The sequence below is a fragment of the Eretmochelys imbricata genome, chromosome 5 (assembly GCF_965152235.1).
Source record: "Eretmochelys imbricata isolate rEreImb1 chromosome 5, rEreImb1.hap1, whole genome shotgun sequence".
In the NCBI taxonomy this organism is placed as follows: domain Eukaryota; kingdom Metazoa; phylum Chordata; order Testudines; family Cheloniidae; genus Eretmochelys; species Eretmochelys imbricata.
In genome coordinates this window covers 14,225,081-14,369,259 of record NC_135576.1, presented here as the reverse complement: position 1 = coordinate 14,369,259, position 144,179 = coordinate 14,225,081, and the positions used below count along the sequence as shown (strand labels likewise).

At 43.3% G+C, this 144,179-nt stretch overlaps 2 protein-coding genes across 6 annotated transcripts in view; both read left to right on the top strand.

Moving 5' to 3' along the window:
• The window catches only part of ZBTB7C (zinc finger and BTB domain containing 7C), a 14,279-nt gene extending 7,709 nt beyond the window's left edge, over positions 1-6,570 (top strand). Inside the window, exon 2 of the mRNA XM_077816212.1 lies at positions 5,934-6,570. Within this exon, the coding sequence (XP_077672338.1) occupies positions 5,934-6,570 (637 nt within the window). The remainder of the gene's footprint in view (positions 1-5,933) is intronic.
• Positions 6,571-67,280: 60,710 nt separating this feature from the next.
• Positions 67,281-134,369, top strand: SMAD2 (SMAD family member 2). Of its 5 annotated transcripts, XM_077816657.1 has the most exons (12): positions 67,315-67,371; positions 79,669-79,728; positions 81,183-81,468; positions 113,817-113,906; positions 115,011-115,204; positions 115,773-115,907; positions 121,418-121,492; positions 124,876-124,929; positions 126,714-126,926; positions 128,298-128,435; positions 128,596-128,740; positions 132,432-134,369. In XM_077816657.1, the coding sequence occupies exons 3-12, from the start codon at positions 81,233-81,235 to the stop codon at positions 132,553-132,555; spliced, it is 1,404 nt and encodes a 467-aa protein (XP_077672783.1). In that variant the 5' UTR covers positions 67,315-67,371; positions 79,669-79,728; positions 81,183-81,232; the 3' UTR covers positions 132,556-134,369. The 5 variants fall into 5 exon arrangements, with proteins under 5 accessions (XP_077672782.1, XP_077672784.1, XP_077672785.1 ...); XM_077816656.1 differs by lacking the exon at positions 79,669-79,728 and having other exon boundaries at positions 67,281-67,371; XM_077816658.1 differs by lacking the exons at positions 79,669-79,728; positions 113,817-113,906 and having other exon boundaries at positions 67,281-67,371.
• The last annotated feature ends 9,810 nt before the right edge of the window (positions 134,370-144,179 follow it).

Genomic DNA, 144,179 nt, shown 5'->3' with positions numbered 1-144,179 from the left:
GTGAGACTGAGATAGGGAGTCCCGAGGGGTGAATCGTAGAATATCAGGGTTGGAAGGGACCTCAGGTCATCTTGTCCAACCTCCTGCTCAAAGCAGGACCAATCCCCAATTTTTGCCCTAAACCCCTAAATGGCCCCCTCAAGGCTTGAACTCACAACCCTGGGTTTAACAGGCCAATGCTCAAACCACTGAGCTGTCCCTCCCCCCCAGGGTGAGGCTAGCCTGGCTGGGCAAAGAGAATGGGCCTCGGATGAGAAGCCTGAGGAGTAGAGAGTGGGACTGGCTAGGTTTAGAGAATGGGACTAGGACAAGCAACTGGGGTGGGGGGTGAACAGGACTGGGACAGGGACATGTTGGAGGGGACTAGGCAGAAGTGGTCACCTTTATGGGGGAATGGGCAGAAGATTCTGTGCCCACTAGAACACACTCCCCTCCAGAGAGTGTAACAGAACCCAAGATTTCTGAGTGTTACCATTCTTCTGCTGTCAGCAAATATCTGTGAAACCCACTGGCAAAGAAGCCATACCCCTCTAGTGCTGACCCACGTGAGGATGACAACTGACTACCAGGGGCCTCACTTGCTAGGGCAAAAGTAGTGTTGGTTGGCCCCTGACTTTGGTCTATATGCTCTGCTTTTTGTGCCCCCCCACCCCCTCCCCCACACTTTGCAAGATATAATATAATCACATATCATGTTCTATACGCTGACATAACTTTGTCCCCTCCCTCCCCCTAGGAATTTTTCTGAAATGACGCCCCTGTCAGTCACTGGTTTCAGAGTAACAGCCGTGTTAGTCTGTATTCGCAAAAAGAAAAGGAGTACTTGTGGCACCTTAGAGACTAACCAATTTATTTGAGCATAAGCTTTCGTGAGCTACAGCTCACTTCATCGGATGCATACTGTGGAAAATATAGAAGATGTTTTTATACACACAAACCATGAAAAAATGGGTGTTTATCACTATAAAAGGTTTTCTCTCCCCCCCCATCCTACTCTCCTGCTGGTAATAGCTTATGTAAAGTGATCACTCTCCTTACAATGTGTATGATAATCAAGGTGGGCCATTTTCAGCACAAATCCAGGGTCCCACCCCCACCCCCCCAACAAACCCACTCTCCTGTTGGTAATAGCTATCTAAAGTGATCACTCTCCTTACAATGTGTATGATAATCAAGGTGGGCACATTTCCAGCACTGATTATCATACACATTGTAAGGAGAGCGATCACTTTAGATAAGCTATTACCAGCAGGAGAGTAGGGTGCTATCAATTACTCTCTTACCTCACCCAACCTTAATTCTGGCATTTCCTAACTTTCTGAGTGCTTGACTTTGCAGCCTTAATAATGTTCTTTTAATGTAGTTTCTTTGTGTGCATATATAAATATAATTTAAATCTTAGTCATGTTACAAACATTTTAGATAAATAAAACTGAAGGGATTTCAGAAATCAGATTTACTTTCTACTGTTATGCAGTTTGTTTCCTTTCTGCCTTTCTCTTCATTCTGGACAATTGAAATTGGCTAGGCATTTTCACTTTTTAGGATCTCGAGCTATTCTGCAATGTTGAGATTTGCAAACACCATAGGAGAATGTTCATTTTTTTTGAAAAAATCAATTGGATTTTTTAAAAAATCATCGAAACATTTCTACTGGTCTTAGACTTTTCCAAAAAATATTTATTTTAGAAATAAATGTTATTTGGCTACTAAATCCAGTAGGTGCTTTTAAAAATCTTCACCAAAATCTAAATTTGGAGCTGCACAATATCCCTTTAATTTAGATAGTGTATGTGCCAAACTGTAAATCTTTGTGTAAGTCCCTGGGATGTTACTATAAACAACTAACTAGTGTAAAATGTACCTATCCACGTTCTGCAACGATCTCAAAATCTTAACAAGTTGAAACATCATATTTAAAAGCAAGCTCGTGTGACACCTCCTGGTCATTGGGTATATAACAGAAAGGGAAGATTTAGCACCAAATTATATTTCACCAAAACGCACTAATCAGCAATGCCAGTCTCCCCAACTGTAGTTGTAACCATGTTGTTCCGACGATATTGGACAGACAAGGTGGGTGAGGTAATATCTTTTACTGGACCAACTTCTGTTAGTGAGAGAGGCAAGCTTTTGACAGTGGCTGGAAAGCTTGTCTCTCTCACCAACAGAGGTTGGTCCGGTAAAAGATATTTCCTCACCCACTTTGTCTCTCCAGTCTCGTGAAGGTCATCCTATTTCCCAGTGGATATTAATCTCTGGTTTTGATGATAGGAAATTATTTAATTTTTTGCTTGTATTTTTGTCAAACAATTTCTTTTGACTGCGTAGGGGACCAGATGCAGGATCTGAAAGTAGAAGGGTGTGATTGTGCGGCTTTTAGAAGAACATGAAATAACTAGAAAACAATAAGTGCAAAGTACACTTTGGAACAGCAAGGGAAAGGCAGAATTTCATAGACAGAGTCGGTGGTAATGGGGCAGAGCCAAACCTCTCATCTGTTGCATGTGCAGTGCTAGAGAGCCCTAGGGGGATTGAACCTGGGACTGTGGGATTTTAAAGCCTCTACTTCTTGAACTCAAAGACTCTGTTAGCTAAGGCTGCAGCAGGCTCAATCTATATGTGGCCCAGCCACCACTAGAGGGGGACAGAGCACTGCACCCTTTAAAAAGATGCATGTGATCTGCTGCAAGCTTGGCCAGCCCAGCTAGCCAGAGCAAAGGAGCTGGGGGCCATTTGCTCTGGGGTCCCCCTCCCCCCCTTTAGTTTGATTTTTGCCCCTAGGGGCACCAGGAAGAAGCAGTCCCTGCCCCCATGGGAGCCCACTGACTTGTGAGCCGCCCCGAATCTGCCCCAGTGGTTGCTGGTGATCAATACAGCAGCCTGCCTCTGGGGAGCACACTCCCTTCTCAGAGCTCTTAGCCACAGCTAGCCCGGGAAGAGAAAAATCAGGAGCAGGATTTGAACCTGGGGCACACATGTAGCTATATGCAAAGCATTATCACCACACTAGCCAGGGCAAGTCCCTTCGAAAGGGCCTGATCCTGGGAGTTGAAGTCAATGGGAGGTGAAGGCTCCCAGCGTCTCTCAGAAGGTGTTCAGCATTTCCCAGGACTGGGCCCAGAAGCTGTGTGCCATTGGCATTACCCGGCACCGCTGGCAGGGGTACGGAAGCTCTCCATCGTGCCGTGGTTGATGTAGATCAGTGGGGGCAGTAGGGAGAAATCTGCCTGTGTTACGCCTCCTTTGTAGCTAGAGACAGCCTCAGTTGCCAGGGCAGCAAATCTGCCGCCTTTCGCCAGCACTACATGCTCTGGATAAAGGGAGTTCGAAAATTGTTCCCAGCTAAAATTCTACTGCTTGAGTTCCTTGGGCTGGGTTTTGACATGGGTGCAACACAAGGAAATTCTCCCCACCCCGTTGCATCACCTGCCCAAGGACCTGGGACAGTTGCAGTCCCTGACCTCAGGGGACTTCCCTCATCCATCTGCCCTGAAGGGGGCAGGGAGGCGGCAGGGCCATGGCACCAGTCCATGGAGCAGGCCAGCTGCATTGGAAGAAGCAGGCGCCCCGTCCCCCCTGAGCTTGTCCCTGTGGTGGTGTGGCTCTGTACTGCCCCCTGCTGGAGCCAGAGGCTAACTGTCTCGTTGGTCTTGTGGGTTAGCGAGCAGATGGTTCTGTGGATGCCATTAGATGGAGCTTCCTGAAGCCTGCACGGAGCTGAAAGCAGCTGTGCCGAAGGGGCCCGGTGTAGCTGGTGTTATGGGATCTTCCCTTTCGTCAAATAGAAGTGAGCATGGTCGGCGTGTTTGTTAGGATGGACCTTAGGGCTCATCTATACAGGAAAGCTATATTTAAATTGGTAGAGCTATACCAGTGTAATGCACCCCCTGCCCCCATGCGGGCACTCCTATTCCATTATAACACACCCACACGGCGAGTTATACCATATAACTACAGCTGTTTAACCATACTGATATCATTATATGGCCATCACTGGAAACATTTCCCATGGAGATAAGCTCTTGTGCTGTAGGGAAGCTTGGCCCACCACTCCCAGATACCAATGTGCACCATGCTATCTATGTCCATTGGAATGAGAGGCGGTCAGGTCAGGGATCTTACATGGCCGCCTCATTTGTGGCAATGCCGTCATTGGGGCTTAGATCCCAAGGTGATCGGTGCCTTGGATACCACTGGAGCCATGTCAGTGGCTGTCTGCCATGTCACTACGTGCTGTGCCTTATGGACTGTAGCAGGGGTGTCAGCTCAGAAAGTTAAATATCTGCTTTTCCTGCTCACCCCCTCCTGGGCAGAGATGCATGGACAGCTGCACCTCTTGTGTCCCCTGGTTACAGGACTACTGCTGCAGGACCCATGCTGCCATGGATGTGTCCTCCTGATGCTGCTCAGTAGAGGCTATTTGGGAAGTTGGGAGGAGATAGAACTAGGTAGAGTTTACTACCACTCCATGCTAAGTGCTCAGATCTGCTCTGATGTGTCATGGCTCCGTCCCTAGCCTTCCCCACTACACCTCTGCTGAGCCTCAGCAGAATGCCTTCCTTAGGGAGCTTGGGTGTGCATCTTACATCTGTACACCAGCCTACAGAAAGCCTGAGTGAATGGGGTTCGCATGAGGGAGCAGTGCCGGGATTGGGGTGGAACAAAACCTGACCCACTGGCAGGGCCTGGGGTTTTTCCAACTCCAGGGCTGGAAAAGTCCATACCCATAGATGTGGGTTGTGGCCATTGATTCTCACTAAGCATGGACCCAATGGCCATGCCTTTGCTCCTCCCCAAATGTCCTCTCTATGGTGGCCTATGCAGAGCTGGCATAGGCTCAAGTCCAAGGTATGCAGGTCGTGGAGACCCTGAGTGTCTTCTCCATAGCTACATACCCTGCCTGTTGGAGCCACAGCCGGTCTGACCTTCTGTAGATGGGTGAAAGTTCACCCTTCCAGAGCAGACAATGTTGCCATGTTTTTTCCCAGAAAACTGTGCAGCTCGTCTCACCAGGTTTGGGTGGTAGGTGCTGTTGAAGGCAGAGACTGTAACTACCTCTGTGAACAGCTGACAAGCGAGGATCAGCAACATGCAATGGCTAGGGGGAGGGAGTCCAGCCCCAAAGCACCTGATATACGTATGCAGATCTGCTAATTTATTTTTTTTTAAATTTGTAATTACATAAATATCACTCTTCCCCTGCTGTCCCTCAGCCTGGTCATTAAATGCTGGGTGATTTCTTGGATCCATCATTGTAGAAATGGGTCTTATTTAATTTGTTTCCTCCTTTAGCATTTAATGTTAAAGTTTTGATTGTCAAATAACCCAAGAGACTTGCACGTATCACAACATTTTGGATACAGAGTTGGAGCCAAATGATCTCCAGCCTGGAAAGTGAGAGTGTGGAGTGGAACACCAACTCACGTTATCTGTAGCAAGTGGGTGGGTGGATTAGTTCTAGGTAGGGATGAATTTTAACCTACCTCTCCGGCTACTTATGTCACCCTTCATCACTTTGTCTTAGGCCCAAATCCTCAAAGGTATATAGGTGTTAAACTCCCATTGAAATCAGTGGGCATTAGGTGCCTGCATACCTTTGAGGTCTGGGCCTTAGTGCCTCCCAAGTATCTCTCCTGACAATATCCTGGGGTGGTAGAGAAGCATGAGTATCCCCAGTTTACAGATGGGGAAATAGGTAGAAAGAGATTAAGTGACTTGCTCACGGTCAAGAGGAAGTTGATGGCAGAGCTAGGATCTGAGTTCCAGTCTCATACCATAACCACAAGACCATTCTTCCTCCCTGGCACTGGCCTTTTTAATATTATGTATATTTAAAAAAAATAAAGGCTACATGGGGGGTTAATGTGACAGCACCCCTTGAAGTGTCTATGCTCAAGTGATAACAGGTGGCTGTGACGTTTGTTTTTCAGGCAGGACAAGCTAAAAATCCACATGCGGAAACACACGGGAGAAAGGCCATACCTCTGCATACACTGCAATGCCAAATTCGTGCACAACTACGACCTAAAAAACCACATGCGCATTCACACGGGTGTCCGGCCTTACCAGTGTGAATTCTGCTACAAGAGCTTCACTCGCTCCGACCACCTCCACCGCCACATCAAGCGGCAGAGCTGTCGAATATCCAGGCCCAGGAGGGGGCGCAAGCCCGCAGCCTGGAGGGCAGCCAGCTTGCTGTTCGCACAGAATGGCCAGCCAGATGAGAAAGGCTTCATGATGCCTCCGACTCTGGAGGAAATGAGCAGCCATCTTGGCACCACGGCCATGTGCCTTCCAGGCCCCAGCCACAAGCACTTCATGAGTGGGGCCAAGAACGCTCTAAACCTGCAAGATCTAGAGAGCCAGTTCGAAGAAACCCAAATGAAGCTGTTTGGGAGGACGCACCTGGACATGGAAAGGAACAGGGGCATCTTTGCCTTTGCCCTGGGCCATAACGAGAACATCTCGGCACGGCCATACTTCCCTCTCCCTGACCCTTGGAGCACAGGATTCAATGGACTGCCTGGACTAAACCATGTGGCCCCAATTTCTGAGGCTAGCAACTAAACCAGTTCTACCCATGCATTGGGTGTGGTACGTTCTGTACCATTCTTAAAGAGTGAACGACTCTCTCTGATTCTCACCTGCTGTCTCTCATCATCTCACTCCAAAGAAACAATTGGTCACCCATGTGAATCTAGACGGTGCCGTAGGATGGTAGGCAGAGCCACACCCGAGCAGACAATGGACATTCTTCTGAATGAGGTGCTGCTGTTGGGTATTGTTCTGTGATTGTACTAGGAAATGTAGGTTGAGTTTGTCAGTGACTCCACCAGCACAATCTGCTAGGGGTGTCCTTTTAGACCATTTGTAGGACCCTTGGCATAAGAGATGACAAGCTTGTCTCCTCCCAGCAGTAGAGCCTCCCCTTAGTTCTTGGAATCCAGTTTTGAGGGAGTGGAAAGGGTCAAGCTCCAGGATGCAGATGGCTCGTCTTTTGAATGCTTCTGAAAACATCATTTGCCTTAGTTTGGAGGTCAAGACAGTGCTTCCGAAGGAGATTTCCATTGCTCTCCGTTCGTGATACCAGATGGTTAGCTGGACATCAATGAAGATGGCAAACCATTTTTTTGCCACTTCTAAATTCCTTGGTTTTTTAACCCCGTAATCAAATGACCAAAACAGTCTGAAAGGGCCTCGACATGGGCCAGATTCTTAGCTGGTGCAAATGAATGCTGCTTTTGGCAGCTATGCTGATTTATTGCAGCTGAGGATCTGGCCTAGGGTCATTACTAATTACTAGCAAATATGTCACATGTCAGAATCCCTTGACGAAATGCTGAGCATACAAAGACCCTGCTGTATAGGATCATCTGGGAAAAGGATTCGGATATTGCTCAGGGGATCCTGATTGAAAATTATTATACTAAAGAGTCCACAAAACACGACTGCCACTGAGTGCTAGTAGAAATCATACTTCTTCAGCATTTGTCAGCTCAGAAATATAGGGCTTACAACATAAAATATGAGATACTCCACTGAAAGAAGGCTTTGATAGCAATGTGCTTCTATTTTCCCCTTTTAAACAATGGGGGTAACTTTTTAACAAACAGTCTACTGATGTGACCTGCAGTTAGTTTGATGCCAATACAGAGACTGGTTTTCAGTTTAATGAAGGCTCAAAAATGTAAATTTTAAAAACTATGGCATGCTCTCTCTATTTTTTACTGTTATCTTTTGGTTTCAGCAGAATCAAAGAGAACCAGAGGACCATAGTTTCTTTTTTTTTTTAATTTCAGTTCATCCATTAAAGGTACTGCTCTTCAGTCACAATTCAAGGAGGGTTTCTCTACCGGACCACTGACGTTGCTACATCCACGGGACAAAATGAGCACCCTCTTCGAAGTCGCTCTCACATATGATTCCCTTTGTCAAGAAGCACTTTGAGCATAAATAATTCCTTTCTGCTTTGAGAACACATATAAAAGAATGATCCTGATGAACTGCCTGATTCTAGCTTCCCCCTGCCCCACAAAAATAAATTCACAGAGACCCTGTGTGCAATGAAAAGTGAGGACTGGAAAGAGAACTTTTTAAAACTGCATCAAACTTTTTTTTGTATATGTACCAACTTCTTATACAAACTACATTTTACAGACAACTGGTTATTTCAGGTGTTTTTGTCTACAATTTGGAGTCATGTAAAGTATCCAAAGATGCTGAGTACTGTATAATCTACAAGAACTTGAAGCAAGGTGTGTTTTTGTTTTTAATTTTGTTTTTGGTTTTTAATTTTTTTTCCTGTTTGTGCAGAAAAAAACTTTGGACATTTTCTATTTATAACTATTTTTATGTGATTGCTTTATGTACAAAAAAAAAAGAAAGGAAAAAAAGATACCCAAACAAGTTTGCCTTAGTTAATCATGGGACAATCATCCTTAACTTTTGTTGAACCTATACATTTTTTAAAAAGACAAGCTACTTTTACATACTTATTAAACAGTATTAATTGAGTCTCTTAAATTATGAGCAGGACTTGGTTCTTGTGTGAGGGCAAACATTGGAAAGCCAAACAGTTCCAGAAGTCCAACCAATGGCAAGTTTTTACAGCAACATTTAAATGCCAATTTGTTTGCAGAATATACAAATTTGGCGATTTCCAAAGGCTTTTTGTAAAATATTCGCTCCGTATTTAATTGTCTAGCTGCAATGTTTATGGTTAACGGAAACCATTGTTGTTATTATTACAATAAGAAGTTAAGGTTGATTTTCCTGAATGAGCTCATTTTGGTTGTATGTAGCTGGCTGAGATCATTTCATGGTGGAAGGAATATAACAGACTCTATTTCTGCCTTGCAGTTTCTTTACATTTCAATGTTGTGCGGTGATGTTGGGCCACAGGTATATATAGAGGTGTGCATGTGTGTGTGAAATATTGAAGGGAGCATCTCACTGTGCATTCTCCATAACCCTTCCATAACTCAGCCTTGCTCTCCTAATCATGAACTGCATGTCAGCCGTGACGGTCAATGATGTTCTTTTCAGCTGCTCCCTGAGAGTCTGAGGCTGATAGCATTTATAGCAGTATAACTCTATTAGTTGCAAGGGAATCCCTTCTGATTTCAACTGGTGTGAGATCAGATTCAGGCCTTTTGCCTGGAAGGAACTAGAGATGGCCACATTCTCTCTGAGCTACTGGTGAGGTGTAGGGTGACCAGATAACAAGTGTGGAAAAGTGGGACACTTTTTTTTTCGGGGCTGAGGAGATGGGAGAAAGGTAATATAGTTGCATATATAAGACAAAGCCCCTAATATCGGGACAGTCCCAATAAAATTGGGACATCTGGTCACCCTAGTGAGGTGGCATCTTCTTCCTCTTCTCATCATTTTTAATTATGGCCCAGATACTAGAGGTACTTAAGCATATGCCTAATTTTAAGCACTTGTGTAGCCCTGTTGACTTCATGGCCTATTATTCTTGTCACAGTTGAAGAACGACATAGCTCTCAATTTTTTAGAAAAGTCCAGAAGCCTGAAAAGTGGAACTAATACATTAAAAGACCAAAACCAAGAGAAAGTTTAACTTTCCTCATAAGAGCAGTGACTAGAAATCAGACAGGAAACCACATACAACTCTATCCACCTGGTAGAGCCCCAGGTAAGTCACCTTGAGACACCAGATGTTTGAGTAGCTACATGTTCAATTAATCAAATGAAAGGATAAGTGCTAAGCCCTGGTCAGCTTTCCCAGTTGGCCACATATACCTACTAACGGATAAGAAAACACACAGTAGTTCAGTTATATGTTGTCTGGTCAGACAGCCATCATCCCCAGTACCAGAAAGATGTGGATAAACTGGTGGATAATTCCCACACACAAAATATATTTGCCCTATATCCACACACAAGGGGGACATGTCATTCTGTCATGATGCATGCACTAATAAGTGCTGTCTACACTGCAGCTGAGTGTGTCTCCCAGCCCGGGTGGCTCTGCTTGAGCTAGTGCTCAGTTAAGTAGCAGCGTGGACATTGTGCCATGGTCTAGCCACCTGAGTCCAAGGCTGGCCAACCTCCTGGGTCCATTCTGAGGCAGCTAGCCCACACTGCTATTTTTAGCGTGCTCGCTTGAGCAGAGCTAGCGCATGTCTGTCTTCCCGGGCTGGGAGACATGCTCCCAGGTGCAGTGTAAACCTACCCGTTCCGACCTTAAAGTCTATGAGTCTATAGGGGCCACGATTTTGAAAATCTGGTGCTGCAAACATATAGGGAGCCAGTTTCTGCCAAGTTCTGAGCACTCTCAGTTACAATTGTCAGGCTTAGGAAAGTAATGTCGTCTCCTTTCTTTTGTCTCTGTGCAAAGGCAAAAGAGAGAACATACCTTCAGAATGTTTCGTTCTATACAGACAGGAGAGCAGGAGTTTCTTGTGACCCCACAAATGGGCATGGACAGCTGGAGAACGGAAGCAGCTCTGCCTCCAGTCCCCTTCCCTATTTGCTGGGGAGAGTAGCTGGTTGGGTGCATGAGGGTAGAAAGCTACTGCACAGATAACAGGTGAAGGAACCAGTGTTTCCAACTCTCATTATTTTATCACGAGTCTCAAGATAGTCAGTGTTTCACTTGAAGCCCCAGCTCCTAGAGTCAGGTGATTACAGGAGAATCTCAGCTTGCATCAAAACAGTAAGTTTGTAGTACTCATGCTTGCAGAGAAAAGCTTGACAATGTCCCTTGCATGCAAGGCTCAGAAACCAGAAAGTAAATAAAAAAGACCCCAGCTTTTAGTGTTCTTTTTAAATCTTGTGCTGTTTATGCCACACTTGTGATTTTGGGGGCAGAAGGGGAGCCTGACTGAAAAGGTCAAAAATGCTAAGCTTGAATATGCTTACTAGGCGCTTTCCCACTCTCTCTCCCCCCACACCTGAGAGAAAAATGTAACCACCTCACAGCACAGTGTATAATACCTGTGGCCTGGAAATGCCTTTTTAGTTGTTTTTATGTGTCGAACCAATGTTTTACTTGACTTGCACTAATTGCTGTAGAGCAGTATATGGTTAGATTTCTTTGGTTTGATTTATTTTTTGGTTGCAATTCCTATTGGCTAATGAGCTGGCAGTCCTATAAACATACCTGTTGCACATTTTACACCCCTGGACAAAATAAAATATAACCTGAAACAGCCAGTGTCCTAGATATTCTGATTGTAGCCACTTTGCATCCCAATGCCCCAGCCGGCACCATGGAAAATTCTGCTTCCTTTTGCAGAGCATTGAAAAACCAGCAACCCTTAGGGCTTGAGCTTGCAAGTCCTTGCTTGGGGTTCAGCCTCCAGTGAAGGTGCAATGGATGCTCCATGTGGGCTGCAGTAGAGTTAAGTGCTAGGTGAAGTCCTCTAGGCTATGGGTTTGTCTACACTTCAAATGCTGCACTGGTGCAGCTGCGCTGTTTTAGTGCGTCAGTGAAGACGCTGTCTATGCTGACGGGAGGGCTTCACACATTGGCGTAGGTAATCCACCTCCCTGAGAGACATGAGCTATGAGAAGTCCTCCCATGGACTTAGCACCATCTACACAGGGAATTAGGTCATTATAACTGCACTGCTCAGTGGTGTGGATTTTCCACACCCCTGAGTGACATAGTTACACTGACATAAGTTGCTAGTGTAGACCAAGCCTTAGTGATCGTAAACCCCAAGCTCCCTGCAAACCCAGGCCCCTATTCAGGAGAGCATCCTTACTCTGCAAGATACACTGACGTATGTTCATGAATTGAGGGGCCACTGCATACTCATGTGTGCAGGATACAAAAGGGTGGAGTGGAGGCAAGAATCGGTGTTTCTGAGGGAAACTAGTCCTCAGCATCATCCTCGCATTCATCTGGCACTCAGATCCGGATTTTGAAAGGTAGTTAGGCATTGCAATGAGAGCAGTGCGTGATTTTGCAGATAAAGCTAATTTCACAAAAAAACACAGTTTAGGATCAACCAAAACATTTTGTGACTTCACATCAAATTTGCTGAATTGCTTCGGTTAACAACAACAAAAAAAAAACATTTTGTTTCGACATTTTCTAAATGAAACACTTCCATTTTTCAATTTCAACAATTTTATGGTCAAATTTTGCTTCAGATTTTTTTTTCAAAAGTTGAAAAAAAAACCTAGAAAACAAAAAGATCTGTTCAACTTGAAATGAATTTTTTCTCCTTTTTCGGTTTGCCAAAAAGGTTGGAAAACATTTACCTTTAAACACCACAAACCCTGCATCTTGGCAGGGGGTTAGACTAGATGACCCTTGCGGTCCCATCTATCCCATGGCTCTATGATCTTGGGTCACCCTGAAGCAATTTTGTTTTCCATTGTCCAGTCTGGCCATCCAACCAAGAAATTGGTTATCGGTGATTCACATATCTCTCATTGCGACGTCGAGCAAAGCTTCAGTCTCTAGGAGTTAGAAGCCAATGGGACTTCGGCTCCGGTCAAGGTTCCTTCTCCACTCTGAACTCTAGGGTACAGATGTGGGGACCTGCATGAAAAACCACCTAAGCTTATTTTTACCAGCTTAGGTTAAAACTTCCCCAAGGTACAAACTATTTTACCTTTTGTCCCTGGACCTTATTGCTGCCACCACCAAGCGTCTAACAAAAATAACAGGGAAAGAGCCCACTGGGAAATCCCCCCAAAATCCCCCCCAAGCCCTACACCCCCTTTCCTGGGGAAGGCTTGATAAAAATCCTCGCCAGTTTGCATAGGTGAACACAGACCCAAACCCTTGGATCTTAAGAATGATGAAAAAGCAATCAGGTTCTTAAAAGAAGAATTTTAATTAAAGAAAAAGTAAAAGAATCACCTCTGTAAAATCAGGATGGTAAATACCTTGCAGGGTAATCAGATTCAAAACATAGAGAATCCCTCTAGGCAAAACCTTAAGTTACAAAAAGACACAAAAACAGGAATATACATTCCATTCGGCACAGCTTATTTTATCAGCCATTTAAACAAAACAGAATCTAACGCATATCTAACTAGATTGCTTATTAACCCTTTACAGGAGTTCTGACCTGCATTCCCGCTCTGGTTCTGGCAAAATCAACACACAGACCGAGAGAACCCTTTATTTCCCCCCTCCCGCTTTGAAAGTATCTTGTCTCCTCATTGATCATTTTGGTCAGGTGTCAGCGAGGTTATCTTAGCTTCTTAACCCTTTACAGGTGAAAGGGTTTTTCCTCTGGCCAGGAGGGATTTAAAGGTGTTTACCCTTCCCTTCATATTTATGACAGCTCCCAAGTCAATTAGGTGTTGCACCACTGAATGGAGCAACACCTAAATAACCTTGCTCCCTCTTAAGCCTGACTTCTCTTGCTAATAGGCAGGAGTCACTCGGCAGCTGCACAGCAGTGTGCTAACGCATACAGGCTCGGATTGCCCTGCACTCCATCTTCTGCACCACGCTTTTACTTTGCTCTTTGGCTCCCAACTGACCACACCTCTGCTGCATGGGATCAAGCTCTTATTGAAGTATTGGGCCTGTTCTAACTCCGGTTTAAGGTAGGTCTACACTTGTGGCTACATGTTGAGTACCTACACAGCACACTGCCCTCGGCACGGGTATAAATAACGGTGTAGATAGTGAGGCACTGCTCAGGAGAGTGGCATACAGCTACACCAGAAGCTTAGGGTACGTACCTGACACGTGTCTCTGCACCCTCAAGCAGCGCCTCCCCTGTCTGCACTGCTATTTTAAGCTCTGTGTTATCCCATCACCTGCCTGCTTGCAGAGTGTTTCCCCGCTGCCTCCTCTCTGCCAAAGCCTTTCACTGCTGCATGGAGCTACCCACCACAGTGTGGACTGGACACAGTGTATCTTTTTCACTGTGACGTCATGGGATGTAGCTACACATACCCATCACACCACTGCCAGCATAGACCAAGTTGCTGTTGCAGTCCACACTAACCCAGTGTGGATCTTTGGCCCCCCTCAAGTGGCTGATGGATCGAGCCATTTACAATCTATTTTCATGCACCCAGATCAGGCACCGTGCAAACACAGTTAAAGAGACAATGCCTGCCCTGGAAGGCTTTCTCCAACATGACAGGTAGCATGGCCTAGTGGATGGAATCAATAATGTGGGAGTCAAGAGATCTAGGTACTTTTCCTGGCTCTGCCGCTGACCTTGTGTGGGAACTTCAGCAAGTGTCTTTTTCCTTCTTCTGTCTTGTCTGTTTAATCTGCCAGCTCTCTGTGACATTGTCTATTACTCTGTGTTTACACAGTCTTAGCATAACGGGGGGGGGGGGGCCTGATTTTGTGTAGGCTCTCTAGGTGTTACTGCTATACAAATAATACCTACTAACTTCTACACGCAGAGGGGAGCCTGTGGCTCTCAGTGGGTGTGCGTCAAAGGAGGGAGCTTACCACTGCTACAGGATGGTCTGCCCAGTCCCCACAGAAGCCTTGTTACCGTGGATCATAGAATCATAGAATATCAGGGTTGGAAGGGACCTCAGGAGGTCATCTAGTCCAACCCCCTGCTCAAAGCAGGGCCGATCCCCAATTAAATCATCCCAGCCAGGGCTTTGTCAAGCCTGACCTTAAAAATTTCTAAGGAAGGAGATTCCACCACCTCCCTAGGTAACGCATTCCAGTGTTTCACCACCCTCCTAGTGAAAAAGTTTTTCCTAATATCCAACCTAAATCTCCCCCACTGCAACTTGAGACCATTACTCCTCGTTCTGTCATCTGCTACCACTGAGAACAGTCTAGAGCCATCCTCTTTGGAACCCCCTTTCAGGTAGTTGAAAGCAGCTATCAAATCCCCCCTCATTCTTCTCTTCTGCAGACTAAACAATCCCAGTTCCCTCAGCCTTTCCTCATAACTCATGTGTTCCAGTCCCCTAATCATTTTTGTTGCCCTCCGCTGGACTCTTTCCAATTTTTCCACATCCTTCTTGTAGTGTGGGGCCCAACACTGGACACAGTACTCCAGATGTTCTGCCAGGTTCCAGCTCGAAAGGAGAGGGCAGGTGAGGTGAATGTGTGTGGGGGGAGGGGTCAGCGGCATAGCCGGACTCTGTGGCTCCCAGCAATACTGCAGGAGGGTCCTGATTTTGGGGGCGCTTCTAGCCATCCGGATTCTGTGCTGTGCAGGAGCCGCAGTCAGCCAGGAGGAGGAGGAAGCAGTGAGAGGCCCTTGGCCTCCAGCATTGCTGAGCTGTGTGGGGTTTGGGCTTGGAACCTCCAGCCTCTTTGTGAGGTGGTGGGGACAGAATCCCGTTCCCCTGACAGAACCGTGCCAAGAACTTGTGTGAGTTTGTTGGGTTTCTACTCTCATGTGGGTGACTGCTCTGGGGGAGAGAATGGTGTCCAGAATTAGGCACTGTGGTGACCCCCCCCTCCTCCCTCCCACACAGGGAGCCAGCACCATTAGGCCTACCCCCCATTTCAGCAATAAAAATGTCTCTTAAATGGGACTTAGGTGGTGGCACATAGGCAGGGGCTAGCCTCCCTGCATCAGGACAAATGTCACCCATGGATTTTAAAATGTGCCAAACAAAAGGCTGACACCCAGTGGCAAGCACAGTACAAAGAGCAGGCTAGGGTTACCACCTTTGAAATGTTTCAGAGTAGCAGCCGTGTTAGTCTGTATTCGCAAAAAGAAAAGGAGTACTTGTGGCACCTTAGTGACTAACCAGTTTATTTGAGCATAAGCTTTCGTGAGCTACAGCTCACTTGAACTGTAGGTCACGAAAGCTTATGCTCAAATAAATTGGTTAGTCTCTAAGGTGCCACAAGTACTCCTCACCTTTGAAATGTAAACCCCCCCCCACTTCCCCCCACAAGGCATGCCTGCTGCAGCTCCACCCACAAGGCAACCCCCCCTTCAACAGTCATTAATAGTATCTCAAGAGATAACACGTATAGATTAGATTGATAACATCATTTCCTTATTTAAACTGCAAACATGGGAACACTGCAGCATCTTTAGCTGGACACAGAAACTTCTCCCATTAGATATCCCAGTGGATTGTGACAATAATGTAAATCTTTAGATCCATGTAAAAAAAAACTGGCAGATTAAATTATTTTTCTGGCAACTGGCAAATCCACAAAAAAGCCAGCCAGGCCAGTCAAATCCCGGCCAGATGGTAACCCTAGCTCTGCTGGCTGAGAAGGCTGGGGCTAGAGTACAACAGATGTGCTTTTGGCTGCAGCTCGCTGGCAGTCGTTTCAGCATGTGCCCTGTCACAAGAGTATCCAAAAAGAAAACAAAGGGCTTGTGGATACTGCACAACACCCCTGTCTCCCCACACCCACCCACAATGGATAAAGGAAAAATAATCACTTTGTTCATTATTGTTTCCCTACAGCTTCCAATGATTCTCAAATTCACACGCCCCCCGTGTGGTGGCCTTGTGTTACTACACCGCCATTTTAAATAAAACCTGTGGAATTACTGCCTGTTTCCAGGTTTCAGAGTAACAGCCGTGTTAGTCTGTATTCGCAAAAAGAAAAGGAGGACTTGTGGCACCTTAGAGACTAACCAATTTATTTGAGCATAAGCTTTCGTGAGCTACAGCTCACTTCATCGGATGCATACTGTGGAAACTGCAGAAGACATACCTGCTAAAGGTTTTGTATTTTTTTTCCTTTTCTTATGCTGCCTGAGCTTTTATTTGTCATTGGGGGGAGGAGTATTGTTTGTTCCTTATCATTATGTGCCTGATTTTCCACTGTCTTACATTTTGTGTAGCTGTCTGCACCTATCTATGCAAAGTGGGTCTAGCTAGCTATGTTTAGGCCCAGAGGTGCAAAGGTATTTTTGATGTTAATGGAAGTTAGGAGCCTAAAGATCTTTGAGGATCTGGATCTAACTACACAAGCTACAGGGCAGTGGAAGATCAGGCCTAATATAAAAACATGCGGAAAGGGGAGATTTGGATCTTGGAGTCTACCACGTAGGTGCAGCAGGGCTAATCCTACAAAGTGCTGAGTACTGTCAACTCCTATTGCCTTCGGACAGGATGGAGTCTTAGGCCTGGTCTAAACTTAAAACTTAGGACGACTTAGCTATATTAACTCTGGGCTGTAAAAAATTTTGCACCCTGAGCACCGTAGTTAGTTCTTGGTTCTAGCTCCCATTGACGTCAGCAGAACCAAGAACCAGACATTGCCAGGTGGATGGAAGAATCCCATTGACCTAGCTATGGCCTCTCCGAGAGGTGGATGAACTCCATCAATGGGAAAACCCAATCCGTTGACGGAGCAGCAGCTACACTGTCGTGCCATAGCTTGCAGCACAATGGTGTTGCCGTTCCAGCAACTTTAACGCTCTTGGGAGCTGTGAGTGCTCTGCATAGTGCAGGATTTACTGCAATGTTAACTTTGGTTCCTAGAGGCTACAGTGATGGGTGCCTTAAAAACGCTAGTCAGTAATGACAACACAGGTGTGGATGAGATCCAGTTGCAAAGGATGTGACTAAATGACATGACCAAGATCTGGTGTGTAGCTATTCAAGCTTCCAAGGTGTTCTTGGGCAACTTTTATATGCACTTGCAGCTCCAAAGATGATCAGGCAGCAACTATACCTATGCAGAAGTAGAGTGCATTAGCGGGTTAAGAAGAAATTTGGCCTGAGCTCAAAAAGATTGTAGAAAACAACAGAAATGTTATTTATAAAGCTCACAAGAGGCCCATAGAGAGTGATGTGTTTCGACTGGATCACTTGGGCTATGGGACATCACAGTGTAATGAGTTCTGTTCTGTTCTTTACAGGCTCATACACTGCTTTCATCACCAGCTCTTTGAGGCAAGGGCTGACTTTTTTTTGTTCTGCCTTTGTACAGCACCTAGCGCAATGGGGTCTTGGTCCATGACTGGGCTTCTAGTTGTACTGCAGTGCAAACAAAAAGTAAATAATAATAGTATCTGTGTATATAAACCACTGCCTTCCCTGAACCGAATCAGAACTGCTGGAAAGTCTGTTCTAAGCCTGTGTCGCTACATGCTAACTCAAGCTTGTCAAAAAGTTTCAAAATTCCAAGTAACTTTTTCCATTAATATTTTGATGAGAAGATTATTCAAAATTGTGTCCAAAGTTACATTTAGGATTTTTGAGGGCCAGGTTATCGGGGGAAACCATCTACAGAGCAACAAAATTTTGGATTTTGGGAAACAAACACAAACAAAACCACGAACAACAACCAGGGATGTCACAAAATTGTCACCAAAAAGTTGCCCGTGATTTGATCAGCCCTAAGACCCTTAAAGGCCCTTTTTAGCTCAAGCATTAAGAAGCCCATGTCTGCGGAGCTGGGGGCACTGCATTCTAGCCACAGTGCTCCTGGGAAGTTCTGAGTGGCCATCGTGCGAAGTACTCTGGCAACCATTAAATGCCAGGTGGTCACAAATCTGGTGCAATGTATTTGAAAATGTTAGAGTAAAGGCCACCTTCTGAAAGCTTAAAAAATAAAAGTCACAAAGGGAGGGTAAGTAATAAAAGGGAGCAGGTCATAAATACAGGGCACCAGTGGCTAGTCTAGAGAGAGCCCCTTGGTGGTAGGAAGTTTGAAATTGATTTTTTAAAATGGTGAGAGGTGGACTGAGCTGGCAAAAGCCTGACATAGCCTATTAAGAACTCATGCAGTGGTGGGATCACCAGCACTGTCTTAAATTCAACCTGCTCATTTACAGGCAGCCAATGTGAAATGTTCTGGGCTGGCATAATATGCCCTGGGTAACTCAGGAGGCAACGGGCTAGTGTATAGTGCACTAGCCTGGGATTTGGGAAACCTGTGCGGGGGGTCCATGCTCAGCTTTGTCACTTACCTGCTGGGTGCCTCAGTTTTCCCATCTGTAAAATGGGGCTGAGAAGACCATCTCCTTTGTAAAGCATTTTGAGATCTGCTAATGAAAAGCTCTATGTAGGAGCTACGTATTATTATTGTTTATTAACACAGGCTAGCTAGCAAACAGGACACTGCATTTCTCAGTGTTGCCAACTCTTGCTATTTTATCCTGAGTCTCGCAATGTTAGTGTTTTTCTTAATGCCCTAGCCCTGAAGTCATGCCTGTGCCAGATTCTGTACTCTAGTTTTAAAAAGTAAGTCTCTTGCCCTCATAGGTGCAGGGATAAGCTTGAAAACGTGAATCCTAAAAGTTCAAAAGCCAGAAGGCAAATAAAAAGAACTCCATCGGTGTTTGTTTTTAAAGCCCACAATTTTTAAGCCAGTTTCACAGTTTCTGGGGCCTGGCCTGGATCAAGAGTTTGAATACTTAGGGTTGGTGACACTGCAGTCTAAACATGCTGCATGTGACAAAGCTGCCCTTCTGTAAGCTCTAGCTGAGTGGGGCTAATACACAGATGGAGATTTTAAGATGAGATCTGGGGGGGAAATGAGGCACATAGTCGTCCGCAGAGAGCTGGCAGAGCTGAGGGTAATCAGTACTCTCACTGAGTTGTGGCTCAGGCACACATTCGGTTTCAACCCAGCTGGATTTGCACTCTACGCATTTTGTTTACAATACATACCTTCCTCTTATAGAGCACTTGTCCTCAGTAGATCTCAGTGTGCATTAGAAAGGAGGTCAGTATCATTAGCCCCATTTTACAGATGGGGAAACTGAGGTGCAGAGAGGTGATGTAACTGGTTTCAGGCCAAGCAGAGCCAGGATAGAACCAGAGGTGCCAGAACAGGGGTTGTGGGGGAGGGAGCCATGGCCCCATCACTTTTAAAAGTGGGAGGGCTGCCAGCGCCAGTCGTCCTCTCCACACACACACTTTTAGAGAGCTTCCGCCACTCTGGGCTAGAACCCATATCTCTTGAATCCCAGACCAGTGCTCAACAGGAAACAGAATGAAAACCACAGAGTTTCATTAAGTTTCCATGGCAAAACCAAGACTTTCGCATGAGTTGGTAACAACAAGTTTCACGTGCTTTCAGATTTTGCTTAGAGAGGGCCTAGGCTGAAGAGTTCAGATCTAGAAGTCATTCTCTCCACAGGCTGGCTGTGGAGGTTTAGCACGACCAGCTCTAGAGGCAGGAGCTAGCTGCTAAGTCCAGTTTGGAGCCAAAGTTTGGGAGTGTTCAGGTATGGGGGTGTTGACTGAGGCCCAAGTTGAGTTCTGGTGCAAACGTTCCCTTCTGCTCTACTAGGCCGAGCAGCATCAGTGAGAGTGTGACGATCCTTCCGCAAGCTGAAAGCACATAAACAATCAGGAGTCACTCCCACACTGAATAAAGAAAGAGAAGAAGGAAATGTTTTCAGATGATTTACTGGTGGAGACCTTAAAGCAAGCAACGCAGAGAGAGAGGACGCTGCACCGCGATGAGTCAAAAAGCTAACGTGGGAAAAATCCATTTCCCGCTGATATTTTGATTAGCAGCTTCAGCCATCATCCCAGAGCAAATCGCCAGCAGCTGGGCACAGAGTTCAGTGTCAGCTGCCTGACAGCCTAGTTGGGAAGGCATGTTAAAAGGTTAGGGACAGATTCACATTGTCCTCAGGAGTTTTTTGTTTGGCATGAACAGACAGCACTCCATTCTGAAGTCCAAGAAGCATCATGCCAACTACTCTTTTAACTCCCCACATGCCAAGAAACAAGCTCACTTGTGAGCCACCCTACATTAACTCAAAGACTGACCCTACAATTTTTAGGAAAAGGAACCTGACAGCTGAGCACGTGGGATCAGGTAAATTACAGAGCTAGTAGGATGGTGGGGATGTTTGGAAATGGGGTCTCGAATGAAGGACCACGGTGAGGGGGTATATCTGGTTTCTGCAGCTCCCTATGGAGGCCCAGTAATCCCACTACACCGTACCCCAGGAAGCTGCTACGTGACTGGAAAGATGCAGGAATTGGGTGAGACTCGTTGACCTCTGTAATGTAGGTCAGACTAGATGATCATAATGGTCCTTCCTGATCGTGGGCACTATGAATCTATATGTCCAAATGAGTAGAGTGGGCTTTGAAGGCCTAGTGCCCAGTGCCAATGACACAGCAGGAGAGAAACACAGACGTCTTCCAATTCTGCAGCCCTTCCACGTGCAACTTGCCCCCTGTCTGAGCACAGGACTGGGGAGAGGAACTCGAGTTCTAATCCCAGATCTGAAGTCCTTTTGGGCAAGACAGTTCATCTTTCTGCCTTAGCTTCCTCATGTGTCAAATGGAAAGAATGACCTTATTGACCTGTGCGCATTAGTATTTAATAGGGGACACTGCAGCACTTTGAGACGGTAACGCTTTATATAAGAGATGAGTATTGGTCATATTGGTTTCAATGGCAGTTACTGGCTATTGCTGTGATTGGCCCAGGGTGGTTGTAGGACTTCTGAAGGGCCAGAGAGATGGTCAGTGCTATTGCTAACGGGAGGGCAGATGTCCATAGGTGAGTCTCATTATTAAATGTTGTCCACACTATGATGAAGTTCGGAAACCCCTGAGCTATCATGTGAACGCGCACATGCTTTTCTATCATGTGAAGTCACGGTGAGTCCATTGTTCAAGTGTTTCGTGGAAAGTGTCTCCTTATTTTTGGCTTAGTTCACAAAAAACATGACTAATCAAATTATATGCTGGCAGGTTTCAAAGGAATGGCCCTCGCTGGCAGTTGCAGCGAAAGATCACAAGCCCTGACGATTCTGGTTGGTGGGGAAATAGAACAAATAAAATAATCCAGCAAAACTGAACAACCCAATAAATCATGTATCAGGAACTTGTATAGAACAGGGAGGGTGAGCAACTTGCCCTTTATACAGTAAAAGACCAGTGAAGAGCTTTAAGGAGTAGAGTGATGTGGCAAGAACGGACGCTGACTGAAGAAGTGGCACTGCACTACAGTGAAGAAACCTGGAGAGAGGATGGTAATGATAGGCAAGGGGAGAGAGGGCCAAATGGATGGGCCTGGGTTTTATTAGCAGGGATGATAGTGAAAGAAAGGATTTTTAGCAATAAAGGAAGTCAAAACTCTTCCATCATGAATAGCAGTGGAAGAGGTGGAGTGTGATTGAGGGAGAGGAAATAAACAGCACAAAGCCAATGGGCCTGATTCTCCTCTATTTTTCACCTAGTTTAGTTATTTACAATCAGTGAAAAGCAGTTGTACATTTGCTACCAAATCAGAATGGAAACATTTAACTGTCCCGTTTTGTCATTTGTAGATGACAACACAAGATGCAAGGCAGGGGGAAACCAGGCTAAACAGTCTCCCCCATGCTCAAATGAGTTTATTTTCATCTCTTCTCCTTAGTGTTGTCCTCAGAGTATTTTTTCCTGTAGCCAAGAACTCAAGTGGCCACAGAGAAGGTGTGTGATGGAGGTCAAGCAGGGAGTAAAGAATCTCCAAAGCCTACACAAAGTAGGAGAGGGTTTTGAGAACATTGCAAATCACATTCTGAAGCAGACCTAGGCTTGTTTTCCACTGTCACCCCTTAACCTTCTCTTTGTTGAGCTACACACATTGAGCTCCTTGAATGTATCACTTTGAGGCATGGTTTCTAACCCTAGTCAGAAAGGAAAAGAGCAGTTCAGATGCTTGGTACTGATAAACCAAGTGAGAAGCAAAGACACAGTGCACTCCGAAAGGATTTTGCCCGGTATGGTGTATGGCAGGATTGGGTGCAGAGGAAGGAGGCATGTCAAAACGTGATGCAACGGCCACCACGAACTCTGTGGGAGATGACCTGGATACATAAGGTAAGGTGTTTTGGAGATGATGACCAGTCGTTATTAAAGCATGGGCCTGGGATTCAGGATATCTGGCTCCAATTTCCTCCTCTGCTACTGCCTCCCTGTATGACCTTGGGAAAGCCACTCTGCTTTGGTTCTCCATCTGTAAAAAGGGGACAATAAACTTTTTCTTCTGCTACCCTTTGTCTCTCTGGTCCATTCAGGGCTAGATCACAACATTACAATCTAGACCCAAGTGCTCTGTTGTTGGGGCAGCCTGGAGTCACAATCTTTGTCCCAGTCTCCCAGTTGCCCTGGGGAGGGTGTACACTGTGACAGGTCTATACCCAGCACGGAGCACACTCCTTGATATGTCAGTGGTGTATTGGAAGGTGTAGTTCATATTCCACCTCTGCCCCGCTTTCCTGTCTATCTGCATGAGAGGGGATCATTATAGTTCTGGACAGCCTGCTTTCTCGTGTGTGTAGGAAGTGGCTCTCCCACACATGGGAGAAAGGGGGTGCTGTATGCCTCCTTACCACCTGGGACTGGCATGCAGAATGGGCCACAACCTGGTCATTAAACCGGAAGCTCCATAGGCCTGGGATTGTCTCTAACTACGTATGTACAATACCTCGCACAATGGGGCTCTGATCTCAGTTGTGGTTTCCAGGTGACACTGCAAAATTAACAAAATAACTAAACATGGATTATAGTCCATGGCAAAGCTCCCATTTTTGTCTCTGCTGATGCAGGATCAGGGTCTAAGAGAATCTGTGGGCAGAAATTGCTCTCACTGAATGTCTGAAAAAAGCTTGCAGCAACACTTTTAATGCTGCCTTTAAAATCGGATACAGAGGGCAGTGATTTATGAAAGATAACTGGCTTGTGTATGCTCTTCTCTGCCAAAAGTAATTGCAGCTGTATTTGTTGTTCAGGAAAGTGTAGTTAACAGGATCTCTCTGATTAGGCAAATAAATGGATTTATATGATAAGGCTCAGGCAACCTTGACATTTTGGGGACTGCTCTTGGTTCTGCTGACGTCAATGGGAGCTAGATCGAGCCTTAACCCTTGTGTAGAAGGTGCTGTCATCTCCCGAGCATCTCTTTGTATCTGAGTGTGGCTCTTTTGCGGCCTGCCTCAGTTCCCCCTCAGTGATATAACAATGATTTCACTTTAGCAGCCTGCTCAAGGAGAAGCCAAACACTCTACAGCAGTGTATCTCCATTTAATAAAACCTTCTGACAGGAGCACTTGTACCAGGGTTTCAAGGCTGTTACCTCAGAGCCCACACAAAAGGCTCTGGGTTCCAGCAGTGGGTCCTTCTGCTGTAAGGCCCCAGGCTTCTCTGCTGCCTGGAGAGCGCTGCAGTCTCTCCCCAGCTTGGTCAGGGTCTCTTCCAGGCCTCCTTGCCTGAAGTGATTTGTAATTCACTCAGCCCCCCCCCCCCCCCCCGGCTTTAGGAGCATGGCCTCTGCCTCATTCACACTCCCCTCCTTCAGAGACTCCTTTCCTCAGGAGATCTCCTAACAGAGCTCCCCTAAACCTTTTATTAGGCCCAGGTGCTCTTACTTAATTAGCTGTCTACCAGCTACTCAGGCAGTTAACTATCCCCAGGTAGACCTTGGTTGGCTAATGAGGCTGGGCATTTGACTCCTCTTCCAGGGCTAGCCCCGGGACACCTTGCTTTACTATTGTTTATGGCTTTAACTTCTGTAAACAGACAATCCATATTCACAGATTTTAGGTCTAGAGGGGGCCATTGTGAGCACCTAGTGAAGTCTGACCTCCTCTATAACACAGGCCAGAGAATTTAACCAAAAATGAGAGCGGCAACAAGCCTATACTTCTGGTTGAGCTAGAGTATATCTTTTAGGTCTTGTCTACCCTACAGATGGTAGGGTAGATGCAGCTTATGCTGACAGAAGATGTTTTTCTGTCAACATAATAATATCTCCTCCCCGAACAATATTAGCTATACCAGCAGAAGCGCTCATCTGTCGGCATAGCTCTGTCTACATTGGGGGTTTTGCCAGCATTGCTATTTCAGGAAGGGTATGGGTTTCCCTCCCCACACCCCCACTGATGTAGCTCTGCAGGCCAGATCTACTCTGCAAAGTTTGGTCAAAGAAACGCATCCACTGCAACGTGCTATTCAACTTAACTATTCAAAACAAAACAAGTCACTGCTAGGAATGGGTGATTCCCCTTCCCAACTGCTTTTTTTTGTTCATTAAAGGACACTCAGGGTATTTCTACACTGCAATTTAAAACCCATGGCTGGCTGATGCCCACTGGCTCGGCGTGGGGCTGCGGGGCTGTTTCATTGCAGTGTAGACATTTCATAGAATCATAGAATATCAGGGTTGGAAGGGACCTCAGGAGGTCATCTAGTCCAACCCCCTGCTCAAAGCAGGACCAATCTCCAATTTTTGCCCCAGATCTCTAAGTGGCCCCCTCAAGGATTGAACTCACAACCCTGGGTTTAGCAGGCCAATGCTCACAGACTCGGGCTGGAGCCTGGCTCTAGAACCCTGCGAAGTGGCTACACCATATCTGAACAGCCCCTTAGCCCGAGCCCAGCAAGCCTGAGTCAGCAGGTGTTGGCCAGCCGCGGGTTTTTAATTGCAGTGTAAACCCTCAGACCCAAATCTCCCTTCCTCCCAGGGAAATGTCCCGTGAAGTGGTGCAACACTGTCCCATCAACCCCTTGCAGGAAGCACAACCCTTCCCACACAGCCCTCTCCCTCTCTAGAGACCCTTCAAGTAGGAAGAGGGACAGGCAGGCTAACTGCCCACAGATGATAGCAGTGTCTTGGATTTGGGGCAGAAGTCAAAGAGGCCTGCTGGCTAGCCTGTCAAACCAGGAAATGGGAGTAGGCCAGTTCGCTGTCCCTTGAAGGTGCAGGGGAGAGAGCATCTGGGCTCCCCTCCTAAGAAAACTTAAGGTGCGGGGGAAGCTTGAGCTTGTTAGGGAGACGTAGGTTACATGAGGAGGGGAGGTGGTTGAATAGCCAGTGTGCTGAACAGCAGTGCAGGCTGGGATGCTTCTCCAGATATTTGGATAGCTTGAGAAGTGCTGTGTGCGCTTTCAGATCGTTGGATGCTTGGAGCAGGCCCCAGACATCAAGTCGTACGATTCCCCCATCTACAAATGCCTATTTTTCCTTTGCATTAATACTTTGTCCAGGTATATAACAGCCCCCGCCAGGTAGGGCTGACTGTTAAATTAGCTCATCTTTAAGGGCCTTCAGCATCACACTAGCCTCTCAGCAACTCTGTCTGACTGTTAACTTCCAGGAAATAACCTCGCCATCACTCATCCTTATTATCAAGCGCTCAGGCCCTGATTCAACAAAATATTTAAGCTTATGCTTAACTTTAAGCTTGTGAGTAGTCCCCTCGGACTCCCTTTGTGAGCCTGGGAAGGTAGTTCAGACTTTCTGTGCCTCAGTTCCCTATCTGTACAAGGGGGATAACAGCCCTGCCCTACGTTGCAGATGTGATGTGAGGATAAATGCATTCAAGATTGTGAGGTGCGCATTTACTACTGAGTAGTGACCTGCATTATACCGGTCAGTAGATAGATCCGAAAACTCGTGTCTTATAAATGAAAGGTATGTATTGCATAGAGCAGGGTTGGGCAAACTTTTTGGCCTGAAGGCACATCAGGGTTGTGAAATAGTATGGAGGGCCGGGTAGAGAAGGCTGTGCCTCCTCAAACAGCCTGGCCCCTGCGTCCTAGCCGCCCCCTCCCACTTCCCACCCCCTGACTTACCCCCCTCAGAACCCCCAACCCATCCAACCCCCTGCTCCTTGTCCCCTGACCACCCCTCCCAGGAGCCTCTGCCTCTAACCGCCCCCCAGGACCCCACCCCCTATCCAACCCCCCCCGCTCCCTGTCCCCAGACTGCCCCAACCCGATCCACCCCCCCACCCTGACAGGCCCCCCCAGGATCCCCAAACCATCCAACCCCCCCCCTTGTCCCTTGACTGCCCCCTCCCAGGACTCCTGTCTCTAACTGCCCCCCAGGACCCCACCCCCATCCAACTCCCCCCGCTCTTTGTTCCCCCCCCCGGGACCCCTCGACTCCCCAGACCCCACCCCTATCCAACCCTCCCTGCTCCCTGTCTCTTGACCCCCCACAATGAATTTTTGCCCCATCCAACCGCCCCCTGTCCCCTGACTGCCCCCAGGGACCTCCTGCCCCTTATCCAATCCCTCCCTCCCCCCGCCCCCTTACCATGCTACTTAGAGTGGCAGGACAGGCTTATTGGAAAGCCTGGGTGATGGGCGGGTGCAAGCCATGCTACCTGCCCGGCAGCATGGCTGCGGGGGAGGGGGAACAGTGGGGGAGTGGTCGGGGGCGAGTCTCCCCAGCTGGGAGCTCAGGGGCTGGGCAGGATGGTCCCACAGGCCGGACGTGGCCAGTGGGCCGTAGTTTGCCCACCTCTGGCATAGAGACATAGGGCTGGGAGGGACTTCAAGAGGTTTCATAGATTCCAAGGCCAGAAGGGACCAGTGTGATCTAATCTGACCTCCTGCATAGCATAGGCCACAGGACTTGCCCGAAACATTTCCTAGAGCATATATTTTAGACTCCACCACAACCAATAGTTATTACCCTTACTACCGTAAATGTACACATAGGTCATCTCATCCATTCTCCCCTTGCTGAGGCAAGACCCAAGTGTAACTAGACCATTCCTGCCAGGTGTTTTCCCAACCTGTTCTTAAAAACCTCCAATGATGGGAACTCCACACCTCTCTTGGCAATCTCTTCCAGTGCTTAACTATCCATATAGTTAGGAAGTTTTTTTCCTGATATCTAGCCTAAATCTCCCTTTCTGCAGATTAAGCTGATTTCTACTTGTTCTACCTTCAGTGGACATGGAGAACAATTGATAACAGGCCACAACATATTTGAAAACTGTAATCAGGTCCCCCTCAGTTCTTCTTTTCTCAAGACTAAATACGCCCAATTTTTTAAGCTATCCACATAGGTCAGGTTTTCTAAATCTTTTATCCTTTTTGTTGCTCTCCTTTGGACTCCTTCTGGTTTGTCCGCATCTTTCCTAAAGTGTGGAGCCCAAAACTGGACACAGTGCTCCAGCTGAGGCCTCCCGAGCACTGAGCAGAGAAGAACAATCACCTCCTGCTTCTTACATACAAAACTCCTGTTAATACACCCAGAATAATAATAGCCGCTTTTTTTTTTTGCAACTGCATCACAGATTGAATATGAGCCAACAGTCATCCACTGTAATGCTCAGATCCTTTTCAGCAATACTTCTGCTGAGACAGTTATTCCCATTTTCTATTGGTCATTTGCTTTTTCCTTCCTAAGTCTAGTACTTTGCACTTGTCTTTATTGAATTTCATCTTGTTGATTTCAGACCAGTTCTCCAATTCGTCCAAGTTATTTTGAATTCGAATCCTGTCCTCAAATGTACTTGCAACGCCCAGCCAATTTGGTTTCATCCACAAAATGTATAACTGTACTCCCCGCTCCATTATCCAAGTAATTAATGAAAATATTGAATAGTACTGGGATCCAAGACAGACCCCTGTAGTACCCCACGAAGATACCTCCTCCCAGTTTCACAGTAAACCATTGATAACTACTCTTTGACTACGGTCTTTCAACCAGTTGTGCACCCACCTTATCGTAATTTCATCTTGACCACATTTCCCGACTTTACAAAAATGTCATGTGGGACTGTTACCAAAATCAAGATATATCACCTCTACTGTTTGCCTTCATCTACTAGGCCAGTAAAACTGTGAAAGAAGGAAATTAGGTTGGTTTGGCATGATTTGTTCTTGATAAATCCATGTTGGCTATTACTTATCACCCTATTATCTTCTAAGTGCTTACAAATTGCTTGCTTGATAAACCCTGCCAGTATCTTTTGCCCAGGTCCTCTTTGTTCCTCTTTTGAAAGACAGGTACTATGTTTGCCCTTCTCCAGTCCTCTGGAACCTCACCTGTCTTCCGTGAGTTCTTGAAGATAATAGCTAACAGTTCCCAGATTCAGAGTGGTAGCCGTGTTAGTCTGTATCAGCAAAAAAAGAACGAGGAGTCCTTGTGGCACCTGAGAGACTAACAAATTTATCTGAGCATAAGCTTTCATGGGTGAAGTGGGTTTTAGCCCACAAAGCTTATGCTCAAATAAATTTGTTAAAGTCTCTAACGTGCCACAAGTACTCCTCGTTCTAGTTCCAAGATTGTTTCAGCCAGTTCCTTAAGTACCTTAGGGTGAATTTTGTCAGGGCTTGCTGACTTGAATACATCTAACTTATCTAAATAATCTTTAACCTGACCAGCTTTGCCTCCTTGTGCTCTGAAATGAAACTGGAGCAAACTAATCTGCATGTATTTGTGTCCTTCAGCTGATCTTTTATTTCACAGAGGGAAAAAACGTAGTGGAAGTCAGAATCCGCCTCTTCAAAGGCAAGCTGGGGTGGTAATATGTGCTAGCTTGAGTATTACCGGGGAGATGTTTTCAATTATCGGAAAAGGTAAAACACATGGTTTTTACTGAACAGAAAAACCCTTTGGTAGCTCTCTTCTAAACAAAGGAAGGACAGTTAGTGAGTGGGGGTGTGACGAAGCGGGACTGTTCTTAATGTTTCCTCTGCATATTCTGGGTGTGCCTCAGTTTCCCCCATGCAGTTCTTAAGTATCTAGGTGGTGGGATAAGGGTGTATGATCATTACAGAGCCCTGGAGGGCAGGTGTGTGCAGGGGTCTGGACACAGAGAATGGCCGACACCCTGTTTCCTGGCAACTGATGGCCTGGACCTTCCCCCCTGCAAGGTGAGAGCTAAAGGGTTGGAGAACAAAGGAATCAGGTGACCTCCTGGCTCGGGACAGGGACAAAGCCGAGAGGAGGAGGGGCTGGAGAGAGTTTCAGTTTGGGGCTGGCTGGGGACATGGAGTGAAGTGCAGACGTGGTTGTCTGAGCTCACTGCCCCCCAAAATGGACCCAGCTGAGGGGTCCTGTTCTGTGTACCTACAAGCTCTGTTTTAGACCATGTTCCTGTCATCTAATAAACCTTCTGTTTCACTGGCTAGCCGAGAGTCACGTCTGACTGCGGAGTTGGACCCCGCCTGGGCGGACTCGCTGTGGGAAGCGCACGGAGAGGCAGAGGAAGCTGAATGCTCCGAGGTCAGACCCAGGAAGGTGGAAGTTGTGTGAGCTGTGTGTCCTGAAGACAGTCTGCTCACAGAAAAGAGACTTCCCCAGAGTCCTGACTGGCTTCGTAGGGAGCAGTTCCAGAGCATCGCCCGGGGACTCCGTGACAGGGGGACACTGGGATTCTCAGTAGAAACTATTTGGGTCCCTGGAGGAATAAAGGCTGCTTTATTTTGGCTGATTGAGGAAATTTTCCTGTTTTGCGGAGGTTTTTATAAGTGAAGTTATAAGTGTATTAGAGAGCTGCCAGTAAAGTGTGAGGTCAGCATTTTGAGCTGGTCAGAATACTTCCGACCAAAAGTTTTGCCATCAGAAAACGATGATTCATTGAAATTTAAATGTTTTGCAGAAACGTGTAGATTGCTACAAAATTTGACTTGGCGGAAGGGTGTGTGTGTAACAACAACCCCAGAATGGCACATTCTGATAAAACCAGAGTGGAATGTTTTGACTTTTCCCTTTCAAAATGACTTTTTGACTCAATTTTCCAAAAAAATTATATTATATAATATTTTGACCATTTCAAAACTGAAACATTTGGACCAGAAACTGCTTTCTGAGTTTTGCTTTGTGGAAGATTTTGTATTTTTTTATTCCCTTTTGGAATGGAATTGTTGAATATTCATCAAAATAGAAAATCTGGTTCCTGCCCAGTTCTGGTTAGCTTTATTATCCTCATTCTGTGGATGGGAAAAAAAAAGCAGAGGGTTTAATGATTTGCCCAACTACCAAGAGAATTAGAATGGCTAAGGGGTGGGATTTTTAGTACTCCTTGGCCTAACTCTGCTCCCATGGAAGTCAATGGTGCTCTTGAAAAGCCCACTTAATTTAGTGCAATTTATAACATTATAAATATTGACCAAAACATGTTAGAACAACACTGCCTGAGAGATCTCTGTTTGCTAAGCAATATGCATGCTGCATGGATGTTTATGCCATGTAGCCTGAAGCTCTAGGGGGTGGGAGCTCTCTGCTCCCATGTGTTGATGAACAGGGCTACAGAAAACTGCATTTGCATAAACTTTCTACCCAGAATTCCTCCAGTGACACTTTGACAGTCCCCATAATTGTACAAAAAGAAAAGGATTCAGAGTAACAGCCGTGTTAGTCTGTATTCGCAAAAAGAAAAGGAGTACTTGTGGCACCTTAGAGACTAACCAATTTATTTGAGCATGAGCTTTCGTGAGCTACAGCTCACTTCATCGGATGCATACCGTGGAAACTGCAGCAGACTTTATATACATACAGAGAATATGAAACAATACCTCCTCCCACCCCACTGTCCTGCCAACTCAGAATTGGTAGAGTATTGGGACTGCACTGCAAGAGAGGAAGAAGAGCTCATCCCTGATGGTAGGGAGTGTATCCTTGATCACAAATACTTTACTTAAGGGTTTTATGCTACTGATTCCCTTCCAGTGTAACTCCCATCTAGAAATCCTCTGGGAGAACTTCTTGAAGATGCTGCAGAAAATAACAGCAGAGCGGGGTGAACTTTGAGGTTCTGTTGTATAGATATTGATTTCAGAGGCCAGAAGAGTTAAAGGTGTTTATAAACTCCTATTGCTGTTTAATGTTAGACAGTGAAAGTAGGTTTGGGGTTATTTTAAACAGAGGCTTTGGTTTTACTTGGTTACTTGGCAAACGCTTAAAAGCATTAATTTCAATTAAAAGTTTATTGATTAAACACAAGAAAGGACAAGACATCAAAACAGACATTTATATTGAAACTAGTTGAGTGATTATGCAAAACAAACAGTCAAAACTTTTAAAGCTTTTCTCCTTTTGGAGGCTAAATATCAGTTTCTCATTTTCAGAACAAACTTTTTTTGATGAAAAGGAAAGGATTAATTTTACTCTCGGTCCTGATGTGTAGAGAGCATTTACTTATCTTGTTGTTAATAAACAGACAGACACAAGGTAGAGGAGAGACAGGATAGCAAAGATGGGCGAAATGCAGCTTTTGGTGATATTTTTGGAACACTGGATCGCTGGTTAGCTATGAGTGGATGCGTTTGGTTGGCAAGTCACGACACCTGTTGCTTGGATCCTAGTTTACAATCTGGTTAGGGAAATCATCTGATTTGTCTTGTTTAAGAAGAAAAGAGCCAGCTTGGATGAATACAGCATATCTGACTTCAGCATTTGATAAAAAGCCAAGAGCGTGAGAGAGAGAGAGGATAGAAAGGGAAAGGGCAGAAAAAATCACAAGGGAAGGGAAAACAGTGCAGGATCTTACGTGCCTCTGCAGTGCTGGTCATTAGATATCCTGTCTGACGGCCGAGGACTGGAAGTCATGACAATGTGGTGATTTTCAGCACTTGCAGGTGAAAAGAAAGATTTTTGAAAAAAAGACATCAGCAGTTCAGCTCTCCCAATCATCTCCCATTCCATCCCATCTCCCAAACTACCAGGACAGCAATTCATCGACAGGACATTTCCCTGAGAGGAAGGTCAGCTGGCCTTAATCGTGTTCAAAGTCTCTTTTTAAGGAACCCAAACTCGGGGGAGAGGGGGAGTCATAGTTCATTTTCCTCATTATTTTGTCCACCAATTAGGCTTAATATCCGTCATGCCAATTTTGGTCTATTAACTTCCAGTTCCACATTTTCTGTTTTGACTAAGCATAATTTCAGTAGTCCTTGGATTATATAAAAATGGCTTTTTGGTTTAGACTAATCCAGCTTCTTTTGTACTTGTTACAACATTCAACATCATAAACAACTTGACCTATTTTTCATGGTTATTGTAACATCTTATGAACTTTTACATACTTTTTACTTTTGAGCTCATAGTTGGGGGTATGCTTTGTTGGCCCAGTAGTCACAACAATCCCTCCTATCTGGCCACTAAATAAAGCTAAAATCACTAGTGCTGGGCTAAGAGTTGGAGCCTCAGGACAGAACGAGGCAGCATTTCCCAAGGAATTGGAATCCGGTCTGCTTGAGGATTCTGGGGCTGCGACCCACGAGGGGAGTGACATACTAAAGGGACATTTGCCTATTGGACATTCACACCAACAGGTGGGGAACCAAGTTAACAGACTACTCCCAAAGTTACCTTGAGGCAGTGTTTCATTTATCATTCATATAGATGTATTGTTGCTGTGTTCCTATTTCCTCTAACAGAGTCTTTCCTCATTTCATACACAGACTAAGGGCTTGCCTATGCTACAATGGCAGAGCAAGGGTACTGCAGCTGTCGTGCTATAGTGTAGATGTTTCCTACAGTGGCAGAAAGTGTTTCCCATAGACATAGCTAATTCACCCCTCAGAGGCGGTTTCACAGTTGAGGACAACTGCATCTGTATTTCCCCTCAGTGGTCCAGCAAGTACACCCAATCTCAGGCTTTCAGCTGTTGCTTCTCTTAGGTTGAGACCCCCATCTGACTGCCTCCTGACCAGGGAGTGTCAAGGCTGAACAGTTCCCTGTGATCACTGTGTCACTCCCAGCAAAGACAGGCTACTAAACAGACCTGTTTGAGAGACTGATAAGAGAGATTGCTACAGATATAAGTTACCACCTGGTTCTTTCTAAACAAACCTACTTTAGTGTTAAAGTACAAAACATTACAGAGAAAACATATACCCATGCTAATCAGCTTACCAGAGTTCATCCCTACTCTCATGTGGGCTGTGGCAGGAGCAGTCTTTGAACACTCCACTCTAGGGGTTTTCTTGTGGTTACAAGTTCATCACAGCTTCAGCTCAGACCTACCACTCAGTAAGCCAAGTTCTTCCAATCTTTCCCTAAGGACTGGGGCCCTCTGTGGGCCAGAGGTTCTGTCTGGATCAGAAAGAAGGCCTCATTGACCATGGTAACCCCCAATCACTTTCCTTAGAGAACCCTTAATTTGATTTGAAACCTCAGCATATGCCATGTCCCCTTTTCTGAACTCCCCAAGACCTTCTCCTATATGTTTCAGGGATCAGTCTACAAAAATCATACTCTTTATAATCCTTCACATAAGGGGGGGAAATTTCCAAGGCCTTCGTCCCAGACAATAGTGGAGCCAGGTATTTTACCATGTCCCCCTTTGCCGCTTTATTCAATTCACACCCCATTTCAAAAGCCTATCCATGTCATCCTCCTCCCTAAAGCAAGGAAGTAATTTGGAGTCTGCACCACCTATTGGGAAAGGTCCCTGAGAACTAGCTCCACCTACTAGTCTATGGTTCTGCTGGCGCTGTTTCTCCATCTCGATCTGATATTGATGCTCCCTGTCCTTTTCTTCCTCCTCATGCTAACCCTGCTTCTCCTTCTCTCTCATTCCGATGCTGTTGCTCCCAGTCTGCAAGCGGCTGGATTTCCAGACACAGGATCCCTCTCCAGCTGCAGCGTCTCCTGCTTCAGCGGCTGAGCTGTCCACACTCCTGCTGCAGTGCTGTGCTTGGTCTGGATAGAACCTACTTGCTGCATCTGTTAGCCTCTTCCTTGTTTCCTTTGAGAGCGTTGGCTCCAAGATTCCCCGCAGCTACTGGACCCTCTGCCAGCAGTCTGGAGGTTCTCTGCAAACCTGGACCATCATTCCTTGACTGCTCATTAGAATACAGCAGATTTACTAGCTGTGATTTCATCCAGTCCTCAGCATTGATCTGCCTTTCTCTGAGTAACTCAACCAGATGATATTCCTTCAGCTGTTCATAATGCACTTTCCTGTCTGTCATTTCACTATTCCTTTCCTGAAGAGACTCTCAAGACCTTTTTCTTCATGCTTTTCCTTTTGGAGTCCTTGCTTTCCCTGTTTTCAGCACACATGCAATTCAGTTACAGATCCCACAAACCTGGTACCCAGAGGGTAGCTAGGTTGACAGGAGAATTTCTTTTGTTGACCTAGCCATGTCTTGACTGGTTGGGGGGTTGGGGGGGAGTAAGGTTGACCTAAATATGGTGCTCAGGGATGTAATTTTCTCACAGCCCACTGTTAGGTATATCTAATTTTTCAGTATAGGCCCTGCTCAGCATTTATAAGTGGGGAAGTATCATCTATTAAGGGTACCTCAGGAAAGTGTTTAGTGATCCCAAAATTTCTGGACGGGGTCTTGAGGCAGTGGTGTCTGTTAGCCTTAAAAGGGACCTCCCAACTGTAAGAATAAGGCCTTTGTTTCCACTGGCAGAAGGGTTACATAAGCATGAGGGGGCAGGTCTTTGAAGAAAACAGTATCCTGCAACACCACATCCTTGACACACAGTGTGTCAGCACCCAAGAAGTGAGCCTAAAGATAACTTGCAAAGGAAAAAAATTGAGTTATGCCTCTTTTTTCCCCTTCATTATAAAGTATTTTTAAAATACTTTATTCTGAATTCTTTCTTGTTTTATTTTAAGGATTTTGTCTTTGTCTGCCCTGGGAAACTCTCTGGTGACTAGAGAAATGGCAAAATGACGGCTTCCTAACTATTGAGGCAGTGTAACCTGACTAACTGAGATGGGGACTGGTTTTGATTCAGACTCTTTGGGTTCTGTTAAAATCTAGTTAACTGAAACACTAAGGAGAAAGACAAACCCTCAAAGACATTCTACAGCGGGCATTGGGCCCAGTCACAGCCAGCTGTGACGTATAGCTGCACTGGCGGCAGAGGCCTAGGCCAGGTGCACACTAGAAACTTTTGCTGGTATAGTAGGGTTGGTTAAGGATGTGATTCTTTCTTTCTGTTTATTTACAACATTTCTAGATCAACAAAAGCCCTAGTGTAGGTGCACTGATACCAGCTTAAAAGTGCTTTTTGCTGGTACAGCTTATTTCATTTGGGGAAGCTATACCCGCAAAAAGCTTTTTAAGCCAGAATAACTGTGTTTACACTAGGAGGGTTTGCTGGCACAGTTCTACAGGTATAGCTATACTGGCAAACATTTTTTAGTATGGAACAGGAAAGACACAATATGCTCTGGTTCAGCTTTCCCGGTCTACACTTGGGGTTGGCACTGGTGTAGCTACGCCCAAAGGCTAATTGCTGCATCAGTCCAGGCCTGAGATTCAGCAGCCCCCATTCTTTGATTATGGCATGCGGGGAGCTCACAATCCACATTGCTGAGACTTCAAGCAGAACCCGGAATGACAAATCTTCACATTCCTGACATAGCTAAATACAAACAGTTGAGAAAAAACCCACCCAGCCCCCTTTTTAAAAAAATTACAAAACAGTTTGGGTCTATTTTGCCCATCAAAAGAAGCAGAAAAGGGCACAAGCTCTTTTTATTTTCTTTTTTCCCTCTGGTTTGGCCAACTTGCACTTGGCAGAGGTGACTGAATGCCATCACTGTACGTCTTCTTTCCCCTGCAAGATCACCAGAGCTGCCAGGAGGCCTAGTCAGCCCTTAGCTAGGGCTGCTCTGACTTAGGACAGCTAGTAAAAGCTTTCATGGGGCCAGGAGATTGGTCAGGGATTGCTGGAATGCACCATCCCTCTGTCCAGGTCCCCTCCCTGGACCTGCCCCTGGCACCCCTGCCACTACCCATATGTGAGTTGGAGGGGGTGGCTATTACAGCTAAGCATTTTCCCTTCCACATGCACCATGGGAGGGAACTGGGCAGCTCTATGGGGCAAAGAGGCTCTAGCATGTGTCAGGACCTGGCCTCCAGACTCACTCCATGTGCAGCTTCCAAATCCTTCTGCCTCGTTCCTTCCATTTCTCTGGCCTCCTTTCCTGACTCTCTCCTGCTGCTACTCTGAAACCTCTCCTCTCTCATCGTTTCTACCTCCCAATTAGTGAACTCTTTAAGCACAACCATTATCCTGTCCTTGAATAGCTGTGTAGTCTAACAGCATGCCCGGGAGTGGTTTACACTAACTAGAAAATAATAAGTCCCAGATTTTTGGATATAGAAACTGTAGATAGACAGTAAGATTAAATAGTGTCAAGACTATTCCCCTTTAGTTAGCCTGTGAGACTGTTCCCCTTTAGTTAGCCTCCCAGGCTGGAGCTAGCAATGAGCCACAACTTTCTGATCTTCTCCAAAGTTTGGGAGTGTTCAGACTGGTGCACAGAGGTGTGCAAGAGCAAAGGCAGATGTGCTTAGCAGCTGAAGTGCTGCTTGCCTGAGCCAGTCACTATGCACACGCAGACCTTCATGCTAGCAGAAGGGAAAGCATTCTTACCTACTCTGGGGATAGATTTCAATGGTAGGCACATCCCTGAGCAAGGGAAGTTGCATGAGCCGCGCTAACCCAGAAGTACCCACAGGAGGCATTACGCCATGGACACACTCACTGAGTCACAATTCCTCCCCTGTTTCCTCTTTGCTCCTGAGTGATTTTCTGCTTCCATATACCAACATTAAATTACTATCCCCCATTGGGTGGCTCCCATACTCTGACTCAACCTCATTTACTTGCTGGCCAAGGCTCCACCCATTCCCCGCCCCACCTGCTCAGGGGTGGGGTAAGTCGGTGACTAGTTCCAATTACTCAAATGCCCCAGGTTCTGGTTTTCACTACAGAGTTATATCGGGGGTATCTCCTTTGATCAGGCCCATAATCAGAGTCAGAATCTAGCCCCCAAACAGATATGGTAAAGATGAATTAGTCAGGAGTGCTCTGGGAAGTAGGATACTGCTTAATGTAGTGGTGGCGGATCTGAGTCATTAATGTTTATAAAGCTCTTTGAAGAACTAAGCACTTTGGGGCAGGGACTGTCTTTTGTTTTTGTTTGTACAGCACCTAGCGCAACAGGGTCTTGGTCCATGCCTGGGGCTTCTAAGTGCCATCACAATACCAACGATTAACAACTCAAATCTATATGCTAGGTATTATTTAAAAAAGACTTGTGTTAGTCAGTAGAACCACAGTAAAAATAAATTTGTTACACTTTTTAAATTTATGGAACAGGAAAAAATGTCCAGCTGAGTTTCAACACCAAGTGTCAGCCAGAAGCAATTTGAAGAGGCCAAGCTATTAAATCGACAAATCAGGGTCTGAAATAAGAGTATAGGTTTGGTTTCAGAGTAACAGCCGTGTTAGTCTGTATTCGCAAAAAGAAAAGGAGTCCTTGTGGCACCTTAGAGACTAACCAATTTATTTGAGCATGAGCTTTCGTGAGCTACAGCTCACTTCATCAGATGCATACCGTGGAAACTGCTATTAGTACCACTCTCCACAGTGAGATTACAATTGCCAATGTTAAAGGGTTAATGCAATTTTTTTTTAATCAGCCAGAATAAGAGGTTTCTAAATTTAAACTGTTAAAATTGTCAGCATTTAAAATAATGTTCCAATGAAAGGTGGTGAAAAATAAATCTATTCTCAATGGCAGAAAGAGAAAAATGAAGTAATCACTTATCCAAATCATAATTTAATTCATTGTTATTAGATGGTTTTAGATTGCTTGCTCACGCCAGATTAGGGGCTTGAAGTAAATGACTGAAATCCTCTTTAGAATCCCGAATTGCTAAATCCTTGGCTATTTCTCCATTATCATGCTTTGTTTCTGATCCATCTCCATGTTCAGGACTTAATCTTAATTTATTTGCGAATGAATTCTTCTTTTCTCTTAAACACAATCTCCTACTTTCTTGTAACAGCCATTCCTTTCATTTAAAAAAAACAAAGAAAAATATCTCCAAGGCAAACACTTATGCACACATCATTTTTGCTCATTTCAGTAGCCCCGTGGTATCTTGACGGGTCTACTCCCATGAGTAAAGTTAGGCAGGTGCATAGGTCTTTCCCGTTTTGAGGCCAAAGAACCAACTGATTCCATAAATCTGTGGTTTTCAAACTGCAGTTCGCAACCCAGGACTGGGTCGTGGAATGTAAGGCACTGGGTCACGGCGGCTCTGGTCAGCCCCACCAACCGGGCCGTTAAAAGTTCCATCAGGGGTGCTGCCCAGGTAAGGCAGGCTAGTTCCTACCTGTTCTGACACTTGTGCTGTGCCCCGGAAGCGGCCAGCAGCAGGTTTGGCTCCTAGGCGGGGGGACCACGGGTCTTTGGGCGCTGCCCCTGCCCTGAGCACCAGCTCCGCATTCCCATTGGCTGGGAACTGACCAATGGGAGCTGGGGGGAGGGTGAGGGTTGCCTGCAGGTGAGAGCTGTGTGGAGCTGCTTGCGCGCCTCCGCCTAGGAGCTGGACCTGCTGCTGGCTGCTTCCAAGGCATACTGTGGTTCGTGATGCCAAGACAGGCAGGAAGCTTGCCTGTGCACCCCCGCTGCACTGCTGACCAGGAGCTGACAAAGGTAGGCCTATGCTCCAATCTCCTGCCCCAGCCCTGAGCCTCCCCCCAAACCCGGAGCCCCTTCCTGCACCCCAAACCTTTCATCCCCGGCCCCACCCCAGAGCCTGCAACCCCAGCCCAGAGCACTGACCCCCTCCCAGACCCCAACCCCCTGCCCCAGCCCTGAGCCCCCCCCAAACCCGGAGCCCCCTCCTGTATCCCTAGACCCTCACCCCCAGCTCCGTTGGGTCACCGGCTTTAACAATTTTCTTCAACTAGGTTGCCAGAAAAGAAGTTTGAAAACCACTGCCATAAATTATATTACTCTTGCACGTTCTCCATTCATTTCAGCTGAATTCTTAACAATGGTACATACAGAAAAACTGGGAGGGACTAGGAGGGGAAAATCATTAGTCCCCACTTAAGCACATTCTTCATGCTTTGCTGAACTGGCTCCCTAGGTTCTGATCTGGAATGGAAAGGTTTCTATTGACTTCATTGCACTTTAGATCAGATCCCTCAATAATTACAGCACCTTAGACTGTCAAAATTCTAACAATCAGGGTATAATCTAAATGTTGATCATGATTGCTGTTGGCCTGCCTTTTGTAAGGCTCCTCAGGGCTAGAGCCCAGAGTAGCTGACATGCCCACATTGCCACCAGGAAACCACACAACCGTATCTCCAAGGAGCATTGTGGAGATTAGGTAGCACAGGAAGTGCCACCCAAATGGTCCAGAGTGACAGCACCCTGTGACCTTCTGATCGGCCCGTGATCACTCTTTAACCCTGGAAGGTGGCCCAGGAAGTTGGCTGGGCAACCATGTGGACTTCTGGTCTGCTGAGACTCCAGTCCTCATCTTGCTTTCTGATCTCCAGTCTCTGACCCAGCCTCATTCCAGGCTGGTTACTACCTCTGATCTCCGGTCTCTGACCTTATTCTTGCCTATTGATCCTGGGTCTAGTGATTACTCTGATCCCTGCTTGCTAACTACCGCCTCATGATTGTCCTTGACTTGGGGACACCAATCCAGCTGAGACCGGTAGGCCAGACTGCCTACACCCTGTTCCCTTACAGTTTGTCTAGACCACTTTTGATGCCCTCTGTGGAAGTCCCTTAGCACGGATCTGGAAGGGGCAGGTCTTTCACCACCACCCACCAGACCTCACGGAGCACCGGATCTGTGGGAGTGGTTTGCTCAACTCCAAGCCAAAATTATGTGCTTTGGGCCCAAGTGGATCAGCTCCCAGCAGAAAATCAGATGCTCTGCGCATAGCTAGCATGGTCCCAGGAAGAGAAGGCCATGCTCCAGGCTTGGGTTGGGCCGCTGTTTTGAGGGGGTTCCTCAACCCATGCTGTCTTCTCTTCCAGCTCCACCCTCAAATTTATCCCACTGACCAGGCCAGGGTGGGACTAATGGTCAGCTTGTTAGTTGGAGATGTGCTGGATTGGGCTCCGCTGCTGGAGCAGGACAGCTTGGTGTTAACCAACTGCCATGCCTTCCTGAGAGAATTTTCTGCAATTTTTGATGACCTTCATTGCAGTTGCTCAGTGTAAGCTGCACTATGAAGGCTCCTTTCCTGATCTGTGCCAACAGCTGCCCCTGCAGGCCCAGGTCCAAGGGCATGAGGAATATATATGGTCCATGCTATCCTCAACTTTAAACTGCAGAGGGGGAGACTGTACTACTTTAATAGATGGGGAGGAATATGTTCCCGAAGACCGCTCCTGGGAACCTGCTGCCCATATCCATGCCCCGTCCTGATAAAAAGGTTTCATCAAGACAAACCAGCCCCAGCTCCAGCCACAAGGAAGAGTGCTCCTGAAGGTGGAGAATAACATAAGGATCCACAGGGCGTGGTGGTCCAGGAAGTTGGGTGGTGGTCCAGGAAGTTGTCCAGGCAAACATGTAGACTTCTGACTTGCTGTGATGACAGACCTCATCTTGCTTGTTGATCTCCAGTCTCTGACCCCAGCCTGACCCTGTCTTTTGCCTATTGATCTGGCTCTAGTAATTACTCTGATCCCTTCTTGCTGACCACCACTTCGTGAACATCTTTGACTTGGTGAAACCACCCCAGCTTTGACCACTAGGCAAGACTACTTACATCCCAGTCCCTTACACTATTTCTCTCAGCTTGAGCAATGCAAATAAAGGTGTGCTTTGCTTATTTTTTTTTAAATAGCTGCTTTCTAATCAGTTTTGCTTTCTATATCTCATGCCCTAGTGCTGCGATTTAATGTTACGTTTACAAACTATGCAGAGAACTTTTTTTAACTACTACTTCTGGGATTAAAAGCAACAATGAAAACATTTAAAACATTTTTTTTTTTTAGCAAACCTAAATTTGGACCAAATGTTACTTGAGAGATCTCTATTTAATAGTCTGAGTAGTACCACTTTAACCCAACTCTACCACACTGCCCGTCTCTCTTCCCTTTAGCTCCTGGCTAGCAGAGGGCTCTGGAGGTTATCAGACTGAGGGATGTGTGAAGAAAAGGGAGGGGAGTGCCTGGCATTCCATGGAATGCCAAGTCAGGGATTCTGGGCCAAATCCAAAGATGCTGTAAACTGGCATAGCTCCATTTAAGCTAATGGAGCTATGGATGCTGACATACAGCAGCCAAGGAGCTGCCTTTTTTGGGATGGGAGTTAACTTAATACTCCTGGGGGAATTCTGCACCAAAAAAACTGTAAAAAATCTGTGCACAATATTTTAAAATTCTTCAAAATTCTGCATATTTTATTTGTCAAAATAACACAAAATAATCCCACCAGTTTCAATTATTTTGGTAATTTATTTAAAGCCATCTGTCAGCAAGTATGTTTCTAGCAATACAGACAACAAAAAAGATTCAGGAAATGTTTTTTGTCAAATCGATTCCTTACTAGACATATTAATACAGAATTTTGAGTAATAATTCATTTAAACTATACTACCGAAACATTTCCCGCACCCCTCAGAAGAAGTGCAAAGACTTGGGGGAGTCGGGGGTAAAGGAGCAGCTGAGGGACAGGGAAGTAATAGTGAACCTTGGAGGATTGTTGGATGTGGGTGGGAGAAGTATGGAACAGGTGTTTTTTGGGGGGAGAGATTATTAGGGAGTTGGGGAGCCTCCCACATGCAGACCCTGGCTGATCCCTAGCCTCTCCCATTCAGTCAGGCACATCTACCCCCATCCCCATGGGTCCCTGCACCCCCACTCAGCCACCCCGTCCCCATGTGGCCCTGCACCCACACTCCCTTTCAGCCCCTGGCTCAATGCTGTCACCCCACTAGCTCCTGTGGCCCTGCCCCAGTCAGTCGTCCCCCTCAGCCCTTCTGAACCCCAGTCTATATGACCTCCCAGCAACCCCATGTGCCCCACTCTGTCCGTCCCACCCATATCCCGTGCCTCCTCACCTGCCCCCGTGGGCAGGGCAGTGTGAGGAATGCAGACATTGCCCTCTCCCTATCCATGGTTGGCTGTTCCGACCAGTGAGCCCACGGCCCTCTGTTCTGGTGCCACAGCAGCCCCTGGTGGGTGTAAGGTGTAATTTCAGCCCCTCTCCAGCAGAATGTGTTTTCTATGGGCATAGGCACCGACTCCGTGGGTGCTCCAGGGCTGGAGCACCCATGGGGAAAAAGTGCTGGGTGCCGAGCACGCAGCGGCAGCCCCCCATCGGCTCCTCCCCAACCCACCCCCAGAGCCTCCTGCTCGCCAGCGGGCCCTGTGGATCAGTGCCTCCCCCTCCTTCCCCGCGCCTCCCGCATGCCACAAACATCTGTTTCAGAGCATGCAGGAGGCTGGGAGGGAGGGGGAGGCGCAAGGACGCGACTGGGGGAGAGGGGTGGAACTGGGCAGGAAGCGGCAGGGTGGGGGTGGAGTGGGGGTGGGAAGAGGCGGGGCAGGAATGGAGCGGGGGTAGGAAGAGGCGGTGGAGGGGGTGGGGCCTTGGGGGAAGGGGCACTTTGGAAAGTCGGCACCTGTGCTATGGGGAACATGAATTCTTTGTGTGTAGAATTCTCCCAGGAGTATTTATATTAGTGATTTTTTTTCTCTGTAAGTAATGAAATTGCGGAATTCTCTGAAGTTCTTTCCTCTGTTTTTGCTCTGCACTTGTCTTGACTAAGAAAAAAAGGGTGGTCTTAGCTCATGTTAGCTAACATCTGGTAATTAACACAAGCTGAACTCCAAGTAAAGACAAAGTAGTTTTAACTCAAGTGAACAGGCTGAAGGTAAAGACTAGTAGGGAGCCTAGCGTTTGCCTTAACCTGCCAATGCATGTTAACTGCAAACTACCTTAACTCCTGTTAGTTACACCTCATATCTTTTTTTATCTTTAGCTAATATGAGGTAATTCCAGTGAAGACTGTTACTCAGAGGCCAGGTGTCTGGAGGATATTGCTTAGACAGCTCTGAGATGGTGACAACTATTAATTTTCCCATCAGTGTAGCTGTAAATTAATTGTTTACTGTCTGTCTAAAGTAAAAATTAAAAAAAAAAAACTGTATGAACAAATATGCTTCACCTGCACAAATGTGCTGCTTGCCTGGAGCTAGAATTCAGGATGTGACTGAGAGTCTGCCAAGACTCATCAAGCCTTCAGACCACTACCCCTTCCTACTTCTCCACATGGGCACCAGGGATACTGCCCAGAATGATCTTGAGCAGATCACTGCAGACTATATGAGTATGGGAAGAAAGACAGAAGAGTTTGGGGTGCAAGTGGTGTTCTCATCCATCCTCCCTGTTGAAGGAAAAGGCCTGGGCAGGGACTGTCAAATAGGGCAAGTAAATGGGTGACTGCAGGTGATGTCGGCAAGAGGGCTTTGGCTTCTTTGACAACGAGCTGATGTTTCAGGAAAGAGGATTACTGTGCTGGGATGGGCTCCATCTATCAAAGACTGGGAAGACCATCTCTGGAGATTATCTGGCTAACCTAATAAGGAAAGCTTTAGACTAGGTCCTATGGGGGATGGTGACAAAAATCCAGCCACTGTACATCTGGGCTCAAATAATGCAGACAAGAGGACGGGGCTAATTTTGGGAGAAGGGTCTAGAAATCAAAACTGCATTAAAAAGGCAAGAAAAGCAACAACAGGGCAGTATAGAAAATATCTTTGACGCCGTATACAAATGCAAGGAGTATGGGGAACAAGCAGGATGAACTGGAAGTCATGTTATATGAAGAAAATTATGACTTAATTAGCATCACAGAGACTGCTGAGAAGGATCTGGGAGTTGTGGTAGATTACAATCTCAACACGGGTCAACAATGCGATGCTGTTGCAAAAAAAGCAAATGCAATTTTAGGTTGCATTAACAGAGGCATAGCACGCACGTCATAGTACCGCTCTGCTCAATGTTGTTAGGCCTCAGCTGGAGTACTGTGTCCAGCTTTGGTCACCAATGTATGAAAAAGGATGTAGAGAAACTGGAAAGGATCCAGAGGCGAGCGATAAATATGATCAAAGGGATGGAAGGCATATGAGCAAAGGCTGAAGGAACTGGGTATGTTTAGTTTAGAAAAAGGGAGATTAAGGGCAGGGGACATGATAGCGATCTGAAGATACTTGAAAGGCTGTCATAAAAAAGATGGAGAAACATTGTTCTCTCTTGCCACAGAGGGCAGGACAAGAGGCAATGAGTTCAAACTGCAGCATAGCAGATTTAGATTCAATCTCAGGAAAAACTTCCTAGCTGTAAGAACAGTAGAACAATGGAACAGACTGCCTAAGGAGGTTGTGGAAGTTCCTTCCTGGAGGCTTTCAAAAAGAGGCTGGATAGCCATCTGGCTTGGATGGTTTAGACACAACAAATCCTGCATCTTGGTGGCAGGGGTGGAGGTGTTAGACTAGATGACTCTTGCGGTCCCTTCTAACCCTATGATTCTATGGCAGGGGTCGGCAACCTTTCAGAAGTGGTGTGCTTTGTCTTCATTTATTCACTTTAATTTAAGGTTTCGTGTGCCAGTAATACATTTTAATGTTTTTTAGAAGGTCTCTCTCTATAAGTCTATATATTATATAACTAAACTATTTTTGTATGTAAAGTAAACAAGGTTTTCAAAATGTTTAAGAAGCTTCATTTAAAATTAGATTAAAATGCTGATCTTATGCTGCCGGCCCGCTCAGCCCGCTACCAGCCTGGGGTTCCATTCACTTAGGCTGGCAGCAGGCTGAGCGCGGCCTGTGTCCAGGACCCCGGCTGGCAAGGGGCCGGCAGCCGGAGCCCCGGGCCGGCAGCCAGAGCCCCAGACCGGCAGCGAGCTGAGCAGGGCCGGAGGCTGGGACCCCAGACCGGCAGTGGGCTCAGCGGCTCAGCCCGCTGCCGGTCTGGGGTTCTGTCCACCGGTTCCTGCCAGCCAGGGTCCCGGCTGCCGGCCCCACTCAGCCTGCTGCCAGTCTGGGATCCCAGCCCTGCCACATAGAGTGGGTACCTATCTTTTCCCTGGTTCTAGCCCATTATCTTCCTCTCTCTCTGCACTGAGCTGAGGGTGGGAGTGCACTGAGCACAGGGCTGGGGGTGAAGGAGCAGGCTGGGGGTTGGGGTATAGGGTCTGGCCAGGAGCTAGAATGAGGGAGGGGGCTCAGGGTTGGGGCAGGAGGTTTGCGGGTGGAGTGCTTACCTGGGAGGCTCCCATTTGGTGCAAGGGGTGCAGGTGGGAATGTGGGGGGGTGGGGGTGGGTGCAGGAGCTCCCATTTGGTGCGAGGGGTGGGGGTGGGAATGTGGGGGGTGCAAGAGTCAGGACATGGTGTGGGGGGGGGCGGGTATGTGTGGGGGGTGCAGGAGTCAGGGCAGCGGGCTGGGGGTGTGTGAGGAGGGTGCAGGAGTCAGGGCAGAGGGCTGGGGGCATGTGAGGGGGTGCAGGAGTCAGGGCAAAGGGTTTGAGGGGCTGGGTATGTGTGGGGGGTATTGGAGTCAGGGCTGGGATTGTGGGGGGGGTGCAGGGGTCAGGGAAGGAGGCTGGGGTGTGTGAGGTGGGTGCAGGGGTCAGGGCAGAGGGCTGGGTGTGTGTGAGGGGGGTGCAGGGGTCAGGGCAGAGGGCTTGGGGTGTGGGCTGGGGTCGTGGGGGTGCTCCCAGCCCCTTGCCCTGAGTAGCTCATAGCAGGGGGCTGGAGGTGATATGCCCTGATTCCACCCCCCTTCCCCAAGACCCCATCCCCACCTCTTGTCCACCTCCTTCCTGGAGCAGGGAGCACTGCGCCTCCCTTCTCCCCCTCCCGCGAAAGGGCCATCAGCCGATGGGCGGCAGGGAGGGAGAGGAGGAGGGGCAGGAACCCCGCATGCTGGGGGAAGAGGCGGGGGAGGGAGGAGTTTGCCTGCCCTGCAATAGTAGCTGGCAGGACCAAGCTTCTTCACCCTGGCCCCATAGGGGTGGGGGCGGGGCGGAGAAGAGCGGGCCGGGGCGGGCAGGATTTTTAATGGCACACTGCTGCCTGCTGGGGTCCCGGCCTGGGTTCGGCAGCGGGCTGAGCGGGGGTCAGCGGTTGGGACCCGGCAGGCAGCAGCGTGCCATTAAAAATCGGCTTGCGTGCCGTCTTTGGCCCATGTGCCATAGGTTGCTGACCCCTGTTCTATGGAATAGCCCAGTGAGAGAGAGAGGAAGCATATTAGACAACTCTTAGAAAATCAGTGTGCTAGAAAATGTTTAGCTGTTTCAATGGTCAAGTTAAAAAGGGACTAACTTGGCACCCCTCCTAGAACTCCTCATAATGGCAGTTATCATTTAAATAGTCAACTCTTTTCTATCGTGGCTGGATTTCCAGCTATTGCTTCATTTTACTGAACTGTTCTTTACTCGCCTGACATTTTGTGCGTGTGAAATATTTTTGGTCAGATTTCCTTACACAGGGAGAAATATAAGGCTAGTTAAGAACAGACAAGTGATTAAGCCTTAAGTGAGGTTTAATCCTCCTTAATCGCATTTACAGAGCTGGTGGTTGGATATAAGATTAAAGCTATTAACAGGCGGACACTAGAGCATATAATTTCTTTATCTAACAAACACTGCTGTTTTTATTTAAATCTGGACTCTTTATGCATAGGGGCTAAATACAGACTAGAGGGATAATCCGCTCCTCCCTCCTACTGCAACTCAAACATTCTGGGGTGTTGTAGACAGTGGCGGTGCTAGGAGCTCTTTTCCACTCAGGGAGCACATATGTCAGCATTCTGGTGGGTGCCCAGTTGAAGGAGAGAAAGGTCTCCTGGAGCCCATTCACTTCAGTGCTCTCACAGTCGGGCACCTCTAATATGGCCTTGGGTTGGTGGAAAAATTAAAGATCTGTGTAAGGCAAAGAATTCTATGCCGATCCTTTCATCCCGCAGGATCACTGAACACGTCATCAACTGTATGTACAGCACTACTGAAATGCAGGCAGCTGTGGGGTGAAGGACAGGAAGCAGGTGGATAACTGGCACACAGGATGCTGCATAAGCATGACAGGAAAGAAGTCTTTGGCTGAAAGTTCTTGGCCAAACTCCTGTAAAGAGAGTGCCATAAAGTTTTACAGGCACACATGGCCACTTTTTAGAAAGTCTTATACAGGAGACTCACACAGAATAAACTTCACGGTGTTCAGTAGAGCTGGTTGGAATATCATTTTTGGTTTAAATTTTTCGAGCCTAATGCTCAGCTATCTGTTTCAGAGGGCATGAAGGACTGAATCAAACCACTGGGATTTGAACTTGTGATTCTAGGGAATTTAATATATGCCTAGCATGCACAGACACTGGCTTCCAATTGTCCCAGGGGGTGCTCAACCCCAGCTCAGCCCCAGGCCCGCCTCCACTCCACCCCTTCCCCCAAACCCCCACCTCCACCCCTCATCTTCCTGCCCCAGCCCTCACTCACCCCTTCCTCCAATGCCCTGCCCCCACTCCGCCTCTTCCTACCCTGCCTCTTCCCACCCCCGCTCCGCCCTTGCCCCACCTCTTTCCGCCCCCCTCCCCCAAGCGCGTCCTGTCCCTGCGCCTCCCGCTCCCTCCCAGCGCCTCCTGCATGTTGTGGAACAGCTGATCTGCGGCCAGCAGGAGGCACTGGGAAGGAGGGGGAGGAATTGATCAGTGGGGCTGCCAGTGGGCAGGAGGTGCTGTGGGGGGAACTGACTGCTGGTGGGTGCTAATCACCCAGCACCCACAGAGTCGACACCTATGCTAGCATGTTGCTAACACCATTTCTCTTCTCCAACTCATATAAAACACATCCAGTGACCCCTCCCCACACGTGAGCCTATCAGGTACCAGGCTGTTCCAGCCCCCCTCTCTGCCTTATACAGGACAACCCTTTCCTCTTCCCAATCTTTGGCTGAGTGAGGGATAGCTCAGTGGACCTTTTCAAAGGAACTTGGATTTCCTTCAAAAGGCAGATGAATTATAAGATGCTAGGAGAGGAATCATGGGAGTTGTTTAGTTTAAACCTAAGTCCAAGAATTCCAGTAGATTTTGGTAAGGATCACACAATATGCTGTGAGAAAAATCACAGAGTGCAGAGAATCTAGGGGCAGAATATTTCACCCTGGGATATTTGCCCAGAATGCTGTGTGGTTAGTTTGAAAAAGCACAGAGCTGTGTGGACGCAATGATTCACAAGATAAGTGTCTTAAACTGGCATAAACAAAATGCGCGGGTGTATTCCTTTGCTGTTGCTATTCAACATTAGTTATAGAAATAAATAAAATAAATTCAGAAAAATCTTTACTTTTAGAGAAGGGCTAACTCTGGCCTTTGCCACAAGGGTTGACCCCAGTTCCACTGATCTTCTATATCCACAGGTTTGTATTGTCTCAGGCAAGGGCTATGCATTGTAGCTCCTGTCACTTAACACCCAGAAACCTTTCAGGTGATGCCTTTTATGGTCTTGAAAAAATAAGCAGTCTGATGGCTTCCCTGGGCCTGTTCCAGCTGTGACTATAATCAGGTATGTCACAGCTCATGATTCGTTAGCCATGTCAGTTGCTACTCTTATCATCGTGCTCATTAAAGGGCAATAAAAAAGATTCCCCCACTCTGATAACCTTATCTTTATTGAATTTTAAATGATTTTTGAAACCTTTCTGGCAGTTCAGTCTTCTACCGCCTTCTCTCCTTTGAAGATATTGTAGAACTGGGAAAGAAACTGATGAGACCGAAACTGTTTCAAACAGCTGTTTTTCCAAGCAACTAAACTTCATTTCCAGATCAGAGCTGAGCTTAAAATACCTTGGCTCTGCCTCTGAATTCATCTAGCAGCAGGAGACCATTATCCACTGATATTATCTGTTAAATAACTGCAAAATATCTGTTGATAGCCGCAATATGCACGTGCTTAGAGAATCTTCGGCAAGTCTGAGCTTTTGCCCTGGATGCACTTAGGAAAAAACCCAGAGCATCTTAAAGAGAACGAGTCAATGTATAAAGTCACTGTCCTCTGAAAACAGCGTACCCACCACTATCACAAGTAAACTCTGAGATGATGACTTGAAGAGATTAGAGAGAAAAATAGTTTTTGGCTTTTCATTTTGTTCCCTTTCTGCATTTGACAGCACTTCATTGTGCCTAGATGGTTCCAGAGGTTAGCTAATGAGCAGTTGTTTTGCCCTAGTCATGCATGCTTCCTGGGGCATTTACACATACTCTTCTCCAGCTTCTGCAAGACCTGTTTACCAGTAAAAGAAACAGCACAACTGAAAGTTAAAAATCAGCAGGCAGCTCTTTGTTCAGAGAGGAAGGGGAGGCAGGCACCACTACATCTGCTGGTTTGGCTCTTGGACCTGCTCAGTACCGCGGCTAAGGCCAAATCTACACTAAAAAGCTAAACTGACCCAGCTACGTCACTTGGGATGTGAAAAATCCACTCTTCTGCGTGACATAGTTAAGCTGGTATAGAAGGTGCTAGGTTGTCTGAAGAATTCTTCAGGCCATGTCTATCCCACAAAATTATGTCACTCTAACTTATGTTGGCATACAGTCACTGCAGTTATTAAATTGCTTGTGTGTGTGCACACTTGGCATCAGGAGCGCTTGTAGCGATTGTATTGTCAGCGTGGGGCATTGTGGGATGGGTCTTGAAAGCCAATAACAGTCGACGTAAGCAACCCAGCGGCTACACTGACGCTGTGTTGACCTAATTATATCGACTGTGGCTCTATACCACTCGGGGAGGTGGTGTTGCGAAACCGGTGTAGAGAGGCACTTACGGTCGGCATGAGCCACATTTAAGTGAAGACACTTCCACAGCTAGGTCGACACAAGGCAGTTTATGTTGATGTAACCATGTAGTGTAGACCAGGCCTCAGTCCTGGGGAGCCGGAACGGGGGGGAGGGTAGGGGGCCATGGCCCCATCACTTTTTACCTGCCTTAAGGGCGAGCAACAAGGTAGCAGGGGTGGAGAGGAGCGAGCGTCGGGGTGGGGGCCTCAGGGGGAAGAGGCAGAGTGGGCGCAGGGCCCCAGGGGAACGAGGTGGAGTGAGGGTGGGTTCTTGGGGGAAGAGACGGGGGCGGGAAGGGTGGGAGTGGGATCTCAGGGGAGGCGCAGAGCATAGGCAGGGCCTTGGGGCAGGGGCAGGGCCACGGTCCAGGTGCGAGTTCCCGCCCCCCACACACACACTTCTAGGGAGCTTCCGGCGCTCCTGCCTCAGTCAACCTAGCTACCGCCTCTCAGAGAGAGTAGATTAACTACAGTGATGGGACAACCCTTCCTAAGAAAGTGCTGTCACCTACTACAGCATTGCAGCTACCATCAACCACCATTCCAGCTACCGGGATTTGTGTTGTAATTTTATTTTAGGCATACTCCCACCTTCAAAGACATGACAGAATGAAACTTGAGACCCACAAAATTGGTATAGTAGAAGAGATTAAGACAGTTCCCTGAGATGATTCTTTTGGTTTTACTTTAATTTTCTTCAGAACTACGAGAACCAGCTTCTGTAGTGGTGTTGTTTTTTCTTCTCCTAGGAGGTCAGAGGAAAGTGGGGTGTCATAGGCATCAAATTTAAAATGTTGTACCAAATGTGAGGCTCTTTAAGACTTTGCATTGTCATAATGCTGAGCACCGTGATTACTTACTCCCCAGTGGCAAAAGGGTCAGAACTCCAATCAGCCTGCTGCAAAAGCACCGGCACCTCTCAGCTCAGTTTTAAGGATGTTTTCAGAACCACCCACCAATCCCACAGGTTACCTTACAAACCTAGCAAAGCAGACACCCACTGCTTGCTGTAGCAGACAAAACCACTGCTGAGTTCAGATCCAGTTACCATAGAAATGGCACACACAATGAGCTGGGTCTATTATCCATGTCCTTCTGCTCCAAAAACGAGGTCTCTACCATCAGACTTATTTTCTACAATTTTGCGGTAATCTTTAACGCTAGAAGGAGAACTAATGTCATTCTGACATCTGAATGGCTGAGCTGGGGGCCTTGCTAATGTTTGAAGTTTTTACTTGTGCAAACCACTTTTCCCTTTATGCTTCAGAACCCCAACCCAGTGGATGATGGTGAAGAAGAACTCCACTAAAGATATTAATGTCACTCCCCACTTCCTTCCGATGAAGTGAGCTGTAGCTCACGAAAGCTTATGCTCAAATAAATTTGTTAGTCTCTAAGGTGCCACAAGTCCTCCTTTTCTTTTTGCGAATAAAAGACTAACACGGCTGCTCCTCTGAAACCTGTCATTATAAAAAGTATTTACGTTGCTTTGCATACTGTTGTGGAAATGATTTATTTTGCAATAAGCACTTACGGCACCATATGTTAGACATTTGTCTTTTTCAGGCATTGCTTGCTCCTCTTTAGAAGCTATTGCTCTACATCTTCGTTTAGTCTGTGTTTCCCTTTGTTTTGTGTGAAGTGTACATCTTCCAACAAAAAGAAAAGGAGTACTTGTGGCACCTTAGAGACTAACAAATTTATTTGAGCATAAGCTTTCGTGAGATACAGCTCACTTCATCGGATGCATCTGATGAAGTGAGCTGTAGCTCACGAAAACTTATGCTCAAATAAATTGGTTAGTCTCTAAGGTGCCACCAGTACTCCTTTTCTTTTTGCGGATACAGACTAATACGGCTGCTACTCTGAAATCTTCCAACAGTTCTAATGCTTTCAACATTTGTAGCTGTTTCTTTGATTCTGTGCTGCTGTGGCACGTGTCAATGACTTGATTTAGTTCTAACTCTGATTGCTGCATGCAGTGTAGTTGTAGCTATGTTGGTCCCAGGATATTAGAGAGACAAGCTGGTGTGAGGTAATATCTTTTATTGGACACTTTTCACAAAGTGAGCACTGTATATCTGACCTATCAGTCCTCCTCCTCCAAGGAAACCTGTATAGCACTTGTGGAAGACGAGCCTCAGAGCTTAAATTCATAACTCTGCTAGACACTGAAAAGCATGGACTGAACAGAGATACTAGATTTATCCCTTAACAATCTGTAACCCATTAACCCCCTCTTTGTCCTATGACTGTAGAGGTGTTAAAGGGCCACTCTGCCTTGAATGGTCCCTTAGAACATGTGCTAACTACTTATGTTAAACAGTCTGCTTCACCTTGCATTTAGCTGTGACTCTGGGAGTACCTTTCTCAGACCTTCCTGAAGAGCTCTGTGTGACTAGAAAGCTTGTCTCTCTCACCAGCAGAAGTTGGCCCAGTAAAAGACATTACCTCACCACCTTATCTCTCTGGTTGTTTCAGCAGATGTGTTCTGGCTTCATTATCTTTGGTGCCTAAAACTATGTGATCTTTTATAAGTCTGTCTGCAAGTGTGCCAAATTTGCATGAAGAGGCTAAAGAGCATAGTCCTGCTGTGCCCTGGTCTAGAGCTTCAAATTAGAAAATACACTTCTCATGTATGACATCTCTTTTAGGCACAAAGGGCTGAATGTACAAAAGGAGTTAGGCACCTAAGTCCCCTGTATTAGGCTCCTACGCTGCAGTTTTGGCTTCACGGTGATGCACAAAACTCCTGCCTAATCCTTACACGTGCCTAAACTTATTCAGGGTAAAAATTCCCAGGATACTTATTTCAGAGTAGCAGCCGTGTTAGTCTGTATCCCCAAAAAGAAAAGGAGTACTTGTGGCACCTTAGAGACTAACCAATTTATTTGAGCATGAGCTTTCGTGAGCTACAGCTCACTTCATCGGATGTTGCAGTGATTTTTCTAGGCTGTGTCACACCTAAGTCTTTTGTGCATTCACCCCAAATTATCTTTCTAAAGCATCTAAGATTTTAATTCCATCTTGTCTTTTTTCATCTGCTAGCTGTAAGTGCTGGTCCATCAAAAGCAGCCCTTGCCCACTGCTGTATTCATAATAGCCACGCTGAACACCATGCTTTCTTCATGTAAAAAGAAAAGGAGTACTTGTGGCACCTTAGAGACTAACAAATTTATTAGAGCATAAGCTTTCGTGAGCTACAGCTGCTCATGAAAGCTTATGCTCTAATAGATTTGTTAGTCTCTAAGGTGCCACAAGTACTCCTTTTCTTTTTATGGATACAGACTAACACGGCTGCTACTCTGAACCTTTCTTCATGTAGTCTTCCTAGTTTGTCTACGAGGCCCTGAAGAAGCACCGGTTTTCAGAGACACCGCTGTGCAGTTACATTGCCTGCAGGAGTGGAATGTTGCTCACAGCCATTACAGCCACAACAAAATAAAAACAGTAAAAAATATTTCACTTGTGACACCATTCTCAAGAGAGGTTTCAGAGTAGCAGCCGTGTTAGTCTGTATTTGCAAAAAGAAAAGGAGGACTGGCACTTTAGAGACTAACCAATTTATTTGAGCATAAGCTTTCGTGAGCTAGAGCTCACTTCATCAGATGCATTCTCAAGAGGTTATACAAAAAGCAGCCACAAGAACCCATTTGCAGTGTACAACAACAAAAAGTTTTACTGATCCTACAAAACTGAGGCCCTGTGCTACATAGTCTTGAGCACCAGCTACCAACACATCTATTAACGAACTGCATATATCAGTGGTTCTCAAACTTTTGTGCTGGTGACCCCTTTCACATAGCAAGCCTCTGAGTACGACTCCCCTTATAAATTAAAAACACTTTTAAATATATTAACACCATTATAAATGCTGGAGGCAAAGCAGGATTTGGGGTGGAGGCTGACCGCTTGTAACCCCCCACCCATGTAATAACCTCGCGACCCCTGAGGGGTCCCAACCCGCAGTTTGAGAACCCCGGCATATATTATATACAGGCATCTCCTTCCTAGAATACTCTCATAAAAGTAGCAAAGCCCTTACCCTTAACAGTGACTTCATATTTAGGCTATGTCTAGTCTAGAATAAAAGATTTTTTAAAATGTTCCCTAGCATTTTCTCAGATGATTATCGGGGCATGTGTACCATGGATTAAAAACTGTCTAACTGATAGATCTCAAAGAGTAATTGTATATGGGAAAACGTCATGCAATGCGAGTATTTCTACTGGGGTCCCACTTGGCTCTTTTTGGACCAATACTATTAAATACTTTTATCATAATGTAAAATTATTTCTGGCAAAATTTTTGCAGATGACAGTTTGATGGAATGATAAAATAATTATAAGGATTGGTCAGGTCTTTGGGTTACATAGTAAATGGGCTCATTTAAACAACATGTTTTAATACAGCAAAATACAAGGCCATACATCTTGGACTCAAGAATGTATGTCAAACTTATAGGATTGGGGTAGAGGCATCATTTTCTATGGAGCAGGAGGGGCAGTTACCCCAACCTTGGTTTGCCCCACCTCCCAACTTGTCATAGGCCACTTTTTGCACCCCTCTACGTGCTCCCCCCAGATTTTGAAAACTATAATATAAGCCCATATAATGTTCTACGTGGTGACACTATACTTCCCCCACCCCGCCCAGAATTTTTCTGAAATGGTGCCCCTGGCTGGTGGATTGTATTTTGGAAAGCAGTGGCTCAGAAAAGCATTTAGGATCATTGTGTATAACCACCATCAATCTCAGCCTGGACCAGTCCACACAAGATATCCACTTCATGGACATTACAGTGCAAATAAGCGATGGTCACATAAACACCACCCTATACTGGAAACCTACTGACTGGTACACTTACCTACATGCCTCCAGCTTCCATCAACACCACATCACATGATCCATTGTCTACAGCCAAGCTCTAAGATACAACCGCATTTGCTCCAATCCCTTAGACAGAGACAAACACCTACGGGATCTCTATCAAGCATTCTTAAAACTACAGTACCCACCTGCGGAAGTGAAGAAACAGATTGACAGAGCCAGAAGGGTACCCAGAAGTCACCTACTACAGGACAGGCCCAACAAAGAAAATAACAGAATGCCACTAGTCGTCACCTTCAGCCCCCAACTAAAATCTCTCCAATGCATCATCAAGGATCTACAACCTATCCTGGAGGACAATCCCTTATTCTCATAGACCTTGGGAGGCAGGCCAGTCCGCACTTACAGACAGCCCCCCAACCTGAAGCAAATACTCACCAGCAACTACACACCTCACAACAAAAACACTAACTCAGGAACGTATCCCTGCAACAAACCCTGTTGCCAACTCTGTCCACATATCTATTCAAGGGGCACCATCATAGGACCTAACCACATCCGCTACACCATCAGGGGCTCGTTCACCTGCACATCTACCAATGTGATATATGCCATCATGTGTCAGCAATGCCACTCTCCCATGTACATTGGCCAAAACGGACAGTCTCTACGTAAAAGAATAAATGGACACAAATCAGACATCAAGAATTATAACATTCAAAAACCAGTTGGGGAACACTTCAACCTCCCTGGACACTCAATAACAGGCTTAAAAGTGGCAATTCTTCAACAAAAAAAACTTCAAAAACAGACTCCAATGAGAAACTGCAGAACTGGAATTAATTTGCAAACTGGACACCATCAAATTAAGCCTGAATAAAGACTGGGAGTGGATGAATCACTACAAGAACTAAAAAAACTAACTTCCCCCTGTTGTTACTCACACCTTCTTATTAACTGTTTGATATGAGCCACTCTGATTACCACTACAAAAGTGATTTTTCATCCTGTTGGTAATAGCGCACTTTAATTGAATTGTCTTGACCCCTTACTTGATAAGGCAACTCCCATCTTTTCATGTACTGCTATATATATCTTCCTACTGTATTTTCCACTCCATGAATTTGATGAAGTGGGGTTTAGCCCAAGAAAGCTGATGCCCAAATAAATTTGTTAGTCTATAAGGTGCCACAAGTACTCCTCGTTTTTTGTTTTTTGTTTTATTTAACGTGAACATGATCTCCTAGTGTCATGTGGTGGTTAAAAGAACAAATGAAATCCTTGGATGTATAAGCAGGGGAATATTGAGTAGAAGCAGGGTGATGTTATTACCATTGTGTGCAAGTTTAGTGAGACCATTACTGGAATACTATGTTCAGTTCCAGCGTTCACACTTCAAAAAGGATGATAAACTGGGAAAGATCCAGAAAAGAGGTACAAGAATGACTTGAAGTCTGGAAAACTTACCTTGCAGTGAAAGACTAAAGGAGCTCAATCTATTTAGTTTATCCAAAGGAAGGTTAAGAGGTGACTTGTTCACGATCAACAAGTACCTGCATGGGGAAGAGATTTCTGATAGTGTGGCCCTCTTGAATCTAACAAAAAAAGACATGATCCAATGGTTGAATGCTGAAGCTAGATAAATTCCCAGCAAAAATAAAATTCACATTTTTAATGGTGAGGATAATTAACCATTGGAACAACTTACCAAGGGAAGTGATAAATTCTCCATCATTTGAAATCTTTATAGAAGACAGAAGAACTAACTCCATGTAACTGGGGCTGTAATAGACTCATCAAACAATGCAGTGAAGATATTTTTGAGGGTCTCTGAATTCTCATTTGATGGTCTCCAGATCTTGTGCCCAGGTTTACAATGTATTCTCAGAAATTGCTGGCGTTTGAAAAATAAACAGAACATACAAAAGCTGCAACTAAAGTTTTGCACCACTAAGAATATAAAGGAAACACCATAAAGAATTTTAAATACTTCACAAACTACTGTACGTACACAAAGATCCCTTCTCCATCCACCTCAACTACCAGTCTCTCCCAGATGGTATAGAAAATTGGGGTAAATCTCATTTAGACTAATCTATACAGACATATGCTTAATTAGCAGAGTGTATTTTACATGCTATAAAATGGAAACAGACTGTATTGCAATAACTGACTGATCACAGCATAAATTGGTTTATTCTGATCCTTCCGACTGAGGCACAAACTATTTCTTTATCATATAGACTTAATTGTAACTATTAATTAAACCCAGTCACTGAAGGGAACAATAGAAAAGCAATAAAGATGAGATAAAGATTAATCAAGCTAAAGCCCTGATCATGCCAAGATTGATGCATATGCTTAATTTTGTGCATTTGAGTAGCCTCACTGACTTTAGTGGGATTACTTATGCATGCAAGTTAAACATATGCATAATTATTTGCAGTATTGAGGCCTAATATTATTTCAGAAAAGAAGCTATTGTCCCATAGGCCCTATCTACACACAAATTTGCATTATTTTATTAAAGGAGATTTTAGGTAAACTGGTGAACCCCCCTGTGTAGAGTGAAATCGAAATATCTAACAGTGGTTTATTTTGATCTAGCATAAACCCATTCCCTGTTGACTTAAAATGAATCAAAATAAACTGTTTAAATAGATTTAAAGTGTCCACACACATACCGTTGAACTGATTTCACAAAATAGGTTTGAAGTCACACTTTTAGTTAATCCAGTACAACTTTGTGCGTGGAGGGGGCCTTCGGTATTAAGTTATTTGCATATCTTAAGATGGTTGTATTAATTTACCCATGAGAATTTTACAGTATGAACTTGGAATGTGAATAAATATACTCAATTATTTTAGCTACATTATGCCTTTCTTTTAATAAATGCCACCTTTTACGGATAATGTCTGGCTGTTTTGTCTAATATGTTGATATTCAACAATTCATTTCCTTTTTTTTAGGGCTTACTGTACATTGTTAGTCTCCAACTGGTTCATATTTCAGAACTTCAGTGAAGTAAGTATTTGTTTTCTAAATACACACAATAATAATGAGACAATTAGTAAAATAAAATATTATTTATTATTATTAATAATACTTTTAATATAGTGCTATTTACATGTGCATGGTGCTTTATAGATAAGGGGAAGGCATGATTTTATAATCTCAAAGGGTATAATCCTGCAAAAAATTTACACAGGTATGTAACATTACATCAATTTAGACATAAATAGGAGAAGGGGCATCAAGGCTTAGCTAAGGGTTCTCAATTTTTTCACTGGGTGACAGTTTCCATCCCATCTACAATAACATGGACTACCTCGTCTCTCGTTTGCAATTGTATAACAAACTTATGTGCAGCTTCAGGAAAACTGATCACATGAAACATTAGGAAAATATTTATATACATTTTTAAAACAGTTGGTTTAACACAATGTTGCAAACTCTCATGAATAAGGAGATTTGGGCCCCTGCCACAGGTAGTCCTGTAATAACTTGAAACGTTCCAACCTTCGCACCACTGGGAGGGAGTAAAGAGAGAGAGATTTTTCTCACATAATTCCAGCTCTTCCAATAAATGACGTCAATGTTTCTAGGTGTTTCACAAGCCTTAGCAACCTTTGGGTGGGGAGAAATTACCTTTCAACTCTTTCATAGATAAAATAACGGAGAGCTTCCCTAACATCATGTAAGTCAAGTAGGTCCTGTCTACACTACAACTTTGTCTGACACAAGTTATGTTGTTGAACAGCTGCAGATGTTTGCATATCACTCAGGTGTGTGAATACTTATCTGCTTGCATCAGTGCTGCAAATACTAATCTCGAGTGCTTGCGTTGATGTAAAGAGCATTGCACCACAGGTAGGTAGCCCAGTGTGCCACGTACCATTGTCAAGTAAAATGCCTTTTGGGACATATTCACAGTGTTTTGTGGGATAATAACCATTCACACAGAGAGGTTCCCAGCATGCAAGTTTCTCTACCTCATAATACATTCCACACCCCATAATTTTTGTGCTGTTTTTTGAAAATCCCACAAATCTGCACAGTGCTTTTCAGTTTCTGCCATCTCTGCCAGAAGCATGGAGCCCGCAGAGCTCATGTTATTCTCAAGAACATTCCAAATTCAGGAGGCATGATTCTCCTGTTCTTTCAGACCTTCAGGAAGTACCACATTGTCATTGCTGTGAGGGTGATGAGGATATCTTTGAGGACATAGCAAAAAAAAAAAAAAAAGTTCCAGGTTGCTAGTATTGTTTGTGGAGCACTGCTCCTGGGCTTGAGAAATGAGCAGTGACTTGTGGGATTGCATCACAATATAGATCTGGATTGATGAGCAGTGGTTGCAGAACTTCTGGATGCAAACTGTCACATTCCTGGATTTGTGTGCTGAGCTCAGCCCAGCCCTCCAGTGCGGGGACACTAGAATGAAGATGTAATGTCCTGGGTCTGTGAAGCAAGGCTTGGGAGTTCCTAGAGAGCTGCCACATCCTAGGTTCCACGCAATAGCTACTGAAACCAGCTGGGAAGCTGCTAGGGCTATAGCTTTAGCCAAGAGACCACCCACAGAAACTCTGATTGGAGGATTGCCTGTCTCCACCAATTGGTCCAACTATGCCATTTAAGCCAGGAGGAGGAACAGGAAGTTTGTGTGAGCAGCAAGGAGGTTTCCTGTTGTGGCTGCATTGGACCCTGTTTGTGCCTGCCTCCTGCACCCAACCCTGTTCCTGGTTCCCACTCTGCTCTTTGCTCCTGCCTTCGTTCCTGCTCCCACCATGTTCATACTCTGTGCTTGAGCCTTGCCTCTCCTCCTACCCTTACGCCTCACCTTCCATCCTCAGTGATCAGTCCTGGTTCCAACTTCTGACCTTGACCTGGCTTGACCCTTGCTCTGGCATTTGGTATTTGACCTCAGCACTGACTCTCAGCTTCAATTTCTGGTTCTGACTCTAGCTTGCCCCCTGGCTCTGGAAACTGGCAGTTGACTCTGGTGATGACCCTTGGCTTCATTCCTCACCCTGGATGCCTGCTCTGACTACTAGGCCAGATTGTCTGTATATTGGTCAATGACAGCAAGGTGCATTGACTGTGGAGAAGCAAGTGGCAATCACACTCTGGAAGCTTGTAATGCCAGAATGCTATGGGTCAATGGGAAATCATTTTGGAGTTGGAAAATGCACAGTCGGAGCCAGGTAGGGTTATTAATCATCTTCTTCTACACAGGGCGGTGACTCTTGGCAATGTACAAGAAATAGCGGATGGATTTGCAGCAGTGGGGTGACAGACGGAACACATATCCCTATTATGGAACCAGCCCATCTTGCAACTGTGTACATCAACAAAAAGGGATAATTTTCCATAGTTATGCAGGCATGAGTGGATCACTGGAGATGATTCACCAACATCAATGTTGGTTGGTCAGAGAAGATGCATGACACTCTGTCTTTAATAACAAAGGATAGTTAAGAAAGCTGCACGCAGATAGATTATGTTATCAGTGGGTTACCAGGGTTGATATGGAAATGCCAATAGCATTTCTGGGAACCCAGACTATCCTTTGCTCCCCTGGCTGATGAAGCCGTATACTGGCCATCTTGACAGCGCCAGGGAAAGCTTCAACTAAAGGCTCAGTAGGCACAGAATGACTGTGGAATGTGCTTTTGGTAGGTTGAGGGTCGCTGGTGTTGTTTACTCACTAGATGAAATCTCAGCAAGGAAAATATCCCAATGGCTATAGCTGCACATAGTGTACTGCATAATATATGTTAGGCAAAGGGGGAAAAGCTGCTTCCAGGGTGCAGATGGAGCAGCAGGCTGCTAAATTTGAGCAGACACTAGGGCTGTTACAGGAGCCCAGGGGGAAGCCATGCATTTGAAGGAAGCATTAAAGTTTACACCAGTGGTTCTCAACCTGCTTGTGGCCCAGTCAGCACAGAGCTGCAGCCCATGGGACATCCTTGGGGCCATACAGGTAGTATTGGCGGTGGCCTACAATGGTAAATAGGTTGAGAACCACTAGTTTACACAGTCAGCCACAGTAGTGTTCTGCCTTGAGATGTCTGTCTTGTGTTATGGGTTGTTGTTTTTTTTGCCATGAGGATCTATTCTGTTGTGCCTGTTGCAGGTGATAAATACTGCTGGGTCTAGGGCTTTGCCTGCCACTATGAATTATGTGGTGCTTGCAGTACACTTATGAATATGACTGAGTCTTTTCCTGAGGCTATGAACTCTGTGGGGCTGGGTGTGCATTTATAAGTACTGTTTGATTTCTTGATTACTGCTATGCATTCTTAAATATTGGTTGTGAGCTAACAGAGATTTTGCTTTTCCAAAAATATAAATTTATTGAGTGGAAAAATGCAACACACACAAAGTGCAAACAAACATACAATGTCATACAAACTTCAAACTACTTTACAGGTTGAAACTTTTAAAATTCCTTTTGAAAAGGAAGTAAACACTTATGTCCAGAAAGGTCATTCAATGTAGTCCATTATGGCTATAGATACAATCTCTGGTTTTCATTGGTCAATGTATCACACATGAAGCTGTGGTTTTCCTGGTTGTCCTCCCTAGTCATCTTCCTTCTCCATTTCCTCCTTGCTGCTCATGGAAGATTTCTCCATCTTAGACATTTTAGAGGTAACTGCAGGGTGCTGGTGAGGTCACTGCCAAGTATGGCTTGCAGCTCATTGTAAAAGCAACAGGTCTGTGGGATAGCACCAAATTTCTTGGTGTGCTGCCTCACCTTGTGGTATGCCTTGCATAGGTCCTTTGCTTTCATGCAGCACTGCTGATGAAACCTGTTAAGCCCCTTTGCCTGCATCCCTTCTGCAATCTACTCATACAAGTCCATGTTTCTATTGCTGTTCTGTAGCTGTGTTTCCCAGCCTCTTCTCTCCACAGTCCAGAAGCCCCAACACTTCCTGCCTGCCTCCCAGTGTGCATGGAACTGGCATGGTCAGTTGGACTTAAACAACATAGGAGAGCTACTAGGTGTGCTTACCAAGGTGGGCAACCAGAAAATTGCATTTCAAAAAATGCTGGGCTTTTAAAGTGTGTGGGTGGGGGTGGATTTCTGGTCTCTGTGACCTCCTGGGCAGTGGAATTTAAAATTGTGGGCAGGGCAGTCACGATTGCACCAACTGGGACAGTGGCTGGATGACTGTTAGGCCTTGTCTAGACTACAGGGAAAAGTCGATGTGAGTTATGTGAATAGCGTAACTCAAGTCGACGTAACTTAGATCTACTTACCATGGGGTCCACACTATACGATGCTCTCCCATTGACTCCCCCTACTCTTCTTGATCTGGTGGAATACAAGAGTCAATGGCAGAGCGATCTGCGGCCGATTTAGCGGGTCTTCACTAGACCCGCTAAATCGACCGCCAATGCATCGATCACTGCACGTCGATCCCCTGGTAAGTGTAGACAAGCCTACAGGGTTGACACAGATCATAAAATGTCTACTCTGGCACTGCATTGACCAAAGTAGTTCAACAATGGCTCTGTGCTATTCAGGGAAGTGATTTTACTGCGTTGCCATAATGGGCTGCCTAGGCTGACTGGAGACAAATCTGAATGTAGACATATGCATAAATAGGTTGACCCAAGGTGACTTAGGTCAACCTAGCTTTGTAAGTAGACCAGGTCTTAGGGATAGAACTGAGGTCTCTAATATTCCTGAACTAATGGTATGTCTACACTATGGAGTCTATGCCAGCATAGCCTACGCTGTCCTACCTCACTAGTGCAGCTGCAGCTGACAGTGACAGGAGTTTTTCTGTCAGAATAGGAACACCACTTCTTGAATGCTGTTAGCTGTATCAGCAGAAGCCATTCTTTGTCTACACTGAGGGTTTTGTTAGGATTATTTGGTCAGAAGTGTCTTTATTTCAGAAACCTTATAATAAATCCACCCCAACTAATATAACTATGCTGACAAAAATCCCAGTATAGAGGCAGCTATGTTGATGGATGAGTGCTTCTGTCAATGTAGCTAATGTTGTTCAGGGAAATGGTGTTCATACACCCATAGGAATTTTTCTGTGTCTAACCTAGGGGGACCTGGCTATGCTAGCTTGGCTATGCTAGCATAGGTTCCCTAGTGTAGATCCTTGGTTCCCAAACTTGTTTTTCCCAATGACCCTTTTGGAAAGTGTCCCAGATCACTTTCATTTTCAGTATTACCAGAATGCCCCTGCCAGCGTGGGAATGCCTGTGTGATGTTTAGCTGTCACTTTCTGTTCACAGATTTACAACAGTGTTGCAAAATATACAGTCTTGGCCAGGCAAGCCAGACTTTCTTTAGACAGAAAGAAAAAAGAGAGTGATCGGAAAGAGATGGACTTAGGTAGGGAAGGAAAAGAGCACACAAAGTGTGTGTGTATGAGAAAGAGACTCACATTCCAGGTGGTATTTGGGATTTGCCACTTTCACTGGCAAATGACATCTGGTTCCCTCTCTTTGGCCCAGTAGGGTAGGGACATCTTTCAGAATTAGGATGAAGATGGGCTGGGGTGGCAGGAGACAGTGAAGGCGGCAGCCATAAAGCTAAAGCTTGCTGCAGCTGTTGTTGACAGACAGCTGCTGCTTCTGCCAGTTTTCCCTAAAAGTCTTTTCTTTTTAAGAACTCCCCAAAGGGATTGTTGGGCAGAATAGTCCATCTTCTCATTATTTCGTCCACCAACAGGCCTAATTTCCGACAAGCCAATTTTTATTAATTGATTTCCTCTTGATTTCCTACTCCTCTTGTTTACCAGTCATGATCTTCAGACGGTCCTTGAGTGGTATCAGTAAACCCCTTTCTGTTTGGACGAATTTAGTCTTTTTTTTTTTTTACAGTCAAACTCACAATTAGGAAAAATTTGTAGCCCCAGTTATCACAGCACAACCTAAACCCGATTGTAGACACACCTATGGCAATGGAAGAATGCTTCCATTGATGTAGCTACCATTGTAGGAATGCCACCTCCTCAAACACCAATGGAAAAACCCCTTAGGTCAGCATAGGCTGTGTCTACACTACAGGGATACACTAGCATAGTGATGCCACTGTAGTCTCCATCCTGTAGCTATACCCTGTAAATTTAGATCAATCTAGCTACATCACTCAGGATTTGAAAAATTCACACCTCTAATGCTATAGTTAAGCTGAGCTAATGCCAGGTGTAGATGCGACTAGATCAATGGAAGAATTCTTCTGTGAATCACTGCAACTTTGTCACTGTAGTGTAGACATGCCCTTACTGTCTTTGAGAAGGAACACGTCAAATTAGGTGCTTCTAGTATGGCTCTATCACATTTAAGCAGCTGTACCACATACTAAAGTTTATGACCAGGGCCCTACCAAATTCACAGCCATGAAAAACGCGTCATAGAGTGTTAAATCTGGTCTTCCCCCGTGAAATCTGGTCTTTTGTGTGCTTTTACCCTATAGTATACTATACAGATTTCACAGGGGAAAGCAGCATTTCTCAAATTGGGGGTCCTGACCCAAAAGGGAGTTGCAGGGGGCCTTCAGAGCTGGGTGGCGCCTACTGGCTGAGGGCCCAGCTCTGAAGGCAGCAGTGCAGAAGTAGAAGTTGGCAATACCGCACCAGGCCATCCTTACTTCTGCGCTGCTGCTGGCGGCGGCTCTGCCTTCAGAGCTGGGCTCCTGGCCAGCAGCCACTGCTCTCCAGCTGCCCACTCTGAAGGTAGCGCTGCCGCCAACAGCAGCGCAGAAGTAAGGGTAGCAGGACCGCAACCCCCCCTACAATAACCAAGCGACCACCCCACAATTCCTGTTTGGGTCAGGATCCCTACAACTACAACACTATGAAATTTCAGATTTAAATAACTGAAATGAAATTTACGATTTTTAAAATTCTATGACTGTGAAATTGACCAAAATGGACCGTGAATTTGGGAGGGCCCTATTTATGACTCTGCCACTGGTTTGTAAGAGAACTGGTTCTTTACCTCAATTGGTATAGAGGCTTTTTACATCCCTAGGTCCCAAGTTCAGCTCCACATTTGACCCAAACAGGGATGTTCCTACATTTGGCTATGCTTGTTTGTAATGACTAGATCACAATCTGCTCCCAGAGCCAGGAATGGAAACCACATGGAGGATAACAGCATGCTTTCCCCTGAAACCAGTTACTCCCAGAACTGAAATAGTAGCTGTCTATGTGGTAGATCTAAAGGTGTGAGTTTAAACTTCACACATGAATAGAACTGGGCAAGAAACTCATTTCCTGTCCAAAATTTTTTTTGAACTTCCCCAAATTTTCTCATTCTACATTGGGACAAAACTTAACTTTTGATGTATTTAATGAAAGATATATTAGCTAGAGAGCCCAAAGTATCCAATAGCATAGGAGTTATGGCACTCACCTTGGATGTGGAAAACCCTGGTTTACATCCCTGATTTCGGGACTTACCTGGGATGTCAAAAACCTGGATACAAGTACCCTAAGCCTCTGGCTATTGGTTACTCCGGGGCAGTTCTGGTTCAATCTCTCCTGTTTGAGCTGTTCCACTTTGTACAAGTAATTAAATATTGATGGAGCCAGAGCGATTGACTCTATGGCCTGGAGGTTAGGGCACTCACATAGGTGTGGAAGAAGTAGGTTCTCTCCACTGCTCCAATGAATAGTCTAGCCTCTGTGGGTTGTCATATTTTGATTTCATTTTGGTTGTTGGGTTAGCATGCTGGTGTTGGTGGCCTGTGCTATACAGGAGCAGGCCTTAAGCTTTGACTTTAATATTTAGCTTTTGTAGTTTGGTTAATGAGAGCGGTCTCTTTAAGAACAGGGTGTGCCAGACTAAGGGTATTTGAGAGCAGCCTGTGTATCCAGCATTGAAGACCCTGTTGTGTGTACGCTTGCAAAGGTCAGAATTTGATTTAATACATTTATCTTTCAAGACAGCAAAGCTCATTCGCAAAGGTGTTACATTTGGGTCTATGGGGGGACCATACACATCTGGGCATTGCTAATTAGCTGTAGAGCCTTTCACCTGTAGGTCACTAGTGTAAATCCTGCCCAGCTCAACACAGATTAAATGTTATTGTTCCTATCTAATGGATCTCATGCAATTTAACAAGATTCAGAAAGAGCCTGGATGCTTCCCTGGATATCAAGAATAGCCAGGCTTATCGTAATTAATGAGAACAAAGTTGGAGAGCAGGATGAGGAGGGAGGCAGATTATTCCACATCTGCCAAGAATGGGAGTTTTACACCTTAAGCATCGGGGTCAGAGACGAGATGGACTTTGGTCTGATCCACTGTAGCGATGTCGGTGCTCCTAGGTGGTCACTAGAGGAGATGAGTTGGCTGAGTCCTGGTTCCATCTCCGGTGGCACAAACTGCCCCCCTGCCCCGTTGGGCACTTGCCCGTCCCAGGGCAGCGTGGCCTCCCCGTCGGTAACGTATTTCCAAACTCGCCACCGCGCCTTGCGCTAGCCTGGGACCTTGGCAGGGCAGGGGCTGCCCCTCGAGGGGGTCGGCCAGCATCCAGCACCGCGGGGCGGGCCCCCATCCTGGAGCTTGGGCCGGGGCCTGTGTGGGGTGATGAGGCCGTGTGGGTGCCACAGGTAGTGGTGGTGTGTGGGGGAGTTTGGAGAGCTCAAGGCCCAGGCAACCCCCCCCCCCCCCGCATTTAATCTGTGTGTGTGTGGGGGGGCCTGACTCCTGGGCTTTTAACTCGTGCAGTGCCCAACGCTGTGAACCCTCCCCTCCCTTCTACCCCTGAGTCGGCCACGGTGTGTGAGGGGAGGTCGGCCCCCCCTCGGTGTGGGGGGAGGGGTATCAGAGGGCGCCGACCCGGCTGTGGGACCGGAGGTGGTTGGCGTAGTGACGGGGGAGGGGGAACTATTTCTTTCTGCTGGAATCCGCTGCCGCGCGGAAGGTTACTAGTTCGTTATGCGCACTCGGCCACCGCTTGGCGGAAGGATCAGCACACCGAGCCACATTCGGTCGGTCGTTCTCCTTTCTGCGCAACCTCCCCCGGCGGGGAGTGACACCCTTGTAGGCCAATCAGCGACTGCCGTTCCCTTCGTGCTGATCACGCACTCCGTCGCGAGGGCTCCATCACGACGTTTCTCGCCGCCTTTCGCCGATTGGGCTTAAGGCCCGCCAATCGGTACGTCGGGCGGGACGGAAGCCTCTGTCATCCATCCACCGCCCGCTCTCCCTACAACTGACCTAAGGCAGAGCCAACCAAGGGGGTCGCTGCGTGCGCCGCGGCGCCCTCATTAACCAATGGCGGGCGCAGTGGGCGGTGGCAAAGAGGAAGCCACTCGCCAGCGAGAGAGGCAGCGGTAGCGGCGCAGCTAGGCGAGGAAGAGGTTGGTCTCTGGCCGGCTTTCGCGTCGGCCAGGCTGGGGCGGGGGGTGGCCTCGCCAGGCAAGGCGCGGATGCTGACTGGTGGCCCTTGCCTGTGTGTGGTGGTGGGGGGGCGCTCAGGCCTGGAGCTGGCCATGGCAGGGGTGCTCCCCCCCTCCCCTTTGTTGTGGTGAGAGGTGGCGGCTGCTGTGGGAGGCTTGGCTGGTGGCGGGGGGGGCTGAGGCTGGCGGGCCCTGGGGGGGGGGTTGGGCCCTGCTCCTTACACTGGGCCCGATCCTCTTTTGCCTCCCCCTCGCCCCCAGTATGGTTAGCAGTTGGGCCCTGTTCTCATCCTGTTCCCAGGAGGTAAACGGGGGCCGGGGGGCGCCTGCTTCTGAGTCTCGGGCACCCTCTGACTTGTGTGGGGCTGGGGTTGTAGGTCAGTAACATTTATCTCCCCACACCCCCACCCCAGCCCCCCCAAAAAGTCTTGGAAAAACTCAGACTTTGCCAAACAAAAATCTTTACCCAGATTAAATGTGGAAAATTTAGAGCCTGAGAAGCCAACGTTTGTATAAAATTGTGAGCGAGATGAAAATAAAGTTTTGGGGGGGATGGAAAGTGACTTCCAGCCTTAACTCCAGTGGGTGTTACCCAGGGGTTGACCCCCTCTCCCCTGCTTGTAGGCTGAGAATGCTTATGCTCTTCACCTAAATGTAAGCAAATATCTGTGAAGTATATAATCTCATACACGAATAAGCATACCATTACAGTACATCAGTTATAGCACCAACTGGTTATAACTACAAATAGTATTCATTTTAGCAATTTTGTGAAATTTCCACTTGTAGCATTGTGTATAAGTGGGGGGAGTGGGGGATAGCTGAGTAAAATTGTTAGTTTATACTCTGTATAAAGGGTGGTTGGGTAAGAAGACAGTCTTACAAGGCTGTTTTGAAAGTTGAGTTTGGGATTCAATTTCAAATCTAAAATCATTCTTCTTGTTTGTTGTTCTCGTGCTTCACAAACCAAGCTTGTAGCTTTTAGGAAAATGTTCTTAAAAATTACAATATAGAAGTTTAGCTAAAATCTACTCCGGATAGATTTAGATATAAACCTTCACCAGATAAATCTTGTTTGCATATTGTGGGTGACTGGAAACATTTTCTTAAACTATTTTATGTGAGGGCTGAGATGTGTATATCTCTCATGCAATTTTTTTATGCTATGATAAGCAGCTCTGAGTGTATACAAATAATGAAGATACATTTGTATCAAGAAATGAAATAAGCCATTTAGACTACAGCATTTGATCAGAGGGTGTCTTTAAAACAAAAAAATCTTAAGCGAACCTCTCATTTAACAAATGGCTGCAGTAAGGACAGCTTGTTATACTTCCAGTTGTTCATAATTGCAAACTGATTGTGGGGTGGTTGCACTGTCAAAGTTAGCAAAATGCAAACTAAAAGTGTGTGTGTGTGTGTGTATATATAAATAAATAAAAGACCCCCCCTCCCCCGACCACTCATTTTTTTTCATCCCAAACTGATCAGGTTCCTGTAGCTGAGAGAGAGGAGCTATTTCAATCAGATAAGATTCCTGTTTGAAATGATTTGTAGACTTTTTCCTTCATAGATGGTTTTGTTCCTTCTCTGGCATTAGAGAAGGAGAGGATTATATTTTGCTCTTCAGGGGTTATCTTAACCTGTTGCTTCCACAAAATTATTAACTGTCTTGCAAGTATCAAGGGAGGTAAAAATCAGTTTGATACATTACTCTAGTTATATTCTTAAATTGCTACGATTGCTGTCGTGGTATTAACTTCATCATGAAGTTAACTCTATAGTAAGAGATAGTGTAGAAGTGAAGTTCTTGGTCGGTCCCCCCCCCCCCCCCCAACCAAACCAACTTACGGTGCACACTCCTAACTTAAAAAAAAAAAAAAGCAAAGGTGTGATATGGTATTAACCCTCGATGACATTCAATTCTTAAAGAATTTGATTATTTAAATCCAATTATAGGAATTTCAAATTTATGTTTAACAATGTATTGGAAGATATGATAGGCTACCACTGCACTGGATTTCCCTTCTGAAGCCCCATACAATTCAGACTCAACAGTGCGGATTAGCAAAAATGGTGTGCGGAATTTCAAACAATTCTTCTGATAGCAAAGAATATCCACAATTCTAGTCTCTGTTGTATCAAACTTACAGCAGGAATAATCAACTCTAGTGGGGCTTATAATGTCAAATGGTAATTGAAAAGGCTTACACTTTGTAAGGGTTTAGTTCCTGTCTAAATTGACCTCTTTCTCTCCCCCTGACCCCCCGGTTGGCTTTTAATTTGTTCATACAATGAGAATTTCCAAACTAAAGGCCCTCCTGGATTCTAATCAATCCTCTTATGTCAACTTGATCTTTCCAAAGTGCTGAACACCTGTAGTTACCATTGAGTTTAATTGGAGCCTGCAAATGTTCAGTATTGCTGAAAGCTTGGAAGATATAAACTCTTCCCATCTCTTCCTAACTTAAAAAAAAAAAAAAAAGTTTGGGAGAACCAACCTTGCAACACGTCTGAAGGGTGAGGAATTTGAGCTCTGTACCAGAGGGAGAAGAGAATTCCAAATTCTGTCTCAATAAAGAACAGTACGTATTGAAACTTTAGTTACTGTAAAAGTATTTTAGGTATTCAGATGTATTAACAGTACATTAATGGGTGCTGTGTGTAAATTCTCTGTAATTGAAAGCATCCATTTATGGGACTGACTTACTAAGTGAGCTATAAATTCTGGTTTTCAAATTGGATGTAATGACTTTTTTATCATAAAGCCACAAACTGCTTGTGAACTGTGCTGAGAGGCAAACAATACCTAAGCTTACTTTGTCAAAATATTTGTAACTGTTAATTTGTTAAACTGAATTGCTGCAGGTCATGCGATGAGATTAGTGGTACAGACAGTCCTGTGTTCAGTACTGTCTGGGCTAGAAGAAATTGAGTGAGTGCAGGTAATAATTCTCAATGCTGAAAGTTGAAAACAGCTGGTTTCTTTGAAATGTCTCTGTAGAAAGTGCACTACACAGGCTAAGGTTTCATTCCTCCTGACATTTTACTATGGTTTATGGATAACTGACAATAGCACTAATTATACTCTGCACTACAAGAGAGCAGTTAAGGGAGTGATTTCTTGCTCTCTGAGCAGCTTAGGTTGGAACTTCTGTTTCATCAACAGATCTCATCTATCTATAAATGATGGCTGAAGACTCAGTCACTTCAGGACTGTGTGTGTGTGTGTTGGTGGGGGGAACTTTTTAAAGATAAACCATAAACTTTATTACTCTCTGTTGTATCCTTCTGTTACTGTTGTTTTGTTGGCAGACTTTGCTTGACTTGTATGAACTAGGTGGTGTGTTGTTTTTTTTTAATATTACAGTCTGCATTGAGGGGGATTTCAATGAACCCTGCTTACTAGTTGTCAGCATTCTTCTGGTTTATATTTTATAGTAGAATATTTATATAGCTTAGCAGACTTTTCTTCACTCTTGATTTCTTTTGTTGTTTTGATAACTCTTGTTACTTCTAGTGGCCATTTTAAACATGTTTCTCTGTTAAACGTGCGCATTAATGTATTTTTAGTAGTCAAACTGAGATTTGAATAGAAGGCATAAAAGCCTCCATGTACCAGGCAGAGCAAATATGAAAAAATACTCGCATAATTGCCATAGCATTTGGAACCATAACTCTGCTTCTGCTGAAATGGGGTGTGTGTGTGCTTTGATAGCAAACAATGAAATTCTGATAAACTTGCTTAGAGTATTGGGTATACATGCAGTGAGTAACTTAAAACAGATGAAGTGATTAACTTAGTGATGTGGAATCCTTGATAATTGCTCTTACCTAGGTTGCTAAAATACTTCTGCTCTGTTACTCATATGATTAAGGGTATGTCTATACTTAAAACACTGCTAGTGCACCACTTCAGTGTAGACTCTGCCTACTCCAATGCGAGGGGCTCTCCTGCTCGTGTAGGCAATCCAGCTCCCTGAGAGGTGGTAGTTAAGTTGGTGGAAGAATTCTTCCATCAGCCTAGTGTTCTCTACATGGGGATTTAGGTTGGCTTAACAGTGCTGCTCAGGATTTTTCACACCCCTGACGGATGTAGTTAAACCAACCTAATTTTGTAGTGTAGACAAGGCCTAAGATCACTAAAAGTGACTCTTCTCCTTTCTCCTGCCTCCAGTTTTTAACACAGCATAAAAATGGTCATTTCTATCAGTACGTTAAAATTCCTAATCGTTAACCCTAGCTTTCAACTCTAAGTCCACATGAGACCTGACATTGTAGCTAATAAAACAGCAAAGGAGAAAAGTTAGGCTTATGTATTTAATACTTTAACTTGTATTAGCCCTTAGTATTTGAAGAAAAGATCTGGCTTCTAAAAACTTTCATAATTTCATAGTAGGCACTTGAGTCTCTCATAATATACCTAGAACGAAGGTATAAAAGTCCATGGGGCCGTATGCGTTGCATCCGAGAGTGCTAAAGGAGTTGGCAGATGTGATTGCAGAGCCATTGGCCATTATCTTTGAAAACTCATGGCGATCGGGGGAAGTCCCGGACGACTGGAAAAAGGCTAATGTAGTTCCCATCCTTAAAAAAAGGAAGGAGGAGGATCCTGGGAACTACAGGCCAGTCAGCCTCACCTCAGTCCTTGGAAAAATCATGGAGCAGGTCTTCAAGGAATCAATTCTGAAGCACTTCGAGGAGAGGCAAGTGGTCAGGAACAGTCAACATGGATTCACCAAGGGCAAGTCATGCCTGACTAATCTAATTGCCTTCTATGAGGAGATAACTGGTTCTGTGGATGAAGGGAAAGTAGTGTTCCTTGATTTTAGCAAAGCTTTTGACACTGTCTCCCACAGTGTTCTTGCCAGCAAGTTAAAGTGGTATGGGCTGGATGAATGGACTGTAAGGTGGATAGAAAGCTGGCTAGATTGTCAGGCTCACCGGGTAGTGATCAATGGCTCCATGTCTAGTTGGCAGCTGGTATCAAGTGGAGTGCCCAAGGGTTGGTCCTGGGGCCGGTTTTGTTCAATATCTTCATTAATGATCTGGAGGATGGTGTGGATTGCACCCTCAGCAAGTTTGCAGATGACACTAAACTGGGAGGAGAGATAGATACGCTGGAGGGTAGGGATAGGATACAGAGGGCCCTAGACAAATTGGAGGATTGGGCCAAAAGAAATCTAAGGTTCAACAAGGACAAGTGCAGAGTCCTGCACTTAGGACGGAAGAATCCAATGCACCGCTACAGACTAGGGACTGAATGGCTCGGCAGCAGTTCTGCAGAAAAGGACCTAGGGTTACAGTGGACAAGAAGCTGGATATGAGTCAACAGTGTGCCCTTGTTGCCAAGAAGACCAATGGCATTTTGGGCTGTATAAGTAGGGGCATTGCCAGCAGATCAAGGGACGTGATCGTTCCCCTCTATTCGACATTGGTGAGGCCTCATCTGGAGTACTGTGTCCAGTTTTGGGCCCCACTCTACAAGAAGGATGTGGACAAATTGGAAAGAGTCCAGCGGAGGGCAACAGAAATGATTAGGGGACTGGAACACATGAGTTATGAGGAGAGGCTGAGGGAACTGGGGATGTTTAGTATACAGAAGAGAAGAATGAGGGGGGATTTGATAGCTCCTTTCAAGTACCTGAAAGGGGGTTCCAAAGAGGATGGATCTAGACTGTCCTCAGTGGTAGCAGATGACAGAACAAGGAATAATGGTCTCAGTTGCAGTGGGGGAGCTTTAGGTTGGATATTGGGAAAAACTTTTTCACTAGGAGGGTGGTGAAACACTGGAATGTGTTACCTCGGAAGGTGGTGGAATCTCCTTCCTTAGAAGTTTTCAAGGTCAGGCTTGACAAAGCCCTGGCTGGGATGATTTAATTGGGGATCGGTCCTGCTTTGAGCAGGGGGTTGGACTAGATGACCTCCTGAGGTCCCTTCCAACCCTGATATTCTATGATCAAGCTTTATAAGACTTTCTAAGTTTTCATGAAATAAGGTAAACAGGCTGTCTTAATTCTCAAAAAAAGCAATGATGTGGCAATGGTGGCTCTTGAACTCTACATAGAGTGAGTTTTAACTTTCAAACATCGGGGGTAGCTGTGTTAATCTGTATCCACAAACAACAAGGAGTCTGGTAGCACCTTAAAGACTAACTTTCAAACACCTTTTTTGTAAGGGTTCTGAGGCATGTACATACTACATAAGTGTGCAGTGTGTCAGGTAGATGGAGATATTAATGTCTTTATGATTGGAGAGTAGATTAAAGTGTGACATAGCAGCAGGGTTGGGATTGACTTGTTACTAATTAGTGCCTCAGGATAGCTCACCCCATGGTGCTAGGGAATCTAGAGGGATGATATTCATGCATCCTCAAGAGTGGATTTCCTTTGGAGCTTTGGCAAGTCACTTAAGATATGATCCAACTGTACAGTTTGCTTAACAGGAGATGGGGAATGTGCTTCGAGACTCTCACAGAAGCTACAAAAGTACAGTGTTTCTAATGATAAACATGTATTTTGGGAGGTATTCAATGCTCCATTGTATAAGAATGCAAAACTTGCTTTTAAACGAGGTATTTAAATTGGTAGTACTTGCAGCATTATGCCTTTACGGTTACCCTTAAGTAAAATTGTCTTAAGACCGGGAGGGATCTGCCTTAAGCTTCAGCAGCTGATGTGAAAGCTGAGCAGGGTCCTTGGCTCTGCCACTTGGGGCACTGGCCCATTTAGCTAGCCAGATGGAGCTTCTGACCAGATGGAGCTTGTTGGGAGGTGAGCAGCTTTAGAGCCACTCACCACTGCTGGCCTAATTGACTGAAGAGCTGAACTGGGGCTGGAACTGAGGCTATTGCTCAGCAGGCTGGATCCCCCCCTCTCCCCCCCAGTGGGGAGGAGAGGGTGTGCAACTGCTCCACCTGCTCAAGACATAGGGTGGGGGAGAGGAAAGTGGGGAGGAGGGGAGAGAGCTGAGGCTTTTGCTTAGTACATGAATCTGTTCTTGCATATGCAGTTGCTGTTCAGAACCTAAGCAGCAGCACTAGATGGAGGCAGGCTGGGTTTCCCATGAATCCAGTGTTGTATTAGATCATGCCCACTTCACCTCTCCCTTATTGCATATGCTAACTAGTGTCCCAGAATTCCAGAAGTAGTGGGGGAAGATAGATGTGAATTATCTGGCTCTAGGGCTGAATTGTTTCTTTGGTATCCAACTACTGACTATTGGTAGTCAAACTGACCTTATTCCTTTCTGGAAGTGCAGAGTGTCTTCAGATTAGAGGCTCCTTTCATTTCAGTTAGTTTGGTGCAAAATTCAAGTTTGCTACAATCTAAGGTGGATGGAAAAACTTTCACAAATTTAAAGGCCATGTGTTCCTAGTCGAATTTAACAAAATATCTTCCTTGTTTGCGATACTAACATGGCTGTATGAACCTGGAGATCAGTCTTTTGTTTAAATGACTCTTCTTTAAAATAAGATTGAAAAAAATATGATTATCACTGTTTAGTTTTTGCAAGCTTCTCTTAATACTGTATTAACATAAGATATATTGTAAACATTTTCCTTTGTTGAATGCCCTATTAGCCTACATAATACTGAAAGTTGAGGTGTTAACTAAATTATTTTTAACTATTGTCTTGCATATATTAAGCTTCAGTTAACTGTGGCATTGTACTGCATTGTACTGAATTAATAATAAAGTTGACCCATGAAGGGGATGGGAGCTGCTGCTCCTCCCTACCCCCCTGTTTTTTATTAACTGAAAGAGGCCTAAAACTTGGAAAGCTTACTTTTAACATTAGAACGTGAGGCTTTGTCTATTGTGGTCTTCTATAAAAGACTGATCATATGACATCACAGGGGGTTAGACTAGATGATCTCCTGAAGTCCCTTCCAACCCTGATATTCTATGAGAAGGAAAATGGACTCTTAGCCTCTCTAAATCTTTTTTGAGCTCCACAATGAGTCTTCAGCAAGATTCTTTCTGGTGGTGCTCAACACCCTTGCTGCCTTATCTAAGGGTATGTCTACACTAGTACTTACTGTGGTATAGCTTACATTATGTCATCCTAAGTGATGGTATAGACAATGCTGTATTCGGGGGAGAGCTTCTCCCACTGACGTAGTTACTGCCACTCACGTGGCTGGAGTAGTTAAGTCTGCTTAGAGTGGTTACATTAGACCAATGGCTCTCAACCTTTCCAGACTACTGTACCCCTTTCAGGAGTCTAATTTGTCTTGCATACCCCCAGGTGTCACCTCACTTAAACTACTTGCTTACAGAATAAGACAAAAATACAAAAGTCACAGTACACTGTTACTGGAAAAATTGCTTACTTTCTCATTTTTATAGTGTAATTCTAATTTACTTCAATTGGAATATAAATATTGTACTTGCATTCAATATAATATATAAAGCAGTACAAACAAGTCATTGTTTGAAATTTTAGTTTGTACTGACTTTGCTAGTGCTTTCTCTGTAGCCTATTATAAAGCTAGACAAATATCTAGATGAGTTGATGTACCTCCCTGGAAGACCTCAGCATGCTTCCAGGAGGATACATACCACTGCAGCTCTGCTGCTCTAAACTCTCTCTAGTATAGATGTAGCTGAAGAGTGCTGGGGTTCTCAGACTTTTGTACTGGTGACCCCTTTCACACAGCAAGCCTCTGAGTGTGACCCCTCCATACATTAAATTTTTTTTTATAAATTTAACACCATTATAAATGCTGGAGGAAAAGTGAGGCTTGCGGTGGAGGCTGACAGCTCACGACTCCCCCATGTAATAATCTCGTGACCCCTTGAGAGGTCCTGATCCCCAGTTTGAGAACCCCTGCCTTAAAACTACAGTAAATCTTCCAGTAAAATGAGGGAAGATCAGATTTTATTTAATCTTTCTAAGATGAGCAAGCAGACTTGTGATCTGAAATGTTTTCAAACCTTGTACATCATGAACAAAGTGCTTTTATAAACAGATTTTCCAGACATTCAAGCAAGTACAGCCTTTGTCCTCAGGATTTTAGTCTTTTGCATGTCCGTTCATCTTCTATGTTTGGTTGTTTCCAGGATGATTGACTTATCCTTAACACGTGTGCAAAGGTACTGCAGCAGAATTGAGTAAATTAAGATTTAGAATAGTAAACTTGACTTCAAAATTATGACTTAGAAGTACCACAATTAACAGCTTTTAGTCTGCACTAATTCATGTGCACATCAGAAAGCAGAAATATACTTGCAGCTAGATAAAACAGGTGTTATTTCAACTCCCCATTAAAGATGGATAATTTACCTCAAGTAGACTAACTCTCCTGGTAACCTGTGTTTACAGCACATAGCCTTGAGGAGCGCTTGCTATTACAGACACATGCGTGGAGTGCTACGTCCTGCCTACATAGCAAGATGGCCTCATATCCTTAGGTTACAATTTCTGGGCTGTCTGCATTGCAAAGAAATGCTCTGAGACTCAGCACCGAGCCTGAATCAATTGACTTGGGCTCACAGGGCTCAGACTTTGGGGCTAAAAATAGCCCTGTAGACCTTCAGGCTCAGGCTGGAGTGTGGGCTGTGAAACCCACTGAGGGGGAAGGGTCTCAGAGCCTGGGCTTCAGCCTAAAACCAAATGTCTACATGGCTGTCTTTTTAGCCCTGCAACCAAAGCTCCCTGAGTCGGTTGGCCCCAGGCTCTAAGACACAGTGTCATGGGATTTACTTTGCTGTGTAGACATACCCTGAGACGCAACAGAAATGGCAGTCTAAGACAATGCAAAGGATGTAGAGAGGAACAAAATAGTTAATATAAATTGCTTATTCCTAATTTTCCCTGTATCTAGCCACTGTTAATTCAGTAATTTTGTTGTGCGTATTTCAGAAGTGCATCTAGTGATTTGATGCCTCATTATAGGGAGGGTATTCAGTGTGTTGGGGTAGCGTCAGTGTGTAGATAACTATGTCAGAAGAGGACCAATTTTGAGGATGTAATGGTGGGAGCTTCCTTGGCTTTTGGGACGCTTACCTGAGCTCCTTGATTTTTGTATGACACTGCTCTGTGTCCCTGGAGTAGCCTCTTTCCGTCATGGCCCTGGAGACTTTAGCATACATATTAGTGTTTCTTTTTTTCTTTGGGAACATAGTTCTGCCATAACAGATTCGTCTCCCCAGCATGCAATGAGATCCAGTACCTTCTGTTCAGACCATCCTAGAGTTCGTCTGCGAATCCGGGACTGCGTGGTCTCTTTTGATGGTGGACTGTATGGTCGCTTGTGATGGTGGACTCTGCTGATGGTCACCAAACAGGAAATTCAAAAGTTACCTGGGCTTTTACTGCCAACCTGGCTAGTGCATCGGAGTTGAGAGTGTTGTCCAGAGGTGTCACAAGGGAGCATTCTGGGATAGCTCCCGGAGGCCAATAACATCGAATTGCGGCCACAGTACCTGTAACCCGGAACTGCAATCTTGATTTTAGTGCTACTCCACTTTGCGAGGTGGAATACAGAAATCTGATTAAAGAGCCCTTTAAATCGAAAAATGGTTTGGTTGTGTGGATGGAATCAGTGGGGTGGGAGGAGGTATTGTTTCATATTCTCTGTGTATATATAAAGTCTGCTGCAGTTTCCACGGTATGCATCTGATGAAGTGAGCTGTAGCTCACGAAAGCTCATGCTCAAGTAAATTGGTTAGTCTCTAAGGTGCCACAAGTACTCCTTTTCTTTTTGCAAATACAGACTAACACGGCTGTTACTCTGAAACCTTTTATTTCAAAGTAACTTGGCTAATTCCGAAATAACCGCGTACAGTAGACCAGGTCTTGGAGGCAAACAAGAGTATGTAAGATAATGAATTGAAGGTAGGTTGTTTGCAGACTGTCTTATAACACAAGAGCAAGGGAATATTCAGTGCCTTGAAAGGTAGGATACATTGGTTTAAATCAAAGCAATTAAAATTGGTGGTTTTATCATGATTTAAATCAGCAAGCAGAAAACCTTGATGTAAATCATTCATTTCGGTCTTATTTTGCATGTGTATTTTTTCCCGTAAAGAGAGGTTGGTTCTCACTGAGTAACCAAAAAGGTATTGATTTGCAACTAAATACAGCCTTTATGCTAAATTTGGTGCTTCTTTTGGGTAACCAGGACAATGCATTCATTCATCTAGTATATAGCTTTCGTTTACTTTTATTCAGACTCTTAACCTTTTTAGAATTTATTTGTTAAATGGTGAATGATGGATTTTTATTGTAGTTTGTGTTACTATCTAGTTGGATAGAAATTCTCAAATACATGAGAACACTTTAAAACTCTTATTAAATAAAACTATCCTAAAGGTGCCATAAACTTCTAATTCATCAGGGCTATGGTTTGCATAGCTAGCTAACTGATTGATGGAACAAAGGAAATAGTTAATGAATTGAACAGATTGTTTCTGGTGGTCCCGTTCAAGATTTTAGAACGTGTAGATCTTATCCTCACACCTAATTTTTATGCATATGTTGGAAGAGGAAAACAAGATTTCCTGTCTTTTTAAGCTCCCTATTGATTTCTTAACTTTGAATGAACTAGTCATTGAATTGAAGTAGTTGAATAAACTGAAGAGATTCTCTTGGTAACTGCAACAGAATGTGTAGCTGTCAAAACAGCTGCTTTAATACTTCCACAAGCTCTGGTTCCTGGTGCTTAGCCTATGACTCCCAGCAATTCTGTGGTTTGACTTTCTTTAAAACTTCAGCAGCAAACATGTATTGCTCAATATTTTAAATGATTAGTCTAGTAAATTTAGGCTTTAACATCTTCATATATACCTTTCTTATACAGAGCTCTGTGTACAAGCCAAAGTTTGAAGAGGGGGGTGGGTTCTTCTCAAATCTGTTTTCCTCAGTGAAGTCAGTGGAGCTAGTCAATGAGACATGTGTAACTAAGATTGTAATTTATATTTTAAGTGTTGGGAAATTGATCCTGGGGAATATTTCCAAGGATCAAACAGTGTTCAAAAATTATAACTTAACCAAAAGAAAATGCATGTTCAGTGAAAGCAACAGTTCTGTATCCCTGTAAACTCACATTTTTTTTCTTTTCAAAATTTGAGATGTGAAGCTTTCATATTGAAGCATGAAATCAAACAAATATGGTTGATAACTCACATGGGAGAAATCTCGATTTAAGTAAAATCTGTTTCCCCCTAATATAAAGGAAGTGGGTGTGCATGCAAGCACTGGTTGGGGATGTAGATTATCTTAAAACCTCTGATTTAGTGGACTGATTTTTAGGTTTGGGAGCCAGGAGGAAATACTGAAGTCCCACAGCTCTCTGTGAAGTAAACATTACAGGTGAGGGAATTGAGGCTTGACAGTTAAGTGGCTTGTTGAAATTCAAACAGCAAGTCCCTGCTGGAAATGCAGTTAGAGCCTGTAGCTTCTGACTTTCCAGTCCCATGATTTATTCACAAGACTGCTGTCCTTAGGAAAGTCACAGCACTTGTTTGTCTCCCCCCGACCCCCACTATGAAGTTGGTTCTGAATTTATATGGATTATCCAAAATTACTAAACAATAATAGAAATTACAGAAATTAAGAATTCTTTACAGTAGTTAAAGCAGACTCACAATAGTCAAATGGCATCAGGCAGGGTGACTTCTAAGTAAGGCATGTATTTCAGTGTCCTTTCCAGTCTTGCAGCTATATAAACCCGCAGACATCCTGTTGACTTCTTTCTGAACTGATAGCAAATATGAGATGAAAGACTGTATGATGCAAAAATAAATCTAATTACTTCTGTTGCAAACACCAATGGACAAAAGCTTGGATTAAATACAAATAAAGTTCTTGGTATTCGTACTGAATTTTGGAAGACTTCATTGCCAATGTTTACACACTTCAAATAGCTTCCAGAAAACCAGTACTATGCCTCCCTGTTAAATGTCAGTTTAAAACAAAAAAAAAAAGTAACTTCAAATTGACAGCATCTCATGTGCAAACAAAATTTGGTAGCCATTTAAATATTCTGGTATGTCAGCAAATGGCTAGCTAAAAAGTTGGTAGAAGACTTCTAAGCAACAATGATCGAGTGACATGTCCAAGTCATGAATTAAGTAAGTCACGTTTTACTGCAAGCTGGACAAAATGTGCACCATGGTATATATATCTTTGTCAAATTTATCAAAATTTGAAGTGAACAAATGAATTGGGTTTGCATAATCTGCTCAGTTTGGAGGATTATCCTGTACTATGTCCCCTTAGTAGCATCTAGATGAGTCACTCTTTTTTTTTTAAATTCTATTGTATTGAACAGCTAACTGTAAAATGATGGATTAACTTTTTTTAATGTTAACTTAAGCAGTATCATAAGCGGGGAAAACTATAGATCTGATGCAAAAATTTGTTTTCTGGACTAGTCACAGACAAGTTGTTATAGAACAAGACATTTTTCTGTTTAAAGCCCTTGCTTTTTTTTAAACTGAGCACAGATGTGTAGTGTGTATTGTGACTTGTAGAACTTTCACAGTACAGTATAGGTACATGGTGTGCGTTTGGAGTGAGAGGATGGATGGCTTGCTACCGCTTGCGTATTGGAAAAAGGGAGAACTTGTCCCTAACTGGAATCTAGTCTGTGAAGCTAACATAGAAGGTTAATGTCTTCTAGTTAAAAAACAAACACTTCAATTGTTGGACTAGGCATTCTAGAACTTCCCCAAGTTCTGCTGCCTTTGGGGGTAAAGAGTCTTACCCAAGGCATCTGCCCCACTAAAAACTAGGTGTTAATATATCATTCTTTCTTTCCCTAGATTGGATAGGGAAGTTAACTTACTGGACACAAAGTGCTGTTTCGGAGAACATGTCATCCATATTGCCATTCACTCCACCAGTTGTGAAGAGACTGCTGGGGTGGAAGAAATCAGCTGGTGGTTCTGGAGGGGCTGGTGGTGGTGAGCAGAACGGTCAGGAGGAAAAATGGTGTGAGAAGGCAGTGAAAAGCTTGGTCAAGAAGCTCAAGAAAACAGGACAACTAGATGAGCTTGAGAAAGCAATCACCACTCAGAACTGCAATACAAAATGTGTTACAATACCAAGGTAAGTGCTGTCTGGTTTGAAATTATTTCAAACTATTTAACGAGTGACTGATCAGACACCTATTTTAAAATCATCCGTACTGAACATTAACTGTGTAAGTAACATGCTTCAAAATATTTAACTTTTTTCTTTGAAAACTAGTAGCTTAACATGGTCTAGCAGTTCTTATTTTAACCTTTACAGTTGAACGATGTTCTTCATAAAGTCTCTAAATCTTCAGTAGGACAAATATTTTAAGACATGCCAATTAAAATTACTATCTTGATCCCCACTTATGCAGAATGGTTCTGTGAGCTGTTTAGTTTTTAGCATTTTCTTGGATTCTTTCAGTTAACAGCCCTGGAAGGGCCTACAGAACCTGCACTACTTCTAGTGTAAAATTGACTGTTTTTCCTTGGTCAACACTTCAGTCAGCTAATTGTGTGTAAAGGTCATCTTTAGGTGTGTGGTAAACTCATGTCAGTTGTAGAATCTGCAGCACCCACACCCCCTCTTGGATGGGAAATCTGAGGCATTTTTGCTGTGAGAACAACTTACTGTGTACTTCTTCTTTGTTACCAGTTAACGAAGTTAATTCCTGTTAACTTCGAGTACATCTCTTCTGCTTTATATTGATATATAAATGAATTACTTGCATTTCTTCCTCTTTGACTTTCTCAACTTTATTCATAGCAACTCCTGTGTGAAAGGATCATACTTCGTTGTAGATCTTAGTCTGGCCTACTGTAGATCCATATCGTGCATAATACCATACCGCTGAGGCATGTCCATTATTTTCATTAAACTCTTTTCGGAAAGTAAATATGGGAGCAGTTCTTGAGTGCCTTGTTTGTCTTCTGAAAAACTTACTACAGGATCTTACAAAATGGGAACTCTCTCGGCACATAGGAGCTATATTAAGACTAAGGAGCTGCGTAAGCAAGAGTGTTGCTCCTGTTTTTGAGAGGTTGAATTCTGTTTGTTTAGGATGTGGGCTGGGATATAAACTTAAAACTGCATACAGACCTTAATGCACAGTAGAACTTTTACTGTTAATGGATGGCTTTCAAACCTCAAGGGCAGATTATAGCCATTATGTCGTAATAGCTTTAACATCCCTTGTTGCATATGGCATAGCCTTTTGGGAAAAGATGTTCACTTTTTAGCGCTACTCTTATTTTTGCCCCCATTCTTCTTTCTTCCCTGCAGCAACTCACTTCTGTGGACTTCATTCCCATCCCCTTCCTCATGCAGTCTAGTCTAATGAAATTAAATATATATTGCAGACATGTGTTCTCTATTGGCTTTAGTAGCCTGGGGTAGAATTCACACTTTTTGGAGCAATTAGGTTAGTTTTTTAGGATATCTGTTTGCAAAATGGCAATCAGTTAACATTGGGAAAGTTCTGCTACCACAAAGCTTAGGATATAAATATTGTTTTTTAAATGAAAGCTCAGATTCTTTTAAAATCTGATTGTGCCATATGGGACTATGTTGATAAAAGGTTGGATTCGACTTTTGGCCAAATTGTTAATCTTTGACACTTCTCTGGTAAACTTCTAGAAGGCCTAACACTTAAAACATAAACTAAGTTGTCCAAACCTCTTGAACTAGCTTACATTTTCTAGCATTGGCTTTATATACTTACATGTAAGAGGAGTATTTTAAGTAGCATGTCAATTTATCACTGCGTTCCATAGGCTGTGTTTGCACCCCCATTCAGATAACTTCTCATGTTTGTGCAGCCTGTTGGGGCAGAGTAGTTGAAATTAATCAGTGCTTAATGAAATACCATGGTAACACTGGGTACAAAATACATAGGAATGGCAAAATAAGTTGTGCTGGTGGGGCAGTGGCACTCTGCTTTCTTTTAGATAATCTTAAATGAATCAAATGGTGCCATAGAATCTCTCTAGCCAGAAATTACATGCATAAATGAGTATAGCAGTAGGAATATGCTAGTGACCACCTGACCAGGATGGTGATTGTGAAATGCGCCGGGAGATTAGAGGCACTACAAAAAACAGAACACCCAATGTGGGATTTCAACTATCCCCATATTGACTAGGTAAATATCACCTCAGGACAGGATGCAGGGAACAATTCTAGACACCATTAATGACTGCTTCTTGGCACAGCTAGTCCTGGAACCCAAAGGGAGAGGCAATATTTTGATTTAGTCCTAAGTGGAGCATGGGGTCTGGCACAAGAGGTGGAGATAGCTGAACCATTCAGTAAAAGCAACCATATTGTAATTAAATGTAACATCCTTGGAGGGGAAGAAACCAAAGAAACCCACCACAGAATCATTTAGCTTCAAAAAGGGGGACTACCAAAAAACAAGGATTCTAGTTAAATAGAAATTGTCAAGTGAAATGTCTGCAAACTGCATGGAAACATCTTAAGAATACTGTAATAGAGGTTCAAACTACATGTATACACCATTTAAAAAAAAAAAAAAAAAAAAAAAGAGCACAAGAGGACTGAAAAAACCACTACAGCTAAATAGAGTAAAAGTGTTCCTTTGAAAACTGGAAGTTAAATCCTAATGTGGAAAACAGAAAGGAGCACAAACTCTGGCTCTTGAAGTCTGAAAGTATAATTAGGGAGGCAAAAAAAAAATTTATTCTTTGCTAGTTGCTCTTCACATTCTAACAGCAAATTTTTTTAAGTACATCTGAAGTGGGAAGACTGTTGACCAGTCAGTGGGGCCACCAGACAACTGAGGTGCTAAAAGAAAAGGAGTACTTGTGGCACCTTAGACTAACCAATTTATTTGAGCATAAGCTTTACTGAGCTACAGCTCACTGTAATGAAGTGAGCTGTAGCTCATGAAAGCTTATGCTCAAATTGGTTAGACTCTAAGGTGCCACAAGTACTCCTTTTTCTTTTTACGGATACAGACTAACATGGCTGCTACTCTGAAACTTCTAAATTAACTCTTAGCACTCAAGAAAGAGATCCTGGAATCATTGTGGATAGTTGTTTGAGAACATCTGCTCAAAGTGCAGCATCCGTCAAAAAAGCTAACAATGTTAGGAACCATTAGGAAAGGGATCGATAAGACAGAAAATATAATGTCCCTGTCTAAATCTGCAGTATGCCTACATCTTGAATACTGCATGCAGTTGTGGTTGCCCCCTCTCAAAAAAGATACTAGAATTGGAAATGGTGCAGAGAAGGGCAACAAAAATGAGGGGTACAGAAGATCTTCTGTATGAGGAGAAAGTGAAAAGATTGGAACTAATCATCTTGGAAAAGAGACAACTAAGGGGGAGTATGATGGGGTCTATAAAACTTTGAATGGTGTGGAGAAAGTGGATAGGGAAGTGTTTGCCTCATCACATAACGCAAGAACTAGGGTTACCCAATGAGATTAATATAAAGAAGTACTTCACACAACACAGTCAACCTGTGGAACTTGTTGCCAGGGGATGTTGTGAAAGCTGAAACTATAACTAGTTTCAAAAAAGAATTAGAGTTCATGGCGGGTTGGTCAGTAAGTGGCTTAACCAGGATTGTAAGGGATGCAATCCCATGCTCTGGGTGTCCCTAAGTCTCTGACTGCAAGAAGCTGGGACTGGATGATGGGATGGATCAGTTGATGATTGCCCTCTTCTGTTCATGCCCTCTGATGCGTCTGGCACTGGCCAGTGCCAGAAAAGAGGGTACTGGGCTAGCTGGATCGTTGGTCTGACCCAATATGTTCCTATGTTCTTAATCTTTTGTTCCCTTAAGCAGTCGTCATATCAAATTGAAGTGCAATTTCTGTATTACTGATACCTGGTGTATTCAGAATGTTCCAAGTCTGTTCTTCAGCGTCCTGCCTCTGTGCCTCCTTGTTGCACTAGCACATCACCTCAGAACTCGCTGGGAAACAGCATCCATGCACTCAACATCTTCTTTGCTTGTCTGACTGTAAAAATAAATTAAGACTGATGCAAACAGCTGCTTGGTCCCTTCTGACTACCTTAGGAGTAAGAATCTGGAACCCAGAGAGATGTTTCAGTCTTCTCTATTACTGTTTAGTTTTCTAAACCCAAGTTCTGTGAAATACATGTGGCCCCTTTGCTTCTGGGGCTAGAAGATTGCAGGCTTACAGCCGCTGAGGGTGCCCCACTCCCCAGAAATGTATTCCTTACTGGAAATACCTCTAGTCACCCAACCTACTAAATGTGGTCATCTTAGAGTACCAGAACACTGCAGTTGCTGAGATGTCTGAATAAAAAAAACTAGAAGATTATACTAATTCTTCTGAATAAGAATTCGTGTCTTCGCAAAAAGAAAAGGAGCACTTGTGGCACCTTAGAGACTAACCAATATATTTGAGCATAAGCTTTCGTGAGCCGTAGCTCACGAAAGCTTATGCTCAAATATATTGGTTAGTCTCTAAGGTGCCACAAGTGCTCCTTTTCTTTTTGCGAATACAGACTAACAGGGCTGCTACTCTGAAACCTGTCTTCCAAAAATTGACTTCCTGAATTCAGCTGTTCTGTCTTCTGTGATCTCTACCACTACAATGTTACAGTTCTTCACTGCAGTGAATGGTAACAACCTCCTCTGCAGAATTTGAATTAGAAATCTGGATCTTCAACTTTAAACTGGGGAATAGGATGACTACCTCTTTACACACTGATCTGTAATGTGGAGGAAAAGCTGGATGATTGTGAGGAGGATGTCAGCTTGAGTGATATATGCTGAAGGTCTCATGTGATCAGTACTAAAATATCTTTGGAATTTCTAAACATTATAGATGTTTCCTTATGCAAAACATGTTGTAGCCAACACAGGGGAATTCTTTATTAGGCCTTGTCTTTACAGATAAATAGTAACTGATCAGAGTTAAAAATAAACAATCTATCTTAAGCACAAGTGAATAGGACTCGATCACATATATAATGTGCAAGTAGAATAAAGTTCAGGCCACTAATATGTTTACTTTGTGAAACTGGGTGTACTAAAACACCAACCTGAGAACAATTGAGCCAGATCAGTTGGGAGGAAGAACTTATTCAGAAAATGCAAATAATTGGGAATCGCTTAACACCTACCTCAATGCCCCACAAGCCACAGTTGAGGAGGAAGGAGGTGGCCATACTGGTTAAACTGACCGGGGTTAGAGGGGAAGTGAAGGCAGCTTTTGGGAGTGTGTGCTGGAGGGATGAGTGAAAGGTATGTAACAAATGTAAGAGAGGGGAAGTAATGAATATAAATCAAATTGGGAATTAATGAAGATTGATGAGGGAAGCCAAGGGCCCCAAGGAGAAATCTGACCACTGATCCATTGCAGTGCTTGCACAGCCTCTGCTTTCCACAGGCACAGGAGAGACAATATCTCCTGTCTACTCCAGATGCCCTTTGGTTTGGCACATGTAGTTGGCATCATTAGTTGGGCAGTTGCTCACAACCGAGAGCTGCTAGCTGTGTTTGCCAAGCTGGATAATCGGGAAAAGGCATTTCAGAAATGCCTTCATTTCAAGCTGGGCTTTAAAGGGGAGAGGTACCTTCTGGTGTCCAGGACCTCTGAGTAGTGGAGTTTACAATTGTCAGTTAGGCATGATACAGCTACTGGAGGGCTCTTAGGTTTGACATCAGTAACACACTGTACTCTGTTGCTGTGTTGACCTCAGTACATCAGCCATGGCTCAACGCTGTTTTGGGGAGGTGGTCTTACTGTGTGTGTAATGGGATGTTCACGCTGGTGGGAGACATTTTAAGTACAGAAACGTGCACAACTAGGTCAACACAAGGTGGCTTACATCAGCCTAACTTTGTAGTGTAGACCAGGCTGAGTTTAAATAACTTAGATTTTTAAGTAGTATCACAAGACTGCATACTCTTCTCAAATCTTAATGGCTCCTTGAACCAATTTTAATTCTTAAATCTGGTTTGTCAAGGCGGCTGTATTCTAAATAAACTTACTGTATATACTCTATATCGTAAGCTGGTTAGTTTATAAGCTGACCCCTTCTCTCCCCCCCCATGGATAATGAAAAATGGAAAATTTTTATGACCCATTCATAAGACGACCCTATAATTCAGGGGTCGGCAAACTTTGGCTCCTGGGCCACCAGGATAAGCTGCTGGCGGGCCGAGATGGTTTGTTTACCTTGAGTGTCCACAGGCATGGAGGGTAAACCTAGGTAAACAGTGTCCCGGTGCACCAGCTGCTTAACCTGATGGGCTGGGACAGCAACTGGTAGAGTCTTGGGGGGGGGGGGGGGGAGGGAGAGAGGGGGAGAGCTGGGGATCAGGGGAGTAACCTCTGTGACCACCTCCCACATGACCCCACACTCTCTCCCCTTCTCACCTTATCTGGGGAGGGCCAGGGGAGGATGTCTCTGGCCTGGTTGGAGCTGCTCTGGCAGGCCAGACCAGGCAGTGCAGCTGCAGCGTGATCCAGCAGGCTAGGCCAGGCGGCATGACTGCAATCTGCTTTGGTGGGCAGGGCTGAGCAGCAGGGCTGCAGCTGCTTCAGAGGCTGGAGGGAGAGACTCTGGCCCCACCTCTTCCATTCTGGCTGTGCTGCCTCTCCTTGCTCCCTCTGTTGGGGGGAGGGGCTGTGTCCCACATCTCCCTCTCTATACCCATTCATAAGCTGACCCCCTTCTCTGTTGCTTCCCTTTTTTACTAAAAATTGGCTTAAGAACGAGCATATACAGTACTTCATATGAGTTTTATAATATACAATGTTCAATGAAAAACTGTTTGTGTAATTTAAAATAAGTTATATCATACAGTATAAGAATTGTTCTGAGAAAGCAGAAACACATGAAATGCATGTTGGGATTGCACAGCAGGGATGCTTAGCCCTTCCTAAGTGGGTCAGTAATCTAGAGCAGAGGCTAAGTAAGTGCAGAGTTCCTTGTGATGCTAGCAACCTAGTAATTTGTGGTTAGCTGGCTGAATATTCCAAACAAATCAGTGGGATTTTAATCCCTTTCCTCTTTAAGAAAACAGTGGGTATTACAGGTGGCAACATTTGATTTTTTTTTTTTGTTTTGTTTTCTAAAATCCATAAACATGTTCTGCTTTCAGGAATTTAGTTTAAAACTACCAAGTCCAGGCATATTTGTAAACCGATGTCAAACAGCACTGTGTAGTACTAACAGTATTAACTGTCCAAAGGAATTCCAAAAGATGAATTTTATTTGGAATCCTTGTGAAGAAGCAGTTTCTTCCTGGTATTCAGAAAGGCTTTTTAAGTGACGTGGGTAATTTTGAAACCAGTGTCATAATAACATAAGAATGACTATAGTGGGTCAAACCCAAGGTCCGTCTAGCCCAGTATCCTGTCTTCAGACAGTGGCCAGTGCTAGGTGCCCCAGAGGGAATGAACAGAACAGGTAACCATCAAGTGATCCATCCCCCTGTTGTTCATTTCCCAGGTTCTGGCAAACAGAAGTTAGTGACACCATTCCTGCCCATCCTGGCTAATAGCCATTGATGGACCTAGCCTCCATGAATTTGTCTAGTTTGTTTTTGAACCCTGTTATGGTCTTGGCCTTCACAACATCCTCTGGCAAGAAGTTCCATAGGTGGACTGTGTGTTGTGGGAAGAAATACTTCCTTTTATTTGTTTTAAACCTGCTGTCTATTAACTTCATTTGGTGACCCCTAGTTCTTGTGGTGTTTACTACTTCTCATAACACTTTCTGTACCTCAGTCATGATTGAGGTCTATATCATATCTCCCCTTAGCAGTCTTTTCCAAGCTGAAAAGTCCCAGTCTTATTAACCTCTCCCCATACGCTGACCAAAACTGAATCCCTTGTATAAGCGTTAGCTATAACTGAAATCAAACCTTTAACTAACCAAAGCGTAATACATGGTGAACAGTCAAATAGCTTATTCCCCTATCTAAACTCAGTATAGACTCAGTTGGCACTATGCTGCAACTTCAGTGACCGGTCACAACAATAGAGGAATGGTCAAATCTGAAATATTAGCATTCAAAGCATAGGATTGCCCCTAGGGTACTGTCTGGTTGTCAAAACTATTTGACAGAATAAATGTTCTTGAGAGATGTAGAACAAGCAGGAATATTTCTGGTTTCAAGGATTTATTTTATAAAACTGAGCTGTCTATGCACCAGCAGAATTCATAGCACCAACATCAAAGTGCTTGATTAAAGCAAGCTGGTGTTTCTCAGATGGAGAGTCTCCATCTAATCAGAACTCTTTCAAGAGTAGAAATCTACAATGGGACTTTAAAGGATGCCATCAAACCAGCATTGCTTGGTATCTGTTCCACTGCAGGCTCAAGGAGTCCGAATAAAAGGAGGAGGTGGTGGTGGTGTACTTAGGGTCTACTCAGGGTAGCCTTTATTGTGCTCGGGGATTCTACTTTTTGGTTTCTAAACTTGTTTTCCCTGCCTATTCAGTATTACATGACTTTCTAGAGGCAGTGGAGAAGCACTATCATAGTAGGTTCCATGACTTTGAGATTACACAGGATTCTAAGGGAGTGTCAGCTGGTCTGGTACAAACTTAAAAGTAAACCTCCTTTACTTAAGGATTTCCCAGTAAGTAGCAAAGCTAGCCATAGCAGACAAATTGAAGTAGGTTTTATAGAATACTAGAGATCCATTAGAATCAGGAAGGCTTTGATCAAAGAAGGAAGGCTTTGATCAAATGTCTCAAGAAGTGGCACTAAAGAATAGTATTTTACAAGTAACCCTGTAAAAATGGTTTCAGAGTAACAGCCGTGTTAGTCTGTATTCGCAAAAAGAAAAGGAGGACTTGTGGCACCTTAGAGACTAACCAATTTATTTGAGCATGAGCTTTCGTGAGCTACAGCTCACTTCATCTGATGAAGTGAGCTGTAGCTCACGAAAGCTCATGCTCAAATAAATTGGTTAGTCTCTAAGGTGCCACAAGTCCTCCTTTTCTTTTTCCTGTAAAAATGGCCACTGAGGCTCTTGTAGGACTCTGTTTACACAATCAAGCTGTTAAAAGTATTTATAAGTCTCTTTTCAGGACCCTGGTCTGAATATAGAGTGTGGAGTGTGTGGGTTTTGTTGCTAATAGTCACAAGCTTTGTGTGAAGTAAATCTAGGCATCCAGAAGCTTCCCAGAACCACACTTGTCTTGAATCTCATTCTAAACATGTGCCCTTTTTCTTCCAGGCACAGATGTTGGTTCATTATGATAGCTGAACGTTGTAGATCAGAGATTAATGTTTCATCTCCTGTTCTCTGAAGTCTCCTCTTTATGCAAAATGTGGGGGTTTTTCGTGGAAGTTTAAGCCAGTGCATTTTTATTCTGTTGTGTTTCTAATATGCACTATACAAGGGTTCATTAGCTAAGAACTGTAGAATCTGGCCTTGTTCTCAAGCATGTGAATGAATTCAGACAATGACTATCCAAAAATCTTAGAGTATGCAATAAGTTCTCAAGCACATGTATGCTGGTACTCTACAGCTGTAGTTCCCAGTGTCTCCCACACTGCAACGTTTATCCCCTTCCAAACTGGAACCCTTTGCCTTCTAGCTGTGATACATCCCTTCCTTCCCATATTGCCAATTGGCAGGGTTGGGGAGAGGAGGAAGGGGAGGCTGGTCACTCCCTTGATGCCTGTAGCTGAGTCCCAGAGTGAGATCCTATGTCCTAGCCTATTCATGTGGAGAAGTGTCTGGAGCAAGGAGTGATGGTATTTTATAAAATCATAGCCTTACTGCTTTAGTCCATTTCAATGCAGGTGGTGGGGAAGCCCTAGTCAGGGGAAGGTCATGTCTCTGGTTGGAGAGTGAGACCAGAGGGGCAGGGATGAATACACACAGCTGATGAACAAGCCCCTCCTGGCCTCTGGGGGTGGGTGGAGAGATGCATGGCTCGCAAGTGAGCCCCTCTTGGTCCGGGGGGGAATATACATGCAGCCGGTGAGTGAGCCCCCCTTGCACCGGGGTGGGGTGGGGAAGAGACGCATAGCTGGTGAGCAAGCCCACCCTGGAGGTGGAGATATACATGCGGTAGGAGAGAAAACCATCCTGGCTGAGGAGAAGAGGCTGGCACAGAACAAGTGCAGCTGGTGAATGAGCCCACCTTGGCCCTGGGGAGTGGGTTGGTAGGGAACATGCGCGGCTAAAGCATTATGCTCTGGATTGCAGCTTTACTCAAGTTCAGCACATTTTTTTGTCCCCCATCCTAATCTCCTTCTACAGAGGGACAGATGTGCCAAAAATAGAGGGGCGCTGCAACAACGTGGGCCATGTAGCAATGCCCAGAGCTGGGACCACAGGAGCTGATGCTGAAGGGATCATAGACTTTTTAAAAATTAACATTACTCTGAACATGCCAAAATTGCAGCCTTACTGATTAGTGAAATATTCATATGAGCAAGGGCAGAGTTGCATTTGGCAAGGAAGAATAGTCTTTTCAATTAAACAAGCAGTTTAGAACGACCATGTTAGAGCCACAAACTTTTGGTGTGGAAGAGGTACTTGTGGTTCTGAGTGCCAACTTATTCACATTATGGTGGAGAAGAATGCTTATAACACTTAGTTTTAGTGAAGTTCACAACTTTTACAGCCCTAGCACTCTCTTGTTCCGTTCACTAGGAAGCTTTGTCAGCCAAGTGGTTACATGGCATGGGATCCTATAGGCTGGATTCTCGTCACAGGGGTGCTATTGTCATGTCAGTTTGGGTACCATGAGTGCAAATGAGTCTACAGAAAGTACTAAGGTTTGTAACTGGGGTAATAGTTTACCCCTTGTGTCTTGATGTTTCAGAATCTAGCGTGACCAACAAAGTCAAAACTGTCTGTCCTATCCCCACCACTCTGTCACCTGACAAATTTATGACATGATTGTAAATGTCTGAAGACAGCAATTTAGAAAAATTCAGGAGAGCCAGTGGCTCTCATTACAACCAGATGTTGCTACTAATACGCACCTTCTGCCCAGTTTAAGATTTGTTGAATAGGAAAGTTTGACATATGAGGACTTTATGTATTGTCCACTGACGGGATGCATTTTGGGAAGGAATCTTTGGAGCCTTCCAACAATCTGTTCTTGCAGCTAGACTAGACAGGTACATCATGGATGCTATCTATGGTGTTTGGAGAACTTCACCATAAAGTGGACACACACATTGGGTACCCAGTTGCAGCAAAGTGGCCAGTTCCATGGCAAAAATACTGAATTATATGTTGTGTGTGTAATGCCAAGTTCCATGGCTGCAGAATTGCATAATCCACAGGACCTTCATTGACATGAATAGAGCACTTAACACTTTTTTGGACCTGCTGTTTCCGGCTTTTTTCAGATTCCGGTGAGGCATCATTGCATTGGTTTACGATCAGCTGATCTGTAGCACTTTTTAGCAGTGAAGAGAGTTTCAAACAATCTTTTCCTTTTAAATTTTTGCGTAAGAAAGGGAGCAGGGTGGTCACATCTCTTCTCTCCCACCCCACCTCCCTTGCAAACAACCTTTTCAATATTCTCTGGGGGCATCATTACACACTGACTGAAAACATACTCCAAACTGCACTGTAGATTACATGTGGCTGGGTGACATCTGTGACCAAATGCACCCCTATATTCACACCCCACACACTATTATAATATTCGTACAAAATATGCATTGTGCAGTGTCACTTGAAAATTTATAACTTCCTGGTCACTAATATGGTGAAATGTATGTAGCAACATGTGTAAAGTTTATGAACATAAACTGAAACTGACTGATATGTGGTTACCAGACAAGTCTGGGGAGTGGATAAACCTGTTTCTCAAAAGACAGAGGACAAACTGAGACCTCTAGTCAAGTGTCATCAAAGTTGATAGGCAATCACCTGTCAAGTGGCCATTCTTTGGCAAAGGGGCGGGGGAGGGGGCAGTAACAGATCAATCTACATTTTAGGGAACAGCATGGAACCTCTTTCACTAGAAGACTCCAACCTCGCAGCAGGAATAAACTTTATCTAGGGGTAACCTTCAGGAAAATGCATTTCAGAGGGTAACTGGACCATAAAGTGAGGGCAAAAACACCCCCCCCCAATATTATCACTTTCATCTAAGAAGACAAAGGAAGGAGCCATTTGACTTTGGGGGAAAATCCTCAACTGAGAATTAGGTCAGTAAAGTTGCTGGGAACCTGTCATAAGAATTTTACTTTGAACCAAGTTTAGTTTGTTAGTTACTAGAAGGCATCTTATCTTTATTTCTCTAGTAACCATTTCTGACTTTAATGCCTTGTACTTGCTTAAAGCCTTATACATGTACTCAAAACCTATCTTTTTAGTTAAATTTGTTTTATGCTTGAATCAAAACTAATCCAGTGTCTTTAAACTGCTACTTTAAATGGAGTTACACACAGTTCAAACTGTTGTACATTGACTCTTCATAGGGCAACAGACGTAAAATATCTGAACAGTCCAGGATAGGGCTGCACAATGCAGAACACATTTTTGGGGTGGGGGGAGAGAAATTCAGAACTGGGAGTGTTAGGTTCACCCTGAAAGTGACAACCAAGGCTGGTGGAAGCCAGAGTGACTAGAGTGTGCTGGCAGGCTGCAGCTATACACAGACACTTGGAATGTGCACTGCCTGCTCGTTCGCTGTTTGAGCGGCCCCTGTTGAGAGCTACAGCAGCAAAGCTTTGAGAGGCACCCCAGGTTGCAGGGTAGATGGTGACACAACCCCTCTCTGGTCTGGATTGCACCCCAGCATGTGACATCCACTGTAAATGCTGAGTGGACATTTGGTAGGAACTCCGTGCAGTCTTCTGTATCAGGTTTTGCCTTCTAATCTGCAGGAAGCTTAAATTCTGAATTTAAGTGACCATTATGGATCTGTTGGGGAGAAGATGCTTAGAAATAAGCCCAAGCATTTGCAGTTCTTCCTCTGAAAGGCTGTAAAGAAACTTGCATGCACCCTTGCATTTCAAAGCTATTTAAGGTTTTTGTTGTGTTTATGAAACTTCCTCTATCTCAAAACTGAGACTCTTAAACTAAAACTGCAGTAAAAATTTTGGTGTAGAGGAGTCTCAAGGGGTTGGTATGCTAATTCGGGAACTTACTGAGTGAACAAGAGCTTAAACAGGTTAAAATGAAGTGAAAATAGCCACATGGGGAAATAATTGGCGCAGCTGGCACTAAAATCCCCAAACTGTAATTTTTCAATGGCTTCCTGAAGTATGAGGATCCTTAAATTTCCCAATGCCCTTGTCACCTGAAACTGCTTTTAAAAATGCTGCAAAATGGCACTGTTGCAACATTCCTTTGACAAAAAACTATGTTTGGAGTATGCTGCCATTGCAAATGGGTCAAAACGTGTTGGCAGGGTAAAAAGCGTCTGGAATTGGGACGACAGTATAAGCTTTCATATGTATGTTGCTACGGCTAGCTTCATACTTCCACCTTTTGGTGTTTGTCACAACCCTAGCTGAGCTCTCCCTTCTGGACACTTACCAGGCTGCTGTGTTTGGTCCCAACACACTAGATCCATATGTTTTCTGCTTCCTGAGGTCTGAGCAGAATCCAGACATTTGCCCCCGCTTCTTAACCGCATGCACTACTCTGCAATTAAACACTCCTGCTTGGCCTGAGCAGCTGACTCCGGCTTATGGGGCTTGGCTAAAGGGCTGTTTAATTGTGGTGTAGTCATTTGGGCTTTGGCTGTAGCTTGGGCTCTAGGACCCTGTAAAATGAGGGGAGGGTGGGGTCCTAGAGCCTGGACTCCAGCATGAGCTCGATTGTCTACAGTGCATTTAAACAGCCCCTTAGCCCAAGTCTCACAAGCCTGAGTCAGCTGGCGCTTGCCATCTGAGTCTAATTGTAATGTATACATATCCTCAAGGTGCAATTCCTTTTGTCTAGTCTTTTGTAGCACCCCTTTTTGAGCTGAGACCTGTCCCTCCCTAGTCTAGCTGCCTAGACCTTGTGACTGGCCTTGCTTCCATTTTGTATAGACAACCCTCCATTGTGCCACTGCCTTCTGGAATTTGTCTAAGGTGGAAGTGAAAAAACAGCCGAGAAGGCAGACCCACCTAACAATCGAAGTGGAGTTTGTAGTCGCTACAGGTACAGTTAATAAGCAAAATCCATAAGTTGCACATAGTTCTCCAGTCCTCACATCCCTCTATTGCAGTCATTCCTAATATTCAACCAGCTTTCCCCCTGGTGCAGCTAAAAGTGGCCCTTGGTGTTCCCTTGCAGGAGGGGTAGATTTTATTCCAGCAGCCTCTGACAAGAGGTCCGAGATTGTGAAGATGAAGAACGGGAGGCATAAGTAGATACCACCAAATGTCAAAGTTCAAAACTGCATCTGGGATGCAGGATCCTAGGTGCTGACTTGAAGAAATTTACTCTGGCATCAATATCTGCAGCCTGCTCTGCCTTCCTCACTTGTGCTATTTTTTTTGGTTCTAAACTTTTAGTGGCCACACAGGAGGGGGCAAGGATGTATTGGGTGCCCAAGGCTCAGAGTGGGAACACCTGACATTAAACTTAGTTTTTAAAAAAATCTAATCCAGATAGGCACAGACTTCATGAAAGGAATGCCATCTTTCTATCAATTACGTCTTGGTTTCCTGTCTTCTCTGCCAAGGTAACCAGTCACATTAACTGTAGTTCAAAGTTAGGTGTTTGATCTCCATTATGGTTACCTGATTCATTGGAATGTTAGTGCTTACACACAGGTGTGTAACAGTGTTCCTGCAGCAGGATATTAGTCTCTCATGCCATGTTCATTTTATTTTCCTCAATCATTCACTATTGTAATTGCAGACTTTGAGTATGTATTTTCATTTCCTTATTTTTCTGTACACCTCTTGGTGTATTTGCCAAATACCTATCTGGACCACTTTATAATAGGGCTTTCAGCCTGATGAAACAAAGCAGAGGGGGCTATGGATTGAGGAATTGGACTTCACAGTGCAGTAGTCAAACCATGCATCCTTACTTAGATGGTGAGTTGTAAAAAATTGTACAGTTTTATAGGCAGACTCAAAAGCATTTTTATTGTAACAGCCATTAGAATTAAAGTAATGCTGTTTGCCTAACGGTATTCTTACCTTTTGGTTCTGTGCAAGGCTATGGCTGCAGTTAAGGTTCTAATCTTGTCTATTAGCTGGAACTGTTGAATCCCCTATAACAGGGACCATTACAGTTTAGGTTACAGCATCATGTAACATCACTGTTCAGGCAGTCCTTCAAAAAAGAAAATCTTTGTTAAATAATCAGGCTGAAGTCTGCCAATTTTAAGATCCTGCTATTCAAGAAGTTATGATTTAACCACAACATCTGCTGCAGTGTTCATAGATTTAAAGGCCAGATGGGCTAGTGTGGTCTTCTAATCCAGTGGTTCTCTACCTGTCCAGATGACTTTACCTCTTTCAGGAGTCTGATTTGTCTTGCATACCCCAGAGTTTCACCTCACTTTCAAAGCTCCTTGCTTACAAAATCTGACATAAAAATACAAAAATGTCACAGCACACTATTACTGAATGGTCTTACTTTCTCATTTTACCATATGATTATAAAATAAATTAAATATAAATGTTATATTTACACTTCAGAGTATTCATTGTCTGTATGAAATTTTAGTTTGTACTGACTTCGCTAGTGCTTTTTATGTAGCCTGTTGTAAAACCAGGTAAATATCTAGTTGAGTTGATATATGCTTGAGGGGGTACATGCCCCCTGGTTGAGAACCACTGGTCTAGTCTGACGTGTGTAATGCAGGCCATAGAGCTTCTCCAAGTTGGTGTACCAAGCAAGCAAGAAGGCATTGGCATGTCAGTTAACCTTCATTGTATGCAAATATATTTTAACTCTATATAAACTAGTATTTAGCTGTCTTTGTACTATTCACAAAAAAAGCTTGTATTTTGAGTCAGTTGGAAGCAAGGATCTGATATTTCATAGTAAAAGATTTACGGTTTTTGCCTCAAAGGTGAAGTACCAGTTCCTGTTCCTTTTAACAAAGAAGCTTTGAAGTATTAGTGGTGGTTCTGCGTCATATGACTGGGAGTTGCTTGTAGAGGGAGGACTCTCCTATTTGAAGAAACTGTCCCAGACTTAGCACAGGTGGCAATCTTCGCCTGGGAGATGAGAGGATCAACAGTATTTTACATTAGTAAGGAGGGTGTTCAGAGACCGAAGAAACACAACTACATTTGGTATCTGTTTGACTAACAAGATGGTCTACTGAAAATATAAAGGAATTGCCCTGTGTCTTCCTGTACAAGTAAATGCTTGGAAGTGGCTAGGTATAAGAAAACAAATCGCAGCTCCACTCAGATTGATGCAGTAACTGCTTGTGATTCCATTAGTGGAAAGTGTCTTCCTAACAGATGCCAGTGAAGGAGTTGTACTGTAGCCAGGAAGAAGCGTAGATGCAGCTTCAAGCTACGACTAACATAAGGTCAGTTTGTCACTCAGAAGTTGACTACCATGGTTTAAAGCCCATACTGAAGCCCCAAATTACCCCATAAATAACACTTGGTTATTTTGATTCAATTTAGGATTGGATCCTTATTTTTAATATGCATCTACACTAAATATCTGTATCCTAGCCTTAACCATGCACGTAATCTGATATGAAGACACTAGTGTAGACATGATTCTTGTGTTTTTTACTACTCTGCCATGAAAACCAGATCATAAGATTTTTTTCATGATACCATGGCAAAAACTTTTGAGTGCTATCTGTGATGTTTGCTTTCACTTGCATGGATGCATTTAAAAATGTTAGTGTGTCGTCAAATCTTCCCAACTCTAGCTCCATGCACTTTAGGGCTAGTCCACACTAGAAGTGCTACATGGGCGTAGCTGTGCTGATGCAGCTGCGCCACTGTAGTGCATCTGATAGCTCTCTCCCCTCAGCAGAGACTCTCTCCCATTGGCATAATAAATCCACCTCTGTCACAGGAGAAGCTCTCCCACCACTGTAGCCCTGTCCACACTGGTGCGTAGGCCAGTGTAACTTGTGTTGCTGAGTGGGGTGGCTTATTCACACCTCTGAGCAATGTAAGTTTGAAGTGGTAGTGTACCCTGGCCTCAGGTTAAAAAGGAGCTCTAGTGTAAACAGGGCACTGGTATTTTTAGGGCTGCCAAACTATTAAAAATTTATCTCTATTAATTGCATGATTGATCGCCCTGTTAAACAATAATACCGTTTTAAAATATTTTTGGATGTTTTCTGCGTTTTCAAATTGATTTCAGTTACAACAGAATACAGTGTACAGTGCTCACTTTAAATTTATTTTTGATTACAAGTGTTTGCACTGTAAAAATATTTTCAATTCACCCAATACAAGTACTCTAGTGCAATCTCTTTATCATGGAAGTTTGAACTTACAAATGTAGAATTATGTACAAAAAATAACTGCACTCAGAAACAGAACAGTGTAAAACTTCAGAGCCTATAGTCCACTCTGTCCTACTTCTTCAGTCAATCGATAAAACAAGGAAGTTTGTTTACACTTACTGAAGATAATGTTGCCCTCTTACATAAGAATATAACAGCCATACTGGGTAAGACCAAAGGTCCATCTAGCCCAGTGTCTTGTCTTCTGACAGTGGCTAATGCCAGGTCCCCCAGAGGGAATGAACGGAACAGGTAATCATCAGGTGATCCATTTCCTGTCTCTCATTCCCAGCTTCTGGCAAATGGAGGCTAGGGTCACCATTTCTGCACGTCCTGGCTAATAGCCGTTGATGGACCTATCCTCCATGAATTCATCTAGTTTGTTTTTGAACCCTGTTATGGTCTTGGCCTTTACAACGTTCTCTGGCAAAAAGTTCCACAAGTTGCATGTGCGTTGTGTGAATAAATACTTCCTTTTGTTGTGTTTTAAACCTGCCTATTCATTTCATTTGGTGACCCCCTACTCCTTCTTGTGTTATGAGAAGAAGTAAATACTTCCTCATTTACTTTCTCCACACCAGTCATGATTTTATAGATCTCAATCATATCCTCATTAGTCATCTCTTTTCCAAGCTGAAAAGTCCCAGTCATATTAATGTCTCCTCATACAGAAGCCATTCCATACCCCTAATTTTTGTTGCCCTTTTCTGAACCTTTTCCAATGTATGTTTTTTGGGATGGGACAACCACATCCGCACGCAGTATTCAAAATGTGGGCATACCATGGATTCATATAGAGGCAATGTAGTATTTTTTTTCTTATCTATCCATTTCCTAATGATGCCCAACAATCTGTTAGCTTTTTTTGTCTGTTGCTGCGCATTGAGTGGATGTTTTCAGAGAACTATCCACAAAGACTCCAAGATCTTTCTTGAGTGGTAACAGCTAATTTAGACCCCATCATTTTATATATATAGTTGGAATTGTTTTCCAATGTGCATTACAATTTATCAACACTGAATTTCATCTACCATTTTGTTGTCCAGTTACGCAGTTTTGTGAGGTCCTTGTATAGCTTTTCACAGTCTGCCTGGGACTTAACCATGTTGAGTAGTTTGTATCATCTGCAGATTTTGCCACCACACAGTTTACCCCTTTTTTAGATCACTTATGAATGTTGAATAGGACTGGTCCCAGTACAGACCCTTGGGGGACAGCACTATTTACCTTTCTCCATTCTGAAAACTGACTATTTGTTCCTACCCTTGGTTTCCTATCTTGTAACCAGTTACCAATCCATGAGAAGACCTTCCCTCTTATCCCATGAGAGTGTACTTTGCTTAAGAGCCTTTGGTGAGGGACCTTGTCAAAGGGTTTCCGAAAATCTAAGTACACTATATCCACTGGATCCCCCTTGCCCACATGCTTGTTGACCCCCTCGAAGAACTCTATTAGATTGGTGAGGCAGGCATGATTGCCCTTTACAAAAACCATGTTGACTCTTCCCCAACAAGTTATGTTCATCTATTTGTCTGACAATTTTGTTCTTTACTATAGTTTCAACCAGTTTGCCCAGTACTGAAGTCAGGCTTACCGGCATGTAATTGCCGGGATCGCCTCTGGAGCCCTTTCTAAAAATTGTTGTCATGTTAGCTATCCTCCAGTCATTTGGTACAGAAGCTGATTTAAATGATAGGTTACAGACTGCAGTTCTGCAATTTAACATTTGAGTTCCTTCAGAACTCTTGGGTGAATACCACCTGGTCTTGGTGATTTCTTTGTTTAATTTTATCAGTTTGTTCCAAAACCACCTCTGACATCTCAATCTGGGGTAGTTCCTCAGATCTGTCACCAAAAAAGAATGGCTCAGGTTTGGGAATCTCCCTCACGTCCTTGATGCAAAGAATTCATTTAATTTCTCTGCAATGGCCTTATCTTCCTTGAGTGCTCCTTTAGCATGTCAGTTGTCCAGTGGCCCCACCGGTTGTTCAGCAGGCTTCCTGCTTCTGGTGTACTTACATTTTGCAATTACTTTTTTGTCTTTGGCTAGCTATTCAAATTTTTTTTGCCTTCCTAATTATATTTTTACACTTCATTTGCCAGAGTTTATCCTCCTTTCTATTTTCCTCACTAGGATTTAAGTTCCACTTTTTAAAGGATGCCTTTTTGCCCCTCTCTGGTTTTTACTTTGTTTACTCTTCTTATATACAGTGTCACCAGAAAGTGAGAACAAGCTTTTGGATGGCACTATTTTAGCCAGCATTGCAAGATGTTTACATGCCAGGTACGCTAAACATTCATATGCCCCTTCATGCTTTAGCCACCATTCCAGAAGACATGCTTCCATGCAGATGACACTTGTTTAAAAAAAAAAAAAATGCATTAATTAAATTTGTGGCTGAACTCCTTGGAGGAGAATTGTATGTCCCCTACTCTGTTTTACCCACATTCTGCCATATATTTCATATTATAGCAGTCTTGGATGATGACCCAGCACATGTTCTTCCTTTTAAGAACACTTTCACTGCAGATTTGACAAAGAAGGTACCAATGTGAGATTTCTGAAGATAGCTACATCTCTTGACCCAAGATTTAAGAATCTGAAGTGCCTTCCACAATCTGAGAGGGACGAGGTGTAGAGCATGCTTTCAGAAGTCTTAAAAGAGCAACACTCCGATGTGGGAACTACAGAAACCAAACCATCAAAAAATAAAAATCAACCTTCTGCTGGTGGCACCTGACTCAGATGATGAAAATGAACATGCATCGGTCTGCACTGATTTGGATGGTTATTGAGCAGAACCCATTATCAGCATGGATGCACATCCTTTGGAATGGTGGTTGAAGCATGAAGGGACATATGAATCTTTAGTGCATGTGGCACATAAATATCTTGCAATGCCGGCTACAACAGTGCCATGCGAACGCCTGTTCTCCCTTTCAGGTGATGTAAACAAGAAGCGGGCAGCATTATGTCCTGCAAATGTAAACAAACTTGTTTGTCTGAGTGATTGGCTGAACAAGAAGTAGGACTGAGTGGACGTGGAGGCTCTACAATTTGACATGTTTTGTTTTGTTTTTTAATGTAGTTATATTTTGTACATAATTTTACATTTGTAGGTTCAACTTTCATGATAGAGATTGCACTACAGTACTTGTATTGGGTGAATTGAGAAAAATACTATATTTTTTTACAGTGCAAACACTGGTAATCAAAAATAAATATAAAGTTAGCACTGTACACTTTGTATTCTGTTGTAATTGAAATCAAGATATTTGAAAATGTAGAAAACATCCAAAAATATTTAAATAGTATTCTATTAACTGCGATTAATCACCGTTAAATTGTTTGACAGCCCTAATTTCAGTTGGTATTCTATTTAAGTGTGATTAAAAATGCAATTAATTGCAATTTTTTTGAATTAATCACGTGAGCTCACTGTGATTAATTGACAGCCCTAGTGTTTTTACCACTGGGAAATACTGGAAAGACACCAATGACTGTCAAAAGCACAGACAGGCCAATCTTCCCCACTATCTAATTTTGCTCATAGCAAACCTAGAGCACTGACTATGAACTGCCTTTTTATTTTTATTTTTAAATTACAATGTTTTTGCCTACCGCTTGTTTAGTTGCAATGTTCACTGAGGGAAAACTTTAAAGTTCATTGGACGCAGGGCCTGAGTCCTATCATCTGAAAGACTTAATCTGTTTTCCTGTCATTCAGCATTGTGTGAAAGAGGTCAACAGGATGTGTGTGGGGGAAAAAAAAAAAAAAAAAATTATGGGCTGCAATGAGTTCACACCTCATTGTATGTTTTAGTTGTATCGGAAGAATCAAGTTGTGGAAATAACCCTTAGAAGAATGCAGCATAGTAATGTGACTTTAGAGTTCATGCAGAAGACAATGCACAAAATTTTGTGCGGGTTTTTGTTTTAAAAAAAAATATATAGAATTCTTCAGTAGCCATTTAAAGGCACAGGTGGTGGTTCCCAGTTTAGGTTTTGTGTTAATCCTTGAAGGTTTTTTGCCTTTTAATTGTAGAAATAAGAATTAGGGTAATTTATTATTAACCAGAGCACGGCAGCCCCCAGGCCAACTATTCTCTCCCAACCTCCTCCTTGTCTTTCCCCTGGCAAGGTCAGCAGTGGGAAGCCAGAACCTGGCACTGCAGGTTGGCTGCTGCTGTGGCTGGTGCCATGGAGTAGGCAGGTATAGCGCTCCCCATCTCCTCTTGCTGGTGCCTGGGGCTGCTCCTTAGCTCTCAGCCCCCTTTGAGTGCTTGTGCAGCTAAATCCCTCACTGCACGTACCCCCTTGTTACTTCCTCCTTGAACCAAAACTTCACCCCTCAAACATCAAACTGAGCTACCCACTACCTCTGTGCTCTGAGTAGTTTTCAATCTCTTTGAGCTGAGCACACCCATTTGAGTTATAATTTTGGTTGCAGACTGCCCCCTACCCCAGACAGGCTGGGTGGCCTGCTGAGGTGAGTCAGGGATGGAAGGGCCCTTCCTGCCCCCAAAATGGAAGTCAAACTACACCTGTGTCCGAGCACCAGTGCCCTGTGGGGCAGAAGGCTCGGAGTCCCAAGAGGGCATGCTTCCCCCCGCCCTGCTGAGCCCTGGAGTTTTTATAACATGGGTGGGCTCAAAAGAAAAAGGTTGACATCAACTGTGTTAGGAAATATAAGGTAATCTGAAATAAGGCACTTAGAGCAAAATAAGTGCCCCAACTGGGGTTTTCATCCGGTTTAGTTAAAACCACAATTTGTTTAGGCCTAGGACTGTCATTGACCTCAGAGGTAATTATCTCCACTTCCTCTTGGTTTGGAGGCGTGCCCTCCCCATCCCCACCGAGAAGTTTAGTTTACATGAACTAATTATAATCTGTAACATAGGCTTTTAATTCTTCTAAACAGGAAGAAGGTTGACTAAATGACACTTGGAATCTCTTTGCTTCAGCTGCTGATGGCCTTCCACTAAAATACAAAAGCCAAGTCCCATAACTACCTGGTGTTACCCTGAAAAGGCAGATTAAGAAGGACTCTGAGCAGATTACTAAAATGCCACTTCTAAAACGACTCTAACTGCATTTTCAAAAAGTACAGATTGTTGACCATATCAAGCATTTACATGGTCCTGAGCACTATCGTGTATGAACACCTCAGAATTATTAATGTAATTTACACTCTCCCCAACTCTGTGAGGTAGGAAAGTATTACCCTCACTTCTAGAGATGTGGAATTAGAAGAAGAGACCAATTTGCCTAAGGCTACATAGGATGTCTGTGGCAGAGCAGGAATTGAACCTAATCTCTGAAGTCCAGTCCACGGCCTTAGCTTCAGTGCCTTCCTTCTGACTCTGGCTTAGTACAGCTGGGGAGAAGGGTACAAAATTCCTCTGATTTGTAGCATTGTCTGGTTGCTGCAAGTAAACTAAAATAGCCATATGACATGTTCTTTCGATAGCTACCAGCAGTTTCACAGGAATTGTCCTGGCTGTTGGTATCAGAGCACAGAGAATGTCCTTGGCAGATGGAAAATGGGACTAGATATAGTCTCATGTAGCATAGATCTGCTACAGGAAGCTAACCTTATCTTATAAATAAAGTGCTAATAAAAAGTTCATGACATCTAGATAGGGAAAATGAGAACATGAATTAAATTCATAGGATGTGGCATTTCAGGCCACTGTGGCCTCTTCTGTATTGCAGAAACTGAGAACTAACTAGTGTTTAGTTCTCCTACCTCTCATATCAACACACATGCTCCTAAAGGTACAGGTGTTGCTTTGAGGACCTTTAGTCCTTAACTGTTGTAATGTACTTTATGTTAACTCTGGAACATTTAATCTCCCTACTGCTGTTCCACAGTACGCTGCTCATTGCTTAAGGTGACCTCTCTCTAATTTACTTTCTGTACTGCACCAGCTTCATTTGGACCCGAGGCCACTTAACTGTACGAATATCACTGCATGCCTCATGAAGATCAATTGCATGCTGTTTTCAGAGATCGACTCTTTTGGGTTGGCTGATATCCATTACTTTTGTTATCTGGGACATCACATAATTCAGTGGCTCTCAAACTTTTGTACTGGTGACCTCTTTTCACATAGCAAGCCTCTGAGTGTGACACCTCCCCCTTATAAATTAAAAACACTTTTTAATATATTTAACACCATTATAAATGCTGGCGGCAAAGCGGGGCTTGGGGTGGAGGCTGACAGCTCATGATCCCCCAGGTAATAACCTCGTGACCCCCTGAGGGGTCCCAACCCCCAGTTTGAGAACCCCTGACATAACTGAAGACACATACAGATGCTGGTGGCTGTTATGGAAAAACTATCTCACTAGGAGGGTGGTGAAGCACTGGAATGGGTTACCTGCGGGGGGGTGAAATCTTCATCTTTAGAGGTTTTTAAGGCCTGGCTTGACAAAGCCCTGGCTGGGATGATTTAGTTGGGGTTGGTCCTGCTTTGACCAGGGTGTTGGACTAGATGACCTCCTGAGGTCTTTTCCAACTGTAATCTTCTATGATCCTATAGGAAACTAGGAGCTCAAAGCCAGGTGAATTGTCATTTGCAATACTTTCTCATATGACCAGCTGGTTGAGATGTTACTTGGAGCGACAAGCAGTAACAGGATTTGAAGATTCCGTATGATAAGGTTGGGACAATAACAGTAGTTCCAACTAGTTACCCACACAAAATTATTTGATTCTCTCACTCTAGGGGCATCCACCCTTGCCCTTCCGTGGGCTCAGGGCATAACCTTTACACTCTCTGGATTTGCATGGTCTCTTACCAGTGAAAGAGCCTTGCACAGTAATATCCTACTTAACCTCTATTTATTAACAATTACCAAAACCAAGAATGCATACACTAAATGTACAATGCTCACCACTCCCACTCCCATTAAGGCAGATTAACTTTTCTTGATGACCAGTCAGGATCAGGTCATCTGGCAGAACTCCGGTTTCTGCACGGTGTCCTTGGCAGAGTGTTCAGGTCTGGCAGCTCTGATCTTGGAGCCGTGTCCTCGAGTTGGTTCCCAATAACTTCCTTTTAGACTCCAGTTTATATTGTGAAATTTGAGTCCTGCTTAGCTGTACCTTAACCAATCATCTTACTAAAATTTTACTAACAAATCCTAACGTTTTGTAACACAATTCTCTCACTTAATCGTACCCCACCACCTTAATTTACACCTAGCAAATTTAATTATGTAACAGACGCAAAGAACCAGACAAAGATCATACAGCCAAACAATAGAGAAATGGGGACCATAAAGATAAAACAATAAAGAAATGAGGATTTCACAACCACAACTATTAAGTGATTTCTTGCCAGACTGAATGCTATCAAACTCAGTTTTCTTTAACTATCTTAAGATGTTTCTTTATCTGGTGATGGTGGGCACTATTAGGATAGGATCGCCTTCTTACTAGCCTGATATTAATTGTTTTAATGTAATTTAAATGAAATGTGAGGATGTGACTTCCTGCTTCCTAGTTCATGGCTGCAGACAAAGGTTGCCATATGGCTACAGGAAAAGCCCTCATCCTCTCAAGCTCAGGGCAGAAAAGATGAGAGCTAGACTCCATTTAGGACTAACTCTTCCACCCAGAGGTGCTTTTGGATAGAATGGAGGCACAGTGGTAACTGACTTGGAGAATGCTGATGCCAGTGCACGGAGTGGACCAGCGGGTTAAAAAGCTGGAGCAGGACAGACCACACATTGTGTGAGGATCTCAGGATCTATTTTCAGGTAGCAAGGATCAAGAGAGTGGCCCAGCTGTGTTGTCAGGAAGGAGTTTGGATACAAAGGGTATACAACTTTTTATGTAAGTGGGCTGACTTTTGCAGAGTGGTTTTGAGTCGTTGCTTCTTGAGTTCTTGTGCTCTCAATAGCTCCTTTAGTTCATAATCTTCTCCCCCTCCATCTCTGTCCCACAAGTGGCACTTATAAAACTCCTCACCCCATTCAGTCAGTCGCTGCCACCCTCCCCCCACCCCCTCCACTGGCTTGGCATACCCCATGGCAACCTCCCTTTCAGCTGTATGGGTTGCTGAGCGATGGCAGATGTACGGATTTAAAAAGGAATATTAAGATGAAGGGAGAGGTTTATACTTAGTAACAATTTTCTTTTCTAAAATCAAATATATGGCAAGAAATTATACTGATCACTATGGACAAAGTATTTAGTGTATAGCTTTTAGCCCACATGAGGAACCAGGGAATATAATTAGCATCCATCTGTTCTTCCGGGAATTAAATTTCATTATCTTGCTATTTAATGTATGAAAATAGGCCTAAACAGATTTTCCAGGCAAGTGATGTACAAATAAACCACGAATAAGAGCAATAATGACACTACTTTATGCCTGTTGTCAGATATGACTCAGGCTTCTGTAAATCTAGTACAACACCAGTTGGTTATGGTTACTATCTTATCTCAACTCTTGGGAGTTATAGCAAACTCAAAGCAAGTTCTCCAGCACTACAATCAAATTTTGGAGAAATGCCCTAATACAGTAAGTACAGCAAACTAATCAGCTTTTCCATTACTCTGACAGTTGTTTCTCTCCCTCTCCCCCATTAAGATGTGAGGGTTCTGTTTGCTTTCAGCAAGTAACCTCTGTTAGTTCAGATAAAGTGACAGCCACAAGCCTTATCTCCATTCCACTATTGCAGTAATCTAGCATTCCCATGTCCCAACTCATTACAAAGAGTGTGAATTCTAATGCCCTTACCATCTCTGGTCCAGTGGGTACCCTTCAGGAAAGAGTAGAATGAGAACTTAAACAAGCTGTTACTTTCTTTACTGTCTCCTAGTATTTAAAAGGATGGATTGGGTACTACTGTGGTTAACTGTTAACTTATTTTTCATTTCCATTGCTGCTTCGGAACAACAGATGACTCAGAATAGGTGTGGTGACAGGCAGACTGGATTCACACTGGTGGAAAGGCTCATGGACCTAATGTCTGGAAAAGTAAAAGCCTGCAAGAACTGCTCTTGGGACATAGAGACAGTGTACGGGTTCAAGAAACACATAACGAGTGTCACCTCCAAAGGATATGACAAGTTCAGGCATGAGGATAGGGAAATGATACAGGACTGTTTCAGGACCAAGAGAAATGCAAATAGACAACTCCATTCTGAAGTGAAATTTAACAAATAAGCATGCTGGGAAACTAATTACTACAGAGATACAGCTGGCCAGTATGTGTGTGTCTGTCCTCCCACTCAGTACTGCCACTTCAGCTAGAGACAATACTGCCTGTTGAAGTGTCCCTACTTTCCAGCTCCCCTGCAACCATTCCACTCCTTTGCAAGACTGTGACAAGGAAAGTGGATCCCAATTATGCCTTTCATGAACGTTTAAGAGATCTACAGTCCATTGTAGTTTACTTAACTTATTTGATGTGGTAGCTGTCCTGCAACCTCATACATGTATAACACTTCTTGAAAAGAGAGGCTCTCTGTTGCTTGCACCTAAAGTGTGCAGTGTTCTAATACCAAAACCACCATATTCTTGCACCTCAACAAATCATAGCTAAAGCAAAAGATATAGAAATGCTTAAAACCATCAAGTCAAATGCTGCCACCACATCAGTCTAATGATGGCATGTCATGCCATCAACTCATGTTGAGTTGGATTGTCACTTCTCATCATTTACTCCACACGGTCCTTACGGATTGATATACATGATACTTAACGAGACATGCAATACCTAAGGAGAAATCTGCCACCAACCAAACTGTGACAATCACTGCCTCCTTCCAATGCTTCACTGTCACTTACACTTACGTCAGCACTATGCTGACTGCAGGCTCTTCTAAAAGTAATAGCCAAGATGCATAAGCTTTTCTGTCCAGCTGTGCACAGGAAAGTCCTGTTCCCTCACTCCATAATTTGTAGTCAGGAACTGATATTAAAGTTGCCACTTGGTGGTGGTAATCTCGAAAAGCCCTAAAGGATGATGGCAGGTTCATCAAAATTTTTGCATGCTTCCAACTATTGATATGCTAAGAATTACTTCAGGTTTTTTTTATCCTGCTAATTGCTCTTCCATATTCTCTTCTCCCTACTAACTTATCTCTGCTTGTTACATTCTGTTGGTTATTTATTTGGCTGGCTTCTAGTCACTAAGACTCCTGTTTGGCTCAAACTTTATCTTATGTCTTGCCATTTCATCACACCCCTGAACAAAAACTATAAAGGACAGTGTATCTACTCTCCGATTCTTATAGCATGGAGGTTTCTTGGACATGTTAAATTTAAGGATTTTAACTTGACCAGTTTCTGAAACCTCCTCCCCTTCTAAATTGTATGGTCACAGCACCAAATACTAGCATGAGCCTTCTTGCAGGATGCTTACTAATTACTGCTTGAAGAAATTCCTGTGTTTACAGCCAATGTATATGCAGATACTTGAAGTTGCCCATTAGGTGTTTCTGAAAGTGCCTGTACTGTGAACTCTTCCAAATGAAAGGCAACATATGCTGCCTTGAAATAAATGCTAAAATTAAGTTTTTGTTTTTGTGTTTAAAAATCCCTCAAAGCTGCACTCAGTCACCTGATACAGAGGCTGGTAGGGTATGACCCTACTAGAGTATTTGGATTATGACCAGGGTTTCGAGCCAGATGCTCTACGTATGGTAAGTTCTGGAATGGAACAGACCAAAGAGTCCACAGACTCCAGTGTAAGAGCTGCTTTGCAACCTCATACTAATTGCTCCTGTCTATTATAGGTTATATCAGGTAATGTAAAATAGATTTCTGAAACATGATGTAGGGCAGTATCCCTGCCCACCTCACTGAATGACACGAGGCATCTTAGCCCACCTTACCATTATAGGTCAAACCACAACTGTCCTCTCCCGTTATCCCTATTTATAGGTAAATCATTCATCATATTCAAATCGGACACTAATCTCTTCCAGTCCATTGCACTTCTACAAGTCCACTGATGCAGACTACCAGTTGTTTCCATATGTCCAGATTTAGGCAATACAGCCAATGAAAAGCTTTTTCTTACCTTTTCTAGTTGGGCTCTTCCTTTACCCCCTCCTCCTGCACTATATTCCAGGATACCTTCCTCACTAAAAGTAGCAGCTTTGGCATTCTGCCACAAATTTGTGGAAGCTTTACTGCAATTGTTGGGTCCATTTGGACAATTTCATGCCCAGAACAGCTTCCTTTGGAACTTTAATCTCCACTTAGGAAATGATGAAATGGAAGGGCTGAAAGCACACTGCCTGTGGTAATAGAATGAGGATCACACTTAAAGAATCTCACTGCTCTGGCCAATGTCACTTCTGGTAGTCAGACGAAGAGACAGCTTGCAAATCCAGCTGTTGCAGCTCTCTGGAAAGGTTTGGGCATCCAAAGATCCCCAGCAGAAGCATGTATTGAATTCTGAGCTAAAGAAGGGAGATCTTGAGCTGAAGGGACCTAATCCTTTGTCTACCACATCTGTCCTTAAGGGCTGTCATGCAACTCAACTGGGCTAGCCTCCCTCCATGATGGAGATTCTCAATTCCATCTGATGCAGAAGAAGCAATCTCAGTTTCTTCAAGGAGGACTTTCCATAAAGACTAAAAGACATATTTGGCAATTCTCTAAAATCCAGCCAATTTAAAAATCATGAGGAAATGAGCTCAGCTTCTTCCTGTTTACAGCTACATTTCTGAGTAAGGGTGACTATACAAGGCCTTATCAAAGCTCTCATGTAAGCAGTTATACCACTATAGCCTCTGTGTGGATATTTTTATTAAGGTACAAGAGTGCCTTTTTTGGTTTAGCTTAAACTCCTTCCCAAGAGACAAAGTAAACTGAAAAAAGTCACTCGTACTGGAATGTGTCCACCTGGGTGCTGGTGCTGTATTGGTTTAAATTCGCATTTTAGGTTATGCCTACATAGAAAAGTCCTTAAGTAACTGTAAAGAGAAGATGGGAGTGCTAGAAAAATGCATACCTGAATCCTAGGTTGAGATTGGGGCAGTCAGTTTACATTACCCTTTAAGAGTCGTGTTCCACGGGTGATAACAGGACTGTAGAAAAACAAGTGATTTTAAAACAATTATTGCATCTTGACTAATGTATATCTCAAATCTTATGGGGGAGGGGGAGATGAACCCACCTCATACTGAAAAAGTGAGGACATCAGAGTCAAATTAAGTGGTTAAAACAAAAATGGATCACTAAAGCAGTGGAGTGTTTGGTCACAGCTCCTTTGAAATTCTTTTTTTTTTTTTTTTTTTTAAAAAGGCACTCCTACAGAGGACAAAGCCCATATCAAGCTTGAATAATTGGTTTTTAGAATGCAGTATGCCTTCCAAAGGAACAAATGTCTTGCAATCTCAAATAGTGCAGTAGATCGTTGTTTCTCCAACATTCCCTGTTCACTGAGAGTGATTCTTCATCCCAAAAGAGGTTTATGGGAAAGCTGACACTGAAAACACAAGCTTAGACTGGAATGACCCAATTTTATTTGTGGGGAGTGATTCTACTTTTTGGCATTGGAGCCAGGAAGGCTAGCAGATTGGATTATCTCAGATTTTTATTATCAAGGCTTGCTTCAGAATGCAGTCTTTTTTTAATGTCTTCCATTTTGAAAGATTTTTTTCATTCTGTTAATCTGTTTATGTAGAATAAAAACGAACATTTAAAATCTTATTCCATTGATTGGACTGGTGCTTTTTTTGGATGCCATCGGGTCTGAAATCTCTGGGTGGGGCACAAAAAGGGAAAATGCTCTGGATGTGGGTTAGATGGTACGTCAGTATAGGTTTGCCACAGTGAGCAGTAACAAATTTGGCAATGCTGATCCATTCTACTGATCATACAAGTTGGTTTCAAGTGGGTTCCATCCACACAAATCCATAGGTTTCCTTGACTATATTTATATCAGGACATCTACATCGGTGGCTTGCCATAAATGGTTGGAGTTGAGGTGAAGACCCAGTGTAAGTTCGCCCTAAAGCTCGTGTTGGTGCTACCTCTGTTCTAAGCAAATGTGTGCCCTGGCTCATAATGGGTGACATACTGTCTGCACTCTGGACCTGTTGAAAGATAGAGACTTGATAACGTTTGTGATTAAGTATTCTCACTTTTTGAATAAAAGCATCCTTCCCTCCTTAAACAGTGTTCCAGGGTTCATTGCAAAATACAGTGTTGTGGTGATCAATCGGGAATACTATATGCCTGAGATCGGTTGACTAATACTGTGTTTTCCAAGCCACTTAAGATGAGCTAACAACTTGGTATCTCCACAAGTGTTTGGAATTAGTCCTTAGCCATTTAGACTAAAGTGCTGCTTGCATTTATCATGTTCTAAGTAATCCATTCAAACCTTACACTAAATTGTAACATTACTTCTGTGTTTGAAGGAGCCACATCTCAAAGATAACCAACTCCAATCATAAAACCATAAAGGCTTCATAGGTCAATTAATACCCAGCCCACAGTATGTACTAATGAGTGTTTAGAGCCAGGCATCTTACCAATAGTGATGCATATTAAAGGAAATGATCTAGCCTAAAGACTGCAAAATTTTATTAGTAAAGCGTCTAAGGGATCACCAAACCAAAGGTGATTCTTCACTCAGGTTCCTTATCTTGTTGCTTTTCCATGACACACAGATGCTAAATAAAATTCCCGTAAATTGAATTACCCTTGGTTGTAAATGGTGTGTATGTGAACGGTTGCTGTTTGGTGAGTTTCTTTATGCAAAGTAGAGAACTCCTATACAAACCATTTGTGCGAAAATGAAACATCTCATTTTATTTTTAAATTGCTCATTAGCACTTACTTCTGACTTCTTAGTATAGGATATTTTACGCTAATTTTAATAAACGTTAAATATCAAAGCTTGAGCTTGTAAATAAGGGTTTGAAGATCTTGAATTTCTGATCTATAGTAGCATTTTAAAGGTGTGTTAATAACTTCAGCAAGCAAACTTCAGACTGCTTTATAACTGGCACTTGGCATTTCAGAGCATTGTATCCAAACATGAACATTCTCTTAAGTTTCTGAGGAGCAAGGTTATTCTGTTTTTATAGATGGGGAAAGCAAAATTGAGTGACTTCCAAAGCCAAATTGTTCTCTATGAGAGAGAGTCTGATAGAGCTGGGCATGGAACATTGAATACCTCGCTCTCGGAAACATGCTGCCCAGTCTACAACATCACACTGTCTCCTCTTCACTTAAAACTGTTGTAATTATTATTGTGGAGGCTCTTTTTTCACTGCTGCAATCCATCCATTAAAATCTCAAAACTGATTTAGCAAAAAATATTGGCTTTCACAGAATGGTAAGGGAAGGTGGGGTTTTCCCCCTCCTCTGCAGCTTATTTATGGTTTTGGTAGTCATTAGTTAAAATGTAACTCTAAGATGGGCTACTTTGAAGCTATTGTGTTAGACTATATTCTTTTTTGTATACACTGTGGCAGCAGCAAATAGTATTTGATACGTGCTTTAATTAAGATTTCTCATCATTTTCTGTAAAATTGTCTTAACGACAAGACAGGCACTCTTCTGAAATGAGTTGCAGTTTTTCTAACTTGGAAAAAGCAGTAAGCTAGCATCTGAATGGAAATATCACATTGGTCCTTACATGGTGATGTCTAAAAGTTGTTCTCCTTATGCTGTAGCAGTTCAACTTAAGATGCACATGGCCTTACTTTATGAACTCCTTAAATAGGTTTATTTAAAAAAATTAGTTTTTAAAATCTTGTTTACAGCCAGGTTGATGAAGTTTTGCGTGTTTTAAGGGACATTACAACTTTGATTTCTTAAAGCCAGAGAAATTGTTCATCTTTTTAAAACATTACCATTTACCTTGAGTCACATGTTCCATTTTATTGACCTCCTTCATATAGAAAATAGAGCATTTGTGTTAGGTTTAACTGATCTCTAATGCTATATCTTCTATGTGAAAGAAGTATTATGTACACTTTTCCATGTTTTACATCATGGTATTTTGAATAACCATGTTTCCATATTCACATCAATTTTTTTGTTTTTTGTTTTGTTTTCAATTTATGCACAGCACTTGCTCTGAAATTTGGGGACTGAGTACACCAAATACGATAGATCAGTGGGATACAACAGGCCTTTACAGCTTCTCTGAACAAACCAGGTGAATATGCTGCCCTCTGTCTCATCATAGAGATCTTGTGGGAGGGATTGGCTTTGGAGGGTTTGTAGAGGGATGCTTTTGCCATAAATTCTACTAAAATGCTTCCTAGTCATTGTATGGTACAGCACTTCAAAAACAATTGCTTGCCACTATTTTAAAAAAAAAAAAGTTCTCAGCTGATGTTTTGACCAATGAAAATTCTAATTCTGGAATAATCCTCCTTCCACACCAATGCCATTGAAAGAATGGGAAGACTTGGAAAATGCAAGCGCTAATGTGTTTTGGTATTTATAACAACCAGGTTAGCACACTTAACTCCTCAGGCCTAATCGTACAAAGTTTTTTTAAATTTCTTTGTATGCCATAGATTTTTGAACTAGTAGCACATATCTGATCAATTAGCAGGATTTAAAGAATTATTCTTAGAAAATTAAATAGGCTTTTCTTCATGTCACCTTTACTTTGTGTATCGAGGTTTGTCTCTCCCATCCCATAACAATCATAAACATCTGCATTTGTGTAAGCTTATGCAGTCTGTCTTAAAACTAGCAAAACACTTTCAACTGGTAGCAAGCTACATGAATACTCAAGTATATAATTAAATTTCACACTTTTACAAGATGTGTTCTGATGCTTTTTGCATTACTGTTATACTGCCATGTGGATCACCTGAGCAGCTGACTGCTTTAGGTTTATTTGAAGTCCTCTGGAAATTACTCTGCTTAAAGCATCCATGCTACAGCGTAGTCCCGAGGGGTAGAAATTGAGGGAGTGTTAGTGGAGTGCAATGTGAACAAATATCTTGTAAATGTCAAATTCATATGAAGTATTCATCTTATGTGCTTAGAGGTGTAATGGCTTTGTTAATGAATCCCAAACTCATTGGCATTAACTTATTCTAGAGCTTCTCAAGTTACTTTAAAAGTACTACCTTCTGAAGTTCTCCAGCAACAGCAATTTAAATATTATAATCCTTTTTGTTTTCTGAGGGGGTAGAGAAAACACGCAACTCCCACCCCCCCGCCTCCCATTCCCCAACCTTTTGATTATGATGATTTTTAAGATACAGCCTGTAAAATATTTTTGAACATCTTCCCCATATAGGTCTCTTGATGGCCGTCTACAGGTATCTCATCGTAAAGGATTACCACATGTTATTTACTGCCGCTTGTGGCGCTGGCCGGATCTTCACAGTCATCATGAACTTAAGGCAATTGAAAACTGTGAATATGCTTTTAATCTTAAAAAGGATGAAGTATGTGTAAATCCTTACCACTACCAGAGAGTGGAGACACCAGGTAGGAAGACTGCTGTTTGACATTTTAAAGAAGTCCCAGTACAATATTTACCCAGAAAATTCTTAATAGATTAGTTGGAGTCTGTTAGTAATATTTAGGGTGCAAAAATGAGCAGAATAAGGTTGTCCATGCTGTTTTGCCAAAATGGCAAGATTTGGATGAAAAAATAGCATGGATTTTGCAACCTCAAATAATTTGACTATTAGACCACTTTTCAGTTGTGGTAATGTGGTAAAACTTCTAAAGTGTATATATTATTTGTGTTGTGTTGGACAGTTTCAAACCTCAGTTTAGCATGAAAATGTCTGCAATTAGTGTAGTGAAATCCACCTACCTTTGACTACTGAAAACATAAATGACCATGTTCAAAGCTGGCTGATATGGGATAATCTTATTAAATAGGCTTTTTACAAATCTGATACTTCTGATAACTAATTTAGAACTACTCTGTAATGGCCTGAGTTTCAGAACAGCTCAGTATATCTGAAGATCTGGTTTTCAAAGAACATAGAGAAGTAAAATAGATGTTTACGGGATCTCACTAATGTTTTATATTCTACTTTTCCAGTTTTGCCTCCTGTGTTAGTGCCACGACATACTGAGATTCTAACCGAACTTCCACCTCTTGATGACTATACTCATTCCATTCCTGAAAACACTAACTTTCCAGCTGGAATTGAACCACAGAGCAATTATATACCAGGTATCTTTCCTTCTTTCTTTAAAAGAGACTCTCTTTATATTAGTCGTTAATGTCCATGTAATAAGTCAAAGATGGAAATTAAATCTGTAATTGTTCAGGTTACTAGAATAACAAACTCAGGATATGCTGTCCAAACTTCAAAGTGAGGTTTTTTGTAGCTACAGTAATTCCAGTGAAAATATTTATAAATATGCTTTTTGTACAAAATAATTCTGTATGCTTTTACTAAACTAATAAACCAGCTTTGTTTCATAAAACACAAATATGACACAGTGTATGTGTTTGTTTTTATTAGACAGCATGTCTAGGATTTGATGCTGTTGAGAACAGTGGTCTAACTAGATAAATGATCTGGAAAGGGGGTGGGTGAACAGTGAAATGGCAAAATTTGCAGACAGTACAAAATTTCTTAAAATTTAGGTCCAAAGCTGACTGCTAGGAGTTATAAAGGGATCTGACACTACTGGGTAACTGCATGACAAAATGGCAGATGAAATTTGTTTTTGGTAAGTGCAAAGTAATGCACATTGGAAAACATAATCCCAACTATACTTTAAAGGTGATGGGGTCTGAATGAGCTGTTCCCACTCAAGAAAGAGATCTTGAAGTCGTTGTGGATAGTTCTGTGGGAACACCTTCTCAGTGAGAAGCAGCCACATCTTGAATACTGCATACAGTTCTAGTCGCCCCATCTCAAAAGATATATTAGCATTAGAAAAGGTACACAAAGGAAACGATGACGGGGGTGGGGGGAAGATATGGTAGAAGTCTATAAAATCATTAATGGTGTGGAGAAAGTGAATAGGGAAGTGTGTTATGTGAGGGAGTAAATAACGAGAACTAGGGCTTATCCAATGAAATTAATAGGCAGCAGGTTTAAACCAAACAAAGAAGTACTTCTTCACCCAACACAGAGCCAACCTGTTGAACTCATTTGCTAGGGGATGTTGTGAAGGTCAAAAGTATAACTAGCTGGGTTCAAAAAAGAATTGGACCTATCCTCCATGGACTTACCCATCAATGGCTATTAGCCAAGATGGTCCGAGGATGTAACCCCATGCTCTGGATGTTCCTAAACCTCTGACTGCCAAACAGTAGGACTGGGCTGCATGATATGGGCTGCATGACCTGTCAAGGTTGCATGTATTTTTCTAAAGTTACAGCACGTGCAGAACTTCAGGTTTCAAACTGTCTAGTAATGAGGGTCTTCAATACCAACCTTCAGCTTTCTGTTTTGGGCCGCTTTGGTGCTAGTAGGAGATCTGTGTTCTGAGGCAAAGACCGTATACAGAAAATTTGAATGACGAAGGTTGAAGGTTAGCAACTGAGAACAGGAGGGATGGATTAGATTAGAAACAGTTATTGACCTTAACCATAGCTGTTGGCTCAACTGTAATGAATGCATCAGAGGTGGGAAGAGTCCACTTTCACAGTGGATTGTGTTATGGAGTTACCTTAATATAAATAGAACAGGAGTACCTGTGGCACCCAGAGACTACCAAATTTATTAGAGCATAAGCTTTCATGGCTACAGCCTACTTCATCGGATGCATAGAATGGAACATATAGTAAGAACGAACACACACACACACACACACACACACACACACACACACACACACACACACACACACACACACACACACACACACACACGAAGTTGCCATGCAAACTGTAAGAGGCGAGCTAATTAAGATGAGCTATTATCAGCAAGAGAAACTTTTGTAATGATCAAGATGGCCCATTTAGACAGTTGACAAGAAGGTGTGAGGATATTTAACTTTAGGGAAATAGATTCAATATGTGTAATGACCCGGCCACTCCCAGTCTCTCTTCAAACCCAAGCTAATGGTATCTAGTTTGCATATTAATTCAAGCTCAGCAGTTTCTCATTGGAGTCTGGTTTTTGAAGCTTTCTGTTGCAGAATTGCCACCCTTAAATCTTTTACTGAGTGGCCAGAGAGGTTGAAGTGTTCTCCTACTGGTTTTTGAATGTTGTGATTCCTGATGTCAGATTTGTGTCCATTTATCTCTTGCGTAGAGACGTGGTCAGGATTGGCCAATGTACATGGCAGAGGGGCATTGCTGGCACATGATGGCATATATCACATTGGTAGATGTGCAGGTGAATGAGCCCCAGATGACATGGCTAATATGATTAGGTCCTATGATGGTGTCACCCGAATAAATATATGGACATCGGGCTTTGTTGCAAGGATAGGTTCCTGGGTTAGTTTTTTTTGTTGTGTGGTTGCTGGAGAGTATTTGCTTCGGGTTGGGGGGCTGTCTGTAAGTGAGGACTGGTCTGTCTCCCAAGATCTGAGAGAGTGAGGGATCATTTTTGAGGATAGGTTATAAATCTTTGATGCACTGGAGAGGTTTTAGTTTGGGGCTGAAGGTGACCTGTGTATGTGTATTTTATATATATAATTTTCTTAATATGTTCCATTCTATGCATCCGATGAAGTGGGCTGTAGCCCATGAAAGCTTATGCTCTAATAAATTTGTTAGTCTTGAAGGTGCCACAAGTACTCCTGTTCCTTTTGCGGATACAGACTAACACAGCTGCTACTCTGAAACCTGAACATAAATGTGGCTAGTAATCATATGTAATGATAGTACAGTTCAGAAAATAGTTACATTGGGCACTTTATTGTGTGGAAACAAAACGTTCATTTCTGGTATCTACAGCTGTGATCCCATAGAATATGTGAAAAATTTCCACAATACATGCTAGTTTTTTGACTCCATTGTAAATTTTGTCTGGTATCTGTGAAAGTTGAATTTCCTGTATGACTTAGTCTTGTTCAATTCCTTTGGTCCCCCAAGTGCAATCTTGGATTAGTGCAGGACTTTAACATTTTTTGCAATACTTATTCTAAAAGTAGAAATTCAGAGTTTAGGGCTTTTTACTACTCATTTAATTACAATATTAACCATCTCTCAATTACCATGGTAATACATCTATTTTAATAGCAATCAAGTGCCCTCCAGCCATTTAAGATTCAGTGAAGATATTTAAATCTTTTCCCTTTAGTTTGTAAACCTTAAAAAGGGAAAGGCCTCAATAGGTGCCTTGACAGCAAAAGGCTTGCCTGGCTCAGAGATTTTGTATAGAAAATGGCTGCCTGAAGTGCAGTGAGTTAATGCCTTCATAGCAGTTGAGAAAATACATATTTTCGGGGGCAGAGGAAGCCAACCATAGTCTCTTGTGGTTTTTTTTAAACTCTTGACACACTCTCTCAAATTAGACCCCACTTCTAGTATCAAAAATCCTCTTGAATTTTTTATGTAATTAGTAGGGCTGTCGATTAATCGCAGTGAACTCAGGCGATTAACTAAATTAATTGCACTTTCAATTGCACTGTGAAACAATAGAATACCAATTGAAATTTATTACATTTTTGGATGTTTTTCTACATTTTCAAATATGTTGATTTCAATTACAATACAGAATACAAAGTGTGTAGTGCTTACTTTATATTTTTATAATAAATATTTGCACTGTAAAAATGTTAGTAGTATTTTTTAATTCACCTCCTACAAGTACTGCAGTGCAGTCTTTATCATGAAAGTGCAACTTACAAATGTAAATTTTTTTTTTGGTTTTTTGTTACGTAACTGCACTCAAAACAATGTAAAACTTGAGAGCCTACAAGTCCACTCAGTCCTACTTCTTGTTCAGCCAATTGCTGAGACAAATAAGTTTGTTTACATTTATGGGACATAATGCTGCCCGCTTATTTACAATGTCACCTGAAAGTGAGAACAGGCATTCGCATGGCTCTTCTGTAGCCAGCATTGCAAGGTATTTACATGCCAGATATGCTAAACGTTCGTATGCCCCTTCATGCTTTCACCACCATTCCAGAGGACATGCTTCTATGCTGCTGACGCTCGTAAAAAAAATAATGCATTAATTAAATTTGTTGTTGAATTCCTTGGGGGAGAATTGTATGTCTCCTGCTCTTTTACCCACATTCTGCCATATATTTCATGTTATAGCAGTCTCGGATGATGACCCAGCATGTGGTGTTCATTTTAAGAACACTTTCACTACAGATTTGACAAAACACAAAGAAGGTGCCAATGTGAGATTTCTAAAGATAACTACAGCACTCGACCCAAGATTTAAGAATCTGAAGTGCCTTCCAAAATCTGAGAGGGATGAGATGTATACCATGTTTTCAGAAGTCTTAGAACAACAACACTCCAATGGAGAAACTACAGAACTGAACCACCAAAAAAGAAAATCAACCTTCTGCTGGTGGCATCTGATTCAGATGATGAATATGCATCAGTCCTCACTGCTTTGGATCGCTATCGAGCAGAACCCATCATTGGCATGGACGCATGTCCACTGGAAGGGTGGTTGAAGCATGAAGGTGACGTAAACAGGAAGCGGGCAGCATTATTTCTTGCAAATGTAAACAAACTTGTTTGAGCAATTGGCTGAACAAGAAGTAGGACTGAATGGACTTGTAGGCTCTCAAGTTTTACATTGTTTTATTTTTGAGTGCAGTGTTATATTTGTACATAATTCTCTAAATTTGTAAGTTCAACTTTCATGTTAGAGATTGCACTACATTATTTGTATTAGGTGAATTGAAAAATATTTGTAATAAATAGTGATATATAAAATACTGTACACTTTGTATTCTTTGTAATTGAAATAAATATATTTGAAAATGTAGAAAACATCCAAAAACATTTAAATAAAAGGTATTCTATTTAACAGTGCAATTTTTTTAATTGCTTGAGTCCTAATAATTAATTAAAATTTAAGATTGAAATTTTCTTAAAAAAAGCTAAAGAAGGTGATGAGCATAAGAACTTTTGTGGTGCTTTGAAAACAAGTTGGAATTGCCTAGAATCAGAGAAAGGAACTGGCATGGATGGGATCATTGTCAATTGGAAGGTATAGCTAGTGAGTGACATAAGCTTTCCCTGGATGTTGAAGAGGGAAATGGGTGGAAATGTGAACTGTTGTAGTGAGGGTTGGTTTTCTGTAATGTAGAAAATTCTAAAATGTGGGCAGGGTAACTGATTACATGGCTCTGTCCTACGTGAAGGTGGCTAGTTCATGGATTTTTTTTTCAGTGTTGAATTCACCAAAGGACTTCTCACTTTTAATTCTAGTAAATGTGAAAGCTGCTGATCAGTATTGCAAAATTCTGCAACTGGCTGAAATGCAAGTGTGCTACAAACAAGAATTGTGTGTATATATAACTTCATATGCATTTATGTACTGAACACTTGACAAATGTCTCTCTCTCTATTTTTTTACAAGATTACACACAATTTTCACCTAGATAAGGCACAGATTTAGGGCTAGAAGGTATTGCAGATGCTGCTGTCACGAAGAACACTCACCAATACAAAGTCCTAACTCCCTGCTCAGATAGCGTATGGCACAGACTGTCTAGAATGAAAATCCTAAAAACTTAATCTTGTCAGCATTCAGTGAGCTAACGTATAGAATATTGACACAATTTGTTTGCTCTTGGCAGAAACGCCACCACCAGGATATATCAGTGAAGATGGAGAAACAAGTGACCAGCAGTTGAACCAAAGCATGGATACAGGTAAAACCTATTAATCTCTTCACTATGTGTGCAGCGTTGGGATTTCTAGGTGTGATTATCTAACACAATGGGGTGACTTCTTTCAACCATGGTTGTAATAATGTAAGCCTAACTATGGAAAGTGGGTAGAGGTTCATAATTTGCTACAGTGACCTGTTATATAAAATTGCTTTAAAAAATGTTAAAGGGTGAGGGGAACTGAATTAGTTTAAAAAGAAATGGTTTACTGATATCACTCAAGGACTGTGTTTGATTGAATGGTAAGAAGAATAGGGGGCCAGAAAGCGATGAACCAAAATTGGTACTTCAAAAATTAGGCCTACTGTGGCAAAATAATGAGAGGATAAACCATTCTTCCCGTCATCCTTTTTGGGGCCCTTTAAAAAGAAGCTTGAGGAAAAAAACTTTTTACCATCCCCATGGCAGAAGGAAAAGGATTGTTGCTGTAACCAGACCTTAATACTCCAGTGAGGAAGCTTGACTATCATCACCTCATCAGAGGGGAACTCGGCTTGATACATGTTAGATCCTGCTGTCTTGCCTCCCTCATTTGTCCTTTTCCATATCCCCACTATCTTGCCACCTGTCCTACGTCTTCATCTCTCTTGGCTTTTCATCTGATCGTAAAATCATCTGCGCTGCATGGCACCAGCATAGCGAGATGTGATGGCCCAACCAGCTCTGCTTGGCTGAAGGATCAGTGAAGGAAAGGATCTAACCAGATTATGTTCTTGGCGAGCGAGGTGAGCTGGGGTCCAGAGGTGGCCAATCTGCCAACCAAAAGCATCTGTCTGAATGACTAGCTGACTTATATCCTGAGAACATCAACAAAAGCTGTATTTCCCACCCATTTATATTATCCTATCTCCTGTCTATCTTGTGGCTGTTTTGTCAAAAGCAGGAAAGGGACTATCATTCCCAACTCAGAGTTGCACAACAGAACTAACCCTTTTCCCCCACTAAGGAGGACTGTTTGGCAGAATAAGAGACTATAACCACTGTTCATCCATTTAAAAAAAAACCAAAACTGTTAAACTTTGGACCGTTTCAGGGTCCTGCTAACACGTTTGGCTCTTCGGGCCCTTTATTCCATCTAAATTAACAAAACACCTTTTCACTACAAATCATGGTGGCATTCCCCTGGTATATACAAGCATATTGTTCCAATCTCTTCTGAAATTTCAATACCAATTTAGTATGAACAATAACTATATGGAAATGACGTTTTACGAAAGAGCATAAGACTATCCCAGGTAGTTTCAAGGATGAATCATACTGGGGCATTCTTGCCAATATCCAGACTATCCTGAAAAGAGCATCTTGTAGATAAGTTTATATTAGCCAAAGAAGTTGACACATCCTGCTTTTGTTTCCAGAAGTCTAGGGGGCTGCTTGATCTGATCTGCTTAATGAAATAGTATGACCATTTTGAAAACCTTATTCTATATAACTTTTTTCCTGTTGTGCTCATCACCATAGAACCATAGACTATCAGGGTTGGAAGGGACCTCAGGAGGTCATCTAGTCCAACCCCCTGCTCAAAGCAGGACCAGTCCCCAACTAAACCATGGTGTGAGAGCCTCAACAATGAATCTGTCTTCACAAGTACCTCTGATGTAGAGAAGTATTCCCATTTGACACCTAGGGAATGGAGGCAGATATTAAGTGAATTTGGCCAAAGTCACATGGGAAGATTGGCAGAGCTGAGAGTAAAACTCTGATCTCATTGGTCCTGGTCCATTACCTTAGGTGTAAGATTCCCTGACTGGCGGCTTGACGTCCCCCTAACTTTGCATGACTAGTGCTTGATGCTACCAGTGCTGGGGACAGAATATATGTAAAGGCAATTGCTAATCTTGTTTGGCCAGTAACATTGGGCAAAAGTCTAATCCAATCTTGCTCACTGTGTACTCTTGGGGGAATTCTGTGCCGAAAAAATGAATTCTGCACACAATATTTTAAAATTCTGCATACCTGTAAGCAATTATGTCTGTAACAATACAGACACACAGAAATTTTCCCCAGGAGTAGAGTTAAAGAAACCCCTACAACAACTCAGTTCCTGGTCCTGTCACAGATCACCTCCATATTGGTGCACATAACAAGATTGATTCCGCACATGGACTTAAAAAAAATTAGAGGGAACCCTGGTCAGCACTGTTACCTCTGGATGAGAAGCTACTGCTGACACTGGGTACAGATAGTCTATCTTGGCAGTCTGTATTTAATGTTCGCAGTCTTTCCACTTAAATTGGACTCAACTATGCTAGCTTAGCTAAGGGCTGCAGTGCCTCACCAGGAAAGCGCGATGCCTTAGTTAGAAGGCTAACTTGCTAGAAGCAACCTTGTGTTTTGTCTTTGCTTCTTTCCCCTGTATTTCTTCTCCAGTCAATAGCAGGCTGTGCAGGAGAGTTCATGTTTCTTTTCTCAGACTTTCTTCATTCTTCCGTAAAGAATAGTCTTTTAAATATATAATTCAAGCTGTGTCATTTCCAGTGACATGCCCGGCCTCCAGTGAGAGCTTGGATCTCAAAGCTTCATGAAACCTCTGTATTTGTCACATCTACCTTCTCTTCTAGCTGCCCTCACTGGAAGTCAAGCAAGAAGCCACTGGTTTCTACAGTTGATAAAAATAAACAAAATATGCATGAGGATATAAGATATAATCACATGCGGTGAATGTAATGTGAGTTCCTGCCAAGTACTTAAGATTTCAGCATTAAAAGTGTTTAATACAGTAGATCCTCAGTTATGAACATCTGAGTTACGAACTGATCAGTCAACCACACACCTCCTTTGGAACTGGAAGTACGCAATCAGGCAGCAGAGACCCAAAAAAAAGCAAATACAGTACAGTACTGTGTTAAGCATAAACTCCTAAAAAAAGGGGGAAAGGTTTAAAAAAATTTTTTTGACAAGGTAAAGAAACTGTTTCTGTACTTGTTTCATTTAAATTAAGATCATTAAAAGCAGCATTTTTCTTCTGCATAATAAAGTGTCAAAGCTATATTACGTCAATGTTCAGTTGTAAACTTTGGGAAGAACAACCATAATGTTTTGTTCAGAGTTATGAACATTTGAGTTATGAACAACCTCTAATCCCAAGGCCTTCATAACTCTAAGGTTCTACTGTACTAACAAAAAGCAAAAGTAGCTTCTAAAATATGTATACAGTTGGGCAATTATGTGTATTGATATTTTAAACTAAGGATAAGCCACTTCATTTTAATCTGGAAAACTGGTTGCAAGATATCAGACGTGTTTGTAGTTCATTACAAAGAATAATATCCTAATATAATGCTAGCATATGGAGAAGCATGGTCTTCTGTAATCTGAATGAAACACTCAGAAATTATCTAAAATATTCTGAATTATTCCTCCAGGATCTCCAGCAGAGCTATCTCCTAGTACTCTCTCCCCAGTTAATCATAGCCTGGGTAAGCTGGAAATACTTCACTTTTAACTGTTTCCTAAATTGTGTGCTTCGTATATGTATCATCATAAATCTTTCTCCTATTTTTGGGTGCTGATTATTCACAGAAGGGTGGAATCTGTATTAGAAGGAAGCAGTGTAATGGTTAGCTCTCATTAATGGTATCTTCACTAAAACTCTGGTTTAATTGCAAAGATGTCAAATGCAAATAAGTGTGGTACTTTTTCTTGTAACTGTTGGGACCTTAGCAAAGGGAGAGTAGAATGGCTGAGGGTATGCAAGAATGATGGGAACAGACAGGGGATTTTACTTGTAAGAATAAGGGCTTGTCTACACTACCTGCCAGATCGGCGGGCAGCGATCAATCCAGCAAGGGTTTATTTATCGTGTCTAGTATAGACGCAATAAATAGACTGCTGAGCACTCTCCCGTCGACTCTGGTACTCCACCAGAATGAGGAGTGCAAGTGGAGTCAACGGGAGAGCGTCAGCTGTTGACTTACCACAGTGAAGACACTGTGGTAAGTAGATCTAAGTACGTCGACTTCAGCTACGCCATTCACGTAGCTGAAGTTGTGTATCATAGATCAACCCCGCGTGGCCACAAGGGAACAGCTGCTTCCCTCCACTGCTTCTTGCTGAGGTGTCTTCAGCTGTCTGCTGCATAGCTATTAGGAAGAACTGCAAAGGATCACAGACTCGCTTGGCTTGGCCAGGCGTGGGGAAGGGCATGTGGCAGGAAAATCAAGAGAAGCTGTGTTGGGAAGAACAACCTCTGAAGGGTGAAAATGGGAAAAATAACTCTGGGGGATGACTTGGAAGGTACAAGGGAAGAGATTTGGGTGGTGAGGAAGAGGCTAGAAGCGGGAAAACTAACAAGCAAATGGGACAGTGTAAAAAGGCAAGGGTTTCTCCCTAAGACCCCAATATCCTTATCAGTGGCCCTGTGTTTTGGACATACAATTTAGAATTTTAAACCTAATACTCTACTGGATAAAATTGTACCCCACTCTTTATTTCCTCAGTTATAAACAGCAGTTGCTCAAATCTACTGAGTAAGTGGTGATCATGTGAGGGTTTTCCCTCATCTGGAATAGAGGGTTTATAGATGGGTGAGAATGACTAGGGACATGGAAAAACTAATCTAGAGAGATCGAAGGGACTGGGCTTGTTCTTGGAGACAAACACTCTCTACGTTATAAAAGTGTACAAAATAAAGATTTTATATGGAAGATACAAGGATAATAGAAGCTCCCAATGTATTATGAAAAAAGTTGAGGATATTAAATTTAAAAAGCAATAGTTTTAAAACCAATAAGGCATTACCCATTCATATGGATGACAGGAGTATCCCAGTGTTACAGTACATACTGGGGGGGGGAGAGGGAGGTGGGGGGAGGTGGTGGTGGTGAAGGGATATTAAAAACACTTGCTTCAGGACATAACCGCAATAGTTAGAGGTTGACTTGAGAGGAAACTTTTCTTTGTAGTCAGGCTATCCCATAACTATTTCTGTAGCATTTGTTACTTGCCACTCAGTGACAGGATACTGGACTGGATAGACAATTGGTCCAGTATAACACTCTTTATGTTCCTTTGCAGAATATGGGCTGTGAGGAGGAAATTCTCTCTGCATGAGCTATGGAAAATGAAAACTTAGTTACTGATTGATTTTTTTTTATAGCTCAGAGCTAGTGCCAAGACAAATCAATTTGAATCAATAAATATATATTTTTAAACATCTGTTTCATTATCACAGGAATTCTCACTTTTTTTCTTTTTTTTTCAGACTTGCAGCCCGTCACTTACTCAGAGCCTGCATTTTGGTGTTCAATAGCATATTATGAACTGAATCAGAGAGTGGGAGAAACCTTCCATGCATCACAGCCTTCATTGACTGTAGATGGTTTTACAGATCCATCAAATTCAGAAAGATTTTGTCTAGGTTTGCTCTCCAATGTTAACAGAAATGCCACAGTGGAAATGACAAGGCGACACATAGGTATATTCTTAAATCTTGTAACTATCTCTTTAAGGGTAATGGCACTTAATTGAATAGATCTGGGTGGTTTTTGCTAAGTTCTGAGTGTGTTACAACTTAAATTGGATCAGCACAGGATTGGGAAAATATTAAATCAGCACAATAAACTAAACAAGCAATATTTAATAAAATACTAGCAGTACCGAATTGTGTTGTGTTTTCTTGCCTACCTTTGGAATGTAAAATGACAATTTACAACTTCCAGATAAAGCTGAAACTAGTCTTAACTGTGCTAATTTGACATTGTGTAAAAAATTCACCAAACAGTTACTGAAGTTTGCAGCATACCATCTTGACTCTGGCCTTTCAGTAGAGCTGTTGGAGGTGGGGGAGAGGCAGAAGTAGACTTCTATTTTGCTGGATTTCAATGTGGATTTTTTGTGAAATCTTTCACATTAAATCAGAACTTTCAAAAAGCAATTGTGGTTTAAAAGTCAGTTCTTTGAAAACTTTAGATTTTTGGCAACTTCCAACATACAATTTAACTGCTCAAGCAAAACTGTCAATAGAAAAAATCCAATTGGGAACCCCTAGAACAATAAGCAAACATTTTTTTTTGAAAATGGAATTAAAAAAAAAATAAATCACTTTTCATAGTGCACCTCCTTGCTGAATGAGCTATTAGAAATAGTTTGCCATTAGAAATATCTCGTATCTTTTTTTATACAAAAAGAACTAATTCAGATCAGGTATTTTTCTAGACAGGAGAGCTAGTTCATATTAAGGATGAGCAGGAAGAGGCTGCCTTTTCATAAGTGCCAAATGAAGTCCTCTGGTGCCTTTGTCTAAGGAGTAAGCGCACACTGGGGTAGGGGTGGGGCAGGAGTCTATGCGGTGTGAGGAAGGCTTTGGAGGTGAGAGGAAGTAGCTGACTATCCATGAGCCTTGTTCTTCTTAACCTGCCACACTAGTATTTATACGAAAACGAACAAGATTTAATAAGAAAGTTAATCTACTTGTTTTTATTGCAAGTATTGCTTCGAGAGAGGGTATGTGCAGAATCAACATTGCCTTCAAACTTTGATTCTGATTGCTTTGTCTCAAAGTACTAAATAGAAGGAAGAAAATTTCTTGTCAAGAACAGACTTTGTTCTCATTCAAGAACAACACATTCTAGGGTTGTGGGAGGAGGAATTTTTCTGAGCAACATCCTGCTCTCCCTACAGGTGTCAGCTGGCAATATGGCCGTATTGCCAGCTTAACTGATTCACCTTGCAGTTCTGAGAGGGGGGGAAAAAAAAAAGTTGGCCCTCAGTGAAATAAAGCAGTCTTCTAATATGTCAACCAGTTCAGATCATATCATAAGTGAAGCTTCTACTAATCTTGTTTCAGGAAGGGGAGTGCGTCTGTATTACATTGGTGGGGAAGTTTTTGCTGAGTGCCTAAGTGATAGCGCAATCTTTGTTCAGAGCCCCAATTGTAATCAAAGATATGGCTGGCATCCTGCAACGGTATGCAAAATTCCACCAGGTAAGAGCACAAGTACAAGGCATACTAATCAAGAAATTGAGTACATTTAAATGCATTGTCTTCCTATTAACTTCTAGAAGTTGGCTCTTCACATTGCCCTCATAGGAAAGCCTGCAAGTATACATAGGCTGTAGTTTTGTAAACTTTTTTCTCTTCATAGGATGCAACCTGAAGATCTTTAATAACCAGGAATTTGCTGCTCTTCTGGCTCAATCTGTAAATCAGGGTTTTGAAGCAGTGTATCAGCTAACTAGAATGTGTACCATAAGAATGAGTTTTGTTAAAGGATGGGGGGCTGAATACAGGTATGAAACATTCATTTTTACTTTTACATTTACTCTAATCAATTTTCTCCCCTTCCTCCTGTCCCACTAATGCCCCAGCTTGAAAGGCAGACAATTAGACTGCCACCAGCTTTAAAAATACACTGTCAGCAAATAAAACAAGAGAATGCAATTGTGTTTCCATGGGAGTGAGTGTGTTCTAAAACCCTTATGGATCAATATGTTAATTTGTCTCACATTCCAGGAAACTAGCTATTCTGCTAAAAGTGTGGTGGTCTAGATATTAGAGTTAACTTTTTACATGTGATCTTACTTGCTCTCCACCATCTAGTGGCTTTGAAGTTTGTGCTGTGATTACTTGCCTTTTGTAAGATCTACATAAAACCATTGTGTCTCAGTGCTGCTCCATATGGAGTGTAATGAGCTGCTTAAGATGTGATGTTGGTTTCCAATGATGGTAACCAAGGAATAAATTTGGAATGACTCTTTCAATAAGTGTATTATAAACAATAAAACAGCTAGAGAATGCACGTTTGGGAGGTGGGTAAGAGTTTGGAACTCATTGTGGAAAACTTAACTATGCCAGGAATACGATAAGTTTGATTGTATTTGTGTAGTAAAACTGCTAAGAACAGTTTTACGAATGGAAAAAGTTCCTTTTTATTCATTGTTGAATTTATTCCAGTTATGCTCTCTAATAGGACTATTTAAATCTATAGAGGAAAGGGTTCTTTATAAAATACAGTATGAGAATTCAGGAGGAACAGCATCTGACTTATGAGTTGAGAAGCTATACAGAAAAATTTGGATTACTTTGTCCCTGGGGAGAGAGGTGAATGACTAATCCCCCCCCCCACCCCCCCATGTCTGAAGTTTTTTCCACAGAAAGAATAGGGACTTGATATATGAAACATCTCTACAACATGTAATTACTGGAAAATGGAATTATTTCAGGCTTTGAAGGTGTATATTTAATGCTGTGTAGGTTCTACTGATGCTTTGTCACCATTTGGATTTAAAAATGGATCCATCCCAAGTTTCAGGTCAGGATCTGAGATAAAATGAGGACTTTGAGTCATGGAATAAACGGGAAGTGCTCTGTTAGCAAGAGGTAAACTAGAGGGAAAACTGGCCCAAGCTTTGAGCTAGGGGAGTTGGCTCAAAGGGATTGTGTGTACACTTAAGAAAAATTAAATACAACATTAAAATCATATATCAGTATAGCTAAATGAAATTAAAAATAGTGTTCAAACTACAGAGCGCCAAAACTTGAAGCGCGCAGAGCTTCATAAAGAGAGAAGGGAGGGCAGAAGATTGCAGTGCTAAGGGTAGTGTGTGTGTGTGTGTGTAATTTTAGATGGCTAATAAATGTTGGGTCTGCAAGATCCAGTGGAACTATTGGTAGAGTGGCTAAGTAACTATTCCTTACTGAAAAGGAAAGGAGGATGATCTAGTTTCTCTGCATCTGTATGTTTGACAGAGAATGTTAAATTCTTGATGTCTTGTGGATAATAAACAGGATGAAGTGGAAGATTCTGAGATTATTGAAATACTTCTAGGCAAGATAACTGGCTAATCCATGTTGTCCAGTAGAAAATTTTAAGCCATTGTCAGTTTTTTATGGGCTAGTTAACAAAGGTGAGTTAGGACTATTTGTAGGTAAAAGTAAAAACAGGATTGTATGTAAATGATTGGTCTTGGAGAAGTCTCTTGGGGTTGTCTGTAATACTTAAATTATGAAACTTGTAGATGACACTAAAATGGTGTGGTTAAGGCAGGAGGATATTTACAGCTATACAGGATAATCTTGATTCAGGTGAGTGGTCTGAGGTGCCTAAATGTAAGATGATGAAATTAAGTAGAATTTATCAGCCTTGTGAAATGTCCAAAATTACATCCCTGGGAAAGTCAAGGTAAGCAAGGATGAATCAGTGCCTAATCTAAGTACAAAAGCTTGCATTAACGCATTTCCGTATGGTAGTAGGTCTGGTTGTTTGCTAGACGAAATGTTTGTTCTTTGCTTCACATGATGGTTTGTATGTGTTGCATGAATCCAGAGAAGCAGTTATAGGGCCCAGGTTAGAACACATGAACTTGCTGTCCAATTTTAGTACCTTTTTATTTGAAGAAAGGTAGTCCAGTTGGGGAGATATAGTAATGGGCTACATGGAACTTCTGTTCTGTTTTAAAGAGGACTTGGGACTAAATGGATTGTATTTCCTTGAGATGAGAGAGGAGATTTTTATGCCAGGAACATTTTGTTCTGGCATAAGTATTATATTATCAAGATGGCAAAGTAGTCCAGAATGCACTCTGATAGAGGGTGGACACTGCCTCATTTCTTCTACAGAATGTAAAATCACAATAAATACCACCTCGTTCTCTTGGGATGCTGGTCTAATAACTTTTTTCTGCTTTTACACTTCCTCTTATTTATACAAATAAAGATTGATAAAACCATGTTGTAAACTGGTGGTTGTGGTCCTAGTGACAAAAGTAGAAAGCATCAGGATTGCTTGCTTAACTGCTGGCTCTGTTGCATTATGCCACCTCATTTTGTGTGTAAGGTAGCTATAAATACCAAGAAAAAAAAAATCTATAAAACTACTTAGCAACAGTGGACCTAATCCTGCAGTCCTAGGTCGGGAAAACTCTCTTGGATTTCACTGAGAGTCTGGCCCCCCACCCATTCAAGGCCTGATCTCCTACAGACCTGTAAAGTGAAATAACTGCTTCTCTCACGTATAGTACATCCAGTACTTTCATACCAACTTTTTCTCTTAAAGTACTTGAGAGAATCGCCTTTGAATAGCAAGTCTCTAAAATAGGAGTGTTGGGGGTTGAAATTATTACTTCAAAAATTTAATGAAGCCTCAGCAACAATGTGGCTTTTTTACAGAGTGCCATACATAAAAAGCTTGCCAGGTGGAAAAATATAGTTATATAATAGACGAGGGTAATGTGTAAAATTTTGAAGTTGTTTGAGGAAATTACAATACACTACAGAGAAGTTACAGGAAATCAGCAGAGGAGATGTTAGGTTAAGTGTTATCGTACAGAAACACCAATGTAACCACACGCTCAGTTATGATGCACTTGTTTCTGACAAAATCTAGCACAGCTTCCTTAAATTTTTCTCTGCAGCAATTTTTATAATCAACAGATCTGACTTTCTTTTGGTTACAGTGTTACTACTACTCAGCTGTATTGGCTCTGTTGTTCAATTCCTTGTGCATAAATAATAAAATAGTTTGTCAAGTTCCAGTCAACTACCTGTGCAACCCCTTTGAAGGCAAGGGGCTTACTTAAGCTTTTTCCTGTTTACTTAATGTCACCTGCAGGACTTTTTAATCTTAATGAGCCTGAGAAGTTAAATATCAGCTTTACTCAAATGTGGGTATCAGGTTGAGTTTGTAGGGTGGACAGTCTGGTTTTAAAAATAAATCTATATATAACTAAAGGTGATCTCCTTTTAATGTGACAGTTGGAGCAAAAGCCACAGAGCCAGTTTAATCTTGGTGCATGTGGAGATTAATACGAACCCCTAAGGTACAGGTGTATCTTGTACATATTTGGAAAGAATCTGTCTGCAAAAAGTTTCATTCCTGTAGTGCTTGAGTCTTCTCTTTTTTTATATAGTTTTATTTATTTTTTAATCGCACCCCTATTGGCTTCCAAAGTCTCTTGGTAACTTCTCCTCTTTCTTCTCCAGACGGCAAACAGTAACAAGCACTCCTTGCTGGATTGAACTGCATCTGAATGGACCTCTACAATGGTTGGACAAAGTATTGACTCAGATGGGCTCTCCTTCAGTACGCTGCTCCAGCATGTCGTAAAACACCTTCCTCTGTTACCAGTGGGCTAAATATCAAGTCCAGTCAACAGACTTAATATAACAGCTCGTCTGTCTTAGTATTGGTGTGTGGTTCCCATGAACTATTTACTATTCAAAAAGGTTTAAAAACAACAACAAAAAACAAAAAAACAGCACTTGAGGTCTCATCAATTAAAGCACCTTGTGGATTTTGTTTCCTATACTCTGATACTAGATGAAAATTTCATGTATAGAAACACCACCTGAAGGAGGAAGGGACAGTTCTAAAGACTCTTAATGGTGTTTTCATTGGGTGTATAATTGAGTGTCCTAAAGGTTTATCAATAACATGAATAGTTGCATATATGTACATCTAATGTATCATGATCTCCAATATCCCAGTATTGTGCTGTTCTACATTTTTAGTACCCATAAACAGATGTGTGCTCTTTTTAATTTTGGGCATACTTCTGATAAAATTCCAAGTTCTCTCTAATCCTATATTCTTTTTATATTTTTTATATATGCAGGTTTTAAAGATGTCCTTTAAAAAAAAAGGGGGGCGGGGGAGGCCAACTTTCCTTGTAGAAAAAAAGCTTAACTTTTTGCTGCCTTCTTAAAAGTCCCTCCTTTGGAAGGGAAAGAAATGCCTGAATTTCATCTCTGAAATCGTAAACACTTTGTATACTTAATGGGGCCCAAAATGAATTTATATTGTAAATTCTGAGTCTACCCTAGGAGCCTACTTTCCCCCTCCCCATCCAAAGTAATGCGTCTGTTGCCGGCAATAGATGCACTGACGCTGCCGGCACTGAGGCGTTTGACTTTTTTTTGTACTTCAGATCGTTAAGAGCAAATACTTTCTTTCATGAAATGAAAATTTATAGTAGCATTGAATAGGCTTATGGAAACGTACAAGCTATTGGCTTACCCCTTACACCTATATTTTAAATCGATGTCACTTAAATTTTGAGTTTAATTTTTGAGCCCAAATACCTTTAAACAGCTTCCCCCAGGGATAAACTAGACTTTTTTCCATGTAGGTTTTAAATAGATGCAGCTTTTTAATATATTTAGTGATGGAATGTAAACTCCTTGATCTGAGTGGTGTTGTATGGCTTAGTGACAGACCAGATCATACGCATTCATTATGAAATAACGAGCCTTGTAAAAGTAGGTGCTTCTGCAAAAGCTCTAGGATAGAGGTTGCTGAGGTATGACCAGCAGAGGAGGATTTTTAGGTTCTTCAATACAGTGCATGTTATTGTGAACCCTTGGACACTACATCTGCACCATACTAAAAATATTCTGAATTATATTCTACAAATAAGTCTGGGTTGGGGAAGGGTTGGGAAACTGTATAGAAGGGTTATTCTGACTTGAAAAATATACATCTTACTAACAATCTTGTGATCTAGCTGTCTGTCATTCTTTTGTTATTGTGGCAGTAGCAGGATTGCCTTTGTCCCTGTCTCCACCCCCCCCCACATTGTTTCATTCATTACACTAGTACTGTACTTTGTAAGTACAGCTAGTGATTACTTAGCTTTGAGAACAAAATGTGGCCAGTGTTACAGCTTTTAATCAGTTGACTGAATTGAAGATAGTGATGGATATTTTTATGCCATAATGAATAGGGCATATAAGCAATACCAAAAATTAAGCCTTGAAAAAGTGGGCCAGGCAACTTTTAAAAATTGGAAATGCATTTACCGGTTTGTGGTAGTTTTACCAGTAGACTAATGTATTGGTAGAACTTGTGAACCTAAGAAATAAGCTTCATGCGTGTTGCATTTGCCTAATATGTGAATACACTAATAAAAGTTCTAATTCTCATGATGGTGGTTTTTATTAATGTTTGACAGCGGCCATATCCCACAACCACTTTACTTAGTGAATTATCTTATGGAAGAGAAGTCATTTCAGTCTCAGCATACACACTGGCCCAAGTTTGCTCTAATTCATTTTAGAGTTTTCTGCCTTACCTCCCCTTCTGGGAGAAAATAAAGTAATGCAGCATTCAAAATGAGTTCAAAAGCAAAATTACTATCTTAAGTATTGTGTTAGGGGGAGAACTAGATTAAAGGAAACCAGAATTAATGGTAGGAAAATTCTCACGATGTGAGATTAGATAGATATGTATTAGACAGTTAAGGTAAATCTGAAGTAATATCTTTTATTGGACCAGCTGTCATACTTAATCATGTTTTATATTATCTGCTTAGAACTTCCAGAGTTCTTTTTAGCCTATATTTAACAATGAAAACTTTCCAAACTGTAAATAAAAGGGGAAGTCACTTTTTGTTGCAAATACAAATTGAATCATAAGTACTAGGTCAGATGTCTTTTTCCAGAACGGTAGCTAGAGAAGAGTGACTCTCTGGGTGAAAGACAAGATGTTTTTGCCAACACATAAATTGCACTTATGAGTAGTCTGAAACTTGGATAAGCTATGTGACCTGATGCTAAGGTCATATGCTGTGCGTTTGTGTTTTTTTCCTTCCAGCTTTGTTGACACAACTATTGCTCACTTCGTTTTGAACACTACAGTAACCCTGAATAGCCTTTTTTTGGGGGGCACATCCTCCCATCCAGTGTACAAGGAACCTACAAATACTTATCAGTGGACCTATGGAGCTGAAATGAAAGTTTAGACTTCCACATACTTACATGATTCCAGTAACTTCAAGAAAAACCTCAAATATCCTGAGACTCACAATTTAACTTGTAAGCACTGGCAACACAGTGCCTCTGTTCCCCTCCCTTTGTATATGTTGTCTCTTTATACTGTAAACTCTTTTCAGCAGGGATTCTCTTGCTATAGCTTTCTATAGCACCTTGCTCAAAGGAGGGTCCCTAGTTCTTATCAGAACTTCTAGGCGTATGTCTACACAGCCCATGGCAAGCAAGCCTCCCAGCATGAGTTGACTGACTTGGGCTTGCATTTGTGCTCTAAAAATGCCTGTATAGACAGTGCTTTGAAGTTGCAGCTCAGGCTGCAGATTGGGCTTCAAAGCCTGAGCAGCAGCCCAAGCTGCAGCTTCAAAGCTTTGTCTACATTGGTATTTTCAAAGCACCAGCGCAAGCCCTGCAAGACCAAGTCTGTTGATCTAGGCTGGGAGGCTCACTGCTGCGGGTTATGTAGACATGTACCCTCAGTGCCACTCTAATGCATATAATTTGGAACATGATGGAAGTTTTTAATGGTGTCTTGCAGTTAAGACACTGGACTAAAACTGAGGACAATTGCTGACTCACCCAAGGACACAGCCTGTGGATGTTACGTAGTCATTGTGCCTTAACTTCTAAACATACAGGTGTTTGTAAGATCACCCATGACAGTAGAATCTGAGCACCTTCTCACATGTAAGAAGAAAAGAGTAATCTTAGGTTAATACATAATATAGATTCTGTTATATGAATACATAATATATCTCACTAAGCCTCTTATTTTCAAGTATCCAACAACTCCATATTGAGAGGGCCTGACATTTGCTGGGATTGATCTATTACATAATCGTTCTAAACTGTGGGCTCAGTATACTGAGGGGAAATGGCATGTTTTAACCATTGATCTTTCAAACTTAGTTGTGGTGTCAGCTTTTTTCATACCGAGGTTTTATTGCAGCTGGATTTTGAGTTAAAGTATTGTGAAATCAATTTTCACTTTATTCCACCCAGACCAAATGTTTATTTTTATTTGAAGTACAAAATTTGTTCCAGTAAAGGGAACACTGCTTGAATATAACCTAATGCTGGATACTTGAATATTCAAGAGTTTATCTCATTATGTGAGTTTTAATAAAGCGCTATTTCACTGGAAGAAATCTCCATTTAACAGATAACATGCATGCCATATTAGAAAGCACTTCTAGAAAGATATACTTGAGGAATTTATTTTGACTGCTTCCAATTTGATGGCCTATTCATAGCTATGAAATACATCAGTGAAATGTGTATCTCCTAAATCTAAGCATGTGTAGTTTAGAATATGCACACTACTCATATTTTAAAATGTTCTTGTTCATATAACCAGTGCTCACGTTGTACGTCCTACTTGATATCTTGTCTGTCTTCAGATTGTGATCTCTACAAAGTAGGGATTGTGCCTTCTGTTTGGAAAGCACCTAGCTCGTAGAAGTTACTGGAAAGTTCACCAGATCTACGAAGAATGGAACCGGGGCTCCAAAACTGAAAACCGTTTTTGCCGTGGCCTGATGGGCCGCATTCAGAACACAGCACAGGCAATTGCAATAAGAAAGGCAGATGATAACCTTTTGGTCAAACCTCTGCTCTTTCTGGTCAACCACCGTATCCTGCTGACCGACATACAGGTCTTAATGGAAGTGGATGGCAAAGAACCAGATTGGCTCCGACTGCTCCTTTCAAATAAATACCAGAGTGGTGAGGGACAACTGCTCTTAAAAAGACTGGAGGCTCACGAGGATCAGTCTTGTTCCTTCTCCTTTCAATGTGCGACCCTTGTGAGGTGTGGTAGTGATAGGTTAACTGCCACCAGCTATACGTTTGTCTAAAGCCATAAAAGAAGGGCACTACTGGCAGCAATGGAAGTACCTATAAGAAAATCCCAGCTGGCAGCTGCTCTGCCCAGAGGGGAGACAACTTTGCAATGTTGTCAGGAAGAGGAGAAACTCTTAGAGGAGTTGGCTTAGAACCTGCCTAGGACTTTCATAGAAGGCATCTGTGGTGTAGAGCTGTCAAGCAGAAGCATAGCACTGGCTTTGCGAGATCAGTTGCTGCTCCTTGATGATCAAGTAGTGGTCAAGAAGCAACTCTGGATTGGCAAGAAAAAGGTTTGTTCCTCTTGGATAGGGTTTTCGGAACAATTATCTCCATTCTGGATTGTATTTCTGCAGCATGTCTCCCACAGTTCTGATACATATAGGCTATTCCGCTCCTGTCTGCAGTTTCTGGAGGCAATTTGAACCTGTAGTACAGCCCGTGCTAGCCATGTCTCTACCCTCTAGCTTGCTGCCAGAACGGCCTCCTAAGTAGCAGTTCACTTGGCTCCTCATGCTGGAGCCACAAAACAGAGCTGGGAGGGCAATGTGTGTCCTGCCTATTCTCAGGCAGTAGGTCCTGGCCCTGCTAGAGCATAGGGCTCTGAGTCAGACAGGCCTGTTGGATCTCCCCCTGCCCCCAAGAAGTCATGACTCCAACACAGAAAAGCCCGAGCAGGAGCTGCAAAGCCATATAGATCAGTCCATAGATGAGGTCTTTGGCTAGCCAGGCTAGGGGGGTAAGTACAGGACCCGAAAGACAAAACCCTTAAAGGGCCCCACGTCCCCCTCCCATAAGTACTAAAATGGATCCTAAATTCCCTTCTTCCCAAATCAAATCAACTCTAGTAATGAGACCCTATCACCCAGGGCAGGGGGAGTGGGACTCTGAAGGGGAGGACACTGAGGGAGACTCATCCAGAAGGCTGAAGCTGCTGCATAAAACAAACTGCAAGAGACCACACCTCCTGGCCACAGCTGGGTGGCCGTGCCCATTAAGTAGGTCAAAATGGCTAAAAAAAAAAAAAAAAAAAATCCAAAAAAGTGTCTGTCTTCTCTTCTCTTTCCTCCGCCCCAGGTGTTCATCCTTGGGCTCAACCCCTCTCCTCCCTCCAGTAAGGAAGGAGAACTCTCTCATTTAGGCGCTGAGCAGAACGTTGGTGGGTGGGAATGCAGCAAAGGTTATTCCTCCCTCTTCCCTCATTTAAATGTTTGAAATTGTGTGCAAAAGGGTTGTATCCACAATCCAGATCCAACCTGAACAGGTGCACAAGGACAAGCCTAAAAACAAATATCGGCCTTCTAAATCCTTGCCTAAGACAGCAATTTTGCTGCACCCATCCTTTGAGAATATGATCAGGCTCAGAAATGGGAAAAATCTGACACCAGTAAATGCATAAGCAGGCATACACTTAGATATTACAAGTTATGAGAGCCAAAAAAATGCCATCACAGTTATACCAAATATCGATGCTCCAGGGACATCTCTCCCAAAGATGCAACTGAAGGGAAGCCACCCTCAGAAGGGACTTAGAGGCTTTTTCCACCAGCCTTGGCCCTAACAGCTACATACTGCACAAGTGTCAATGTCCTGGCTGGACGATCGTAAGGCCATGAAGGATAAAGATCTTCCACCTTTCTGGTTTACACTGAAGAAAATTTACCTAGTAATAGCCTTTGGGGCAGATGGCACAATGGATGCAATGAGATTTCCAGTCAAGGCCATGGCATCCTGCTTAGCCAGAAGCCACATCTGGGTTTGCCCCGGAAGGTCAATGCTCTGGAAACTACAGACTGGGGGGAGGAATAGTCCATTTTTATCAGAATTGCAGGAGATGCTGCTAGCAGAATTGTAAATTTCTTACCTGATGATTTCCTTTCTCCTCTTCTCCCATCCCAGCTCCAGGAGTGTCCAATGGAGAGGAAAACCACAGCTAATAATTAGCCAGGCACATGGGAGAACCGGTGGGCGAGAGAACACCTTCATAATGAGGTAAGAACATGTGCTTAAACTCAGAGGCACTGTGCAGTGTAGGAAGCGAAGCATGGGAGGTGAGTCGGCGTTGGGGACTAAAAAGGACTAACAGAACGGTGAAGGAGTGGAGTGATGGGGTTGAAGGAAAGGAGAGAGAAAGTGGTGTAGTTGCTGGAAGAAGCTGAATGTTTCAGAGAGTTTCCTGCGGCAAGTCTGTGCATTTACTATCTCTGTGCTATGCTCATCGTAGAGGTATCCAAGCATCTTTTCCGGTAGCTAAGCGCCTTTTAAACTGGCATGTACCAGTTACAGAATTAACAAAACTCATCTTTTCAGTGCTGTAACAACTTGAATGTAGCTCCTAAAACAAGAACAATGTTAACACAAACTAAAGCAAACGGGGGGGAAAAAATCTACATTTTTCTCACTGGTATGCCCAGTGCTGTCTGGGAGTGAAAGCCAAAGCTAGCAATACAAAAATGGGTAAGTATAGTCCTCTTAAAAACAACTCGCACTAATTAAAGAATGTAGAACCAGTGCAATTGTAACTTGCGATTGGAGTATAACTTTGGTTGGAAAGAATCTGGTACACATCCTAAACAGAGGGTTTTCACAAAGCATCCGTCCCAGGAAAGGGACAGTGTGAGGAGAGGTCTGGTTACAGTCCTCCATGACCACTGGTTCTGAAGAACAGGATTTTGCTGTTGCTTTGCCTCGCCAGAGTGCGCTCAAAACAATCATCCCAGTTCTTGGAAGAATTCCAACACTTGCCCAAATGAGACTTTTCTTATTTGTTTAGAAATATTTCTCTTAACATGGGGTTATCATAGAATTGTAGAAGAGGGACCTCGAGGTCATATATTCCTGTCCCCTGCATTCAGGGCCAGATTAATGCAGGGGCTTTAGGGGCTGCAGCCCCGGGCTAAGGGGGGCCATGGCATGCAGGCAGGCATGCCGTGGCCCCATGCCACTCCCAAAAGCGGCTGGCTGCTGGCATATCTCTACAGCCCCTGGTAGGGGGAGGGAGGGAGGTGGCTCCACATGCTTCCCCCATCCCCAGCACTGTTCCCGCAGCTCCCATTGGCTGGGAACTGGCCAGTGGGAGCTGCAGGGGTGGCACTTACAGGCGGGCATGGGCAGCACACGGAGACACGCTGTTCCCCTCCCCCCAGGGGTACGCAGAGACGTGCCAGCAGCCAACCGCTTCCGGGAGCAGTGTGGGGCCACGTGTGGTAAGCGCCTCCCAGCCGGAGCCTGCACCTCACGCCCCCTCCTGCACCCCAACCCTCTGCCCCAAGTCAGAATCTTCTCTTGTACCAAACTCCCTCCATAGACCCTGCACCCTCTCCTACCTCCCAACCCCCTTCCCCAGCCTGGAGCCTTCTCCTGCACCCGAACTCCCTCACAGAAAGAAACTAATACAACAGCTGTTCTAAGGTAAGAAGTAGGCTATTTTGAATTAACGTAACTATATTCTACATGTTTTAAATACTGAAATGTAACCACGGAACGGCTTTGTTAATTATAAGGCAAGTTTGGTATAGCGTTAATAGCCTCGATGTCATAATTGTGATCATTTTGTTTTAAATTAGGAAAAAGAATTAATTTATACAGGGGCCCCACAAAATCTTTACACGGTTAATCCAGCCCTTTATAGAGTTAATCCAGCCCTGCCTGCACTCAAGGCAGGACTATGTAATAACTAGACCATTCCTTACAGATGTTTGTCTTAAACCTTAGACCATTCCTTACAGAGATTTGTTCTTAAAAACCTCCAGTGATGGAGATTCCACAACCTCCCTAGGCAATTTGTTCCAGTGCTTAACTACCCTGACAGTTAGGAAGTTTGTCCTCATGTCCAACCTAAAACGCCCTTGCTGCAGTTTAAGCCCATTGCTTCTTGTCCTATCCTCAAAGGTTAACAAGAACATTTTTTCTCTCTACTCCTTGTATGTACTTGAATACTGTTATGTCCCCTCTGTCTTCTCTTTTCCAGACTAAACATACCCAGTTTTTGCAATCTTCATAGGTCATAGGTCAGGTTTTCTAGACCTTTAATCATTTTTGTTGCTGTCCTCTGGACTTTCTCCAATTTGTCCACATATTTCCTGAAATGTGGCATAGAGTATTCCAGTTGAGGGCTAATCAGCATGGAATAGAGCAGAAGAATTACTTCTCGTGTCTTGCTTACAACACTCCTGCTAATACATCCCAGAATGTTTGTATTTTTTGCAACAGTGTTACACTGTTGACTCATATATTTAGCTTGTGATCCACTATGACCCCCAGATCCCTTTCCGCAGTACTCCTTCCTAGGCAGTCATTTCACATTTTGTATGTGTGCAACTGATTGTTCCTTCCTAAGTGAAGTACTTTGCATTTGTCCTTATTGAATTTCATCCTGTTTTTACTTCAGACCATTTCTCCCGTTTTGTCGAGATCATTTTGAATTTTAATCCTATTCTTCAAAGCACTCGCAACCCCTCCCAGCTTGGTACTGTCTGCAAACTTTGTAAGTGTCCTCTCTGTACCAGAGGTACTCGACCTTTTCCTTTCTGAGCCCGCCTTCCCCAATATGCTATAAAAACTCCAGGGCCCAGCAGGGGTGTGTGTTGTGTGTGGGGCAGGAAGGGGGGCAGATGGGACTCGGAGCTCCAGCCACCGGGCAGGTGGGCAGTCCCCTCAGACATGTGTAGTTTGATTTCTATTTTGGGGGATGGGGCCCAGGGAGGGAGCACTATCTCCATCCCCTGACTCATCTCGGCAGCCCACCCAGCCTGTCTGGGTTGTTGCGGGAGGGGTGCAACCAAAAATTCCAGTAGCTGGCAGCCTGGTACCTTTGGGGGTTTACCCAGCCTTTGTAGGCCGTCTGGTCAGTGTCAGGGGCCTCGGAAGCTGTTGGCCTCGGCATCCTGCCCTCCTCTTGAGGTAGAGGCCCTAGAAAGGAGGACCCCCCAGGCCAAGGAGGACTCAGGGGAATAGCTGGCTGGACCACCGGGGCACATGGCAGATCCCACTGCACCAGCTTCTTCCGCCTCGTTGCCAGATGAAGCTATTACGGATCCCCCTCACCCAGTTCCACAAGATGATGCTAAGGCTCATCAGGAGCTATTGAAGAGGGTCGCCTCCAACCTGGGGCTCCAGGCTGAGGAACTAGAGGAGCCGTCGGACTCCCTGTTCGATGTCCTTTGCTCCACAACATCTGCTAGGGTGGCTTTGCCCTACATGAAGGGGTAACAAATTACTAATGCTGTCAAGGTTCCTCCCCCACTCTGAACTCTAGGGTACAGATGTGGGGACCTGCATGAAAAACCTCCTAAGCTTATCTTTACCAGCTTAGGTCAAAACTTCCCCAAGATACAAAATATTCCACCCTTTGTCCTTGGATTGGCCGCTACCACCACCAGACTAATACTGGTTACTGGGGAAGAGCTGTTTGGACACGTCTTTTCCCCCCAAAATACTTCCCAAAACCTTGCACCCCACTTCCTGGACAAGGTTTGGTAAAAAGCCTCACCAATTTGCCCAGGTGACTACAGACCCAGACCCTTGGATCTTAAGAACAATGAACAATCCTCCCAAAACTTGCACCCCCCCTTTCCTGGGAAATGTTGGATAAAAAGCCTCACCAATTTGCATAGGTGACCACAGACCCAAACCCTTGGATCTGAGAACAATGAAAAAGCATTCAGTTTTCTTACAAGAAGACTTTTAATAAAAATAGAAGTAAATAGAAATAAAGAAATCCCCCCTGTAAAATCAGGATGGTAGACACCTTACAGGGTAATTAGTTTCAAAACATAGAGAACCCCTCTAGGCAAAACCTTAAGTTACAAAAAAGATATACAGACAGAAATAGTTATTCTATTCAGCACAGTTCTTTTCTCAGCCATTTAAAGAAATCATAATCTAGCTAGGTACGTGTTAGATTATGATCTCTTTAAATGGCTGAGAAAAGAACTGTGCTGAATAGAATAACTATTTCTGTCTGTGTATCTTTTTTGTAACTTAAGGTTTTGCCTAGAGGGGTTCTCTATGTTTTGAATCTAAGACTCCATTCCTGGTCTATTCCCGGTAAAGACAGAATATAGACAGACACACAGACCCTTTGTTTCTCTCCCTCCTCCCAGCTTTTGAAAGTATCTTGTCTCCTCATTGGTCATTTTGGTCAGGTGCCAGTGAGGTTACCTTTAGCTTCTTAACCCTTTACAGGTGAGAGGAGCTTTCCCCTGGCCAGGAGGGATTTCAAAGGGGTTTACCCTTCCCTTTATGACAAATGCCCATGGCAACACCCCCCCCTTCCTACCCTCCATTTCAAAAAGGGCTGAGCGCGAATACTTTGCCAGCTAAAGGACACGAGTACCTGTACACTCACCCGGTTCCAAACTCCCTCGCAGTTGAGGCTGTTAATCAGTCAACCCAGGCTATACCCAAAATAGACTCGAAGAGACTGGATCTGTTTGAGCGAAAAATTTATTAGTCTTCCAGCCTTCAGTTGAGAGTGGCCAACCACCAAGCCCTCCTCAGCCACTACGACTATAACGTGTGGCAGGCCATGGCCAAGTTTGAGGCTTCGCTTTCCGAAGGGTCCAGGAAGGAATTCTGGGCGATCCTAGAGGAGGGCGCGGCTGCAGTCAGAGCAGATCCTCCTGGCAGCTGCAGACGCGGTAGATTCCACGGCTCGCACCATGGCCTCTGCTATCTCCATGCGACGGGGCACCCTGGCTGCTCCTCTCTGGCCTGTCAACTGAAGCTCAGCAGTAGATGCAGGACCTCCCCTTCGACAGCCAGGCCCTGTTTGCAGGGCACATGGATGGTAAGTTGCATGGACTATAAAAATTTCCCGCACGACCCTGAAAACTCTAGGGCTGTAAGTTGCTTTTCCATTTGCTCATGTAACAAAAAGATGGGGGTCATCCCACTGAATAGTAACTTTCGGGGAAAAACAGGAAATGGTTTGTATTTTTAAAGGCGCTTTCCCAAGTACCAAAGGCCACCCCGATTCTCCTAACACACAGGGATTTTCAGGAAACAATTCCATACGACAAGTCTCAAAAGAGAGTTAGGTTGTACTTCATTTACTTATTGTGGACCTGGCCAACCGCTCTTGCTATTTAAATTAGATTTCGTTTGAAGAAAAAATGGTGGTAG

What these genes read in the sequence shown, in the direction of transcription:
- SMAD2 (XM_077816656.1), top strand. Translation starts at nt 81,233, where the DNA reads ATGTCATCCATATTGCCATTCACTCCACCAGTTGTGAAGAGACTGCTG. An exon ending in AGCTTCTCTGAACAAACCAG is followed by an intron (nt 113,907 to 115,010) that starts GTGAATATGCTG and finishes TTCCCCATATAG; the next exon opens with GTCTCTTGATGGCCGTCTAC. An exon ending in GGTATGCAAAATTCCACCAG is followed by an intron (nt 128,436 to 128,595) that starts GTAAGAGCACAA and finishes TTCTCTTCATAG; the next exon opens with GATGCAACCTGAAGATCTTT.